Source organism: Lepisosteus platostomus, chromosome 14, assembly GCF_059453375.1.
Source record: "Lepisosteus platostomus isolate fLepPlt1 chromosome 14, fLepPlt1.hap1, whole genome shotgun sequence".
Lineage (NCBI taxonomy): Eukaryota > Metazoa > Chordata > Actinopteri > Semionotiformes > Lepisosteidae > Lepisosteus > Lepisosteus platostomus.
In genome coordinates, this window is record NC_142624.1 from 29,908,106 (window position 1) to 30,044,371 (window position 136,266).

The window sequence follows — 136,266 nt, forward strand, 5'->3', positions numbered from 1 at the left end:
ATTTAGGAGCATTCACATTATTGAATGTATAACAGGAACTGTGCTGAGATTGACAAAGTCAAACATCATGAGATAAAGATCACTGTAACCAAAATAACATATGAACACTCTCCTTGTATAAAGAATTTTAAAAACCACAAAGCCATTATTCACTCAGAGTATATATGAAAATCTATGTCTTTGTTTAGAACTCCAAGGTCTACTTAATATGTAGACCTATAGCTAGAAACTAGACCCAGAATATTTTATCAAGAGTAAAGAATAATGAACTCAAACATAAAGTTGTAAAGTTTAATAAGTCAAAAATGTACAAATTTTTAATTATACAGCAATGGCAAATGACATCACTTGAAGACTGGTACAACAGTTTTTTTTAGAATCCTTTGAACAGAAACATCTTTTTAACTCTGAACCATGCACTGAAAATAGCAGCATCAGAGGACCTTTAGAAAAGCCCAACTTTACAGTACTAGCCATCTTAATGGTGAATACCTGATATGTACAGAGAACTGAGAGTATAAAATAAAATCACTGAAAAGTTTTCAATGGCAAGTTTTGAGTATTCAAGATTAGAGTGAATAAAACTTCAGCACAGCAACAATTTTACACAAGTTGCTTTGTAAAAAGAAAACGTTTTCTATCAGAGAGCTACTTACAAATATCTTGGAGATTACATTTTTTTTTCTGGCTTGCAAATTTTCTGCTGATTTTGGATGAAACTTGAGAAAAACTATAGGTCAATTATTTATGCATACGTGTATTACAGGCCCATTTCAAAACTAAATATTTTTAAACATAACATGGCATTTCCTCCACTATTGGTGAATAATAACATGTAAAATAATTGCAGAGCATACTTACAAGTGAGTTAACTTTCTTACCTGCATTTTAAATAGGGCTTTATCCCATTAATATTTCTTAAAAAAATATTTTGTTTTGTATACAGTATACATACATTATCTGATCATAGACAATTATTTACAATGTAAAGTGTTTTGTGTGAGAATATTAGACTGCAATTCTTCAAAAAATGTAAGCTAAAATATTTCTATAAATGTGAATGGTTAACATTTCATTGGTTTGAACAAGATATGTACAGAACTTCTAAAACCTAGAGCGAGTTCATATAAATGCATTTAAACAGTGATACAAAACTACTGTTGTTGAACCTTGCCGAGAGTGGTAAATTTACAGTCCTCTGTATTTAATAGTAGACCGAAGAAAAAGAGTTTAGCCTTGATAGTACAGGTTTTTGAGGTTGCTTATTGGAACAGGCTATGTAAACTTTCTCTGGATTATGTATCACCTGAAAAATTTCAAATCATTTTTAATTTGTTTCTTTTTTTTTTCAAGACATAATTGTATTTACTGTTCAGTCTGACTGCAACGTCCAGTGGCTGTTCCCCTTAGAGAACTACAGAACATCTTCTTTTGACTTGTGCTGTCAGGCTGACTGTTTCCTTTCAAGCTTCCAAAAACACAAAGAAGCTCCTTTTTTGGCTTGCTGTAAAAGGGAAGGGTTGCGCATTCTCAAGCTGATGTTCTACACAATTCCATATGATTTCAAGCAACAACTTTAACAACTCTATTTTACAGAAACAAAAACCATGCAACTGCGCACTGGAACATACAGTATGATGTTGGTTCAAACAAACACAATGAGATGAGCAGTTCTGAAATTAAATAATCCATAACCTTTTTCCTACTCCATTTTAATTTTTCTCAGCCAAATTGCAGTAAGATAGAAAGAGACACCAGTAAATACATTTCCAAACAATGGACCACTAACATCTGAACAAATCTTCCACTAGGTCTTCTGTTTTTTAGTACCCCCCCACTCTGCTTTTGCCTTCTTTAGCTTTTGTCAATTATTCAGAGCACATTATATGAAAAGAATATGAAAATAACCAAAAAGAAAATGAAATACCCAAAACACAAATATTATACAAACAGTTAAGAAAGTATATTTGACAACAACACAAATTCTAGGCGAGACATGACTCCTCACATGATTAACCCTTTCTAACTGGGAAAAAGGCTTTGGAGTCCTAAACAATTGTTTTACAATTGATCTTTTTTTACTAATAATTTGGTCCATGTAAAAAAAATGATAAAAATGCAATGACTATTACACATGTTCTAATGCATTGATATATTTTGCTATTAGAGTATAATTAAAAGTTTGTACCAAAAATAAACTCCCATTGACACCGCATCTACTAGGCACTACTAGTCTTTCTTTTTCTCCGTTTTGTTTTATGCATTTATTAATCCTTTAAAATATTACATATTAATAAAATGTTTTATTATTATAGTATATACAATGCAGATCCTGTAGCGCCTGGTTTTCATCTCTCATAAGAATTAAGTTAAAACTGATCTGTAATTGCTCATGCTCACTTTAACCAATTAGCTTAGCTAACGGAAAATAGCAAAACACAAGTCACAGTCATTGTGAACACAAAGGTTGAAATACAGTAGCACTAATCACCATCATCTTCGTTTTCTCTTCTTTTATGCTATGAAAAAAATCCTCATTATACCTCTTGATATATACTGTACAGTGACAAGTCTTGAAAATACAGAGAAGTTCCCAGAATCTCCCCTCTTGCACAATCTGTAAAAGCATTTACCTCATTTTTTTTCAAAGATCTGACAGGCATTCACAAACTGTTGGACTCAAGTCCAGAAAAAATGACAAAAAAAAAAGTATATGCAGTTTCATTACAGGTGCCAAATTATGCCATTTATCTCCAACCGGGTTTGATAAAAAGGTTAATGTACTCTGTCTGGCCACTTTATTGGAATTAATACTCCTAGTGAATTTGGCATTACCAAGAACTTTTATAGGGCACAGTCTCAAAACATACCCTAAATCCCCTGAGTGTTAATTTGATTAAGTCTATCCAATAACATGGCATCTGTACACAGATATCGGTGACTGTTTTCAATGTTTACTACTTATGAAGGATACATTTCTTTACTCTGCCAAGTCCAATTTCAGGAGTATGACAGAAACATCTTGAATGATCTTTAATTTCCCTTGATATAATTTAACAGTTTTGTAATGAACCTGAATGGCTAAACCCTTCTCTGGTCTGTTTGCACCACAAAATGTTCATGGCTAATTGCATTCAGCGTCTCTTGCGGCATCCTACAGTGCTTCATGTTGAGTACGCTTCCAGTGTCAAGGCTGTGACTAAGAAAAGCCATGGTCCACAAGTCCACCAGATTCTGCACATACAGTACTAAAGGAGCCAGGCAGTGTTAGTGACATTGCTTCATCCACATTAAAAGAACCTAGATATGAAATGGTGAGAACCCTGGGGATACAGCCAGTCTGTGTCGAGTGCTCATCGGCCTCAAGCACTTAGGGTCATGTTCCTCAGCAGCCACTGTTGGGATCGGCTGCCATTGCAGTCCCTCAAGGTGGGAACCATTTTGTCCTCCTCCGACGGCATGTCGAGACACTGGTTGCTGTTCACATGCCGGAGTGTCATCTTCTGAGAAATGTAAAAAAATACAGACTTTAAGTTCATTTTGGGAGAATCCCTAAAAATGGAATGTGATCCTTTTACTTTTCCTAAATGAAGACCTAATATTTGCATGCTGAAAGCCAGGGCTGCTACCCCTGTTCTTTTTATGAGTGGATTTCAGGGCCTATCAAACTGTATGAATGAACACAATTAAAAAAACATTAAAAAATGAGTCCGTTTTTTTTTTTCTCCAAGGGAGATTGATTGATTTAAGTTTTACCTTTACTGGAATGTACCAAAGGACACTAACTGATTTGGCATCACAGCTTGTTTGACAGCTTGAGTGAAACAAGGTTAAGATAAAGCTCAAAGCACAAAATCAGACTTCATTTATTGGTGTCAACTTGAAGCTATAATTCCACTGATGAGCCTGAACACAAGCATAGTTCTACATCACAATAGTTTTACACAGGTTAAAAGTCAATTTGCAGAGAATGGTATAATTCTCTATAACACAATTTAGAATATTTTAATTACAATATCATTGTTTTTTATTGGCAGTTTACCCCCACCTAGTGGTAGAAACACATCTATAGATGTTGCCCAGCTTTAGGGCTTTTATTTTTCATTTCAGCCAATAATAAACTACTTGACATAATTATCTTGACTACATCAATTTAACAATTTTCAAAGGTCTTTAGTTGATGATTTATAGAGACCTAGACAATGTGGCCCTTCAGACCTAAAGCATTGCATCTATGCTTTAGTTTAGTCTCCTGTTTCAACACAAAGTACAATAATACTAAGTAATACTAAGTATTAAATTAAGACTTAACCAGTGCTGGCTCAAGGAAAGGGTTACTGACATTCTGAAATATATCCCCTTAAACTGTTTAAACTGCTTTAAACTGTGAGATTTCACTCAACACAAAACAAACCCCGCACAAAATGTGTTTTTTAACTTAACTTTAATTCATATAATCAGATTTTAGTGCATTACAGTACATACACAACAGTATACAGTATATGTAATAGAAGCATGAAAACATTTGATTTTTAGTTAACTGCATGTGCATTTATATTTTCAAGATTCACTTGATAACAGCAGTAGTGGAACACCTGCAAATATGTGTAGTTGCAAAACAAATATACAGTATTTTAAAGATATATATTCAAGTACTCACGAAACAGAATAGTACTTATATCTGTGGATCTGATTTGTTTAGCTTGATCCATTTCAGGTTTCTGCTTCACATAAATGGTATTCTAATCATGAATTAGCCTACTTATAATACACAGAAAAGTTCAAGATCTAGGCTCACGTTCTGCCCACGGTGTCCCCCAAGGCTCTTTCCTGGAACTATGGCTGGTCTCTCTCTACACCCACTCTCTAGGTCCTCTCATCTCTCTGCCAGGTTTACCATATTGTAATCATGTTGATGATGCTTGAAATGCCCGCTCTTTCACCTCCTCTGAATCTTATGTTTCCCCCATTATCTCTGCTTGACCCATAGCCATCTACACTTGGATAAATGGTCTTCATCTTAAATGCCACTCCTCATTTTTCTCCTTCTTCTTCCCTTTCCATGGGCCTCTCTCTTATCCAGTCTCTCCACCTTCTTTCCTTCCTCTCTTTTTGGAAGTTTTCAGTTTTGACCTTGACCTCTCCCCCCTCCTATTTTCAGGACAGTGTTTCTCTGGCATTGTCCTGCCACTTGATCATGAGCACCATTTGAAGAATCCACTCCCTACCAACTATTCTACACATCTTCTGCTCCAGGCCCTGGTACACTGCTGCCTAACCAATACAGTGTCCACTCCAGCTCATCCTGAATATCATCTCTGCTTGTCTTATCTTTTCCATTCCTCACTTTTTACATACTGCTCCATTAATCTAATCCCTGGCTTTCTGCGGCTACATGTATCAGTAAAAAGTGATAGAAGCTAAACAAAATCCCACAACTGAATGCAAATGAAAGGAATTAATTGTAGCTACTAACTTGTAATTACAGATTTTACTGTATTTATTGGTTTCTAACACTTGTAAAGGTAACTAAAGCTATTAATAATCAGGAATCCCTTAAAAAATAATTAACCCCTCTCCAGAGTCTACAGACTATGATTCAGTCACAAAGCGCAATAAAACACTAAGGGAGCAAATCTCACCTAAAATGCAAGTATGAGTAATTTAATTCAATAAAATAATTAAATATATCAAAACTAATTTTTAAGTTTTACATTACATTTCTCAGTAAAGCAGCATCAGCAAAAACAGAATTGGAAAAAAATGGCTGTCATTTTTTTTTGAAGTCACATATCTCAAGAATGTATTTTATATTAAGGAAAAAAAATCTGTACTTTAAACCGCAATTCTGCAGTGTCATCTGAAATACCATAGGCAGCTCTTGTTCCTCTCTGCTGGTTTCAAACGATGGACTCTGCAGTCTGCCTATTTAAGAGAACACTGTATGCTTCAAAACAAAATAAAATCTCTGCTCTGACAATAAGGTTTATTGTTTCATCCATTTATAGCAATTATAAAATCAAATTGAGTGAAAATGGGGGGCTTTAAAATTAACCATGATATGCTGATGCAAAATGTACAAAATTTGTTTTAGTTTCATAAGTAAAATAAAGAAGACACAGAACGGTCAATAAAAATTAGAGCTAAAATACAATTATTTCAGTTTACTGAATGTCCTCAGGCAACTGCTTATATAATCGCCTCAGATTTCAAAGCAAAAATACTTAACTGGGTTAAAAGATAAATTGAACTCAATGGATAGACTCCTTTACTCTGATTGATATCTTACTGTGCAAAATCCTTAATTAAACCTTGATCAAACATTTTACTTGTATCCAAGGAACGACTCATTTAGTAAATGTTCTAGGCGCATCTTATTATATTGAACTTTTTTACACTATTTGTAAAGCACAATTTTCACCAAAAATGATTTAAAAATAAAGCATATCAGAGTTTTAAGTAGATAGCTGTTTACATTTTACTGTATAAAAATATTAAAACGTTTTTGTGTCCTTGAATAGTATAGTTCTAATGAATCTTAATATTATGAAAATAGTTCAGGTGGGTAGCTGTGTCAGCATGCAATGTCTGTAAAGGAATAAGAAATAGGTTTATTCCATGCTGAAAAGAGAAGAGAAAAAACACAAAGTTTTGGCTGTGAAGCCTTCTTTGGGTGTGAGCCTCACACCCATAAACATATTCCTTATGAAAATAGCATGCCTCTTCTTTACCTAGGCAAAGTGCAAAGAAAACAACACACATACACAAATCTGGAAGCTCTTATCTAAAAAAGTTTGTTCATTATCACATACTGTAGATATTGAATGCTCTAGTTAGTCTATAGATAAACCAGCTGTCCTACTGTAGTTTGCAGGTTAGAGAAAATCAGCAAAGCAAACAAATCCCAGAGGTTAACTTTTGTAACCTAAAGCATGTACCCTAAAAAAATGTAAGCTTTAGAGTAAACAAAAAATACAAAATAACACATAATAAATGTTAAACCATTAATATAGAGAATGACTTTAAAATTAAACAAATGCTTTTAGTTCCAATACTTGTTTCATTTTTATGCCTTGCTGAACATAATGTCTTCTAATGTACTGTTTTCTAATTACTATTAATAGATTAATACACATTTCAAATTGATTAATATAAGAATATCTGATTCATATAGTGTACTGATTAACCTATTCAATAAAACCTTTGATACAGTACCATTATAGAGTACTTTTGACACTGTGGTGATTCTGTATTTCACCTTTTTGAAGAAATGAACAGGGAGAATCTATATTTAATGGAAATATTAAAAACACATAGAGCAGTTCCCTCTTACATTACTATTTTATCACTGTTCACTGGAAATAAAAACTCTCATTAAAAGCGTGCTATCTACTTTAAAAGTCTCATAAGGTAGTCTCTATAAATGTGTACAGCTGAAGTCCTACAACCTAATGAAAATGACTTGTAAGTCTGCTTTCAGTACAGCTGATTTACCACATTTACTGTGTTGCAATGCATGAAAAGAACAATTTAAAAAAGATACTGAATGTCTAAAGAATTTGCTCTTTTTGCTGACTTTATATTTATGGTGAATACCCACTGCTTTCCTTAAAATAGAAACAGCTCAATGCAAGTTGTGCAAAAGTCAATCCAGAAATGTCTTTCTCATACAGAAAGATGTATAGCCAATGAAAAATGATTTAACACGAAGAAGCTACATTGTGATTGTTATGCCATCATTATTGTCTTTTAATCACGAAGTGTCTCAGTGATGCACAACAGGAACGCAAACCTCAAAAAGGGTTCTTAATTAACCTACCACCCCAGTAATTGAGAGTCTCACCAGGTCTCGGATGAGGCTCTATAGGGGTGAAAGGAACAGCTGGTAGCGTTTCCCTGTGTTTCACCTGCTCTAACAGATGGAAGGAATAATACTCCAAGCCTGTCAATGCCCTACCTCTTACACTTACAATTATAATTACTGTCAATGTAACAAGTTGTAAGTACCATAAACAAACCCACTCTGCTGAAAAAATGCGTTGTCCCTAACAATAAGGCAACCAACCTTTGGGACACGTGAATTAATCCATGAGGGTAAACAGATCTAGTACATTTAAAAGGGAATCTGTGCGATCTCATCCCAGCACAGGGTAAAGGAAGTACAGTTTCTGAAGCCATTTAAAAAGATGAGGAAGTCAACCCAGTTAAGGACAACCATAAGAATATAACAAGGTTACAAATAAGAGGAGGCCATTCAGCCAGTCTAGCCACAGTAATTTGGGAATGCATGGCTAACTTATCTAAGGAAATCATCTAGCCTTTTCTTGAAAGCAACTTTGTAACTCGTTCCATATTCCCACATTGCTTTAGGTAAGGAAGTGCTTCCTGTTCTTGGTTTTGATGGGGTTGGCAGTCCATCCTAATTTGCATATCCTTAGGAAACGGGAGGAAATCAGAGTTTCAATGCAAAGATGAGGAGAACGTGAACTGCACACGAACAGCACCCAGTTGGCACTGAACCGAACACCCTGCAGCTGCTGCAAGCTAAGCAGTGTTAACCAGCAAGACCTTCAGGAAGACCTGCAGAGATTTTTAGCACAGTAGAAATTAAATATATACAGCATGGCATGTTGATAAATTGGTTGGAATGGGCGTCAATGACTGAGAACATTTCCAAGATGACAAATCACTCACTTGAACTTAATGTCCAACACATGCTCCGTAGTCAGCTGAGGTTGCTTACAGCTTTAAGGTGAAGTCATCCTCTGTTAGATGTTTATATTGTAAAACCTATTTCTTAGAGATGAGTATATTGTGAAATTAGGTCAACAATCTTAAGTCTAATGCCTACAGTAGTTGCGCCATTGAATGTCAAAATCTAAGTAGAAACAACTCCTACTACAGTTTGTCTACAATTTCCTAAATTGGCAAGTTGTAAATCTTTTTAACATGTAGAGAGTTAGTCTGCAATTACTGTGACATTCCCAAGAAGCTGGGATCACATGATTAGGATGATCACGGAGTGGATGACTGAAAGTTATGTCTTGTACAAGGACTGTTTTAATGACACATCTTCAGAATTGTTTCCAAATTCCTTAGTGAATGACTGAAACAATCCCTCTACACATTCTGTTGCGAGCTGCCTGTCGTTATTGACATCCTTCGTGCTTTCAGATCCTTACAAGTTTAAATGAATTTGGCTAATTGGCATATTGGCTGATTAAACGGGTTCAAAAGGGTGAATATGCTTTTCTTTGAATCAATCTATAAATCATACAGGATCAAGCGTCTCAGGGACATCACTGACCACTAGGTCAATGCTCTTCAAAGTCACCTTCAAAGCCTTGCAGGCCCTGAGTGGATCTCATCAGAGAATGGAATATGAGTCCAAGGATATCAGATTCAAATTGTAATTGGGTAAATAATCAGTCAATATAATAACTGCTGCAAGAGATGGTTATGTCCAATATTAATTTATGACTTATTCATCTTGACTAGACATACTCAAATAGCAGAGGAAAAATTTCATTATAAATATAGATAAAATTGCTTCTAAACTGAGGTGGTGCAGCTTTAGATTTATTTAGCATTGCTGTTAAAAATCAAATGTTGCTATTTGTTGTACTATTCACATTGCAGTCTGGCATTTCTGAAGCTGTGAAAATGATAGAATGAAAACAACCCCTAAGATAGAACACGATGATCTGTTGGTGAAGTATTGTGACTCGTTGTCTCTCAGATCATGGCCTGTAATCAATAAAATGTGTTTGGGAGCACCAACTTATCATTTTAGAAATTGCTTGCAGTGAACATTCCAGCAATAGTGTGCTGACTTAGTCCAGCCTAAACATACTGAAGGGACCAAGGCACTGTTATCTTGATAAGTGGGGTATATTGGTTCTTTTCTGTGTTTTTCTTTCTTGAGTTTTATCAGACTCGACATTCAACAGATTAAATCGCCTTATTACCTGCACCCCATCAACTCACTTGAGTGTATCTGTCATGAATGATCAATTAATTAAAATGACACTGAAAACAATCAATATCCAAAATCAATTGCATTTGTTTTTCTAAGAACATAGATGCAGAAATAAAGTAATATATTTCTTTTGATACTGAGTACATGAGGTGATATATAAAAATCAAACAATAGATCTAATTTCAGGCTCAGTCTATGTCTGACAAAAGCAGTAAAAGAGATACTGAAATCATTAAAAAAGTAATAAAATATTAATACAGAAAAATTAATGTCAAGTGGATTTTTATCTTTAAGCAGTGGAAAAGATGAGGCTAGCACCATTCACATACTATCATCTAGTTTTGTTGTAGCAGTAGTGTGTCTTTGTGTTTTAAAGGGATTTAATTTTTTTTTACTAATTTTAAATGTTGCTAAATTCTTCTGATCTTGCTAACTGATCACCACACTTCTACCAAATACTGACTTAACAAGGTGAATACTTACCCAATCAGCATTTTCATTTTTTATATAGCTTTTGTGGTTTGTCTGTGCAGACATATTACTCTGTTTTTGTTTGAGAATTCAAGTTTTGATTACAAATACTGACTTTAAAAACATACTGACTTTAACATTTACAATACTGACTTTGTACATCATTTGTGGGACATCATTGGAAGGGGGTGAATACTGCATGGAGACATATAAAACAGTAATCTCCTTACAGCAAGAACTCCAGGAAGTGGATGGAACATGAGGAACACATAAAAAATATGCATCACTTCAAATGTGTAAAAACAACAAAACAACACATACTGTAGTACTGCAGGTTTAAAGAGGTTTTAAGAACCTGCATACTAATTTTCTAAATTATCACAATACACAATGCCAAGGACTAGAATACTGACCTGGAAGTATTAAGACCTGTTACAGAAAATAATCTGTTGGACTGTAAAAGATCTTCCTAAAAACTTCGAGTCTTGTGTAGTTCCTTAGAATCCAAGTTTGCAAAGGGCTATTATCACAATACTCCACAGTAGGACCGTAACTCCCATCCTCAAGTTTGCTAATTGTTAGACATGACTGGGTGATGATGTGAAGAAACGTGTGTTTCTGTGTGATAAAAATGAAGCAATGAAATAGAAAACAAAAAGTAAACCTGATGAAGAGACTTACATAGACAGTCGCACAACTATTGCTGTAGCTCTCTTGTTTGTAAAGCCATTGATCCAGTGAAAACACACAGTGCAATCACAGGAAGTACTAATAAAGCACACAGCACAAAATACAACAAACAACTCATTCTCAGACCACAGGACAATAGTTGCCAGATCCTCAGCTTCATTGAATAATAAACTCAGGGGAAATCAGATTAGGCGTTGATTTTAATTACTGTTAAATTTGCATTGTTTATGTCAGAAAAAATAAAACCTGCAATAAACATTTGAAATATAATAGTATTCTGTGTGTACTTGCTGAGTGTCTTTCTTGTTTTCAGAGGCTCAGAAGAGAAGCTGCTCTGATAGACAGAAAGCATTAAAAACTTGGATTCCAGATGTCTCGTGTAGATTTAATACTATATACAGTATATGTAAGGTTAATAGCCACATACTTGATGACTGGCAAACATTTAATTTTACAAAATGCTAGAATACCCCAGGACCCCTTGAGCATTGCACATTAGCTTAGCAGATATGGCAACAGCTACAAGATAAGGGGGAGGTCTGTTAGGATTTATGGTACAAGTTAACACATAGGCACCCCAAATGATATATTATGATGCTTAAAATATTTACAGTATGCCATGTTTCTCTCAGAAGTTTCAACAATAATTCACAAATATTTTATGCCACCAATATCCTTAGTTTTGTAAATATTTCCTAAGAAAAAATGTTTTAAAGTTATTTGACCGTGCTGAAAGTGCTAAATCTACTGTATTCTTTTATCAAACAGATATAGAGGCATTTGAGGAGCAAGATGATATTGCCAGAAAAAATCATTTCCAGTCAATCAACACAAATCAGTTGAGGTGACTTATGCTGTCAATCACTTAATTATACTTACAGTATTTAACACACAAATAAGTATAAAAAACAGAGGTAACCTTCCAAGATAATGCCACAACATGGACCATGATGTCTACGATGATATTGTACTAGAAATGTACTACCATTACTAATCTAACACCAAATGAAAAGATCGGATAAACAAGTTTTAACCAAAGATAAGGCTTTGTACACTAAGCATTTATAGCAAATTTGTCCTCCAGTTTTAAGATTAATAAAACAAATACATACTGTATAGATCTTACTGAAGGACACTTGACTTTGTTAGAAGAAAAAAGACAATTTGACTGACAAGAAACACTAAGTTATGCAAGATGTGTCAAACCCTTTTAAATCATGAAATATTTAAACATAAAATATTAAGTGCTATATAAATAAATAAAGAACAAAAACATGAAATGCTCTAAAATCTACAAAACACTTCCTGAATGTAAATGGAAGAGTGCTCTAGTGGCAGAGTCTGTGCCACAGGAGAGCTCTACTGTGCTTAAGCATAAAGTACATCCTTTTAACCATTCAAAAGGCAGCTTACCTTAAAATCATATTCCCATTTTCCTACATACTGAATGTGAGGTAGAAAGAAAAATCAATACAGTTTTTAATTCGCTTAATGTTTCCAAAGCATCTAGAATATTCAAGTGATATTTCAGTGTGATTGATACAGTACCCTATCAAGAAACCCTTTCTGCATCTTGTTTCAAAAGGACATGTTTTTGTTAACCAGTTAAATATCTAATCATTGATTATACACTTAGAATTAAGCTATTCATATAGAACATTGCTTTTTGTTTAAAGTAAGAGCATCTCCACAATTTTTATTTGAACGCTCATCTCCCTTTTGTTTTAGTGTCATCTTCCTTTCATTATACACGATCGAGACAAAAAGATTTAGTTCAAAAATTATACTCCAGATGGGATTAGAGATCTTGCCCAGATGGCACAGTGACGCCAGCTCAGCCAGTAACAAGTCATGCAGGGTCTCAGGAAAAGTAGCAATTCTGAATAATTTAAGGGACCAGAAAGAATCACCAGTAAAGTGGTATAGTTAAGGAATCTGAATGCAGAAAATGAAAGGAAGACTCAATAACTCAAAGTGAAGCCTTGAAAATCAATGTACTGTAAGAAATGCAGGGCTGAAAAGTTTGGAATCATCTACTGTACAGCACAATATCTGGAAATCATGCGTAATCATTTGGGATTTTGCATTCCATGATACATTAAAAAGGGTGAGAAATTGCTAACTTTCTGAAGGAACAGTTTATTGCTTTCAGTGAAGTCAAGATTAATTAGACACATTCTGCAGAAATGTAACAAGCTCACTGGTAAGAAGGTTAAAGGTTCAAATAATTTGTTCTCCTTTTTTAACAGCTTCACTGTTCTAGAGTAATAATAAAGAATTGTCTTGCTACTTTTCATTTTTTTGATGATTTAGCAATTTCACAAGGTTAAACTCACCTATAAAACTTGGTTGGGAGTCTTTATTTTAGAGCACAGAATAACCATGCTATTTATGTGTAATAATTTGGCCACAAAGTCAAATGATCATTTGTTTATGCATCTTCTGCCGAGTATAACTCTACATACTACTGCATCAAGGATTCACTGCCAATAAAGATAATTGTTTTAATAATTGGATTGATACACAAAGAAGATTTTATGAGGCAGTTAATTTTTTAAAAAGTATGAACATTTTAATAATAATCTCACAGTTATGTTTTTTAATTATTTTTAAAAAGTAAAAATATGAAATATTTAACACATAATATGTTTTAATAGCACAGTACAGTAAATCTAAAAGGATTTATTACATGTGTGACTGCACTTCAGCTCCATCTGGTGGCTGAAGTAAAATTAATTTTACTTTATTTTTAAAGGCTATGATTAGACCTTTTAGATTCAAAATCATATTTCAAAACATATTTTTATTTCAATTATATTGGGAATAGAAAATTGTAATACCCTACCAAAAACAAAAATTTGTTAAAGTTGACTGTTGTCCAAACTAAGCTGCATTTAGTACTATAATGCTTTACTACTTATTAAAATAAGAGTAAAGTTTTGTATTTACAAATCCTAAAATGCATCTACTTTGAAATTATTTTGTACAGCAGAATTAGTAATATTGCATCAATGGCATTTATCGGTAATATCAAACAAGTATGTTACTAACAGACCAGCACTGATGCTGAAATTACAATTGCACCAATTTTGCAGCTACCATCAGTTACAATTAGTTACACTTTTACTGCAGTAATAATTGTTAAACTTACAATCAATGCTAAAAGGTACAAAATACACTGCTGTACAATAGTCACACAGTCATGTGTTATACAAGGAGAATATGAACACTTACTCTGTAGTTTCAATTCATAAGAACAGTTTTGCAGAACTGAAATGTAGTTATGGCTCTGCTTTTGTGCTTTTTAAAAAACTTCCACTTCTCTGGCAACAGGATAACTCATAGTGATTAGAAATGAGAAAATACTGATTGAAAAGTTAACACAGCCATGCACATGATCCCGCTTGGTAAAGTGTAACCTTATTTAGAGATCTTAATTAGTTGCTGATGTGATTTAATTTCACATTTAATTAATTTGGACATTCTTCCTTTGTTGTTTAATAAACTTATTTAATTTTAATATGCCTAATCTTCTTCTAATATCAAACATGCTGACATAATTACTTTTCATCAGTGGATAATACACATTTAATTGTTAAAAGTATATTTAGAAATAAATACATAATTGATCTGCAAAATGATTAACTACTTACAGTACATGAAATTTTATAGGTGTGCTCAAATTGTAGTAAGAAGCACAATCATTATTGCACAGGGTCCTAAACTTCAAAACGTCTATTCAGAAGCCAGTCTTAAGTTTTCAAACCTGTTTAACAGCAGGATTCGACTAGGCAGAAAAAGTTTCTTGTTAACAAAAAAACAAGACATTCGTGAGTGTAATGTGAGGTTGGCGATCAGTCAAACATTTGATTCAATGTGGTTCAAAATCAGATACTGAATTTATACTGTACATTTTTGTATTTTACGTATGAACACATTACACCAAATTAAATGTATATAATTACTGTGTTTTTTAGTATTTGACTATTTTTATGTCCTGGATACCAACCACTTTAGCTCAAGAAAAAATACAAGAATTCTTACCTCAGCATCATACTCAAACAGCTGGTTTCCTCTCATGTGATGGCATTTCAGCATTACAACTGGGCCGTTAAGCCTAGATACGTCCAGACACAGATCATCTGTCCTGATCTCCTTGTCAGAAGTATAAGAAAAGACCTGAAACAGAATTAACACTTGTTTTTAGAGTATTACTCAAAATGATTATAATGTATTACTGCTGAAGAATAATTATTAAATTTGAAATACACTGTAAAGGTCTTAGATATTCGCATTGCACAGCAATTTTCGGACTTTTCTCAGTTTTTCTCCTGTACACAGAAACACTATTGTCTTCTATTGAACTTTTAACAACATTTTAAATGTTAGTCCTAAAGGAGTTGAAGTTAATAGCTTTTTTTTAAGCTTAGGGATTTATAGTGAGAAACAAATTAAATTAAGAACAAAGAACACCTGACAACGAGTCAATTAAATTTGACTGGGAAATGTCATTTATAGATCACATTGAATTGTTCATGTTTTTGAATTTTTTAATCAATGTCAGTTAAAGACTGTGAAATAATAAACTCAATTCTTCTCACCCAAACTCATCTGTATTAGTAACAGTCAATACTGTGGTAATGGTAGAGAACTCTAGTGGAGGTTTTGAGTAAATCGCTGATGTTCATAATATAAATATATTCTAAGTTTCAATTTTTTCTAAAATGTTTAAGACACCACCGGGTGGATTGGTGGCACTGTGGTTGAGGATCTGCGCCTGTGGCTGGAAGGTTGCAGGCTCAAATCCTGAGGCTGGCAGAGGAATCCTACTCCATTGGGCCCCTAAGCAAGGCCCTTAACCACAACTGCTCCAGGGGCGCTGTATGGCTGACCCTGTGCTCTGACCCCAAGCTTCTCTCTCCCCATCTGTGTGCCTGTGTGTCTTAAAGTGATCTTATATTATCTCTCTTATCTTATATGCAGTAGTAGTACAGTACATATGCAATACTAACCAATATATACTGTAGGTAAAGTTAATATTTGAGCCACGATGGCTCATTGGATTAGAACATATCCTGGTTTCCATGTAGGTACAGTAAGTGGTCAAGAAACCATGTGACCACCCAGATAAGATACCAATCCAAAGCAGGGCTTCTACTCAGAAAATCTGGCCCTATTTATACAGCTGTGTGGACTGGAGTGATTGTGATAAAGTACATCACTCAAGTGCACAACAGAACCAGGGCAGTCACTTGAACCCTGATCTGATCTCATAGCCCTCATAATCCACAAGTTATGAGATCTGAAACATACCCACTTAATATGCATAAGGTTATAATTTTAATGTACAGTACATGCATAAATACTACTAATATATAGAAGAGTAATATTTTAATGCTATTCAAGTTAATGGGAATGCAAATATTTGGCTTTCTTTCTGCGTTTTGGTAGTACTGTATTTATATTTTAGTCACATACGATTGGTTAAAGAAAAACCTGACAGTGTTGTTCACAAAAAGGAATGTGATCTCTACAGACAGGGGTCTTATCAAGAGTCTGATAAACAAGATTTATGGATTAAATGAGAATGTCACTCTATATCAAGAAAATTATGCTTCTCATCCTTTCAATATTTGCTCTGTGTGACCATTTATTTTCATGGAGAGAAACTATGCAGGTTTCCCACAAAGCAAATTTTTGGAATATTTTATTTTCATAAATTCCAAAGGCATAACAAAAGCAGAAAAAAAACATTTACATAAAGGGGTTAGCCTTACAACTCTGTACTGACATGTATTCTTGCTACATGACATTTCATCCTCCATGGTTCACAGTACCTGTCACAGAGTACTGGAAAGCTCTTTCTGGATGCATGTTAGATTTTCTTTGCAGCTATGCCCTCATATTAACCTTTACTTAATCAAAACCAAACAATGTTGTATAATATGAAGAAACTGTCACTGTCATTTACTATTAAATCATAAAAGGCCATCTTAGGCCATTAAAAGTCACACAAAACATTAATATTAAAATAACATTTAACTCTGTAGGCTACTACACAGGCTTACTTATTCAAGAACTAAGAGTGTTGCCTCACATTCACTAATACAAGCATTATGGATTTACGAAAGTGATGATGATCTTTGTAATTGTAATTAGACCAATATATTGTAGTGTGATGTTAGACTCCAACACACCAATGTGCAGAGAACCAACCAACCAATTGCTAACTATTTACATGAGAGCCACATCTAAATGAACTAAGAATTGAAGTACAGGTTGAGCATTTTAGAATACAGAGGAACTGTGGTTACCAGGGAAAGAAGTAGTTCCAGCCCCAATTACCCTTGTCTTCCTTTCCAAAACAGGGCCTTCCAGTACCAGAGATAGCCACACTAGCCCTCGTGTGTTTCCCAGCCAAATATCTCTCAGGGAAACGGTGACCATTACAATACTCTTTACGCATTTATTTATGACACAATATAATTTTGAACATTTTTTTAACATTAGTATTGTTATATGCATTCACATACGCACTTAAACATGTCAGAGCTGACTAAGAACTAAGAACAGCATTACTGAGACTTTTTTGTCATTGTTTAAATCCCATTCCTTTCAGTATCTACTGTATATCACCCAACTCGGCACTTGGAGAGCCCAAATCCCAAATCTTTAGATTTCTAAATTTAAAATCTAAAGAATTTATTTACAATTGGAGGTGATATATTCAATTAGGTAACTTAGAAATGATTTGAAGCAGAAATATCCAGCCCTCAACTTCCTTAGTTACTTATTCAATTGACCAACAACTTACAATTGACTAGTGTTGGTCCTGGAATCAGTCCATTAATGAGGTCAAGGAATCATGGGGTCAGCTTTGACCCAAGCCTTAAATATTTGAAGGCCACATTCACACATTGAAAAGGTGTCATTGTTTCATCTTCATAACATTGGTCTCACCTCTCTTTCACATCTCTTTCAATCTGGTGCACAAAAGCTAAAGCATGATTGTATCCTTCCTAGGATTGATAATTGAAATGCAGTGCTTGCTGCAATATTGCAGTGCTTACTGAAACCTGTTGCAGCATGTTCAGAACTCAGCTGCTGGGATCTTAAGTAAAACTAAAATGCATGAGCACATTATCACCTTTTCTAGCTTTCTTGCACTGACACCCTGTGGATTTTGGAATAAAATTCAAAATACTGATGTTCTAAGGGCCTGAACAGTTTATCGCCTGGCTCCGTTAGGGAACTGTTAACTCCCTGTACACCTACACATTGTCTGTGCTCTAACCTTCTGTCAGTTCCACGAATTGGGTTCTGAACATTAAGGCGATGCTTTCTGTTGTGCTGCTCCAAAGCTGTGGAATGATCTCTCAGCTCATATCAAATCTTGTCTCAAAATTCACTTGTTTAAACTATGTGTCATATAGTCTCAGACATCTCATTTACAGTATGTCTTCAGTAGCCATTATGTCTCTTTAATTTACTGTGTATTATTATTAAATAATAATAGATTAGTGTTGACTGGATGACATATCCTGTGGTTCCTGAATCAAGTGCTGCCCCTTAATCTATACATTTGACGATTGGAAATAAGCAATGGAAACAAAATCAAATGTTAGAAGAAGTTCTGAATAGAAGAGCTACACTTTAAGAGGGAAACAATACAATTGACATTAAATTAAAACAAATTTAATTTAATCGTTTAACAATTAAAAAGAAATAGATTAAATTTGACATGAGGCGCACTACTACAAAGAGAAAAGGGGTCATTACAAATACTCTACATATTAAATTGCACTTCATTTCATATCTGATTAGTTCTGGTGATGATTCATATGGAACAGATTCATTTCTCTTCTAGAATAAAAGGTTTATCTGGCAAGGTCACAGCAAAAGAAACCAATATTACAGGACTTCCTGGTGATTAATGTTTAAGATACAAGAATACAAAACACTTATTCATGCAAGAAACGATACAACAAAGAAACACATTTTTTATTGCCATGTATTTTTAAGACGACAAATAATACTGTGACGATTCTTTTCATATTTTATATTTCAGTTGTTAAAAACCTTTGAGAATGTTACACTTTAAAAAATGGAAAAAATTTCATATCAATAAAACTTCAAATGGGCTTTTAAGGTCAGTTTGAAGGGTTGAATCTTTTTTGTGTCTGACAGGATGAATTACAATTTGTCGCCAATCCAGATTTGGGTTTTTGCTAAAAGAAAATAAATTGAGTAACTGCTCATAGTAGACACTGATATGTATCATGGTTTGAACTCAGTACTTCATTAAATTTAAATGCCATGTGTGTTTGTCTTTGTCACCTAATCTTAAAAGTTTACTATCTGACCAGCAATAGAAGGATTCTATATATCTCCTTTAAATCTCCTTTTGTCATCGAGGGAGTGCCAGTCATAAAGTAGAAATTTAGCCATTTATTTCAGATAATGTAATTTTTGATTATGTCATACTGAACAACAACATGTAATGGTGTGCTTCCTGTAGTTACAAAACCTAAATAAATTATGAATATAAATTAATTACATTATTACACTGCTGACAAAACAACGTTATGATGTCTCAGGGATTAGAAGCATACCAGCAATCTGAAATCCAATGCTGTAGTTAATCTTGTGAAGTCGGACACATACGTACGTATTGCAACATATAAGACTTTAAAGGTAATTATATTCTTACCTGATTTCCACCCATTCCATGGCAGTTAAAAAAGCCTACTTTTTCATTTTCCTTTCTTCCCATGTTGTCCAAGCACTGGTTAGTTTCAACATTCCTGATCTACACAGAAGACAAAGTGATGAAGGTTGCTTCATTTAAAAGATTGGGATTGCACAGATTTTCATCTTCTCTCTACATCTCTGTTTTTACAGGTTGTTAACAATTTACCTTACAAATGACCTAAATAAACCTGGTATCTTTCAAGTAATTGCTGGATGAGATCCATGGATCAATTAACCTGCCAAACGGGCTAGATAAACCAGATGACCTCCTCTCCTTTGCAACCTTTTTATGTTCCTAAAAATAACAACATACTGTATTTTCAGCTAGCCAGGCATTTATAAAAATTTACTGGCATATTAAAAAAAATATCACATTAAAACAGTACACTGTGGGGCATTGATATTTAAGCAATAAGGCACGAGAGGCCGTGTTATATAGTGAATATAGTCACATTTAACAGGCGTTGTTAGGCCCTCCGCGATGATCATTTTCATTCTAAGAATGAAAATGATTTAAACTACGCAACACTATCACTCATCGAGAGCACAAAAAATCACACGGATCCTCTACAGCACAACAAAGACAGCAGAAGAAGATACATGTATCAAATACCTGAGAATCCAAGCTTTCTTATCTATGCTAAGTAGTCTTTAAAAGTCTATGCGATTTATTTGATTGGCCATTATTTATCGGTCAGCGCACTATTTATTTATCACACAGTAAAAAGTCAAAATTCCATCCGTGGTGTGCGTATATCAAAGAATATAGCACGGCTTCAGCCAATCAGATTTCAGGACCGGAACTATCCGTTTTATAATTGTTCATTATATGAATGAGACCATGGAAAACACATTCCACTGACAGTGATAACATGCACCAGAAGATGCCAGTAGGCATGTTGTCAATTACAGTTTAGAATCTAGTAAAAACCTGCAATGTTCTCTCCCTCTGTTGTACACAGTCGTTCCCAATCCATGGGAATGTGTTCTCTGCAGTTCTCTGTGTACATGAACCAAACTTTATTGCTTCACTGTTTTCATAATGCAGATGCTTGAAAAGACCGACTAACTTTATAATGACAGTGGTGGCTATATTCTGGAGCAAGTGAAATGCTTCCTGACACTAGCTTGTACCACTGGGTCAAGATGGCTACTGAAAATGGAAAACAATGGTAAAGCGAAAGAGAGATGAAATAGTATCTCAGATGAAAGTCCCAGGCTATTCATTCATTTTAGAAGTTTTGTCAAATTAAAATTAATGAGAAAAGACATCACAATTTATAGGAATCATATATTTATTATTCAGTGTTAACTCGCCTTGCTGAGGAAATGACAGTCTGGCCATAAGGTCAGGGCTGCCAAATCCCCCTCACTGGTGAGGAATGAACAAGGGAGGCTGCTGCATTGGTGAAGATGGGGTAAAGATGCATAAGCTCAGCTGGTATGATATTTATTACGTAAATGTAAAATAAGATCTCTTCTCAAAATTCTCTTTAAAAACATTATTAATCAAGAAACTTTCTGAGACAAAGAGTTTTGTTCGACAAAAAAACTTCATTCATTTTAAACAGATTGTAAAATCGAATGGAAACATCAGCCTGTTTTTTTCCAAGAACATAAATTGTTAAATATAACTTCAAACATCCATTACACTGTCTTAAATGTTCTATGGTTTGTGAATGTATATGCAGTTCATTACAGATCTGGAGATACTGCACCAGAATGAAATGTTGGTAGCCAATGTTGAATATCTTGCTCTGTTGCTTTCTTCCAATAATCTATCATCTTTTCCTATATAATGTATTCTGCTGCATGCCTCTGACATTGACAACCTCTGTACAATTTGAAGACATGACAGTAAGAGCCTAAATGCACATTCTGGCTGGTCATGCATACAGTATATTCCATAATGTTGCCATTTCACAAAAGAACAGTATTAGAAATATCAATTTATCATTCACAAAATAGTGTTTAGGAAATGTGCTTAATTCCCCTTTTAGCAGAGGTAAATTAGTTAATGTTCACAATTCTGAACTTTTTTTATCATAGCTCTATAGTAAACATTAGAGGTACACGTGACAGGAGAAAAATGAAATTAGACAAGACACACAAAAAGAGCCTAGAAAAAAAATTACTTTTTTGTTTTTAGTGTTAAACCATTATTAAAAAGAAAGCTAATATAAAAGTATCTTGGTGCAACACCCTCTTAAAAGTCACCATAACCCACAGCCTACTATTCATTATTATTAAGGTGACTGACACAGTCCAAGGAATGGTTTTCTATCAATTGACTTTCTATAACAATATCAACCTTTCCAATTTTCCTAAGTTTTCAACTGAATCGTTTCATAATGGTGCACATTTAATGAGAAACAATATTTAGCTGTGCAAATTAGTATGTAAATCAGAAACACCGGCAGGGTGAGAAATTCTTGCATGTTTCATGGATTCGTGTTTAATTACTTTTTAAATTAATGAACCATTTAAATCAGATTGTAATATACTTTTTAAACTCAGGAAAGCACTATGTTTTATCACCATCTTATTATGCCATTATCATCCTTTTCATAATTGAATAATATAAAAATTAATGAATATGGCTTTGAAAGAAGCATGGCTTTTACTCAGAGGTTATTCATTTGTGCACTGAATAGCCTCCACGATGAACTAAAAGTCTGTTCACTATTAAATTACTAGACCAATCTAGTGCATTTAACTGAATTTTTACACACCGTATTTCACTTAGCATTTAGCTTTGTACTGTAGTTTACTACACTAGAAGCTCCTTGGTTAATTTTCTAAATCTCGCAACATATGCATTTGCCATTTAATGCAGTCAATATATAAGTTAGTTCTAAAAAATGCAAGTGCTTACCCATGAGCTACAGCATCAGCTATAACATTATATTTGATATGTTTTTGTCATGTAATGCTTATTTTCGCATTAAGCATCCAAGACCCTGAATTGGTGAAAACTGCAAGCACAATGAACACTAGTAATTTAAAGACATCATACTTCACCAAGTGAGTGGTATCTTCTTGGGATCTGCGAGTCTGGATACACGTTTTCGAGATACCACGAAAAAGGTTTACACTTCAGGGCTTCCCTTAGTGCCTTGCGAGGGGACACATCTCCATATTCCACCTTGACTACACCTGTGAAAAAAGCATTGCAAATATTTTAAATGTTATATCAACTTTGTTTTACAACTATGAATATAAATATTTTACATACAAACATGACTCTGTGAGTTATACACATGTGGAAGGCTTCCTAAAATAAGAAGAAATTAAAACTAATTCTGTAAACAGATTCAAACTCAGAAAAACATCATACGTGGAATTTTATATACTGTTCTGCATAACAGGAAACAGGACAAATATCATTCGTTAGAACATAAGCATCCACAGCACTTCATTTATTGTTACAATATTCAATTTTAATACAGTATATATTGATAGATCAATAAAGTATTTTATGTGAATATAGATTTATATTTTATTTACATTTATTTATATTAGAAATTAAAAGACTCCTGTGATGCATAATTCATGGCACCAGATAATGTAAAACAAGCATAACACTGAAATATTCAGTCTATGGTGCAAGACTCTCTGTATGAATAATGTATCATGTTGACTTCCATTTGAACATCAAAAACCTATTAAGGTATCATGCATAGTCCAGAGTGAAAATCACAGAGAATTCAATGAGTGTGGCATGCAGCCCACAGTAGGCCACATGTAATGGATAAATACATTTTATTGGACTACATCTGACAACAATACTCAACAGAATCGATGCTGCTGCGCACCTGATGTTTTTAATGCAACAGTAAAAAAAACTGCAGATACCTGAACTGCACTACACATATTAACCACCAGATGGACCCTGTTGATCATCTTATTAGCTCTTCCTTGAGCAAACCTCCATTGTTTGCTTGATTTGCCCAGCTTTAAAAAAATAACTGCATTTGTGTATGAAACAAAAAGGTCCTATGTTTATCTTCTTTTGTTTAACAATGTCCCCTCAATTTGCATATTGCCTTGATAGTGCTGCAACGTTACTTTATACATCAGAAAATGTTGAATAAAAAATCTTAAATAAATATCACTAAGTCATACCCTGGGGTTACTTATAGAAGAGGAATGGTTTCAGATAACAGACAAGCACTTGTAATCTGGTATGGATAAAACTCATTAAATATAATTGTGAAAGTCTTTCATGTTACAGTCAATATAATCATCTCCGCAAACAAGAATGCATTTCCCGATGTACAGTATTACTCCAAAGAACCGTAAGCTGTAATGCCATGAAGCAAAAACTGAAATGTTTTGCCTCTTTCAAATGATGAATTCTTCATTCCTGTAAGTTCTTGGCAGCTTCATTCATCCATTTTCTAATCAATTCCTCTCATTACAAGACGAGCCCAAACCAATCCCTGTAAGCAACGGGATCAAGACGGGATACGCCCTGGCAGGGAAGCCAGTCCATTGCAGGGCACTTACAGAGACGAACATGAACACGCCTTTCTAAGAAACCACTTAAATTTTCTCAGAAACCACTTGTTACGTCCCGGTGTGTGGTCTTTGTGTTTTTGTTGTTATGTTCCACACTTCTGACCGTTGATTGTTCTCCCTTCCCCATTGGCCCACCATTACTCCACAGTTCCGTATGACATCATCATCAATCAGCCTCTCAGCCAATCAGAGTGCATCTTATTCAGTATATAAAATGGAGGTTTTCAGGAAGGAGAGGCCTTTCTTTTTACTTCGGTCCCGCTTGGTTTTGCTTTGCTTCATTTCGCTTTGGTTATCGCTTCGTTTTGCTTTTGCTTCAGCTTTGTTGGTTTGTTGTTTTGTTTTGTGTGTGTGTATTTTCGTATAGCTTCGGTTTTGTTGGTTTCTGTTCGTTTCTTTGTACTTTTGTTTGTTTGTGTTTATCCTTGTTTTGCCATTACCTTGCCCTAACGTGTTACATGTTCAACCTTTGTGTTCTTTTGTACCCTGTTCCTGTTGATTACTCTTGTTTTCCCTTATTTGTATTCCTAGTTCACTTGTGTTTTTGTGTGAACTTTTGTGTATAAGGTTAGTTTAGGTTGTTGGGTACATTCTACACACTTAGTTGATTTTTTATTAGTAACACTAGTTTAGTACGGGTGAGTGCCGTTTGTCTTGTATGGTTTTGGGTAGTCAGTGGAGGTTAGCTAGGGTGTTGAGGACGCCGAAGACTGTGTGTTTCGGATTTTCTTTTGTAGTCAGGTTAGCTTTTTCTCACTGTCCTAGCCAGCTCCATTTTGTTTGTTATTTTCTTTTCTATGGCACCACTCTAGTTCCTTACCTTTATCACACTTCCTAGTCCCTCACCAGAACCAACCTGCTTCCAAAAAAATTATCCTAAATGTTACTATCCTTAACCCCTAGACACTTGGGGTCGTAACACCACTTAAACTACCAGTTGGTTCTTGGCCTGTGGGAGGAAACTGGAACACAGGGAGGAAACCCACACAAACACAGGGAGAGCATACAAAATTCCCCACAGATAGCTCTCCAGGTCCAGAACTGAACCCAGAGCCCCAGCGCAGCAAGCCAGCAATACTAATCACTGTGCCACCATGCCACCGCCTGCCAGCTCTTTCACTGCTTTTATTTTCATGTCAATAACATACAGTATGCCTGCTTGTCATCATTTCTCAACATATGCACAAAGAGGGATGAGCATTTCGTTAACTGTGGGGATTTGAGAGGGAAAAGGCTAAAGATCACTGTCACGCCCTCTGCAGCCAGAGGGCGCTCCTTCTCTGTCCTGTCCCTAGTTTCAAGTCTGCTGTCCTTCCTGTCCCTCTCTTTCCTTTGGGCTATATATTTCCGGGTCTTGCACTCTGTCCTCGCTCAGCATTGACGTTCGGATGTCCTGAGACCCGCCTAGCACCAGGGCGCCCCACCTCCGCTCCCTGAGGGCATAGGTTTCTATACGTCATTCCTGAACTCTTTGCACTATGAGCCCGGGCCATTTTCCCGTCTCGCCGCTACGCATATGGGTCTTTTTCCGCTCTCCTGCTCCCCAAGGTTAGTCCCTTTGGACGTCCATGACAGAATGCTGAGCCACCTACTGACCCCGCGAGCGGCGCTTTTTTTTGTCTTGCTGCAGTTTTTTTTTTTTTCGTTCTCTGGGCTGTTTTTTTTTTCAGTTCCTCTATTCTAATCACTGGATATCACTCCGATCTTCCGTGCCTGTGAGCGAGTCCTGCACCTGGCTTTCCTCGGGTAGATCACTCCGATATCAGTGATTGAATGTTGAGCTGGCTTGCCTATTCTTATTACTGGATATCACTCCGAGCTTCTGTGTCTGGAGCGGGTTCTCTTGCCTGGCTCTTCCTGGTCTGGCTCTCTCCGATATCAGTGATAGAATGGTAAGCTTTCTGCCGTTCTTCCATGCCTTTCGCTGGATATCACTTCGCTGTGTCTGTGAGCGGGCTTCGGTCTGGCTTTCCTCAGGTTGTCCACTCCGATATCAGCGTTAGTATGTGAACGTGCCCATTTGCCATTCCTCCATTCTTTTCGCTGGATATCACTCCGGGCATCTGTGTCTGTGAGCGGACTTCGGTCTGGCTTTCCTCAGGTTGTCCACTCCGATATCAGCGTTAGAATGTGAACGTGCCCATTGCCCAGTCTGCGGTATTTTTCCCCGGGGTTTTTGTGGTTTTTTGCCTATTGTTTTGATTTTTTTTTCTTCCTGGTTTCCCCTCCTTTTTGGTCCTCCCTGCTCTCTGTGTCTCGGAACTTTGGTTCCTACCTGTTTTTGGTTCCTATCTGTTTTGTGTGGTTTGACTCCCTGGTCTTTCCCAGGTTTTTGTCTGTTGTGTTTGTGCTTGTGTACTTTTTTTGTTTTTAGTCTCCGGAGCTCTACTCTACCCCCCCTTCCTCCACCCAATAAAGGTTTATACCCCGGAGGAAGGGGTAGCTCTCAGCCGTGGATTCCCGGAGGTTTCCTTTCAGTTAAATGAGGTTTTTCCTCCCCCCAGTGCTGTGCAGCTTATTTATTTGTATGGGCGTCGAGAGCCGCCCATGAAGGGGGGGGGAACTGTCACGCCCTCTGCAGCCAGAAGGCGCTCCTTCTCTGTCCTGTCCCTAGTTTCCAGTCTGCTGTCCTTCCTGTCCCTCTCTTTCCCTTGGGCTATATATTTCAGGGTCTTGCACTCTGTCCTCACTCAGCATTGACGTTCGGATGTCCTGAGACCCGCCTAGCACCAGGGCGCCCCACGTCCGCTCCCTGAGGGCATAGGTTTCTATACGCCATTCCTGAACTCTTTGCACTATGAGCCCGGGCCTTTTTCCCGTCTCGCCGCTACGCACATGGGTCTTTTTCCGCTCTCCTGCTCCCCACGGTTAGTCCCTTTGGACGTCCGTGACAATCACTGCATGATGCACATGTGTTATCCCTGGTACACAATCACATTTTAATGCATAAAGCACAAGGAAAACAGCAAATGCAAAAATGCTCATAATAACAGCAAAATATCTTCTTTAATTGACTATTTCCCTTTTCTCTTATTTCACGTTCCTGTCACTGATATTTGTTTTAAATTTACATGGCATTCAGCCAGTAGAAATTTCATTTTTTTGCAATTCAATAAAGATTGCTCACTTGCCTCAATTAATTTAGTCTTTTGTCAACAGTACGAATCTGACTTTGAGTTCTCAGAATGAAACAGATACTGACCAAATACTTAGCATGAGAAAAAGGAAAAAAAAACAGCAATCTGATCAAAGAAATGTGACTAAGTTCTGTCAAATGAAATTGTGAAATAATGGGCCTATGTATTTACTAACTTAACATAAAATGTGCATCTTATGCCAGGAAATTATGGTGTAATAATTCCAAAGAAATAGTTTCAAAATAACCTCTTAAGTTCTTTCTCTGTATTTGTTCCGAGTTCTGTTCTATTATAATTTAATTAATTCTAATCACTTTGAAATGGGACTTCCCATAAAGGTCTTAGGAAATATGTATGTACATTTGTTTGAATATACATATAATATTGTACACTGTAATATGAAATAAAAAATACTAAATCTTATAGTTATTCTAATTTATTCTAAGTATGTATGTTCATCTTAAGCTTGCTGTTTTTAACTTAGTAGGCCTATTTCTTGTTCTCAAGATTTGTTTGGACTAGTTTAGCTGCAAAGGTCCTGGCGTACATTTAAGGGTTGGATTCTTTCACACAATTACAGTTGCTGTCAGCATCTTTTGTAAGAGAACAAAATCTTATCAACTATGCTCTTTTGCTTTAACACTCTGGCACCGAAAGACTGTATGATTACACTTGTGTCTTATCAGTGGATTCATAACAGAAATTACTCGTAGCAATATGGCGATTTCACAAGTGACACCAATCTTACGGATGAATTTTATGACATTTTGCTGCCAAGCACAGACTGAAAACATGAACACAACAAACAAAAATAATCAGTACTCAGCTTCCATGTTGTTTCAAGGATACCCAAATTCTCAGTGAGACCAGCATGTGACTAAGATAATTAGAGCTGCTTAAAGAAAACCAAATCACTTAAAAAATCTAAAAGGCACATGCAATGTAGCTCATATAGTATAGGTCAAGTAACAAAGAAATAAGTCAAAATAGATCAAGTAACAAGGAAAGTCAAAAAGAAAGCACATCATACTTCACACAGAACACAGTTTACTATTAATGTACAAAAAGTATAATAATACTGTAGCACTTCACTCTTTTCCATTACAGCCTTTTTAAAAATCCCATTTCTTCTTTTTATCTGTCTGTTAAACATTATCTAAGCTTTCCTTAAAGTAATCCTTCTAAGTTGTAGGAGATGTTATTATAAGTACTGTAAACAAGTGGTACATATACTGTATATTGGTATTCAAAGTTTTGCAGCTTCAAGTTGAATGGTTACATGAAAGCCTGCAATGAGAATGTGCAAATATGCTTCTGAAAAAATTAACAGTCAATGGCCAAGTTTGGAGAACAGGGAAATACTTCCATTTTTTTCCCTCTCTTTACTTGAACACTCCCGTATACTGATGATAAATCATCCTTAGAGCAGTCCAGAAATCCACAGAAATATAGTAGAAGCATTCAGCCATTACCAATGTGAATTTGAACTGAGGATATGAGCTGATATGAGACTACGGCCCATTTATGTGTGACTAATGCCCACTTATGCGTGGGTATCAACCACTTACACGAGACTATTGGCACCTGAGTGAATTTGAAGGGCAAGAGGACAGCTATAAAATGCCACTTTTCTGCTGTCCAATTCTTCACTTTGTTCAAATTGCCCTCTTATATGATACCTTGAATAAATTTTAAAATGTGACTCCAGAACATGCTTGACTGGACACTGTTGCATAGCCTTCTTTAGGGTTGCAAGTACTTGAGAAGGCAGCACATTCCAAGAGTATATTTTAAAAAACAATGTCTTATTCCTTATTTACAAAGTACTGAAAACATACAATTGAGAAACATTGTATGAATTTTAAAATACATTCCAGCTATACCATTCGTTTTTGTGATGAAATTATGATGAAAACTTTTTACCTACACAACATCTCTGTAGGACCAGCTTACACTTGGTTGCAGACACTTCTTGTACAGTACATTGACAGACAAAAACAAGTGCACATTTAATAGACAATGGTGAAGAAAGGGAAAAGGTAAGAATAAAAACAGAAGTAAAACTCCAGGAAAGAGGCGAAAAGGAAAATTGGGGGACGATGCATTTCTTTTAACTTTCTAGTGGCATGTCACCATTTCACTCTTTGTTTCATTTTTTAAAATAGACTTTTCAATTTGAAGTTTGAGTACCACTTGGTCTGCATACAGATTGCATTGTCAGAATTGAATAATATAATACAGGTGCTTAACCCATATCTGGTATTTGTAAACATTACTAATTAACCTGTATTAGAGTTTTTCATAAGGAGCTATTTTGCCAAGATGTAAAAACCACTCATCAAAAGAAGGTTCACATTTGTAGTCCCTCACTATCAGTTTTCTTCCAAATTAAAGCAGTCAGGATCCAGCAGGCATCCTGGGTGGAGACCTGAAGTAGGGAATAAATCTCCTAGAACATAACATTCTAACCAACATTCCTGAATTTCTGGGCCACCTCCACAGAGCATGTTCTGTACTTGCACAGCTATCAGCATTGTGACATTGAAGGCCAACATTTAGCCATTTATTTATAAATTCCCTTTAAGTAACTGTAAATGCTTCTTCTCACCTTAATTAACCATGGCTAGGTGTGCGTTTTCAGCATTCCTCCTACAGGCTGAGCAGTTATAAGAGGTAATAAGCTGGTGTTGACACAAGATCTTGGTTGCCTAGGTAATTAACCTGTAGAAGTTAACTGTATACAGCTGAGGGTAGAATTCAGTTTGGAGACAAAGGAGCAGAGATAACACTGATCTACTGGTATACAGATATAGGAAGGAACAGGGGCACAGAGGGAACAGCACAGATATGGAGCTATTATGTCAGGATTGACAGGGAATAGATTGAGAGAGAACAGATGAAATGAAGAACTGACAGAGGTAAAAAAGGGAAATCTGTAACATAGGCAAGAAGGCTGGTTCGACAGACGTTGGGTGAATCAGAAGATATAGTTCCAGTATAAACAAATTCCAGTCCCTTATCTTTTTGTCCTTCCTCTTTTGTTCCACACCTGTCATACAGATGACAGTTCCTTTTTTCCTTGTTTTGCTCCTTTTCTTGTTTTTGTCTCCTATGTCTGACACCTTGTGTAATACCTTATTCAAATAATCAACTCCAGTCCTGAAGAGCTGAGGAGTACTCAGATTATGGTCCCAAATGATCTCTAATACCTAATTTTACAGCATCCTGACTAAATTCTACTATGATCTTGTGCAAATTGGACTTCTTAAAGTACAGGGTTCCTTAACCTAAAAAAAATGAACTGGGGCTCTGCAGAATCAGGGTTATCTACAAATACCTGTAACTCTATTTCTCCCAAAGTCACTAAAGTCACTTATCTCCTTATTTTTGTATTTAACACCATAATTTATCAACTCTATTGCTGCAGTAACCAAGTTCTTACAAAACACTTAAAAAATGCATTTCAGTAGATTCAAAATAATACAGAAAAATTATTCCAGGTTCAGGCTACAGATCAGAAAGCACTGTATAGAGCTTTCTCACGTTTTTTAAGAGCTTCTCAAAATCAACACATTTAGGATCATCTCAAATTGGCACTTTCAGTGAAGATGACAATCCATCATAGAGATCTGCATTGTTACTTTTTTTGCAATCTTTACATGTGAAAAATCCTGAAGCAAAATTAACTGATTTTTGTTTAATGTATAATATACCCTTAATTACATTTTGCAGCTAGATGGAGGCAAATTTGTAAGTGTACCTGGTGATATGATGTAGAAAAAATCTTTAAATTCATCCATCCAGACTTCCGCAAGCCTTCTGTTGTTTTTGTTGATGACTTGGCCAGTGCCTCCAGGGAAACTGTATGGGGTTGCTTTGCGGAATACATGTCCCACATGTGAACAAGTAACAATTTCCAAAGATCCTCCACACTGCCAAATCTAGAGAAAAGATACCAATTACAGTATATTCAAAAATTAATCTCATGAACAGAAACTGTGAAACATTAATGGAATATCCCAAGTCAATTATTTCATTTAGCCTTAAAGAATTTCCAGACACAATATTTAAATAAAGCTATTTAGTGGACTCTCTGAGAATAAATTTAAAAAGATAACAATCAAACAAAAAGAAGAAAGGGTATAGGACATTCGTGTACTGTAATTCTGATGAGAAGCTGAAATTTATTTTTAAGTTTTTAATCAAAATTTGCCATGTGTTTCTATATCATGACAAGCCTTCGAAATTACTTAAACAGACTTGGTAAACCAAAATCTTTACTTCTGGTATGGAAAAAATATCCCTTGGAAATGCCCATGACATTCAGGGAACAACTGAAAACTGCCTTTCTTCGAGCTAAATTTCACTGTGTTACTTTTTGAATTAATTTGTTCCAGCAGTTCTACCTTCAACGGGCATTAAAGCAATAAGCTGTAGTTACCCTGAAAGACATTTCTAAGTTCTCTCCACCCCAAATATCCATTCCTGGATCGTATGTTCCAATTTCTTCAAAATAATCTCTGTCAATTGAGAATAGCCCACCAGCCATTGTAGGGGTCCTACATGAAAGGAAATAGTAAAAGTACTTTGAAAGTCTAAAAATAAAAAAAATGCATTACACTTCATACATGCAATATAAGCTGAAACTGAATAACGCTAAAACACTAATATCAGGAAATGGTAGCCATTTATTTGAAGTTTGATTTGAATACTTTTTTTCCCATTTATTTTAATTAGTTTACATCACTTGCCAAAAAAGTTTATTCAAATCCCAGTATTAATGTCAGATTAACTTATTACAAAATATGAATCGGGCAACATAACGGTAAAAAATGCAATATACTGTATATACAGTATGTATAATACAATTTTACATCCTACACAAAGATTCAGGCATGACTTGTCAGCAAATTTAGTATGTATAATTTGGTGCTGTCGTGTTTAAAAAAGGCAGGAAATTGACACTGCAGACTACACTGGAGACTGATATAAATGTAGCATTCTTTTTCTAATGACTCATTTTAAAGGGTAAATCACTTTAATTGCAGGTAAAATAAGATTTTCATAAAACACATTTTTCATGACAGTGAAGATAAACTCAGGGATTTGTGGGGCTTTTGAAAATTTGATTTTATCAGCTACCAAATACAATTACAGTATCTGTAAAGCATTGTTATGAAGTTCATCAACACTTTCACGGTAATCTGGTCATATGGGTGCCTAGTAACCTTCCTGCTGAATAATGTACTGTATAAGAATACAATATGCTGCAAAAATGTTTAATTAGTCATCTAATTTATTTTTGTGTCATTAATTTCAGTTAATTTACATTTTAGAATACTAGTGTGTGAATAAAATCTGATACTGTAAGTAATTTTATTCACAGAGCTTATATACCAAGTCATTGTACAATAATTCATGAAAGCACTTATAGTTCACCTGTTTCTTAACAATCATAAGAATCTTTATAAAAACCTTAATAAAAAATTGAAAGCTGTTTCTGACACACTAGAAGATGCGTTCAGAGATGAACACATGCTCTTAAGATTATTTTCCTGTTTTCTGTCGATGTTCAGTGTGCACCATTCTCACCTCACCTGGAAAGGCCGCTAAGAAGATGAATTAACAATGCATTCCTGGTTGATTTATTAAGAAAACTACTATCTTATTACATTGTTAAGGAGAAAACTATTATCTTCATTCAATAACACACGTAACATACACAACAGCAAAAAAAGCAGAAAACAAAAGAACACAAAAAAACTGACTTAATGAAACCAAGAGATAAACTAAGATTATTTATTAACTGTAGATTAAAATTTTAATGAAAAGATTAAATTTAGAAAATGCTGACAGTCATGTCTTGTGTAGTGAGTTCACAGCTGTGCTGAACTTGAGATAGACCGATCACCCATTGAGTCTGGTCTAAGCCCTGAATCAACAGATTTCAGATTAAAAGATGGACTATCCTTATGCAATAAATCCCTAAAACAATCTGTAGCAGTCAGTGCATTATACATGAACAGGAGATCCTTGAAGACCACTTTACATTTTACTGGGAGAAAGAGAAATTTTTAAGTACTTTTAATGCCACATAAGCCGCAGAATTATTGATATACAGTACTGAAGCCTGTTTAGTACACCAGTAAGAAAGGCTTCAAAGACGTCTAGTCTTGATGAAAGGAATGTAAAAATACTCACAATAATATCTACAGTACACAGGAATCAACTTATTCAGTTTCATTATGGTAAATATCTTGCATCTGTCTCTGTAATCTCTGGGAATTTAAATGTGTTTAAACATCTTAACAGTTTTTCAAATAATATCGGTAGAATGGCTCATCCACATTATAAACCATGATGCCACTTGCTACTTGCCTGACTGGTAAAGTTCTGTCTCCTTTTCGTCTGTCCATTTCTCTCTGTGGAACAGGGTACCATCGAAAATTCAGCTTCCAATTGAAACCACCGTACGTCATATCAGATCCAGCCATGTATTCAAATGTGTCATCACTAATGACATCAATGATGGGACAAACTACTGTTTTCCTGTTGAATAAAATTAGAAATTCAACTAGTTTCTATTTTTCAAATGTAATTGATGAGAAAACATCCTTGTAGTTTAAAAATCCAGTTCCTCAGATGCACTGTCATAACAAATCCATTATTGTTATGATAGTTTATATAGCCACCTTGAAAAAAGTTCCAGATAAGAAGTCCAACGAAGCAGCATAATTTATTATTTTTTCAACTGTTTGACGGGTCACACAACTGTGCAAGGTGAATTGAGGCTTCTAAGCAACCGGTAAATTAATTCTGAAAAAAGGATCCATCCATGCATTTTTAGAAACCAGCTTATCCCTGGTGAGGGTGCAACAATCCTGGGTCTACCCCACAAGCATAGGGTTCATGTCAGGACTGCATCTTGGATGGCATGCCACTCCATTACAAAGCACACATGCACCAGGAAACTTTAGAAACAATCACGTCCTTGGAAGTTGTGAGGAAACCAACATACCCAGGAAAACCCCAGACGAATCAGGGCAGAATATGAAAAGTCCACACAGAGTGGACTATTCAAACTCAGGACTGAACACATGGAGTGAGAGGCAGCAATGCTCTCTACCAGCCACTACGTTGCCACCCTGAAAAATGTCTTTTATCAATCTAAAATGGCTTATATTGTTTTTCGAACAGTATAATATTGTTATACGAATATATAACAAGAATATTTTATGAATTAAGGCTACATCACAATTAATGTCCAATACCAAAAAATCAAAAAACAAAAGAACATTCTTACACCAACATTCTCAATCTTTTTTCCATCATAACTAAACCAAATACTTTGTAAACTTAAATTTCTCATAAAGCTAAACTGCTGGCACGGCAAAAACAGGAACACTTTATCATAATACTCTCAGAATAAACCATTTACAAAGGTAATAGCCCAAGAATATTTTTCATGAATTAAAAAAAAAATTATGAAAACATGTTTATGCTGAGCAGACAGATTCTATGAGTAGCTGTGATTTTGCTCTTTATAATGAGCACAAGTAGCATAAAAATGTTATACATGTGATTATTGATTTGAAAATACCATAGAATGCAAATACAGTACATCTAATACTGTAGGTCACAATATAAAACATTTGGAGAGCCGCTGAAAGGTTTAATTACCTTTAGTCAAAGAGAATGTGCAATTATAATAAATATGAATATGCTGTGATACATGTCACAAAAGGATTAGTCATTTTCTTAAGCTATGATTAAAAAAAAGTATAATAGGTAAAAAGACAGCAGCTGAGCAGGGTGAAAAATAAAAATGGAAGATTGCACTACACGCAGGAGCTCATATAAACAGGGGAAGTTAACTCGTTTAACAAAAAAATAGGTATGCACTGTATATGTATTGCTAATTTTCGTGAATATTTATGATCAAGGTGCTCATATAACAAGTGTAATATAAACGAATAAAATATAAAAAAACAGCACGCATAAAGGAATAAAATAAGTTGCAAAAAAATATTAACACTAAACCTATAGAAAGAAAGATGGAAAAAATATTCGGAACAAAAGATTTCTGGTATAAATTTTTCTTGGCCATAGGCATTCTAAAACACCTCCCGGAAGGTAGCAGTTGATAATGTATGTTATTACTCACCTGTCTTCCTTAATTCTCGCCAACAGTGGTTCCAGCCAGCCCACTGTACACTCGCAGTGGGCATCCAGGAAAGTTATGACCTGACCTCTTGTGGCTGCCGCCCCTCGGAGCCTGGCGCGAATAAGCCCTGACCTTTGCTCCATTCTCAAAATTCTTACAGGCACTTCCAAACTGTGCACATAACTTTCTAATCGCTCCTTTAAGAAATCTGCAATCAACGACAGACCACATATTTTTTATTCATTCCTAATGGATGTTCACGTTTTATAGCCAGAGTACTGAACAGATTTAGTGCACTGTTCATCCTGTATAAACAAATGATATTTCCTGTTCAAACTCAATGACACAGCCCGATAGAGTACAGAACGATACGATCAAATACTGTACATCTGTATTCTAGATATATTCGGTTATAAAAAAGAAAAAATATTTTGGCTTAATATTATCATTTTTCTAACAGAAAAAGTTTAAGTGACTTTTTAAATTTGTATTTTAGTAAAACATCAATAAGAGTAGCTGAGTTTTTCTCTGCAGCATTCCCACTACATGCAAATGAACATCTACTCACCTCTTTCACTAGCATCATCCACCAGCAGGATCTCTAACAGTAAATGTCGTGGAGATCTGTTTATCACACTGTGGACTGTTCGAAGGAGGGTGCTCCAGGCCTCATTGTGAAACACTATGACAACACTTGTGTTGGGCAAGTCATCAGGATATACCTTTGTCTTGCAGCTGCAAAACAGATAAAATACGCAACAGATACAGTACATAGACAGATAACAAGGTACTGTAGCACCTACTTCAAGGTGTGTCGGACGACACAAATTCTGAAGTATTCAGTATCTCATTTTCCAAGCATCAGGCCAATATATCATGGTATTGGCTGCTTTCCATGAAATTATGAAACTGAACTAATAACAAATAGGAAATTGAATCTTTAAAGCTGCTGTTTTTTTTTTCTCAGAGTAGCTGTGAGTGGTAAGCACTCACGCCAATGTTGTTCAGTCCTCCTGAATTATCTTTGAATCGGGAAATCATGAGGATGACAGAATGAGGACAGCAGAAAATACACACAAAAAACAAGTTATTATACTACAACTTAGAATATCCTACAGTACATTATTCAACCTTTAGTAGACCTATCATTTCATTCTCACACAAAGAATTACATAACCTGCCTATTACTTATGCTAATATTGTCACTCGTGTTCACATACCTTTATAAAATAGCTTTGATCCTAAGTATTTTCATAAGACTGAGCAACCATTTTCACTAAATTAACATAATCTGTGATGAGCAGTTGTCTTGTCAGATACAAAAAAATCACTCCAGATAATCCCATGGATAACATTCATTAGAATTACATGTATGTATGCCATACATTCCTAGCTGTGTTAAATTTTGAAACCACGCAATATCTTCCATTATGCCATGCTCAAATTGTCAACATAGAGTCCAGACATTAATCTGATTTTGTCCGTTTGTGTTTAACCAAAGTATGATATTGAACTTTGTAATGTATTTGCACATTTTGCTACATGCGTGTGTTAAAATGACTATTTCACAGTATGTTTTAACTGCAATATTGTGATACAGTTGTATTAATATGGCAATCAAAAGTTTATGTTTCCCTGAAATAAATTACTTTTGAATAGCACTGGATATATATACAGTTGTATATGATTCCTCTCAGTCAACTTCTACAATTCAAGGAAATGCATTGTTTTCAGGTTTCCCCTTAAAACCCTAAGGGGGCAGCCTGAGATCCACAGAAAATCCCTCCGTTCAATTTCTTTTTCAGTCTGGAACTACCCAAGACTGTCAGCACAGAAATACAGATGATTGATAACAAACTGCTGTAAACCATAGATGTTGCCCTGTTAACTAAAAAAGGCTGTCTCTGTGAACTAAAAGATACCAATACACAGTACAAAAAGGTCATTTTAACTTACAGAACTCTGTACTCTCTCCTTTTTAAGCAATATTATTTAAGGTCAATTGAGTATCTTGCAGTACAAGCCCAGTGAACAGTGTCTGTCGCTCTTTATCCGTCTCTGAATAGATGCAGGTAGACTTACCCTTCCAACCTCACATCTGGTAGACTTCTATTGAGTGCAATCATATCGCTGGCCATGAGGTTAAACTGGTTGATTTTAAAAAGCTCCTTCATTTTTTCTTGGTCCTCCTTGGGTATAACAACTGGTTTCCCCATTTCTCCAGGGCCCTCGTGGGTTCTTGATATGACAGCTGAAACAAAAGAAACAGTTAAGAACACAGAAAGATTATTAATCTACGCGAGATTCTTTGTCATACGAGAATGGTGTGGGTTTTGTCATGGACTCAGCACAGGATTGCATTTATTTAGGTACAGTAAATAAAAGGTAAATAAAATAAAAATCTCTCTTTACAAAAGTACAATGTTATATGTACAGTATGCTGCAGATGTCTTTTGTTAAACAAGACAGATCATTGAGCTTTTAAATTTATGACAATAAAACTGAAATTAAGAGAATACCACTATTTTAAAAAGTATCCCTCATCAAGTATTTTGGAACACAAAAACAAGGGATATGTGAAACAGCTATTGCAGAAATATATCCCAGAATGATGTGATGCATTAATTTCCTTTTATTAATTTGTCTTGTTTCTTGTGCTGATAATTGTGTTCTCCATTTGTATCTTACTTGCGCATTTTGACCACCCAACATGGCTAAATCACATTTTAAATTTTAAAATGATCACATTTTACTCTTGACATAATTCTCTTGGCAATACCGATTATAAGAAATATGGATTTTTATTGATGATGTATATCTTTTATAGCTGTTTTGAACATAAAATAAAAAATATAGAATTAACAAATGGGTAGTAAGCACAAAAATAGCTCACTGTCTCTTAGTCTCATTGTTTTTAATACTTCAAGAAAATAATAATAGTTGGAAGCCACTAACGTCCTCACTGTGTTTTTCGCACGTTCTCAAGAAGGCCTTTGTTAATCCACTTGATTAAGGTTTCTTCTGTGACTATGAGCAGAGGAACAGAGGTCTTATCTCTTTTGGCTAATTGTGTTACTTTCCTTCAAACCATGACCTTATCAAGTTACCTTTTTTCAATCTACGATACAACTTTTCCCTTTTATGCTGTCGCCACCGAAGAAAAATGACTAAATCATAATAAACTCATTCTTCAAAGTTGCAGACAATCACACACAGTTGCAATACATGTTTCCATCAAAGGTAACACATTTCTATACAAAAGCTTTCAGATGACATCAAATGTTTAAACAAATAATTTAAATGCTAACTATATACAGAATTTACTATCAAATGCTAATGCTAATATTTAGTGGATGAATAATCAAAAATCAAATTGCAGAACACTACATAGTGTTTTACAGTTCAGTATCTTTTGCTGTTAAAAAGTAGACTATCAAAAGCACATAATTTAAAACAAAACAACTATGAATCTTCATGGTATTGACTAAATTTACAATGTAAAACCTACGTTATACAGGAATTCTACCTGTTAGGAGATTATGCCTTATGTCTCTGGAGACCATTGATAGATTCCTAGCAAAATCAATTACTGAGCTACTTAGTTTCTGCACTATTTCCTGCAGACAAACAGTGGGTAAAACATTTATCAGCTTGACAACCCAGGGGAGTGTGGAAATAAAAAATGATGGTATCATCTCTACACGAGGACAATGTAACATAATTTGCGCTGGCCTGCAAGTACAGGACCAGCCTGGAAACATAAGTAAGAACTTGTGCTCCTGCATGTTAACATTGTTGTGAAAATTACTGTCAGCAATTTGTGCAACGTTGCCTATTGTACATTTGCGTAATTAATTATGCACTTTTGCTTGAGTCTTGCATTTTAAAGTGGATGGCACTGTAAATAACAACTATCTTATGTTTTATTATCATTATAAAATTAAAATAGGAACACCTTATTTTCCAGCATTTGTGACTCTGAGTTCAAGATTCTTTTTAACTGGTTTATAAAGGCAGTTCCCCAGAGTAGCCTATAATAATTCCACACAAATATGACTATTTCATTATACAGTAACTCTGAAAGCTTAAACAGAAGACTAGAGCAGACTCTATACATACTGTATGTAGAGGCACAGACATACTGAAACACTTTACTGAATGCTGGCATGGATCATACACTAAATTCACCTCCAATATTTACAAGGATTATACCAATTTTAATTTTAATTTTGTTGCAATCACCACATTAATAACTTGCCATAAATCATAATGTTATTGTGATTTATAAAGGGTGTCTAACCTAAAGAAAAAGATATTTGAGCAATGTTATACAGCTAGAGAGAGATGTGATGTATTTCAAAACAACCCCATTTTCAAATTTGAAAAGTGAAAAAGTGCAAAAAAGGAGAACTGGAAAAACTGTAATTTAAAGCAATACAAACAATGCAGTGATACTTCTTCACTAAATGTACACAATATGTTTTCCAAATACTGTATGTCTGGGATTTGCATAAATATATCAAACCTTGTTTCATACTGTTTTTTTCTGCATTTACAGTATGAAGCATATACCTGTAGCACTATTGTTTGTGAAAATATACAGTATATACAGTACAGTGTGTCAATGCATCTTATTACATTTCTGGGCTTTTGGACTGTAGATCAAATGTTTGTAAAACCCAGGTTGCATTGCTCTGAATTACAGTATGTTTCTTGTACTCACGGATCTCAATCTCTTTACAGCACATTTGCATCTTTCATTATTTCAGCACAAGTGTAGCCACTAATGTTATCTCTACTACAGTTATAGCCAGTTTCACTGGAAAGTGTCATTGGGTATAGATAATGGTTTTTAAGCTATGCTCCTCAAAGTCATGGTAAATTAACCTACATCTGACAACTGTTTTCCACGGGTAAAGCAGACGCAATTATTACAATTGAATTCATATTGTGTAACAGATTGTTCAGAAAGGATGCTCTCATTTAATCAACACCAAGTAAAATGTTAAATAAGCCTGTACTTTTTGCAAATGCATGCTAATGCATAACATCATTTCAAGCACCCATTTAGGTTTAATTAATTTTGACAAAAAAGAATCAACCTACTGTGCATAATCTATCCTTGGTTTGAAACCTTGGTTGGACATGTATCTGGCAAACATGAATATTTTTTGGGGAAAATAAGGTAACACAATATAACTGCTTTACTTAGCTGTCTCTTGGTAAGATGCTGAAAGTTTTCTAAATCATTGTAAATTAGCAGCTTTATCCCAGATTCCTAATAAGAGAAATGCAAAATGAATGAACAGGTTGCCAATTCCATTCCATTAATGAAAAGATGGCTTTTGGTACTTAGTAAACAGACTATAATCAGTAGTGCAATTTGTATACCACATCTAAAACCAATGCTTGACTGAGAAACCTTTAAAGTTTTTTTTTAATACCATAATTCTGTTAATACTGTAAAACTTTCTAAACAGCATTAATGGAAGGGAAAGAAAAACAGCTGAAAAAGCATCTTCATTATTTCATTTCCAAACAAATATCCATGGATTTTAAAAAAAATATCCTTTCAGACTTCAAGCAATTTTAATTTTAATTTATTAAGGTTTCTTTATAAAGAACCATTGTCCTTAGTAGCTATTTATTTGAGTTGAATAACATACTATAATGAAAACATGTAAGGATAAAACTATTTCCTAACAAATGCATGAACTGATATTTCAGCATCCGTAATATGAATGTTTTTGAAAATCGAAAGCATGCTCTCTGAAATTGTACTCATTTAGCTACTGTATCTGCAACACACATAAGAAGCAAAAAGAGAACAATAATGTGATCTTCTTCCACTGTAACTAAGTGCAATTTAACATATAGGGCATTTCATGTTCCATCCCAAACATTACATAATCATTATAGCCTAATAATATTTGGATAATTCCAAATATTATTTTCCATTCTTTAGCTACACAGTACCTTTAGACTTGTTTTCATGTGCCATAAATTAAGACTAAGCTTTTTCATAAAAGTCATCTTTGTGGAGATTATAATCTACATACTGTATTACTGTACAATCTTTTTAGACATTTTTATTAAAGTCTCCTCTTTGACATTTTGGAAAGTATGAATATTTTTCACTACAATTATAAAGTATTTCTTCTTTGCACAAGATGTGCACAGATTGTTTGCATGACTATATTTAAAATTATGTTATCTATTAATGTCCATAAATATGAAATATTTTTAAGCATCTAGAAAGAAGTTGTGCCTTGCTGCAGTAACAGACCCCTTTTAGTGATCATTCCAAATAATATTTTTCATTAAACTGACTACCTTTTACTCTAACTTACATTTTTATTACCATAACAACCAAAGTACAACCTCAACTAATTGTCAGCTGACATTTGTCTAGTAAGGAGGAATTGCCCACATTATTAAAAATTTAAACTCAGCAAGCATGCAAATCACATTATTGCCATGCACTTTTAAACTATGAACCAGTGAGCCATACATTTTTTATCCTGTTTGTAATCCACCCATTTTCTAACTGCTTTATTCTAACTGCTCCGTTTCTGGGGGACCTGGAGCCTACTGTATCTCTGCAAGCAACAGGCACACCATGAATAGGACCCCATTCTATCACAGGGCTCACACAGATACAGACTGACCAGGGCCTTTTTTCACAGAAGCCAATTCACCTACCAGTAGCACCACAACACATGGAGGAAACCTGCATGAACACAGGGAAAATATACAAACTACACACAGATAGCACCCTATGCCTGGAATTGTACACAGGGCCCTTATTCTGCGAGGCAGCACCACCATGTCCACCTCCTGTTTGTCTAGATGCCCATACTGTACAGTATGTTCCTTATCACCTCAGTGGTACTCCTATCCGAGCCTACCAAGGTACACCTAAAATAATAAACAGCAACGATGGAACCCCTGTGCCCCATGATTGTGTCAGCTGCAGTACTGGACTAATGGTACTGTATTTCATAAACATACACAGTATGCTGAAAAACATTTGGGAACTACAATGCATTACTGAAATACATTTTAGCATCACAATCAGATCAAAACTGCTTGTGATTCCCTATAAACAAAAGAGAAAAATAAATGAAAATAAATCGCACTTACGATTAAACCTAAAATAAAAATAATTCTGCATATGGCAGCCCCCAAAGAAAGCCACATAAAGGTGAAATAGTGCACTCAAGATGTTTGTTCATTAAATTATATTGTGATTTTTTTTTCATTACATGCAGTATTACCAATCGAATAGCTAGTTTTTCTACCCAATCTGAGGTATTAACAGTATCCCGGTTTTCTTATATATAAAGTTGCACAAAGCTGAAACTGACAGGTAAAATCAATTTTGTGCTGCCACATGTTTTCCACTTACTACTGTGTACATTAAGAATGAGTAATATTTTAACCATAAGCATGTATTTTCTACTCTGATTTAACCATCCTTCGGTTTTAATTTATTGTCATTAGTACAACATAAGGACGTACCTTTTCAAAAACATCGGGAACCTCAGAGGTTAAGAGGCATGTGTGTTTGCACATGTGTATACAGTAAATGTAGTAAGTGCATACATTATGTACAATTTGTATACACATGTACTGTATGCAGTAGATCTATGCCCTCATGGGATATCTTTCTTACATTGTAATTAATTACCAGAATGCTCAGCAATGCAGCAGGAGTTGATTAATTAGGATCCTCCCAAAAAAACAGCTTGGCTCCAGCCTGAGCAACGTTTTTTAAAAATTTTGTTTTGGGGTCTAGTGGCTTTTTGCATCCGATATGCAAAAAGCCACTAGTTCTGCTTTCAGTGGAACGAGTGGAATGCTTGTCAAGGCAGTTAGTCACTCTGCACCATTTAGCAGATAAATAAAAAGGAGAAGACTTCTTCTTTCATGTCTTTTTCTATTACAATCGTCTTAAAATTTCCTGCACCATGCTCAGCTGCTAGAAGAATCTGGTACTAGCACAGATCACTAGCACAGAAGAGAATACGTGTAAAGTATTTTACTACCTGTTGTAGGCACACCTGTACTGAAAATCTGTATCTTTATGAGAAATGGTTGGTGAAAGGATTAGTGCCATCAAGCCGGATAATTTAAAAAAATAACTCACTGTGGGATTTAAATGGTTATAATTGTTAGAGTTAGATTGATTATACAGTGATGCGGATTAATACATTTAGCTTGTATCCCTTCCAGACATACTTTTGATAGTGGAATATTTCACAGTATATTTCAGTTTTATAGTATACAGTATGCTTTGTCACATGAAATGAGCCATGCCAATTCCCCAAAACAATTCCCCAAACTATTCCAGAACATAAAATCCTATTTTTATTTGTCGTTCACTTGAAAAATAAGAAATTACTAGTATATATAATATAATAAACCAATTAAATCAGACAGGATATAAGATATCACCTTCACCTTCGAGGAGACCTTCATGTCTCCTTAGGGAGACAGAGAAATCAGTTCTCCTTATGAAGACAGAGAAATCAGTTCTCCTTATGAAAAGAGAGAAATCGGTTCTTATGAAGACAGAGGGTATTACATTTTTGCCTTCTGATGAAGTTGCACGTCTATTCTGGAATATGGATTGTCAAATGTAATAGAGGAGATTGGTGATCACAGTGGAGGTGAAGGAAGTGAAATGTGAAGGATGGAAGACAACTGATGATAAAAATATGTAAAGATTGATGAGACACTATTTAATTGAAAAGCTTCATAAAAGTATACCTGATAACTTTACATTTACAGAGGGCAACAAAGCCTGCTTTGCAAAATATAATGGGAGCAAATATTATATAACCGCTACAGACTGGGTCTCTAGCAGGTAGGTACAATATGAATGACTACAATATCTAAGAAAAATACAATATTCAGTACTGTATGTGCTGATTTGAATTTCAGCCCCGGCCTAGAACAAAGCAATTTAAATTGTGCAGGACAAACGTATTGCATTGGAATTATAAAAGAATTTAAATTCATTTTACCAGTAGGATTCTATTAATATATATACACGGAAGAAAAAGTACATTTGCAAATAATAAGTAGGATCACAAAGAAAGCTATTAAGATCTAGAATTTTAATGTACAGTATATGCCAGTTTACATTTGTGATACTTATACTAAAGTTTTAGCCACATGTCAATAATAAAGTAAATAACTAAGGTTATAAAGATTTAATACAACTTTTCTTGAGCATTTTAATTATTACACCTGTATGCAAATGGTGCTTAACTGTTTGACATCTCAATACTAGGACACTGTGTGTCACTAAACAGCTGTGAAAACATTAGAGTTCAAAAGCAGTTTTAATTACGTGTAATGTGGAGATGTCAAGTAAACATCAGGGATAAAAGGAATAATGGGTAAGGTGCTTGAGTTTTTACAAAAGAAAGTCTACATAATGGATTTTCAAAGAGCAAGGCATTGTCAAATATATGTACATGTACAGTATATGGCCATTCTGTGCACACTGAAAAATGTTCATTTCTGTTCTACTCATGTTGTATATGATATAATATATATAATATAATATATATATATGATATAATAATATATAGATATTATTCTATTGTATTCTTATCAGGTGGTCAATTGCATTTTTTACCACAGTTAAACAGAGCCTCAATGGCAAAGTGTATTCTTTCTACAGACATTAATTTTCCATTTTTATGCTAATCATTTATTCAAATATATAACTCCTATACATTATAAGCCCTACACAACCCATACATAATGCAATGCAGTAATTCTTTTTTCTCAAAATTTGTTCATTAAGATTATGCCAATCAAATAAATTAAAAACTACTGCAATTTTCTTTAACATATGAATTATTTTTTTTTACAATTGTATTGAGAAAATAATTAACAGGGTAGAGGATCTCCACTGAATCATAACCAAAATCAAACCTACAATTTAGATGTAAATGCAGCATTATATATCAGTTCCAGTTATTATCTACTACTGTGATCTCTACATGTTATAGAAAGCAACATTCTGGAAGCCGTCATTTCTGTAGGATTAACCCTTGGAGTACAAAGACATTTATACAACTATTAAGACTGACAGCACTGAGGAAAATAATAGTTTAAGAGCTCAGTAAGCTGGTAATTTCATGAGGTATGGAACTGCATATAAAGCTTTAATGCTTTCAATAACTGTAGCTATTTCTGGAACTATGACAAGTCATTCTATGATAATGTTAAATGGCCCACAAACTCTTAATCAACAGCCTAATGGGAACTTTCATATCTGCCTGTCAGCAAGACATCTTCCTTTTATCTTAGCTACAGTGAACCAGTAAATGAACAAAGTCCTTTCATTGTATGCCTATCAGGGTGCTTGCACAATTATATATTAAAGACAATATTGTAACGCTTCGGGATTCAGACGGGCGCCCTTGCCGCATCAGGTTGGCCCCGCACCGTCGGGGGCTCGAACCCGGGACTCCCGCGTCACTCAACAGGGACCCAGCTTGTTGAGCTAAAGAGAGATCTCTCTACAGCCCCCTGTAGTCCTGCTATTACAGGGAAGGGCGGTGACATCACCGCTCTGGTAAGCCGGCTCTGTTGGCCGTATGCATTACAATATCGTGGGAGCAGCTGATCCTTTACAAAATGCAAACAAAAACTGAAGTGTGCTCCTATTGGTTATTTTTACTAATGTCTTTTTAAAGCTTACAAGTAGCAAGTACTGTTTTGAGATAACATGTGTCTGATCTTCTAAATTCAAAAACAAAAGCTGCTTGACATACTTATTGCTCAACAGTACCTTGTTAAAGATACTGTAAAGGTGTTCTATTTAATAAACCAGAAAAGAAAGCAAATTCAGGCCTGATGAGAGCACAAAGATAAAATGAAATTTGGTCTCGAATAATTCAACATTTCAGTTCACAACACAAGCCAATAATAAAAAAATCTACATTTACTACTTGATGGTATGTTTGTATTAGGTAAAATCAGAATTATTTAAGAGCATCTAAAAGTGAGTGTGTAATAGGTGACTTGCAGGTGGATTGAACTTACAGACCAATTATATGAATTTAATTTGACAGGTGTAATTAGAAAGGTTACTAATCATAGTTGCTAGAGCTTTTTCCTTTGCAAAAGGTAAAAAACAAAAAAATGTGTTGTAAAGATTTATTTGTAAAATTCCAAGTAAATAGACTGAGATGTTACACAGTGTCGAACAAGAAAAGCTGATGTAGTTCTAGGAACTACAACACATAATGATATACAGATAATAAAAAGTATTTGCATTAATCAACAATACCATTTGATTAACAGTGTTAGTACTCCATTAGTTTAAACATTCATAAACCTTGGCAAATGAAAGTGAAAAACTTCTATTTAATTCACTTATGAAATTCCTTCTTAGCATTTCTAAATTAAACTTAATCAGGTGTTTCATTTTAACAAGGTAGGAAAAGCGATTTTAGAATAAGACAATGCTAGAGTGATATTAAAGCTAAACATCTATGATTAATCCTTGCATTTGTAAGCCACAAAATGAAACACTGAATGAGTAACAGACTGCCAAATGCCTAATCCCTGCTTTTCTAGACAAAACCACTACTTAGACCTCATTTGACACAATTAATTCCCAAAAGCTTATACAGACAATTTAGACCCAAAATTAAATATACCAGAACTCTTTGTTCAACTGAAACTTCACAAAACGTTTAGAATTGAAAAGAAAGGCAAAGTGTGCCAGAATCATTATCAAAAGAATTCTAGATTTCCATCTTTCAATTGAGCACTGTTTTTTCTCCTTCCATGAACTCAGAATCGGCTTTTCTCTGCTTAGGCAAATGAATAAGTAGCAAACCGGAGACTGTAGAGAAGAATGAACTGTCATGCCACTTTCTCACACTATAAGTACATACAACTTGAAATTGCCGAAAATATACAAAATATGCATTTTTAAGTGTTTTGAAAGCTGAATGCTTTTGGGGAAAAAAACAGAACAACATTAAAAAAAAACAAATCAATTAACTTCTCTCTTGAGATGTATTTCTTCAAGTGGAAAAATCTGTCATTACCAACTCAAAGAGTTTTAGTAACTGAACTAGGTAAGGTATAGGGAACATGTTTTATTATCAGTAACATATTAAACACTTTAATATGAATATACTGTACAATTCTCTTGCACTTGTAAATTAAAGATCTAACATTTTTCATAATACTGAGCAATAATGATTAGACTAGAAAATACAGTGCCTTGCGAAAGTATTCGGCCCCCTTGAACTTTTCAACCTTTTGCCACATTTCAGGCTTCAAACATAAAGATATAAATTTTTTATTTTATGTGAAGAATCACCAACAAGTGGGACACAATTGTGAAGTGGAACGAAATCTATTGGATTTTTGAAACTTTTTTAACTAATAAAAAAGTGAAAAGTGGGGCGTGCAAAATTATTCGGCCCCCTTGCGTTAATATTTTGTAGAGCCACCTTTTGCTGCGATTACAGCTGCAAGTCGCTTGGGGTATGTCTCTATCAGTTTTGCACATCGAGAGACTGAAATTCTTGCCCATTCTTCCTTGCAAAACAGCTCGAGCTCAGTGAGGTTGGATGGAGAGCGTTTGTGAACAGCAGTTTTCAGCTCTTTCCACAGATTCTCGATTGGATTCAGGTCTGGACTTTGACTTGGCCATTCAAACACCTGGATACGTTTATTTGTGAACCATTCCTTTGTAGATTTTGCTGTATGTTTGGGATCATTGTCTTGTTGGAAGATAAATCTCCATCCCAGTTTCAGGTCTTTTGCAGACTCCAACAGGTTTTCATCCAGAATGGTCCTGTATTTGGCTGCATCCATCTTCCCCTCAATTTTAACCATCTTCCCTGTCCCTGCTGAAGAAAAGCAGGCCCAAACCATGATGCTGCCACCACCATGTTTGACAGTGGGGATGGTGTGTTGAGGGTGATGAGCTGTGTTGCTTTTACGCCAAACATATCGTTTTGCATTGTGGCCAAAAAGTTCGATTTTGGTTTCATCTGACCAGAGCACCTTCTTCCACATGTTTGGGGTGTCTCCCAGGTGGCTTGTGGCAAACTTTAGACGAGACTTTTTATGGATATCTTTGAGAAATGGCTTTCTTCTTGCCACTCTTCCATAAAGGCCAGATTTGTGCAGTAAGACTGATTGTTGTCCTATGGACAGACTCTCCCACCTCAGCTGTAGTTCTCTGCAGTTCATCCAGAGTGATCATGGGCCTCTTGGCTGCATCTCTGATCAGTCTTCTCCTTGTCTGAGCTGAAAGTTTAGAGGGACGGCCAGGTCTTGGTAGATTTGCAGTGGTCTGATACTCCTTCCATTTCAAGATGATCGCTTGCACAGTGCTCCTTGGGATGTTTGAAGCTTGGGAAATCTTTTTGTATCCAAATCCGGCTTTAAACTTCTCCACAACAGTATTACGGACCTGCCTGGTGTGTTCCTTGGTCTTCATGATGCTCTCTGCGCTTTCAACAGAACCTTGAGACTATCACAGAGCAGGTGCATTTATACAGAGACTTGATTACACACAGGTGGATTCTATTTATCACCATCAGTCATTTAGGACAACATTGGATCATTCAGAGATCCTCGCTGAACTTCTGGAGTGAGTTTGCTGCACTGAGAGTAAAGGGGCCGAATACTTTTGCACGCCCCACTTTTCATTTTTTTATTAGTTAAAAAAGTTTCAAAAATCCAATAGATTTCGTTCCACTTCACAATTGTGTCCCACTTGTTGGTGATTCTTCACATAAAATAAAAAATGTATATCTTTATGTTTGAAGCCTGAAATGTGGCAAAAGGTTGAAAAGTTCAAGGGGGCCGAATACTTTCGCAAGGCACTGTATATGATTAGAAGTTTATTTTAACTAAACAATTGTGTTCTAAAATGGCCGGAAGGTTGCCGGTTCAAATCCCGCAGCTGGCAGAGGAATCCTACTCCATTGGGCCCCTGAGCAAGGCCCTTAACCCTAACTGCTCCAGGGGCGCTGTACAATGGCAGACCTTGCGCTCTGACCCCAAGCTTCTCTCTGTCTCTGTGTCTGTGTCTCATGGAGAGCAAGCTGGGGTATGTGGAAGAGACAAATTTCTGATGCAAGAAATTGTATATGGCTAATAAAGTGATCTTATCTTATCGTATACTGTAGATTTGGACAGTCTTGTAGGTTTGCATTACCAACCTTCACAACAGGTTGTGGTTAATTTATTAAAATCACTACTTAGCCCAGAAAATGATATGGCATGCCCTTTGTCAATTGTGCAATTTGTGCAATAAAAGCAAAAACAAATTTAAATAAAGCATTATTGTTACTATTCTATGACATCCTCAAAGATGGAAGGGAAAACACTAAACGTTTCTATTATACTGCAGCTGGGGGAGTTTTTTTTATCAACGTACAGTACTGCACGGCAGGTTGCTGCTATTTATTTTTCATTTATTTCTGATTTGTTTTCTGTCGATCAGGAAGCAATGACACCCATTTTATAACATTGCCGATAACAAAAACTGTACATAACACGGACATACAGTAGTTAACATACACCTTTTCTTATTAAAGGTCCAGGACCAGCTGTGTTGTTATACTGTACATACTGAACACAGTAAACAAAGGGTTAACTCACCTCTCAAGGCAGGAAGAAGTAATCTGTCTTTCCTGTCATCACACTTGTTACACTCACTGAAGTACAGTAGCAAGAACACATCTACAAGGACCCAGACTAAAGATGTGGCCAACACCACTTTGCAGTAGACAAATCTTCTCATGTCTTTAATTTTGTTTTTTGAGTGTTGTAAACGGCAGACGGTGGAATCAGCAGAATCCCCGTTGAGCTGGAGAAGAGATTCCCTTGAAGAGAGGAGGCAACACAGGAGGGATGGCGCATGGATGATAGAGGAACTTTATCCCACTGAAAACAAACGGGAGAAAAATATTTAACGATTTAATAAAAGTTCACCATATTCAGTTCTACTGCAAATCAATGAAAACAATATTAATTAATAACAAACCTGTAATTAAGTTCTTACCCTGCATTTGTTATTTGCTCCTATTGATTTTTTGTTTGTTGCTATTCTCCTTAAATTAATGCAGCAGGAACCTAGACATCGTTCCATGGGGTCTTCCTTCTCATCTGACTATGATGATCAGTTCATAATAAAGATCACATACAGTGAGTATTATTATAAGTTGTGTTTTTTTACTTCATATACACAGCAATCTAAACCATTTATCATTATAAATAATTACTGCTCATTTACAGATGAACAATCTGTAAATGTGTCTGAATGCTTGCCTGGCTGAGACAGTGACAGAACTTGCTTACAATTAGAGCCATCACAACACCCCTCACTTCTGAGGAATGAAACGGGGAGCTGCTGTAAAGATGCAGTTGGTGAGGTGATAGGGGTGTTAGAAAAGATGTGCGCAGAGTTATGGGAAGTCAGCAAATATTTGTACACAGCAGATGAAAGTGGAAGTGTAAGATTACAATTTGACTTCCTCGTCCTGAACTTTTGTTAAATAATAGGCAAGAATTGAATGATCCTATGTTAATGTCAATTCATTCTATGCTCCAGATCTTGATCACCATCTTTCAAAATCAAGGTGATTCTGACAAACAGAGGGAAAAGAACTCAAAACTATGTCTTTAAGATTCACTTTTATCTCAGATGGTTTCATAAAACCCACGCTCTGGCCTCATTAAACTCTGATAGTGGCATGTTAAAAGCCATCTCAGGGTCCTGGTCATGGAATGACAATTTTTTTTCCTGACACCCTCTGGGCTTACCAGGATGTGTTCCATGGGGAACACCCCTTTGTGGGCTTAAGTCAGACAAAATGTCATACTTCATAAATCTGCCAAAATTACAAATGTATATAGCATGGGAATTAAATTTGACTATTATCAAATGGATTCAACTGCTTAAATTCTGCTCTGCTGCCTTAGGTTGTCTTGTGATTTCCTCCAAACCCTCTGCCACTGAGGGCACAGCTATGGGTACAGAAATGCAGTTTACCCAGTATTCCTGGGTCCAGAAAAAAAAACCCTGAGCATTTGGAGAGACCTGATTACCACACCTAGAAAGACATCCATCAGCTGTTACCAGTGACTTACAGTACATAAAGAAATGTTCACATGCATGCCAAAAGATTTACATATGCTGTATATACAGTAGATGGCCTAGCCAATGGGTTTCTGTAGAAATGTTACAATAGGAATTTTTAGGGAACTGGGATATTTTTATACAGTAATTTAGTAATGTCGATGCCTCTTGTTGCAATATTGTACTACAAACCATTATCATAGATAAATACAATATGACTGGTGATTGTATTATTTTCTATACTGTTATAATATAAACATATTATAATCATGTAGATATTTAATTTAAAAATGTATAAAATGGTTTAATTCAAGAACAGCTCAAACTCAAGAAATACAATGTATTGTGCAGACATACAGGTGAACGAATACAGTATTACCTAGTTATAGAAGTAGAGACAGCATAATTCTTTCCAGTAATCTGATTTACACTTTCAAGGTTAAATTCTCAATACGAACTACCAGCATATATTTTGGCAAGCATGTCAGTGAATCATTACATGACTTCACCTCCTATGCCAAATTAGCAATGTGCATTGATCTACACTGCAAAATATATGTGTCTGTTGATTTTTATCTGACCTCTTGAACACAACACACTGGCAGTCTTGAAACGGTATTTCCCAAGAAGTCTGGAAGTGATAGATCCGTGATAAACCCATGCAGCAATAATTTCTGTTCCAAATATCAAATTGGATCCTTTTTTGCTGTTCAGGCCATCTGCTTCATGTTCAGCAACAGATTTTGTTAAAGGTTTAAGTGCCACCAACCAAGCTTAAGGCACTGCCCGCCCTCCCTTTAAAAGATTGCTTCATTAGTCCGGCCATCTGCATGATGAAATTTCTCCTCTGTTAAGCAGTACCATGAGGTCTTCCTTCGTTACAACAAGGAATTAAAATAAACAGTTGTCTAGCCCTCCAAGCTTACCAAGCATTAAAGATAACAACAAGAATTTAGTTTTGTCTGATGCATCCTTAGCCATCTATCTTATATACAATATTCACACACTATTAAAACCAGGGATCCATACAAATTCCTTACCCTCCACCTTGTACTACACTGCAGGAACAAAGAATACAGGAAAAGAGCAATCTTCAGAGGAACCAGCAGTAAAAACAGGCATAAGCATATTTTCTCTGTACTGTAACACTTTATCCAACCAATAATTAATTCCTGAATCTCTTAAGTCTTTAAGAGATTGTATTCTGGACAGGATCTGAAGCCATGGAAGGAAAACAAATTACCTTACCCACTTAAGAGCGGATTCACGATTTGGCCGATTGCTCACATAGGGGGTAAATGCTCAGTTTTACACATTCAAACAATGTTACACTACTGTAAAATGACAATATAATGCAACTTAAGTTTTTTTTATTCCCAATATTAACAGTTTAATAGTTAAATCAGTCGCACTGCATTTTATATCTATTTTTCCAAAGCCACCAATGTTAAAACTTTTTAATTAAAAAAACTCATATTGCTCGTTGGTGTCAGTAGTTTGGTCTCAAAAACTATACCTATGGAATCAGGAATCGGAGGCAGAGAAGCAAAAGGAATATAGCTCTAAAACAATACTTTGGGCTGCACAGTTTCTTTTATACACTATACAATACAACAATACAACATTCTGTATGAGAAATCTTTGTTAGTTTGGAAATGCCGTGCCGTGCCGGTTTACAGTTCCTGTTTAAGATTTAGGATTTAGGATTTTCAAACATTTTCTGAATCATAACATGTTTGGAAAGAATACAACTTGGATTACACCTTTTAATTTCTTGCCCGTTTATCTGCCAACTGCCCACACTGAACAATGCTTTCTCATTCTGAAGAAGCTGGTGCTGAACAATGGTTTTAAGGGATATGTTTTTACTGCCTCTGAGAAAAGTATTCTCAAGTTTTCTGTGTAGTACAGGGAAACTGAGAGGACCATAAACAAAGGCAGTGTGAAGCCTCAGTGTCTTCAGTTGGATAAATAATGTTTAACAGATAAGCACCATGTATAAAACAGAACCACTTTAAAATCGAAATATGATACCTAAACACCTCAGCAGTGAAATGCAATGCTTCTGAAACTATGCCAAGGTTCCAGACAAACTTCATAACGTGTTGTTGGCTTTTTAACATGACACTGCCAGCTGAAGGCACACAGGTAAGACCACGATGCTATAAAACCATCACACAGTAAACTCACATGTACTCTACATGGGGCAGCAGCAGACAACAGGGGCATGGCAGTTAGCACTACTGCCTTCCAGCTCCAAGGGGCTGGTTCAATTTTTGCTGTGCAATTCCCTTTGTGAAACTTCCAGGTTCTCCCTGTACTCATTTTTTCACAGGGCTCACTGATTTCCTACCTCCCGTCTCCCAGAGATGTGCAGGTAATAACTGAGTGGCTCAATGGTCCCTTTTGAGAGTGGGGGAGGGATACTGTTTTGAGAGTGACCAGTAATGTAATGGGATTAAATCAAAACCAGATGAATATGTTGGGCCAAACAGCCACCTCTCATTTGTAGCTGCTGATTACAGAACCAATCTGTTTTAAAAAGACAGGACTCGGCGCCAAAAAAAAAATAATTTCCTAGGTTTCATGATTAATGACAATCCTTCAGGCAACTGTCCCTGAAGAGGTTGCTCAGCTCAGGGTTTCACAGACATGCTTGGAAATTTTACTCTTCACCTACTGTAGTATTGCAGTGAGTAATAATTCTGTTTCATCTGGACTGCAAATTAAATCTTGTCTTCCTACAATTTTGTGAAAGCTGTGTCAATAGGCTTGCTGGAATGCTGTCTGCATGTACATAGTTTGCTCATCCATGTACTGAAAATATAGATGAAAAGTTGCATGATAAAAACAACTTCAGAATTTAAGGTTGGAAATAATGAAGAGACTGTCAGATGATATCTGACTGAGAAAGCAGGCATTGCTTCAAGCGTGTTGTTGTACAATGTGTAAAGATTGATATTAAATAGGACATACAATCTTATAGTCACTGTGCATTCAAGTTAGTAAATGTTGCTACAGTATGTAGTTTTATATACTGTAGCTAAGTGCACTCAAATCTCTCTTGCTTTTTTATTGTCCCCTGTTGCCGGAGAGCCTTTAGAATCAATAAACACTAAAAAATTATAGACATCCTTGGCATTCTTCTGGTACTGTATTTACAGATACTAAAATGTCACTTTATCATCCAATATAATATAATTGAAAGCTGGATAAACGTAAGAGCTTACTGTATGTGATTTACCCACAAGTCCACAACACCAATTTACAGTGCCTTGCGAAAGTATTCGGCCCCCTTGAACTTTTCAACCTTTTGCCACATTTCAGGCTTCAAACATAAAGATATAAATTTTTTATTTTATGTGAAGAATCACCAACAAGTGGGACACAATTGTGAAGTGGAACGAAATCTATTGGATTTTTGAAACTTTTTTAACTAATAAAAAAATGAAAAGTGGGGCGTGCAAAATTATTCGGCCCCTTTACTTTCAGTGCAGCAAACTCACTCCAGAAGTTCAGCGAGGATCTCTGAATGATCCAATGTTGTCCTAAATGACTGATGGTGATAAATAGAATCCACCTGTGTGTAATCAAGTCTCTGTATAAATGCACCTGCTCTGTGATAGTCTCAAGGTTCTGTTGAAAGCGCAGAGAGCATCATGAAGACCAAGGAACACACCAGGCAGGTCTGTAATACTGTTGTGGAGAAGTTTAAAGCCGGATTTGGATACAAAAAGATTTCCCAAGCTTCAAACATCCCAAGGAGCACTGTGCAAGCGATCATCTTGAAATGGAAGGAGTATCAGACCACTGCAAATCTACCAAGACCTGGCCGTCCCTCTAAACTTTCAGCTCAGACAAGGAGAAGACTGATCAGAGATGCAGCCAAGAGGCCCATGATCACTCTGGATGAACTGCAGAGAACTACAGCTGAGGTGAGAGAGTCTGTCCATAGGACAACAATCAGTCTTACACTGCACAAATCTGGCCTTTATGGAAGAGTGGCAAGAAGAAAGCCATTTCTCAAAGATATCCATAAAAAGTCTCGTCTAAAGTTTGCCACAAGCCACCTGGGAGACACCCCAAACATGTGGAAGAAGGTGCTCTGGTCAGATGAAACCAAAATCGAACTTTTTGGCCACAATGCAAAACGATATGTTTGGGGTAAAAGCAACACAGCTCATCACCCTCAACACACCATCCCCACTGTCAAACATGGTGGTGGCAGCATCATGGTTTGGGCCTGCTTTTCTTCAGCAGGGACAGGGAAGATGGTTAAAATTGAGGGGAAGATGGATGCAGCCAAATACAGGACCATTCTGGATGAAAACCTGTTGGAGTCTGCAAAAGACCTGAAACTGGGACGGAGATTTATCTTCCAACAAGACAATGATCCCAAACATACAGCAAAATCTACAAAGGAATGGTTCACAAATAAACGTATCCAGGTGTTTGAATGGCCAAGTCAAAGTCCAGACCTGAATCCAATCGAGAATCTGTGGAAAGAGCTGAAAACTGCTGTTCACAAACGCTCTCCATCCAACCTCACTGAGCTCGAGCTGTTTTGCAAGGAAGAATGGGCAAGAATTTCAGTCTCTCGATGTGCAAAACTGATAGAGACATACCCCAAGCGACTTGCAGCTGTAATCGCAGCAAAAGGTGGCTCTACAAAGTATTAACGCAAGGGGGCCGAATAATTTTGCACGCCCCACTTTTCATTTTTTTATTAGTTAAAAAAGTTTCAAAAATCCAATAGATTTCGTTCCACTTCACAATTGTGTCCCACTTGTTGGTGATTCTTCACATAAAATAAAAAAAATTATATCTTTATGTTTGAAGCCTGAAATGTGGCAAAAGGTTGAAAAGTTCAAGGGGGCCGAATACTTTCGCAAGGCACTGTATGCAGTGAAGTAAGCTATTTCCCCGTATTGCAATATTTCCTTGATCACATGAGAACGGTATTCTTACATTTAGTAGTTATCTTTTCTACCACTTACTTTGACATTTTAGAAAAAATAAATTCCATTTATGTAACCACACACACAAGAGGATTTCAGCATGGACTGTGCACTCAATAGCACACTTAGTTTTTGGCAAGTGTGCTAATACAGTTACAAAATGACTCATAGTCATTTCCTTTTTCCTATAGATAAGTTCTGTCTATCGTTAAACAAATTTCTTTTATATGCACGGCATCTGTTTAAAATCCTTCTTCAGTACCTGCGACAAAGGCACTTACTGTAAGCCGTAGTCACATATCATTGATGTTTAGATAACTATCATCAGGTCACTTCTACAACCATTAAAGAGGTACCTTTGGCACACAGACATACTATCATTTCCAAACTGCCTACAATATTCCAGTACCTCTGAAACGTTTAATATTTAGTAATAATTAGGTAACAGCCACTTTGATAACTATGTAGAGTAAACAACACTTCAACGATTGCAAATATACCAATTAACACACGGTATTGTCACTTGCCAAGTTAAAAAAGGTAAGTGATCTGAAACGACCGATCGAGTAACGCAATACTTCACGTGAATAGCTTAAATTAGAAAAGATTAAAAATATGGCAAAAGATTGCCTTAACAAATTTAGCCACATAACAAATCATCAACTGCAGCTTTACGCGTGATATAAAATTACACCATCGAAATAGCATTTCCTCTTTTAATGCACTGACTTTATATTTACAGGTGTTGTCCTCGTTATTGTTATTATTATTTAAAAATACTTACTGAGGAAAACAAGATGCTGTTGTATAGTCCTGTTTGCCAGCAACGTGTTGCATAGGTATATGGAGTAAGAAAATAAAAGCAAAGCATAGGAAAAATGCAATCAAAAGCGATTAATGCAAAACAAAATGTTTGTATTGTAATGGTTACGCTGCTGGAAGATGGTCATGATCTCGTTAGGGAGCAAAAATTACGTTCCTCTGAGACGGAATGACACTTCTTACAAGACGCAGTGTTTCCATTCTGCCTCATCGACATCGTTTTCGTATACAGATCTGTCAACACGAATATGTTTGTTTCAATTCTCAGTTTCTATATTGTTTTTACAATGTAAATTGGAAACTGTGCGATATCTACAGCTTTCACTGCCTTTCTATAAAAACATAACGGAAAAAGGCAAAGCTTCGAACAGCCGACACAGTCTAACATGAAAGCCCAATGGTTTGTGTCCCTTTATAAGCATACGATTGGTTGCAGAGCGTGCCAATCTCCTTCTACTGCTTTTGCAAATGTAGCATAGACCGCTGGTAAATGTATTTCTTTGTCACTCTGATGTTCAAACAATATTTAAATTACTACTCGCGAAGAATAAAAAATAAATACACTTAGACTCAGTGCTATGGCATTTTTAATGACCAGGTATTTAGGACCTAGGTTTAAGAACTCATCGGACGTAGAGTATGGCATCTTCTACAATACATTTTTGGTGGTTACGGTAAGGGGAATTGCTTTTGAAATACTGACCCGGAGGGAAGAATACCATCTGCTGGTCACCACCTAACACACATCAAGCTGGTTTTGCTGTAGAGATCTATACCATTACACACCAGGCACAAAAATTCTTAGCTTGTGAGAACTGACTAGAAGCACCTAGCTTTTTAACACATTTGGGCCTCATATAGAATATCTCTATATTTTGTTCTAAATAGATGTACAAAACTTCATATTGCTTCACTGAAGTGTCTAATCATTTTGCATTCATACAGTAATGCTGAATTTTTGCAGTCATCTTGCCCTTTCCTCAGTTCTAATCACATGAATGTTTTTTAAAAATCAATTAATAAATCTGTACAATTATGAAACTCATTGGTAAAAAATACTTATATAAAATATATATATATATCATATAAAATGTCCCAAAATACACAAAAGATGAGTGCAAGTTTCATCAAGATATCAATGGTCATAATGGTTAATATACAGTAGTTCCTGCTGGGTTTTTTTTTGTAATTATTCTACAAAATTCTACATGACTGCCTCAGCTGTCACTAGAATGCTAATCAGAAAGGAAAACATTTTATGTTCAGTCTTCTTAGATATACATACCATGCTTTGTAAAGGTATTTAGGCCCTTGAACAGATTTCACATTTTGTTTCTTTAAAGCTTGCAATCATGAAATTTTGAAGTAATAATTAATATTTGATATTTACACATTGTACTCCATACTATATATACAAAGCAAGAACAAAACAAAAAGTAGATGTGTAATATGAAAGAAAAATTGGGATGTGGTGAATGCAAAAGTACTAAAACCCTTTGCTGTGGCAAACCTAAATTAATTTTGTGACACAAAACTGTCTTAGCAAGCCACACAATTATTTGAGTGGCACCTGTCTGTGTGTCATAATAACGGTGCAATTGATTTCAGAATAAATACACCTTTCTAAGATCCCTCAGTCAGGAAGTGAATTTAAAGCAAAGATTTAACCATAAAAAATAAGGAGGGATAAAGTTGTGTAAAAGCACAGATCAGAAGTGCAGAAAAAATTCAGTGCCTCCTTAATATTTCTTTGAGTATGGTAAAGTTAATCAATGATGAGTGTAAAGCACCCAGACAGATCAGGCTCTCTTTACAAATTGAGCATCTGGGCAAAGAGGAAAATGATTAGGGATGAGACTGTGAGATCAACAATGTTTTTTGAAAGATCTACAGAGTTTTGTGTCTGAGATGAGAATAAATGTGACACAAACTCAAGCATGTTGGTGGCAGCATTATGTTATATACAGCAGGAACTACTGTATATTAACCATTATGACCATTGATATCTTGATGAAACTTCTTCAGAGCTCTCACACCTGAAGAAGGCTCCACGGCCGAAACGTTGTGTTCTCTTTCTTCTTTTTTTCAGCATGGAATAAACCTATTACTTGTTCCTTTGCAGCCTACACATGCTGACGCAGCTACCCACCTGCATTATGTTATAGTTCAGCATGTCATCAGCAGGGACTGGGAAGCTTGTAAAAACTGATGGAAACTAAGATAGAACAAAAAGAGTAAAAACTACTAAAATGTTGTCAAAACTTCACTTTTCTGTAGGACAAGCACACAAAAGATAAGGTCAAAGCTTCACTGGAATAGCTTAAGAATGAAAAAGTGAATATCATCGAGTGGCCCAGTCAAAGTCCGGACTTGAATCCTACTGAGAATCTGCAAAAAACTTGAACATTGATGTTCAACGGACAGCAGGGACCTTTAGCAAACCTGCCAAGAAGGATGTGCAAAAACTGTACCAAGCCAGGGTGCAAACTTGGTAGCAACCTACTCAAAACGATTTGCAACCTTAATTGTTTGCAAAGATACTGCAATTAAATTCAGGTCTGAATACTTAAGTAATCAACATATTTCATAGTTCTGTTTAATTTTTGCATACATTTACTGTTACTTAACTTACCCTTAGAAGAATTTAGTGTGAGCATTCACATCTTAAAATCTGATAATATCTCAAGTTTAGAAACAGGTCTACTGTATGTATCATTATATCATTTCATATGGGACACCAGAAGAACGTTGTGAATACTTTTGTAAGGTACTATGCATGAAGCACTAACACAGAGTAAGGAAGCAGAACATCACCTCTAGAGTGAGAGATTTAATTGCAAGCTATTTTGAAATAGTGGCACGATCTTCACAATTTTATGTGAATTACTTCTTTGAGACCTTAATATATCAGTTAAAAACTGTCATTGCCAACTACTGTAGGTTGCATCAGCAGAATAAGATCAGGGAGTAATTCACCATGTTGTTAAGCTCTTATTACATGCTCTTGGTTTACCTTTTCCTTGTAGTTTTCCTTCCAAGCTTTCTTTGCATTAGGGCTATAATAGGCTTTTAGAAGTCATCTTGGCTGTACTTCGAATCTCTTAATTATATGCCAGTAATAGAATTATTTTATTTGAGAATGTTGGGCATGATATGCAGCTCATATGCAGCAGTGATTTGACAACCATCATTAACAGACCCTTTTGTTTTATTCATTACTGTCAAGTTGCATTGAGAATGTCTAGCAGTAGGCCTGTAGCCATTAGTCAAGCAGGATATAAAGTCTATCAATCAGCCATTGTGAATTTACAAACGGTAACAGACATGGCTTTTTTCCTGGAGTAATTACCCTAATTACCTTTCCTAATAACTCCCCAGAGAGTATGTGGGGTCTCACTTTTTACCACTTCTTTTCCACAAGATTATTTACCTGTTGAAATGTCATGAGATCAAAAATGAATTCTGTGTTCTTTAAAAGTGTATGTTTGTAATTCGAGCTGCTGCATTTTATATAAATATATTTGTAATTCACTACTTTTTACATCTTAATGTGCTTAATTTGATCTACACAAAATTCTCATTGTCTACAAGCATACTGCATACTGTATACTTACAACTGTGACACAATTTCAAACTTTTTGGTTTTCTCAGATGACCTTTGTGGCTCATCATTAGTGCCTGTCAGAGGCTCACTTGACACATTTTTAATTAAAATATGAGGCCTATGTTAATATTCTGATTAAGTGCTGCATGAGAAAGGGCACATTCACAATAACATGAATCACCCATCAGGGGGAGAGATCTACTCTGAAATGGCATCCACAGGATTAGCATCTACATTTACAGTGTGGCATTATCATCAACTCTACCCTTTATGCAGGGATTTAAACAAACCTGTGTACAACCTGAGCAGATGGTGAGCAGCACTGTCACTTAGCAACTGGCAGCAGGAAGTTCCACTGATCTGTCTCTCTCCTTCACAGTCTGAACTAGACATGACAAAAGTATGGTTTCTTTATTAGCCCAGAAGCTGTTTTTCTACAATTTCTTACTTTGTACTGAGCATGTCCTTTCTGCACACTCTGTGCAACACATACAGGAGATACTGCATAACTCTTATGGAATTCTACCACAGTTCATTTCCACTGTGTTCGGTGTAGTTTTCCAATGTTTTGCCACACTTTTACAGTACTATGACTTTAATGCACAGTGCTAGCAGATTTATTATTTAAAGAAAGCTGGTATACCCCTCTGAGCATTATTATGTTTCCATTGGGCTTCACAAGACTTACTTTTATAATAATAAACATATCAAAGCATCTCAGAGTGCTTTACAGGAGGAGTTCAATAAAAAATACACTTATGAGGATAACAAATTACAAAATAAGCATACAGTATAAGAACAACAGGCAGTTAAAACAGGCAGTTAATGATAAATGCTCATTAGAATCATTTCTGATCGTTAGATCGTTCTGAAAAGAAAGGTTTTGAGTCTAGATTTAAATGCACTCAGAGTACTGTAGGTGACTCTCTGATATCTCTAGGGGATAGAATTCCAGAGCTCGGGAGCATAGCGACAGAAGGCCCTGTCTCCCAGAGAATGTAAACAGCATGGAAGACATATAGAAGACCAGAGTCAGGTGTACAAAGGTTTTAAGGTGAGGTGTACAAAAATAATAAATCAGATCGGTACTGAAGTGCCATACCCTATACACCCTTATGAAACTGAAATATATGTAAAATATGTTTTAAAAATATATTATTACCAATACGAATAGATTTTAAAATATGTTATAATATACTTTAAGGATAAATATATTTCAATATCCTGTAGTACTGTATACAGAGATATATCTTAAAATATATAAATTAATGCCATTTATGTATATTGCAATATATTTTCCAAAATATATTTTAAAATGCTAGGCATGATATACTGTAACATACATTTTAAAACATAAAGTATATTACAATCTATTCTAAATATACTGTACTCTAAAATATGAGTTACAATAAACTGTAAGATATATTTTAGAATACATATTACAATATGAGGAAATACATTTTAAAATATGTGTATCATTTTTGTACATTGCAGTATATTTTAAATTATTTACTAAATACTGTATATTAACATGACATTGAAAATAGAATTCAAAAGATATCTCATAGACGTTGCAATATATTGAAATGTATCCTGGACCAAATCAAAATATGACACACCACAAATGACAAGCCTAGTACTGATGTCAGGAAAGCAATAAGCTTCTAACCTGCAAAGTTCTGTTATCATTCATGCCCTATACGGCCTTTTACAGCCTTTTAGATGAGCATGACGATTTTAAATTTGATTCAAAACTGGAGAGGAAGCCAAAAGACTCAAAGAACATGTTGGCGTTTTTGGCATACCAATTTAACTTTTATACAGTAAGCAACATTAAAAAGCAAGTAGTTTTCAAAAGACTACGTCAGGGTGAAGAGACTAATTAGAAATATGTACAGTGTATATTCATTTGTGCATTCACGTGGCACACATACTTTCTAAACATCTTGATGTACAGTATATACAGTATAGTGAAGCAACATGATGTTTAAATAGGTATTTTGAATAAAACTTTCTTTTCATTTTCTGAGATGACATTTCAAAGTACGGTCAATATATGTATGGTTATAGTAGTCACTGTGAGGCAGTACTGAGAAACTGCTATGCAATTGCTCAAAACTAGAAGAAGGGCAACTGGGCTCTGCATAAAACGTTTGTACGTACAGTATTTGCGTAAAGATAGGAGTTGTATGAATGGAACTATAACGCCAAGAAAAACTCGTTTTAAAACCTATGCATCGATTCAGGATGCAAAGCACTAAATTTGCTTCGGTATGTTTTCAAGAAAAAGTAATTGAAAATACTTTCATTTTTCTTTCTTTTAAATCAAATATTTCTTAACTGGACTTCTACTTTAAATGTATTTTAAAGTATTCTTAACATGCTAAAATGCTTGTTACACAAGTTATTTCACAACTCTCACTAAAAAACATCAACCCGCACGAAAAGCGTGTTCGGCAGTGACGAGAAACAACACCGCCCCCTTGTGTATGTCTAGAATTCTGCATAATATCCACCAGGGTGGGAACATGTGCAAAATCAATGACAAAAATCATCACAATGCATAACTTAACAGTTAAAATAATTTTTAATACTGATAATATTTACCGTGTATATATATAAGATGTATTATATCTATATAGTATTAATAATAATGACATTCTTTGCTGCCAAAGCAACCCAAAGTGCTATTGTACAAAATAAATAAAATGTACAGGTACAGTATACACAGCGCTCTCCAAACATATTAGGACAGCAAAGGCAAAATTGTTATTTTTGCTTTAGTCAAGCAATTTTTATTTGTGACTAGGAGATTAATATGATTAATAAGTATGCATTTAAGCATATAAGAACAAAAACATGTTATGTTCAACTGAATGATTACAAGTGTTTGTACATATTGGGACAACATTCACTTTCAGTAAAATTCAGAGCCTAAAAGCTTTGATTATTGCCTATTTTTAAAAGCTTTGATTTATTTATTTGATTTATTGCCTATATTTGACTGCCTATCCCTTTCAAGCAACTGCATGAAGTCGACGACATATTTTGCAAACCAGACTCTGTGTGTAATCATTTGAGATAGTTTTCTGCAGCTACTTTCACGTCTTGGGGTGTTCTTTCTTCATTTAGTTTGTTCAGCATGTACAATGCATGCTCGATTAGATTTATATCTGGAGATTGGCTTGGCCAATCTAATATTTTCTACTTTTATTTTTTTCCTGATGTACTGGTTGATTGCATTGGGTGTATGTTTTGGATCATTGTCATGCTGTATGGTGGAACACCAGTCATTAGGTACGGAAGCACTTTCTTCCTCATAAACAGACAAGATACTTCTGTCAACTACATAATTATTTCTGCACCTGCCATCATTTGTCACATAATCACTAAGATTAGTGAGCCAGTCCTAGAAATGGCAATGTATGACCAGGCCAGAGCATTACCTTCACTAGGCTTCAGAATCTGCTAGGAATGACAAAGGAGAGTTTTAAAGCAACATTTTATGGACAGATGAGACCAAGATATACCTTGCACAAAAAGATGGAAAGATTATAATGTGGAGAAAGAATGAAACAGCAGATGTTCCAAAGAACACTTCATTTTTATACGCATGAGATATACAAGTAGATAAGATCACTTTATTGGCCATATACAATTTCTTGTAGTAGGAATTTGTCTTTTCGCATACCCCAGCTTGCTCTCCATGAGACACACAGACAGGGAGAGAAGCTTAGGGTCAGAGCACAGGGTCAGCCATTTCTACAGCGTCCCTGGAGCAGTTAGGGTTAAGGGCCTTGCTCAGGGGCCCAACAGAGTAGGATTCCTCTGCCAGCCATGGGATACGAACCGGACACCTTCCAGCCACAGGCGCAGATCCTGAGCCACAGAGCTTTGCTCCGCCCCCAAGCATACCCTGGCGTGGAATATATGAATATACATGATTGTATTCAGTATTACTCAGAAAGTATTCAAAATAGAGAAAAAGCAGGTGAAACACGTTACCATTTCTTATTTTTTTGTGGACTGAAGAATGATCTTGTTTGTTTTCATTTTTTCTATAGACAATTCAAAAATAAAATTCCACATACTGTATATATCCACAGGATAGGAGATGAATTGGTATTGCAAAGCATAAGGACTGATCAGGTGAATCCATAAGCAAGCCCAAATGCTTCAAAAACAGTATAGTTTTATAGTATAGTATAGGTTTTGAAGCACTGTTGTTCTATAACATACAGTATGTGAGGGTGTACAAACCAGCCAAGTATAAATATAGTCATTTTTTTAACACAATAGTTCCAACTTAAACAATTGCAATACAATTACAGTAAATGAAGATAGTTGATATTCTTAAAATGTAGATGTTCCATTTGTTGTGTGTTTGTGTGTAAGATCAGGATTTGTATTTCATCTTAAAAACTGACACAAGCACTTAAATACAAAACAGAGTTATCACAGAAATTATAACAGAAATTTGGGAAGAATTTTGGATCCTAATCTTGCTAGCTTCTGCTAGACTACATACAGTATACCAATCTAGTACTCAAGACTTCCCATAGTCCACCTCTCTAGAATCCCCATCAACAACTATTTTCATCCCTACGGCAACACCCTGGTTCAATCCTCACAATACTGAGAACGGTGGTCTGGGTTATGCTGCCAAGGGAGTTTCTTGTCTCTCCCTCACATTTATTAGGATCTAACCGGGCTACTGATGGGTAATATTATCCACACATCTGTTTGCTTTTTGTTGCCTTAAATTTACGCAACGTCTTCTCCATATACAGGGTTAGTCAAAATGTTGGTGACAAGTCTTGTTTTCTCCTCTACAGATGGTGAAGGATTGTAAGGTAATTGTTAGAAACTTTGATATGTATGCTTTCATTTGAAACTTTTTTTTGTCACAGTAACTCATGTAATTAATTTGTAATAAACTGTCAAAGTTGTCGACAGCATTTTGTCTAACCCTGTATACTGTGCTGTACTGTATGTCCCAGGTATCAGTCTTTCACAAACAAACCCACTTCAGGAAAAATGTTCATTACCAATTCAATCTCTTCAGGACTTTTCTTAAATTCAGTTCAAAGCACCATATTTTTGTTTCAGTTTCTACCTGTATAAAGAAATGCATTGGAGATTAAAAATGAAAGTTTTTTTTTACTGTAACAGATATTTATTAAACTGTATTTCTTGGTCAATAAATAATGACAATATGAATTAAATATTAAAGTTTCTAGTGAATTATTTAAAGACAAAGGCAGATGATACAGTACATATATCTAAAACTCTGCAATCATCTTTGGAACTGCATGAAAACCAAATATTAACACCTGGTGCCTTACATAATATACAGAAGCACATATACTGTACAGCTGCTGTATAAGGATTGAATAAAACTCCACTACAATCAAGGTAATAAGTTGTTTCATGGAAATTATCTTTTCTGATCACATCTCACAAGGGAGTGTAAGATGACAGAGAGCAAGATCAAAAACAAAATAAGAACAGATTTAACATGGACTTTGAAACTTTTTTTCATGGGTTAATAAAAATGCTGAAGATGGTGTGATACAGAAACAAAACTATAAAAAGGACATCAGTATAACCAATGCCACTATACAGAGAAAACAAGTCGGCTTATGATACAAAGGCTTGGAGTGATGAGTGGCAAAAATACTGCTTGGCTTTTCTAGAAGAACATATTGCAGAAAAGGGTTAGTTGGATTCACACCAGGAATCCATATTAAAAAGGTGCTAAATAAGAAAACACTACATATACAGTACCTGCAGCTTTTCTAAATACATCCAATCCAAAAATGCAGCCTGTAAGGTTGTCATCAGTTCAGCAGGGCAATGTGTCTCTTAAAATTCAATCCAATAATTTTAGCACAAACACAAGCATACTTACAGTATGAAGAATCCTCCTTAAATCGAAATTAGTAAAGAAATCACATTACTGTACAAGATGTACTTGGCTAGAGCAATACGTCTTACTGGATATATACTATCATACATATTCAATAGTAAAATCTACTGCATATTGTATATGTTTAAAGTATCCTTGACATTATGGCAGCAGCCATATCTCCCTGCAACTCCCAACTAGCAACTCACTGACGCTAAACAGGTGTGAGTCTGGTCAGTACCTGGATGGGAGATCTCCTGGGACAAACTAAGGTTGCTGCTGAAGGAGGTGTTAGTGGGACCAGCAGGGGGCGCTCACCCTGTGGTCTATGTGGGTTCTAATGCCACAGTACAGTGACGGGGACACTATACTGTAAAAAAAGGCGCTGTCCTTCGGATGAGACGTAAAAAAGGTCCTGACTCTCTGTGGTCATTAAAAATCCCAGGACGTTTCTCAAAAAGAGTAGGGGTGTAATCCTGGCGTCCTAGCCAAATTTCCCATTGGCCCTTACCAATCTTGGCCTCCTAATAATCCCCATCTATGAATTGGCATCATTAGTCTGTTCTCCTCCCCACTAGCTGATGTATGGTATGCGTTCTGGCGCATCATCCAGGTGGATGGGGAGTCTCCATTACCTGTAAAGCGCTTTGAGTGGAGTGACCAGAAAAGCAATTATTATTATTAAATGTGTATTTAAATCCTAATTGGGAAAAAAAGAACCCAAAAAGAGCGTGCTGAATCTCACTTTGTCCACTTGGTGTCATTGTAAGACTCTTTTTCTGGAATATCTACTTCGTCACATTTCGAATTTTCTATTTAAATTGTTTTTTTTTCCTACACCACACAATTCCTTACCAGCAGTATATATGTACGGTAAATAAGTTATATTAGGTTTCAGATAATGCTGTTCTGCAGAGGATAAAATAAAAGTTTTTTTAAAAAAGTTGTTTTATAATATTAAACCGTGTGAGCCTTATGAAACAACGTTCTCTTTTTCATATGGGTATATGATCATATGATCGTGGCCATGATCTTTTGCTATTCTTTAAAATATTTTCTCCTTAAGCAAAGATAACGTGTCGACGTTATCAAAATGTACTATATGTATATTAACATGATCTTTTATTGTTATTTCTGTACAACGGAAATATTTATTATCAACCACTTAGGGATTTATATAATGAAGGAATAAGAAGTTGTAGTTCGATTTTTTATTTTAGGGAACTTCAATTTGAGGGCTCTGCCCAGTGTCCAGAGACATGAAAAGGGTTCTCAGGGTGTGAAGATGCCGGTTTGTTAATAACCTGGACAATCCGGCGACCTCGCAGCAGCTGTGCCAAAGACCGTTTTCGTTTCACATCTGGGCATTATACTTTGCTTATAGGGGCGCTGTTCGCATCAACTGAGTTGCTTGAAAAACAAGTCAGTCTCCTCTCTCTGGAAATGGTTTCTCCCAGACAGGTATAATAACCGCGGGTTGCCACAGCCGCTGCAATTTGACTGTTGCTTTGTACTGAATGAGTGGAGTACAGAGAGCAACACAAACCCAATGAGAAAACACAAGCTCATTCAAGCTTCACCTTTGACTTATTTCTGTGGTCATCTACCTGACAGTCTACCAGTTCATCGGCGCTGGAATGTGGATATCTTGAACTCTCTTAACTACTGAAAAAGTCAGGGACCACCTGTTCTTTTATCACTGCATCATTAAAACTTAGTGGAAATGAATTCTACAGTTGTCAACCAAACCGAAAGCGGACTTTTTTCGAACATAAGTGAAGGGATTCTGAAATGCTGTAACTTCTCATCTGTAGTGACAGACGATGGGTTTGTCGTGACAGCACCGGACGAAAGAAGCCTCTACATAATGCGAGTTGTGCAGATCGCAGTGATGTGCGTCCTCTCGCTTACAGTTGTGTTTGGCATCTTCTTTCTGGGTTGCAACCTACTTATAAAATCCGAGGGGATGATCAACTTTTTGGTGAAGGACAGGAGACCATCCAAAGAGGTAGAAGCTGTTGTCGTCGGTCCTTACTAGAACAGAATACCACATGGAAACAATTCGGTACTAATTCAGTCCGAAAACAGATGTCGGCGTGTGGCTAATAAAAATGCAGCCGATGCCTTTCCCATTATTAAAGGCCCAGCGATGAAGATGATTGTAGAGCACCCGCTGACAAGGACAAACAATCCTAAAAATTATCACATGAAGGTCACTTTGCGGTTTAGATCCGATTCTGGAAATTTTCTTGGAAGCCAGTCCGAAGCTGCGGGATGCCTGCGTGACAGTGGGACACTAGCCTCTGTGCACGCCTCAGGAGTTGGTTAGCTCTTTTCTGTCTTGAAATGGATTCATTTGTTAATTCTCTTTTCCTGCTGCCAAAGCTGATCTTTAAAGAATGTAATAAATGATGCACATAAAACAAAATATTGAGGAAGAAACGTATTTTAAAACCATTTTGACAGCAACAATCTTTTACTCTTTTAACGGGAAATAAAGGTCTTGTTGGTGTTATTTAGCTTATTCAGAAATGCAAAACACAATAGGATAATTTTACAACAAAGTTTTGATTTTTCCCTCTTTTGCGGAAATAAATCATGAATGTTTAAAATTCATTTTTATTGTTGGTACAAAGTATAATATTTCGCTGTTTAGGCGTGGTGAATTGCCATGCATTTTTTCTGAGCCTTTGTCACTTGTTCATTATGCACGGATTATTGAGATGTAATGAAAAAAACTTATGTTACTGGAGTATTTTAATAAATGCATTCTGGAATTCTCTAAATGTTTTTTTTTTATTAAAGTTATAATGTAAAGTTGCTTTAGAGGAGCAGGTTATTAATTTGTTATAGGTGGTACATAGATATGTTGTCCGCACAGAGTGAATAATGAAATATAGGATATAAACTGTCTTTTAATGACAAAATAAAAATGTCGAAATACGAAATCATTTGCAATGATTTCACAACCGAGTCTGAAATCCTAATAAACACGTTTTTAATCTGTGAAGAAACTTGAAATGAAAAGTATCCTTCTTTGTTTTGAACATTGTAACATTTGAAATCCCCGGCCGCAAAAACATGTACCGGTTAAAGCAAGATTAAAACAACTTAATTTTGCTGACATAGTTATACAATTCTCATTTTAACAACTGTAATTTTGGAGTGAAGTCAAGTCTCTGAACGCGAGATAATACAGTGCTCATGGATGAAAAAAAAAAGGTTTTGTCCAATTGTTATTGTCGTTGTACATCTTGACACTTGAGCGAGACCATAGTACAAGGCTGCGTACATTCATGCGATCCGATTATGATTAGAGTCAACAGACAGCATCCCAAATCGCTTTGCATATACGAATATAGGAGGGGGCCCAATTCGTCCACCACTGAAGTGCTGTCCATCGGGGTCAAGCGCGGCAGCCATTATTTGCAAAGAGACACCGGATCGGACTATCTAGAAAATACTTCGGCTCTTGAATTAAGGAAAGACTTCAGGTAGTCCACTTTGTGCAAGCCAAAAGCGGAATGTAGCCAGGACACTAGGATTTATACCTCTACTCTTACTAGCAATTCCGTGGAATTTCTCTTGACTGCGTAATCAGCACCCAATTATTGATAAAAAATACTTGAAGGGGTTTCACGAGTAATTCATTTTTTGTGTGTGTGTGTGAAAAAGTAAAGGATTTCTCTGGGACATTCTGGTAAACGTACTTTTTTACCTAGAGAAGGCTAACTGTATAGAATACTGAAAAAAAACGATGCTGGAATTTGTTCCATAGAAAGTATTTTTCCACAAGTACGTACAGGTAAAACCTGTATGATTAATTAGACTTGGTCAAACGTTTGTGTTTCACACATTAAGCCGATTTTAAAAAAAGAAACGCTATACCTTCGTTTGTATTGGGTTAAGTATCTCTATTAGTTTGTAGGTTCATGGAGTTTTAAAACGTTTTAAAGAACTTTGCGCCACTTAAAATGGCTTCCGTTATAATAATTCTGCTTAAGTCACCAGGAGTCTGCTTTTTACTTGCGAAAGAAACATTATGATAAAAACAATAACAACATAATTTTGTGTTGGAATCACAAAAATATAATTATTTTTTACTTTACAGCCACATGTAAAAATAGGACCCAACTTCAAGAGTTTTGAGAGAAGTACAGAACGATAAAAGTATGAAACATTCCTGAAGGAACAAATAAAAACAAAAGGGCAAATCTCTTTACAAAGCATGCAAGGCATTTAAATTTAAGATGTAAGTTTTATCCATGTCTGTCTACTAACTACTAACTGTTTGAAAATAACAGTTTAATATTAAATATTGATCCCAGTGCTTAGATATGTAGTAATTTATGGCTATTAAGTTACAGCATGGTAACTTTTGAATATCTAACATACTGTAATCTCTTTGTCCTTTAGCCACTTGCTTTTTAATGTGGACAATGCATTCACAATGTAGAAAACCAATGTAAACCAATGTAAAATTATACTTTTTCAACTAACAACAGTGTACCTGCATTCTTTTGTAGTATCTCCTAGTGACTAAACATTTGGTTAGAATTATGTAAAGTTATATACTTTATGTTTCATTGTTCATTTTTCATTTGTTCAGCTTTTCCCTGCTTTGGCGTGACATTAAATGTTTTCTAATAGTTGCCTAATAAAGGATTTAACATGGCTGGTAACAGTTTACTAAAGTAGTGAATTTGCATGCCCTGGTGTAACTAACGTCAAACTTATAGGAGTATACTAACTTTTATATTCAGTACAGTGCCTTCCATAATTGAGACAATTAAGTCACAATTGCTATTTTTGCTGTATACTCATGCAGTTCAGATTTTAAATAAAAAACGAATATAAGGCAAAAGTACAAAATGCCATCTTTAATTTCTGATTATTTCTGGGCATATATGTTGTACCAATTTAGAATAATAGCACTTTTGTGTCACTTTTATGTTCAATTCCCCATTTCAGGTGAGCATAAGTAGTGGGACAATTGGCCACCAAGTGTTTCCTATTGGTCAGGTGTTTTCTGTTGCATTGATTGTGCTCACATAAAAGAGCTGTGAACTGGCAGTATTGGATTTAGCCTTTGTGCTTGCCTTAGGTACTGTATGTACCTTTTGAGTCAGTAGGCCAAAAACAACATGAAGACTAGAGAACTGCCTATGAAAGACAAGGAAACAATTTGGATGCTGAATGCTGAACAAAAACAAGAATTAAATCAGAACAGTAGCACAGAAACTGGGCATAGCAAAATCAATGATGTGCAAGATCTTGAAAAAGAAAAGGAACACTGGTGTACTTAGAAATGGGCAATGGCCAGGTTGGCTGAGGAAAGAACTGCAGTTGATGATAGAAAAATTATCGGAGCTGTGAAGAAAAACTCTAAAACAACTATTGCTGAAATCGCCAACAACCTCCACAGTGCAGGAATGAAGCTGTCATAATTTACTGTTTGCAGACTCCAACAATAGAATTATAAAATATACACTGCAAGATACAAACATCTCATCGCCAGATATATAAATATACAGAGATGAGCCCGTATAGTTCTGAACTAAAGTGTTATGTACAGATGAGACCAAAATAAACCTCTACTGAAGTGATGGCAAAGTGAAAGTGTGGAGAAAGGAACGAACTGCAGACAATCCAAAGCACCACTTCATCTGTGAAACATGGTGGATGGGGTGTCATGTCTTGGGCATGCATGACCGCTTCTGGAACTGGCTCGCTTATCATTCTTGTAGATGTAACTCATGATTGCATCGGCAGAATTACTTCAGAAGTGTACAGAAACATCTTGCCTGCCTATGTAAAAGAAAATGCCCCCAGACTCATTGGCAAGAACTTCATCATGGAGCAAGACAATGACCCAAAACACTCTGCCAAAGCAACCAAGGAGCTCATCAATGGGGAAAGCCTGAGACTTCTGATTTATATTCAATCAAGTGTGCACTTTGCGTGCTAAAAAGGAGAGTGAAGCCAGAAACCATAACAAACAGCAAGTGAAAACGGCTACAGCAAGGGCTTGGCGAAGCATCTCTTAAAAAAATAAGCCAAGAATTTGGTGATGTCAATGGGTTACACAGTCTTGATGTTGTTACTGTGTGCAAATGATTTGCAACCAAATACTAAGTTTTGTGCTACTGTAATTTACTTTTTGTTAATTTTTCCCATTTCTTATTACTTATACTCTCTTAAAATAGGGGGATGGAACACCGAATGTGATCTTATTCTAAAATGTTAAAGTGTATATATATCCATTAATACCCATAAATAAAAGGTGACATTCTGTACTTTTGCCTCATATTCATCTTTTTATCTTAAATCCAAATTGCTTGAGTATACAGTAGCAGAAGTAGCAATCTTGACTTCACTGTCCCAATACTTGGAGTTCACGGTTTATAAGTTAGAAAAGCTAAATATACAGTATGCTCAATATAGTCCTTTTGCTAGCATGCCTTTGTTTTTGCATTCAGCTTAATTTCTCTTTGGACTTGTATTCACTATTTGGGGTCATCCAGTAAGGTTCATTTGGTTAAAATGATTTACTTAAATTATTGAGTTTTTTTGCAGTGTATTAATGAGGCTAATCAGTAGAAAATATTGCCCTATAGGAAATCAAGTGAACTGTTTGATATATCATAATAATTCTTCACACTTTAATATAGTGCTTTTCTGGGCACTCATTTACAATTACACCACCTGTCACGGCCCACACTCTACCTCGGAAACGCCGTTCTGTCCCTGTCACATTCCACCTCCCTCGCAAATGACGTTACATTCCCGGAACCTCTGCTTCACAATCTCATGCCTGATTGAACCCATCACATTCTCACATACATCAAATTCCTCAAATTCTCACTCCCTAACCAATCATCCAATCACACCCCTTTCCTTCCAGTATTTAAACCCCCTTCGCACACCTTCCCATGCTCACTATTGAGAGGCCTTTCAACCTATTCTCCAGTGTGTGTTTCCAAGCCCTTTGACTGGGAGGCCAAAACTGGGAAAGGCCAATGGGAATTTCTGGCCAGGATGCTGGGATGACCCTACTCTTTTAGAGAAACACCCTAGGATTTTAATGACCATTAATTTTGAATGATCAGACTGCAGGGTGAGCACTTCCTACTGGCCCCACTAACATGTCTTCCAGCAGAAACCTTAGCTTTCCCAGTAGGTCTCCCATCCAGGTACTGACTAGGATCACATGTGCTTAGCTTCAGTGGGTTACCACTCGTGAGTTGCAGGGTAATACATACTGTGTGTGTGTGTGTGTGTGTGTGTGTGTGTATAAAGCCCTTCTTTTGGATAAACATGTGCTTAGCTTCAGTGGGTTACCACTCGTGAGTTGCAGGGTAATACATACTGTGTGTGTGTGTGTGTGTGTGTGTGTGTGTGTGTGTGTGTGTGTGTGTGTGTGTATAAAGCCCTTCTTTTGGATAAAAGTAGCTGCAGGATTTCTGTTTTGATTTCAAAAATTAGAATTGTGTTTGCTATTGAAATAAATAACCAGAAGACAGCATGAGAACAGCATGCAGGATCCAAAGAGAAGACACACATGTTCAGAATCAAATCCAGGACCCATGAGGCAGTAGCACATTCACCGCAACAAAACCATGCCACCTGAAACAGACAAAGCCTTTTCTGCTGTTTACACATTGCTAGAGAAAATTCTGCTTTCTGTTATTCTGTTCTTGTATTCTAAATGTTATCAGTGTTCAAACACCTGGTCTGTGTGTAATATTTCATGGAGTGAATACCTTCTCACATAGAATCTATTTAAGTCAAATAGAAAACAAACAGAAAGAGCATTAAGCAAAATGATGTTTGACAAAAAATGACTGTAATGACAACAGGGTAGTACATAATACCCTCAAAGTTTATCACAATGAAATAGAGACAGGTTAGATGAGTGTGAGATTCTGAATAATTAAATATTTTAATTATATATTTTTTATATTCAACCTTATTTATTTAATACATTTGTTTGTTTGTTCTTGTAAAAAACCACAAGTGAAGTATTTTAAAAATATTTTGTTTATCAATGTTTTATAAAATCTGCAAGTTCTCAAAAGGATAGCAGTCTGAAATGTTTGAATCATCAACAGTATGTCTTTATTACTCTTACAGTAATTCACTCATATAAATCCTCACATCCCTGTGGTGACTCTAAAAACCAAAATGAAGACATTTAATTTTAGCCACTAGCTTATACATCTATCCATCAATCAGTCCTTAATTATCCCACCAGGAATTTGCTTTGCATTTTCTATTATGAGTCTCTGACAACCCACTATCACAAAGTGACACAACACCAATTTCAATACAGTTTTATTCAATATAGCACATTATTATTAATCCTGGCAGGATAATTAATGTTTTGGCTAGTAAAGTCTCATAGGAGTCTCAAAGGAGTCCATACTCTTAAAAAGTGTTTATAATTTGGGATTTGTTTAAAAGTTGGAATCTTATTGACATGAAAGAATTGGAACTTAGGCTTGAGCTGAAGGTAATATACTGTAGAATACTCCCAGCAGTATGGGAAGTGTCATTTTCTATCCTGGATGCTAAATTATGACTTGTGTTACATAAAAATGTAAAGGATGAAGCCACTTTAGAAATTTTGCAGACAGTTTTGAGAATTTTATTTAGCTTATTATTATTGTTCTAAAAAGAGAGAGTTCCATACCAGCACGGAATAAAACACGTCAACACGTTTTACATATATGTTCTGCAGAACAGCAACGATTAGCATTGTTCTTACCTCTTATGGGAATGAGGATGCCCCATAACCATTACATAACCACCAGAACCCTTCACCTATGTAACCTAGCACTGAGGGTTATAGATTTCTTTAGGTTGGCACCACACGTACATTTGTCTGTTTGTCCAGAAGGATGATTCAGCTGACACAATCTCATTTCTCATTTCTCCACTGCTTGGTAATCTATTGCCTATGCTTTGTACAGCGCTGGACTCACTAACATGTACTGTCAGGTTTGATGAGCTGCTTAGGCATAGGCTTAGGCACCCAGACCATGGTATCCTGTTCTATGGAGTTCTTGGTGGACTGTTTTGATTAAAATGGCAGCTCATGCCCCAGTTAAATTTGGTGTCAGTAAATCTGCAGCCGCTCACCCGTTTTGCTGTGGATTTAGAAGTACTGTAGAGATATCATGATCCTGGAGTATGTGCTTCTGCCCAATGTTGCCCTTTGCTGATGATTTCTTTTCCTCAGATTTGAATGGTAACATCACCTTAGACCACGTGTCAAACTAGTACAGCTACACTGATCTACGCCAAATCAGCAGCCAACCTCTGCAGCGACTGCAATGGCCATCACCAGCTTGCCTCCAGTCTCTGCTGTGACTACTATGGCAACACCAGTCTACTGCAAGTCAGCAGCCTGAAACTATTTTGAAAAGAGAAGAAAAGAAACAACATTTCAGCTCTGGAGCCTTCTTCAGGTGTAGGTTTCTTCAGCACTGTAGGTTTTTTTCTCTCTCTCTGTTTTGAGTTGTGTCCTTCTTTAAAATTCTTTAAATATTCATTTTGTTCTTTATCACCGTGTTCATACTTACAACACCTCATTGTGGTGCTTACCATTTTAGACTGACTGTATCCACAGTACAGGAAAGTCTACAGTGAATTCACAAGTGTAACGGACATCCAAAGGCACTAACCGTGGGGAGCAGGAGAGCAGAAAAAGCGTAGCGGCGAGACGGGAAAAAGGCCCGGGCTCATTAGTGCAAAGAGTTCAGGAATGCCGTATAGAAACCTATGCCCTCAGGGAGCGGACGTGGGGCGCCCTAGTGCTAGCCGGGTCTCAGGACATCCGAACATCAATGCTGAGCGAGGACAGAGTGCAAGACCCGGAAATATAAAGCCCACGGGAAAGAGAGGGACCGGAAGGACAGCAGACCGGAAACTAGGGACAGGACAGAGAAGGAGCGCCCTCTGGCTGCAGAGGGCGTGACAACAAGTGACTTCATTATAAACCTTCTTTGATCACTGGTGATAAACACATGTGCCTCATATCATTTATTACAACACTAAAGATGGAAAGAATGGAATGAGTCCCAGTTGAGAAAAAAATGTGATTTACCATGTAAGTGTCTGAACCACAAATCCAAGCCACATATCTTTCTTAATACAAAGTAGGAGTTGTAAGACAGTAAGACAAATTTGTACTAAATTAAGAGTCAAGTACTTACAATTGTAACAGGAAGGCTATGGGCAGTCCTAGAATTAATTATTGAAGAATAATAATAGAATAGAAGAATAATCTTTCTCTTGTCTTGTTAATACATGCAGGAACAGGTCAACTCCTCTGAGCTTTGGAAAGTTTTTTATATAGGACTCTGATTACTCTGAACCAACAAGTGATATAATGCCCAAATCGACAACTGTCAGTCTGCTGTTCCAATAGGAATGCACATCTGGGCTCTCTCACATCCAGTCATGATAGTAGTTGAATACTATTTATCTTTTTCCACTTAATGTTTATGTTTTGAGACTGATTAAATGGTGGGAGGCTGACCAACACTCACCCAAGTAAGACAGCCAAAGTATTTTAACACTGAATTAGTTAACTCTTGTAATACCTGAGTGATTAAGCACCTGTTTGTGTGTATCATGAAAGTTTGATGTTTATCTACTCATGTCTTGGTTAAATTGTATTAATAAAATTGTATCTTGTACTCTTTGAATCTGTGTGTTTGTACTCTTTTTTTATTCCTAATAGCCATAAAAATAGTCTGTGAATTTACTGAACCAATTTCTAATTGTCTAAGCAAATTTAAACAATTTAAATAAATTATGTAATGTAATTTGGAAATTAAGTAATTTCAAAAAGAAATAGGCGATGCACACGTTGAATAATACCCTCACAAGATAAGTAGCAAGTGACACAAGACAGAAAATCTAATTTAAACTTTGTGCAACTTTCTTGTTTTCACTTTTTCACCTTTATAGACAGTCTTCTGGATACAGTGTAATTTCAACACATTAGGGACTTTCATTTAAAAAATATTGTTTAAAAAACAATATAGTTGAATGCAATCATTTGAAAAAGATTGACACACTTTTGGCATAATGTATGCTAAAAGACAGTACCTTACAATTCTCTATTTCCCTTATGAGATCTTACTTTCATTTTGGTCACATGTACCTGACAATAGTGCAGATGAAAATAGCCACAAACACAGCTCCCGATGCTCTGACTACAGTACATGTAATCTCTAGAATCTTAAAACCCAAGGTAATGTACAGTAATCTTTCAATAGTATTTTGTAACAATACTTTCAAAATATGTATATTTACAGTCTGTCTGTTATTTACTAAATCAAATTGATCATTATATAGTGTTCTATTGAAAAAATAAGTATATCGAAATATTGAATCAAATACAATTTCTTTTATTTAATGTGATATCACAGCATTGAGAGTTTTTTTACACTTCAGAATAAGTGCTCGTTTCAAAGAAAAGACCTTTAATAACTTTAGTAAGGTGACAAAGAAAAACCTTTTCACTCTCAGATTTAATTTAGAAAGAATGGTAATATACTATTTATCTTATACTATTTCCTGTTTTCTGTAGATACTCTGTTTTGTTTGGAGGCTTATTTCATGCATTCATTTCTGTGATTGATTAAAGGCCTGTTATCTGTCCTTTTGTTGTGAAGCTTTGCATCAATCTTCCCCCACATATAAAACACCATTGATTTCAACCTACTCCCCTGAGACAGACTAAAAAAAATATAAAAGTAAAACATACAATTCCCTGTCAATCAAGCCTGACACTACTAACTGCAAAATTTTCTGAAGAAATAAAATATTTTTACTGAAAAAATATGCAATGAAGCACAATGAAATCAGGACAGTCTAAGGGGCAGAGCCAACTTCAGGACCTGAATTCAATGCCATTACAGGACTTTGAACTTTTCAAAATGTTGAGCACCTTATTAGTCTTTAATTAACCTAAGTGCTTCAGATCACTTGGAAAATTAAAGATTTGCTGGAGCAAAGACATGCACCATATTACAATTCAAGTGCCAAATTTGACTACCCTTAAAAACAAAGACTACAAACAAGAGGAGTCATTCGGTCCATCTAGTCTGTCTGGTAGGTAGCAACTAATTGATCCAAGCACCCATCCAGCTGTTTCTCAAAGAACACAGGGTATTCTACACCCTTGAAGATCCTGAACACTTGAAGCGAGTGCCCTTTGATCTTCTATGTTGAAAATAAGAAAAATAAATTTATTTTATCCCATCAGCATAGAACATTCCTATAACCCTATCCTGAATGTCTATAGACTGTAGACTTCAAAGGAGAAATGTTGTATCTGTTCTTAAACACCATGACCAGATTGTGCACATTTGAGTCAAAGAGGTCTTACTTGTGTATTGTACAATTTTATCATAACAGCCTTTGCTTGTCATTATCATGTTGTTGAAGCTAAAACCCCGGCCTTTACAGATGAGATCTTCAGATCAATTAGCAGATGGACCAAAGGGTCCTCTTTAGTGAAAATAACATGACCTCCGTCTCATCACAATTGTGAAGCAAAAGTGCAGTCCGAGAATAGTAAAACCGCTGCTGTGGTATCAGGTTTAATGTATGCAAATTTAATAGATTTTTATGTATATTGCTTTTTGTGTGGTAATTCTGAAAAGCAAATTACCTTTCATTGAGTTTTGAGCCCTGCAGAACACCAGATGCAACCAACAGAATCTGGCATGGAAATAAAGCAACTAAGAGAAATAAAATGTCAGTGCTCAGCAAGTTATGATTTTAAACATTCAAAGGCAGTACTAATGATAACAAATTCTCCAAGTGAATGAATAGAATGCAGATCAAAGATAAAGAGAAAATTAATAAAGATTGCACAAGTGGCCTCCCATCACTAACAAACCCTTCTATATTCTCCATCCTTACTTAATACAAATGTGTCTGGAAAGATGCTCGTCCGTTCAGTTTTTACCATAGTATTATCGTTATGGCATAACTACTGTATACAGTATGTAATTGATCCTGTTATTCATAAACATGGAAACTAGTCTCAATTCAATTTAGCTGTGCAGATGTCTGATGTCTTGGAAAAGCTTGTTGTTTTTTTAATTAGAACACATTTCATTGTAGTCTGACAATATTTAAAGGCCGCTTGCAGTAGTGGTAACTGATGTCTAAAGTGATGTAACTGATGTCTAATGTAAACACATTGTGTTTCTGACCCCTACACTTCGAAGATACTGTTACTAGCTTTGATTCTGGGGTACCAGCTATAGCACTGTTAATAAATGTTTCATTCACGTTTTCCTGTGTTCGGTCCTGTTAGAAATATTGTTTTCACTGTGGCTCTGTTTGACAGTATGAAATGTTATTAACCTAATTTACTCTAATGTAGATAGAAGACATACACATTATAGTTGCAAAGTTTTTTTATACATGTTTTGTACGTAAAACATATAGAATTCCAGTCAAGGTTTTTTTTTTTGGAGGCAATATATAAGATTCTTAAATAATGCAGGATAAACAAATATAAAAACCTAAAACACCACATTAGTGTTGCAGCAATTATGTTCTCCACAACATATTTTATGTCAAATCACACGTAAATAATGTTCTGAATAATCCTAAGAAGGCTCCTGGGTGTAAGACAAGGACTTTTAAAATGAAATAGAGGAAGGATGTTCAATTAACTCCATCACCACGTGGTGAAGCGTTTTGTATCTCATGATTTCTTAAATTGGTTTTGGAAGATAAAACTGCAGTACTTTCATTTTCTAATTACTCTATTTTTCACAATGCACAGATAAGTTCTTGTGATACACAATGCTTGAAATTGCTTTTTCAGCTGGTAAATAGTGTTAATATAGGGAGATGATCATAAAAGGGTGTACTGTATGAAGCCATGTTAACCGTCTGAATCTGAATCTTATCATATACTGTACAAAGTTAAAGACATATTGGTCATATATGACAGGTACAGAAACACATTGCATGTACTTATTGTAAAATAGATGCTAACAATACATTTCTGAAAAGTAATGTAAATGTTTCTTCATCTTCGCGCAATTGTGTCACATTATAAATTTATATTGACATGATTACTGTATGTGTAAAGCCTTTTTTACAAAGGATTTTCATTAAATTTATTGGGCGTGAGATTTGATTAATCCCATTTTGGGTTTTTAGCATTTGTATTATAAAATGAGGTATATTCGCCACAGAACCTACAGTAATTGGGATAACTAATCCACAGTTGGAAAGCTAAGGCTCTCCTGTCTGCTAAATTTCCATTAAAAAGCAGAAGCATCATTTAGTGATTGCAATACTTAAATATGCTCCTTATTTCCTTAAAATGTTAACTATAACAGCTTCAAATAAGACCAAAAAATGGACTTGTCATGGGGTGAGAATGTGACAAACTTGGCAAATTCTTATATTACTTGAATCCCTTCAGGCATCTGTGAGATATTGTACTGTAATGACAATGCCATTCTGTGACAGGGCTCTTACAAGCAAGTCCTATTTATATAAAGAATTAAAAAGTCAGTGTGTTTGCTGTGATAGCACTGAATAATTACTGTGCAGTCAAATTTTGTTGCATGCAGTTATAATTTACAGTAGTACCAATTACAGTGAGGTAGAATTTTTATCATTTAAATTTAAGTAATGTAGAGGATGAAACATGTTATTTTTTCCACTGTTGAGCCATCTACTTCATCATTTTCAATTGAATAATATTCCTCTTTTGTTCATGGTTCTAGTGTTTTTTACGTATTGTTTGTACTGAACAATTCAAAATAGTTTGGGCTTGAGACCTAGAAAATGAGTCCTATAGATACAAAGACAAAAACAAATGTGAAGGTTGAATTTAGTTAATTTAATTTAACATAGCAATTCAGACAAGTTATTTAAATGTTTTTACCTTCATCTGTGTGGTCGAATTCTAGCACTTTTTTAGTTTTATATCAGATTGAGATAAAGATTATACTGAACACAGTGGAAAACCACTAGAAGCTGTTGTGCCCATGAGCAAGTTGCCTTTCTCAGATTGTTCCAGTAAATCCTACATACAGTAAATAGGTCTTCAGCTCATCATTGTTAATGAGAATTGTTTTCAATTTTCAACTTACCTGATCACTTTGTATTCTTCTCAGTTCAGGGGCTAAAAAGGTTTAAATATTTTAGCCTGTCAGGCTAGGACATTTTCAGGAATTTCTTAAGCTAAGGAAGTTCCAGAGCAACAACACATTTTGGATGACCAGACTTTTAAACAACAATCAAAATGAGGTCCTTGATTTAGATCATACTGTATATTTTTCACTAGTTATTCTGTTTACCTTCCTACTGCTTTACCACTTTGTCTAGAAAATGGAAATGATTTAATAAAAGTCAACATACATTAAACTTGGATCAGTCAAAAATAACAGTGGGCTCACAAACACAAGATTTCTTCTTTTACATAAAGACGTCTTGAGCTGATTATGCACTGTACTTTACTGACTCACTTTCTCAGCCTGACTTAATGGAAAAAAATAAGTCCTGGCTCGGTCTGCTTCCAGTCACATGGTTGGAAAGTTCAGATTGCCAGTTTAGTTGGAGAGAAAAGAGGAGCCAGTAGGTTAATCAATGAAAATTAGCTGGGTTCTATCTTTTAAGGTTTGACTTCACAGTCAATGGTCATCATAGGATGTTATTAGGGATAATCCTGATACCCACCCTGCAGGTCCTTCGTTGGTGGATTGGCCTTTGGGTGATGGACAGTGACCTTTGGGAGAAACAGAATACAGACTCACTGGAGCTCTATATGCCATATACTGTATCATTAGGAGGAAGCTTTATGATGGTCTGGTTAGTAGACATCTCGGGAAATCTTTCTTAGCAAATGGGCCCCTTAGCAGCACTCCTCTGCTTTTACATAGAGGCCAAAGATGCTTGATCATGGGAAAGAAAGATTACTAGGAGTCTTAAGCAACACTTAATTCTCAGTTAAGTAATATACCCTACCACTACGCACCTCTTGTCTGTATCCTCTGTTTTTATTGATTCAACACACACATTACTATGAATGCCTTTCCCCTAGTACATCATTTCCATATAGGCTGAAGAAGTTCGGGTAGGGAGATGCGTCATCATGCGTAGGCTGCAAGAGACCAGGTGTATTCTTTGCTGAAAGGAAAAGATAAGAGACACAACATTTCGGCTGTGGAGTCTTCAAAGGCTCCAAAGTTGTGTCTCTTTTCTTTTAACCATGGTATATTTATTTACCTGTTCCTTATTTCAATATAGATAACTCTCAAGTTTAGTTTTAGTTGTCTCTAAATTATATGTAATACAAGTAAGGTTGTAATTGTGACCGTTGTCTCACCATTTTTATGGATGTATACTACAGAAGAAACTTCCCAGTCCATGAATGCTTTTCCTGTCTTGAGTGATTGTTAGAAGGGTTTTTTGATTGGACTATGGACTGCATCACTTGTTTCTTTAAATAAAGATAGTGGAAACCCATCAGGGCTGGAGAAACATAACCTGATTATATTCTTTATTTAACAAAATCCTGCTGATTTGCTACTAATGGGATTAATCTGTCTTATTCAACAAGCAATCTAAAGTGTTGCATTTCCTTCACACTGTAAATCGCAGAAAAGGTCAGTTGACACCCCAGAAAGGGTTTTGGCTAGCATTCACACAATACTAGACAATTTTTAAGCTGAGTGCTGGATTATGAGGCCCAAGTCAAGTTTAGGACGAGTGATTTTTTTACCCTATCTGAAAATTTAATTTTCAGAAACTCTAGGGCCTGGTTTGCACGGTCTACCGTGTTTTAGTTGTATCCCAAAACTGAGTCGGTCGGATCAAAAGTTGTAAAACAAATTTATTGAATCCCGTTAACTTGCAAGAGCTTTTATTAATGGTCTTGATTGTTCCCCACTCATACTTTTTGTTTTGGGGAACATGTCAAAAACCAACGCCTAGGGATGCTAAGATATAGATTGCGGAAATGGTCAGGTGACACCACAGATAGGTTTAGGGTTAGCACTGACACACTACTAAGACGATTTTTCAACTCAGCATGGGATTATGAGGCCCAAGTCAAGTTTAGGACGAGCGATTTTTTGCTCCTATCTGAAAATGTTATTTTCAGAAACTCTAGGGCCTGGATTGCGTGGTCCATCCTGCAGTAATTGTATCCCAAAACTGATTCAGTGGGATCAAAAGTTGTAAGCATGCATGTTTGAATGTCGTTCACTTGCAACAGCTTTTATTAATGGTCTTGATTGTTTCTCACCCATACTTTTTGCTTTGGGGATCATATCAAAAACTAATGCCCAGGGAGGTTTAGATATGTTGTAATTTGCCTTACTGAAATTGTCAACCTTTGAAGTGGACTGCACCTGAATTATTATATAAATGGTATGGTATACACTTTATATTAATATCACAATTCCTGCTCCTCTATTTGTATTGTTCTATCTTGATTAATTGAAAAGACTAGATCAATAAGACATTTCCTCTTCTAGGTGCTCTCTCAGACTAAAATAGTAAAGAAGCATGTCTACCATTTTGGTTTCTGCTGCTGGCATTCCTGTTGGATTATATAAGGAAGGTTGCCGTCTCTCTTGGAATCCATTCTTCCATTACACATATTTTTTTATTAAAATAAATTCTTAATTGTGCATAGTTGAAATTGAATTTTGTTCTCTGTAGCACGCCCTTAAACACAATGCCTTTTGACTGTTTTTTTATGTGTGACCCATATAGATTCTGAGCTCTCTGATTCCTTTTGGCTATGTTTCTGTGCCGGAATACTCTTTTTGCTGTATATTATTGCTTTACCACCTCTTCCGTTTTTCTTGTTTCTCCAGAGCACTCCAGAGCACCCACTAATGTGAAATCACCACCTCTCTGTTAGCCTTGTGCCATCAGTGATTCCAGTTACATCATAATAGCCTGCTAATGTATAACTTCATTAATTTTGTTTGTAATACTCATAGCTTTAACAGTACATATAAGCACTTAAATACCCATCCTGGTGGTTTGTTTTACTCCTGTGTGTTTTTCTTTTAGTGGTGCCCACCTCATTTAGATGCAATCCATCATGTGTGTATAGACAGGCTTTGCCATAAAAAGGTTCCTAGTGACTGAGAAACCTTTGCCTTACTCAGCATGCCATGTCCCTTGTTCATGTATTGATGTGTTGTGTTAAAGGATTAACATCTGCAGTTGTTCAGCTTTACATGGAACAGGCCATAAATACATTTAATATATTATTCATGGGAAATACCATAATTTGGTCAGGGAGTATACCAATAATTTGAAAAATCACTTATGTGGGTACTAAGATATTCATAAATATTAGTTTAGTTTTTTTTAATCAATGTATGTAAATTAAGCTTGATAAGAAAAATTAAATAACCTCCGCATAATGGCACCTCATGCTTCAACTTCAACAAATAGTGTGCTATAATACAGGTTTGTATATTTTGTCCAAGTGTGATTTATATGGAATAGGGAGAAAAATCCAATTGCAGGACTAAATTCTTTTAAATGTGTTATTCTATGAGAGAATGGATGAAGGTCATGATGCTGTCATTATCACACAGGCATACAGTGTCACAATACAGCAATAATTAAATTTTGAACGCAGAAGATAAATTGTAAAAATACAATTTTGAAAAAAAAAACTCCACCAATAGAAACTCAATTCAACCACAGTAGTTACTCACTCTTTGAGACATTACTTCTAAAATGTAGAAATAATTATGTATTTCACAATTATTAAAATACACAGTTTTGGAGATGAAAATGTTCATTCTTAAGTTTCAAATAGCCATGATCATTTAACATGGCAAGATAAAATGTCCTTTCTGAGTAAGTAACCATGCAAGTTGATATTAACATGCAGAACTTATCTTTATATACTGTACATAAGGGGTCATTTAAAATGCATTAAAGTATCAAACACCAAGATTGTTCTGTTAAGATTTTCAAGTGTTTGGAAAGTGGATGTAGAGATTAATTTAAGACAATATGATGGCTTAACTGTGTTGAAATATATCTTGATTCAGTACCAACTCAGTGGCTTAAGTAAATAGTAAATTGCAATAAATCTACATGTTTAATTTTAAATAGTAAATTGCAATAAATATACAGGTTTAATTTTAAGAAATGAAACTGTAGAAGGAAACTGTGGGCAATTATTTTTTTACATGATTTGTTTCTTTTTTGTTTTTAAAGAAAGCTAGATTATAGTTTAATTAGCTAACGTGAATAGGCTAATTAACTCAACACTGCCAGTTCAGATAAAGCCTGCTATTTGCTTGAATGTGTTAATTTGAAATTACTTATGAATCATCATTTAGCTATTTTCCTAGAAAGTTTTTATTTATATTTGAATAAATGAAGTACTGTAGTTGCACCTGGAAATTGAAGAAAACATCATACAGGACTTATGTGGTCTATGCTTCTATCTTTGTCTCTAAAATTATTTTTGTTAAGCACAACCATTCACTTGGTTCATGATTATGGCAGGAGATTAGGTTGAATGCGATTACCATTGTGCTAATTTTAAATTTTATGGTGCATTAAATCCTCCACAATGTTTCTCCACATTTTAAAAAATTGCATTAAAACTTATTTTCTGGCAGTAAATTGACCGTATGATCTTGGCATGAGCAGATGCTGCAAATAGCTTTGAGAAGCTGCTCAATTTAATCTCCAGCTGAGAAAAATTGCTTTTGACAATGAATGAGACCACAGCAATATTGATGTCAGTGAACTAATCGAAGGAAAACAGTGAAAGCCTTTATAAATACCTTCATTTTTCATTTAAGATGATAAGAGGCTTTTGGGTTCTGATTTCTGTTGATCTTGTTTGGAGCAAAGCAATGCAACACATATTAATCCATCTTACCTCCAAATGAGAGTAGTGATGCTTTATTGTACAGGTGAGGTATTCCTGACATTAATAAATGTCTGGGGAAATAAGAGATCAGAGCAACACTGAATTTGACACACTATGGCACTGATGTTGTTTTTCACATATTAGGGCCTAGATTACAAAAACAATTACACCTATCACTGTTTACAAATATGGCATAAGATACTGGGATTCTTGGACTACATCATATGAAGATCCTAGGGTGTTAAAACTCATAGTTCACATCTCAGAAGATTATAGAGTTTAATATATTTATGTTACATTTTAATGTATATTTAGGTTTTTTATCAATTGACATTGTATTCTATATTAAATCTGTTATATGGTTAGCAGTAGCAGGATGGCCTTTATATCTTCATTATTTTCAATATTTTCTTCCCGTTGAGAAGACAACAGTCTAACTCATTCTGGAGGAAAATGAAAGACCCGAAAGTCCCCAGGAAGAAGCTCTCTACACTTAGTGAAAGTAAGGTAGTGATAATGGGAGACTCAATTAAATGTTGCTACATTTACTGTAGGTTTGGTCCAGACTATGACTAGGCCAAACCAAAATACAAGATTTCTTCATCTTCAGCCTTTTTAGATCTGCTTGTATGTTTGGGAGTCTGGAGTTGGAAAATCTGTCTATATTTGTCTGTCTTCTGGCTGCACCCTAATGATCTTCCACATATTTTTAATGTCTTGTTTTTTTTCTGAAGTTTCCATACCCCAGGTACATAAAGGAAGTTGAAGACTGTGGTTGGGTTTCAGAGGTGGTAGTCTTTGGGTCCAGTAAGTTAGAATGAACACCATTTTCCTCAGGTGGTCAAACAGGTTAGAAAATGAGGTTTAATACCTTACCTTTCACTCAGTAATGTAGGTCCGCTGGAAATCAGTGTAGTATTGTGTTGAGTAATATCAAAAAGAGTTTTGGGTAAATGACACGACTTTGCTTTGGCCCTGTATTCGTTTGAAAGGAGTTTGTAATGGATCCATTAATTAGAATCAGTGGTCACAGTGAATTCATGGATATACTGTACAATTCTTTACTGTATGTTATTCCTGAATTTTCCTATGTCTTGTGGCTATTGAAGTTCATGTCAGCTGCAAAAGCAGATAACCCACCAAGGTAAAGCAGTTTCATACTTTCCTTTAAGCTTGTTTTTCTTGTTACACCAAAATAAATTAGGCCTGAAGCATTATTCCGCTGCCTGTTTGCCTCTGGATCAGGTGTACCCCAACTATTTCGTGCAACATGGAATCTTTATCTAATGCTTCAACTTTTAATGGAACATCCATGCTTAAAAAACTAATTTTAGATCGTTATTATTTTATTCAGAGGTATTGTCAGGAATAATTTTCAGCAACACCCTGTTATAAATGGTTCATGAACTGGAGTGCTTTATGTATTAGAGCAATGTAAAATTGTCAATTGCAGCATGATGATATCGCAGAACATCTGTTGTTCCCTATTGTATAACATATTCAACATCTGTTTAACCTGTCATGCCCCAGGATTATTGTGTTCTGACTAACATCATGCATTGACGTTCACAGTGCATTTAACACTAGACTTCATTAGCCTGGATAAAACATTTAAAAGATACCTCTCAGTTTTAGCATGATTGAAGTCAGCAAACTAAATAACAATGGTTAATAATACCAAATTAAAAAATACTGTTACTGTTATTCTACTTTCGTTGGTGAGCAGTGCTTTTCCTGACAGCTGTAGTAGGAATAACATTTTTCTATTGCACATGCAAGTATAAACATAGTCACAACAGGAGAGTTTGCTTCACAGTGCTTGTCTTAATTGTACTTTTTTTCGTTGTCTTCGCAGTCTCAAATATGGCTCCAGTCTACACCTATTTTGTTTGTATGAGGCAATGACGGTGAGGACAAGCTGTTCATCCTAGATCTATTATTACGGGTTGTGCAACACAGTGTGTTCTTACAAACTAATCATCAACATGTTCAAAGCAGAGTTCCAGCACAGGTGACAGAATTTTTTTGAATTACATATCAAAAAATAATTTCTGTTGAATATAATAATACACAACAAGGATACATTACATGAGAAACTATAAAAGTCTGAAATTCAAATGTTTAGATTCTAAGTGGCTTTTGTTTTTGAGTTAATGTCTTATATTAAGAGATGTGTTCACAAACATTAATATTAAATCCATTTTAAACTCTTACATTATTACAGTTTAGTTATAATGTTTGCCTGGGCACCTGCACAAATGTGAAAAATAAAGAATTAATTAATATAGTTCAGGTGGGCAGCTGCGTCAGCATGAGTAGGCTACAAAGGAACAAGTAATAGGTTTATCTAAAGAAAAAAGAAAACACAAGACCTGTGTGAAGAAGACCTGAAGAAGTCTTCATGACCTGAAGAAGGCTCCACGGCCAAAACGTTGTGTTTTCTTTCTTCTTTTTTCAGCATGGAATAAACCTATTACTTGTTCCATATTGTTTATATATACTGGCTGGTTTTTTAGCACCAGGAGTGTAGTGTTATGCATTCGGTGTATGTCGCATATACGGTGTGTCAGTTGTGACCACCACATACTCAAACTTGTAGTCGATCATGCCAACTAGTACTTTTCAGGGTATCTGTTACGTCTACACTGGCCGGTGTTGTAGGAAGTCAGGACCCTATGCGGTAGCAGGTCAGAGAGCAGGGAGCGGGCCGAGAGAGCCTTGTGTACTTAGCCAAAACGTTGAATCTGAAATCGTAGTCAAAGGGAAGCGCAGATCAGGAAGCCAAAGGTTGGAGAGAGGGAGAACTAGCGAGTCGTTACAAGGATGTAAACGAGAAGTTCTACTGGTATACCCAATACTGAGCACCATGGAAGTAGTGAAGAGCCCTTAAGTAGACTGAAACCGGGAGGAGTGGTGGTAAACTGGGGGCGTGATTGGATAATTAGTTCTGATGCTGGCGTCTTCTGGAATTGAAAGGGGCTTGTTTCAGTTTACGGGGAACCGTGACAGTAGCCTTCTCCCCACAACAGGTTTCTGTATCCTCCAGAGCCATCAGTGTACCCACAAACCGGCACAAGACCATTATCCTACTTAAATGTAGTTTATCTCCTCTAACAATTACAACATATTATGATCTATGTCATAAGAGAACACATAAAAAAAGTATCCTCAAGAGGCACACACACAAAAGCAAACATTAACTTCAAAGTAACCCACAACAGAAAGTCAAAGAAGGAAAAAAAAGACCACTCTCTCAAATAAACCCTGCCCATTATCTTGGAGTGTCTCCTTCTACCACAACAACCAAAGAGACAAAACACTGCATAGCCCCTCGATTGTCCTAAGCATCCTCTCCTAAATCAAACTTTCAAACCAATTTGTCCATTATGCTCCTTCCTGGCCAGAGCTCAGGACTGAAATGATTGGCTCAATGAGTGGGGGCTAGGTTGACCAGTTGTTCATGTTCCAGATCCAGTTAAGCCTGTTCAGAACCCCCACATCCTGATCATGGTAATTAACAGGTGTCTAGGCAAACAGTCTGTCATCCAATCTTTGTTATATTTCCAACTGCCTCACTGTTTGCATAAGGGAGGCTTGGAAACCTTGATTAAAGGGAGAAAGCCAACACAGGAGAAATAAAATAACATACTAACCCTGACAAAATTCTGGTAATTACATACATACTTATTATCCCAATATAGTCCCCAATATATTATGGATTCCAACCTACCGTAATTAGATACAGTCATTGAAGCCTTTCATGTTCTAAGTTGCTTCAAGTAAATATTTGCATTTTGATTCTTGTTGTCACAAGTTTGGAATTTTATTTCACTTACAAAATACAATGGTTAAAAACATGCTCCATCATATTTAAGATCTGAGAACAAACACTTCAAATTAATTTTGATATTAAGTCAATGTGTAACTGAGGGCTCAGCAGGAACAAAAACCAAAGGGTGTGTGGGTCACCAGGAGCAGGGTTAGGAACTACTGTCACTATATAATTCCCAAGCTACTGCTCTAACCCCATGTTTGTTACTCCCTGGTATGTACACATGAAATAGAAGACCATTCATGTGGCCTTTGCATGTGATTCAAGTTTTACACGCTTGACATACACAAAACAGGGCACGTCTGAGAGTGCCTAGACAACCACTCCATGTGTCAATCTCATCAATTCCTGCCAGGATATGGCGAGCATGTACTGTACTTTGAAGGCAAACTCAGATGCAACATAATAAATAGGTTTTGTTTTTATAATATGGGGGCCTGTTATGTGTATGTAGGTGTGGGGGGATTGTAACGAATGCTGTGTCCACGAGGACCCTGTGCATTGTTCTGAGAGTTTAAGGAGGTCATGGCTACTGTTCCAAATCACTGGGCTGAAGTCAGAGTCAAGGGACAAAGGTAGAATGTCGAAGACCAGGGTTTCAGTCAGAGGGGATCGAAGGCTAGATATCCAAATCGTGGAGCTGAAGTTGGAGTCGAACGACGAAGGTAGAATATTCCAAGACCTGAGTATCAATCTGAAAGAGAATGTCTTAAAAGAAATTCCAAGATAGGCGCTCCAAGGATAGAGGCTAATACCGAGCGAAGACCTGAGGGTAATGAGGGTTTAAATATCCCCGGAAGTGGAGGGTTTGGTTATTAGTGTGGTATCGTGATTGGATAATTGATCAGTGTCCTGGCGCTTGCTGGAATTACCCAGAGTTGTGGTCAGTTTAGCAAAAGGTCATTTACGGGAAAGATTATGGTTGCTGGTGGACGTGACAGGGATGGAGGCAAAGTCTCACAAGATTTTCTTTATGTAAGTATGCCAAGGGATGGAAAAGTTTGAGAAACACTGAAAAAAAAAACTTTACTTCATAGCTGTTCTCACTGCTAGGGGACTGGTATCATTAATGACATATTCAGAGTTGTTTAAATTACATTGGCATGTGAGACATGCAAGACTGTTTTTGATTTAGATGCCATAAACAATTAGCCCTTCAGAGCAGAAATAATTAATTTAATATTAATTACTTCTGTGATAATAGTTCCAAATACTTCTGATATCTTCTACGCCATGTAATGATCTTTAAAGCTTCCCTGTACCTGTGGGTTCTTCTAATCGTGTAAAAATACTAAGAAAATTTACTTTAGAACCCAAATGCAACTTTTGCTTGAATTAACTGAAGCACAAGCATCCTATTCACCTTCTCCATTCTCTCTTTAAAAATAATGAGATCATGTCCTCATATCCCTTGAGATTTATTGTTGTAGTTGATCCTTGGTGAATTATAATTGAAATGCTTTTTTATTATAAAAATGTCTTGTCACAGAAAACCTGTGTTATATAGCTACCATTGTTTTCTCTTCTGACAAGAATGTCATTTTTCTGTTGTCTGTAAGAAGCCCAGTAATGAACAAAAAAATACTTTTATCCTCAAGGGACCTTATCCGGAGCTCTAAACTCTACTGAGTGCAAATAATTGATTTTCATAAAACAGCTAGGAACATTTACAGTTCCTTTACTTTTTGTCTTGAAATACAGACACATCTGATAGACATTTCCTTATATTGCTCTGTTTTATTGGAAACCCCTTGCATTTGAAATGTTCTGGGACTTGAACATCTCGAGGGTATTAATTATGAGCAAACAGCTACCTAAAGGCTCAGTTCATCCAGCAACTGATTGACTTAATGCTTCACTGCTCGATGGAGGTAGCCAGTGATCCTTATCAAAACCGACAGCTCCAAATTGCAGGATGACAGAGCAAATCACTTCCAAAGCACTTTCAAAGCCTGCGTGAGGCTTTGCTTTTTTCCAAAAGATTAGATTGCTTCCAGTATTACATGTTTGTAAGCACCTAAATAAAGTACTGAAGGTACCACCACTGAAAAAGATGCTGAGATTCACACATAAAGTAAGCTGCCCATTAAACAAATTAATTTACTCAGTGAAAAAAGTGTAAAGACCAATAGTAATCTGCATACACAAGGAATCTGACAAGGTTCAGACAGCTTTACTTGCAAGTTATTTCTGCTTATTAGATAAAGGACAAGTTAGTGTTAAATAATACAAAGAAAGGAATCTCTAATACTACTCCAAAAATTATTATTATTTTACTTTAGTTTAATAAAACTAGAAGAACTATAGTTATGAATAACCATGTAACTGATGTACAGCAGTTAAAACTCATAAATGAATGATCTCAGAAATTATGTAAAAAAAAAATTTTTAGATTTAGGGCATAAATCATGCTTTTTAATTAAATATATAACATTTAATTTAATTTCCCTGAGAAAGCTATTTTCTAGGTTTTTGAATTCCACAAAACTAATGAGATGAGAAGCAAAGCCCCTAATAATGATGTTCTGGACCATAGTGTTGGAGCAGAGTTTGAACTTTGGAATGAGTCACCATTCCTTGCAGCAGTGTTGAATTTTTCTCTGATAACATAATAGAGATCTCAGATTTTAACTTTGGTGCCATGAAACCCTTCACAACCTTTACAATCCTTTCAATTCACAGTCACTGATCAAAACACCTTGGGCCTAGATAATACTCTCTATTCCAATTCTGTCTTGGTAGGCTTAGTTTAAGATAGTTTTGAAACAGTGAGTGTTTTTGTACATGTTAAGATCTCAAACAATATGAATATATTTGTATTGTTTGTGCAGTATCTGCATGTATTATACATTTTAATAACATTTCATTGTCTAGCAAGAATTAACATATTTAACATGTATTAGTATGGACAAGCTAGAAATAACAAATAAGACATAACCTTAACGGCTGTCACTCTTTTATTGTCCAGAAACATCTGTAATTTTGAAAATGTACCCATTTTATTTACATAACTTCCATGTGCAATTCTTAATATAAACATTTTCTACTCAGAAATGTTTGAACAACCATACACCTCACAACAATTCGATTTTTAATTCCTTTTGTATTGTATCCAAGGAGTGCCTTCATTGGGTTAACATTTTGTAAACAGTTCTAAACAAAGAGTAGCCATAATTTATACAACCTCTATTACACTGGACTCTGAAATGTAATGTAAAATAAATAATCTGTAGTAGAAACTACATAAAGGCAATATACTTTCAACTCAGTGTTTACACTTACACCTGCATGTTTTCCATGATGTTAAACATGATGTAGATAACTCCTCTGTGTCATAGAAAATGGTACTATTGCTTTTGTACAGCCTTCAAGTCTTTTAATTTATTGGAGTAATTATTTATATAAATTTGTCCTCAAACATTTTCCTTATTAAAAACATAATGGAAGCTATTAAAGGAAATTATAATATGCGGTACATTATAATGCATTAGAAGTTTGATGAAAGCAGTTGTGGTAAACTAATTTGCACAACACAGGAAAAGGGGGTGCGATCATCCATCAAAACAGGTATTAACAGAGTATTTGTACAAGTCCATAAGCAAAGAGCACAAATTGTTTTCTTTCTAATGAAACAAAGTGGGTTTGCTTTATTTATTAACTCTCAAATATGCATGGTGATTTTTCAGAACAACAGTAGTTTTTGTGATGTTTTAATTTAGATCTTCTGAATCAAAAATGAATTGGAAAAAATGCACTTCCCCATGCTATTATGAGATCTACTGTAATCTCGTACAATTTTGTTTCACAAAATCAGTACATTGTGGAAAGACCTGACTATTTGTGAGAAACTCCTCTATGACATGTCAAAGTATTGGATGATTTGAACACCAGTGTAAAGATTAGCAATAGACTGTAGTCCCTTAATCACATTAATTGGACTTTTGTATTTTTTTAACATTGCTTAAATTGACATTTACCACATTCATTAAAAATTTACTCACTCAAGCTTTTTTGTCAATGATATGGTTCAATGCCACTCTGAGAGTTGTACAAATGCAAGAACTCTTCAGAGAATTACCAAGATGATCATTAACTTTTGAAGATGTTGAAGCCTATGCAATTTCAATTAATTAAATTCATCTAAGATGAATTTAACTAGAGAGTAAACCACTGCTGTCAAGATGCGTTACTTTTTTTACCTCATCCAAACCAGTTTCCTAGCAACGCAGGCATTATGTCACCTCTATTCCCAAGTGCCTTTTCTAAAGAATGTGTTCTTGATTATCCTAGTGCCTAGGAACACCTAGAAGTACACTTTTCTTGCTTTGACATTTTTAAGTAGGAGTACATTTTTAAAAAATTCTGAAACACAATAGTTTATCTAAACATTTGGATCCTGACAGTTTTCTCTGGATGATATTTTTAGGACCTGAGTAGTAGATTTTACCCACCACCTAGAAAACGGATTACATGACCATGTTGTGAAATGAAAGGATCCTAAGGTTCTAAAGGGTTTGAAAACAAATGTACCACAGCCCCAACTGCCAATATTTACTTCACATTTACTTCTTCCAATATATTAAGTTTTATTCAGTTTTAAAAATCTCATCTTTTAAAAAAATAATTGAATTGGAAATATGATTGAAACAAGACAGGGATATAGAGATTTGCAGTGGTCAGTATAATACACCATTAAAATCTGAAGTCAAAATTCCTACCTGAATAAAAATAAAAAGCCCATCTTCCTAAATCCACTGGATTTATTTTAATTAATTTTCTTCACAATGTGAAAATTGGAATGTGAAAATTGCAAGACATACAGATAGAGCATGTCAGTTCTTTCTTCTATTCCTTTTTATATTCATTCTGATTTCCATTCTCGCACATTTCCCCATTAAGTGAAAATTCTCACATGACTTTTTCATTCTTTCCTTGATCTTTAACATATTCTCTTTCATTACACTTCTTCAGTTATGCTCACATGTTTTGATTTCACAGCCTCAACAGATCAATGTACAAAGGTCTTATCTTTTAGGATTTTTGTTATCTTAATAGTATAGCACAACATCTTCAGTAGGACTATTTTATAGTAATTAGAGTACTGTATGGACAATTTGTCCTGAAAAGAATTGGCTTGAAAACTGAAAAACAACAACAACACTACGGAACAGTTGTGTGAATTAATTGCTAAGAAACCAACTTGTTTAGTTTTTATGAAAGTTCCACTGTTTCAATTCATTTGTCCTTTTCTCTTAAAGATGGATGCAGGTAGATACAGTACACTGTCACAAAAAAAACATCCAGTCTACCTTTATTGACAATAAAGCTTAAAGAAATAAGATATTTATATTCTGTGAGATAGCATATGCCTTCAAATACTGAAGTGCTTAATAGAGATGTGTATTATTTTATAGAGTACACAATTTAGAGTATATTATCTCCCTTGCAAATTTAAAGATTCATGTCTTAATTTTTGATGACCTGTGGCAGTGGCAGTGCTTTTCATTCAAGTTCAAAACGTCAGCTTTTGCTCTTTAATTGTGAAGCACATCTTTTACTGTGACATGACAAACTGAGATTTTATCACACAGCTATTTCATTGCTGATATACCAGAACTATTTCCTTATTTTATTTATTAAAGCGATAATAGTGTAGTTTAAGGCTGCATATAAAGGGACATACTGTATTGATTCTGCATGTAGTATTTATTTTTATAGTATTAGAGATTGAAATTTAGCAAAATATCCCTAGCATTCACAAGCTCATAGATCTCTAAGGTCAAACACATTATAAAACAAAGCAATTGGTAAATCTATGAACAATTTAAAGTACACTGATAACATGTTTTGCATCAACATTCCAGTACATGAATACACTTTTTTATGCTTTTGCCTAAGAAAACCCTTCCCTGCAAAGTAAATTAGTACAAAACAACATTTATCATTGTGCAATATGGTGCTTGCAGCTGTCACGTAAGATATTGCATCTGTTCAGGTTTAATTATTACTTCCTAAACAATGTGCATATTGTCAGTTGTGGATTTTGGATTCTGTGATGTGTAGGAGCCGCTCCTTCTGAATATACCAAAATGCAGCCTTAAGGAAACAATGAAGCTGCATTTGTGTAGCTAGTCATTAAACCAAAATAACATTTCTTTCTTTTCCATGATCGAGAAACAAAAATCAATAGGTGTTGTTGTTGTAGTAGTGAGTATTAATACTGTTGTACTACTATTTCTGTGTCAATCAAAAACTGGAAAGTATCCCAAGTCATTGACTTCTGATTACAAGAGGAATGACAGTCATGTTTTCTGAACTGATCAGAGTATCACTGAAATGTGGTGTGATCCCTAAAATAAGGGGACTCCTTCTTGCTGTGCTCCTTCTCATTTTAGAACATATCTTATTTATGATATTTAACATCTTATTTTCATTGCAACTCAAGTGGTAGCATGCATGCATTTTTCTCAGAGTGTATGAAAGACCTGTTTCAAAGAGTGTTGTGCCTCTAGCAGTTTCGTGCTCCTTTCCATTTAACACTGACAACCTGTTTTCTATGCTCTGACATTCTCCGCCCTGTGTAGCTTGTGGCAGCAGGATCACGCGCTTCAACAGGTGCACCCTGGAATTGTAAGTCTGCATTCAAATCTATATCACATGCCTACAGCCTGGATGTCTCTCAGGAACAAGATGTTCTTATCTCCAGAAGATATTTAAGGTATTCCTATGCCTTTGAAAGTAATCTCATCACATTGCCATTTTACTTTGCTAAAACTCATCAGGAACATATATTTGGATCAAGATTTGTTTCTTATTGCTGCTATTATTTAGAGCTGGGCTATATAAATAGGGTTGTTAGCTCTATTATTTTTTCAGATATACAGTATGTATCACTTTAAGAATAAAGACAGATGTGATTATTTTTATGTAAAATTAAATTAAAATGATTAAATCCATCCGTTTAATCAAAAAGCCAATTATTTCTGATAAGGGTTGTGGAAACCTGGAGCATAACCCGGAAGCATGGAGGAAAAGGCAGTCACCCTGAATGGGACACCTGTCTGCTGGAGATCAGTCACACACAAGCACATGGGTGCAATTTAGAGACACCAATTAACCTAACCAGCATGTCTTGCAGATGTGAAAGGAAATCAGAGCACCTTCAGAAACGACATGCAGGCACAGAAAACATGCACGCTGCACACACAGCAGTACAAAGTGCCACGTGCTGCCCCAAATTTTAGATAGTTAAATGGCAACTTCCCCTGATTTTAACAGAAAAAGTGTTTACTTCATTTTTTCTTTCTCTACATACAGATATAGGGGCTACAACTACAGCATTGTAATAATATGTTTATATATGTTTTCTACTATGTTTAGCTGTATTCGTATATGTTATAGTTTATAATAATAATATAATAATAATAATAAACTTTATTTTATATAGCGCCTTTAAAGGTGGCTTCTCAAAGCGCTTTACAGGATGACAATAACAATAAATAAGAAGACTACAACAATAAATAAGAAAATTTCACAAGACAGGACACAATTATAATTACAACAATACAACAATAACAATAGAGGAGACCGTGGAAGATGGTATTAAGAAGAGCAGAGGGGTGAAGAATGGAACCAGTTAAGTAAAGGCTTTTCTGAAAAGGAGGGTTTTGAGTCTGGATTTGAAGGAGTTTAGAGAAGGTGACTCTCTAATATCCTTGGGCAAGGAGTTCCAGAGCTTGGGGGCATAGCAGGAGAAGGCCCTGTCGCCCATACAATGTAGACGGGCTTGGGGGACAGTAAGGAGGGCAGAATTTGAAGAGCGGAGGTTGCGAGGTGGGGAGTAGGGCGATAAAAGTTCAGACAGGTATTGAGGTGCCAAGCCATGTAAAGCCTTGTAGGTGAGCATGAGGATTTTAAAGTCTACGCGGAATTTGACCGGAAGCCAGTGCAAGGACTCCAGGATAGGAGTAATGTGAACACTTGCACTAGATCTGGTCAGGATTCTGGCTGCTGAATTTTGGACATACTGCAGCTTGTTCAGAGTAGATTTAGATACCCCAGGGAGCAGAGCATTGCAGTAGTCAATTTGAGAGAATACAAATATGTTGATCAGCTTTTCAGCCACAGTTAATGATAGCATAGGGCGTAGTCTTGCGATATTTCTAAGGTGAAAAAAAGATGTTTTGACAGTATGCTGTACATGTGGGTCGAATGTTAAGCCAGAATCGAATATAACCCCAAGGTTTTTCAATTTTGATTGGAGCTCAAGTACAGAGCCATCTACAGACAGGGTTACAGGACTGGCTTTACGAAGTTGATGGGGGGTACCAATAAGCATGACTTCAATCTTGTCACAGTTAAGATGAAGGAAGTTTTGAGTCATCCAAATTTTTATGTCAGAGATGCAATTAGATGCAATTATAACAAACACAAAATAGAAATGTAGATGTAGAACCCATTTTTAAACACCAATTTTCACTGAGATGAACACAGTGGTGCTTGGTGTCTGTAACATATGTAACAAAGTTGTGTTTACAGAAGGACAGAAATCGCTCTGACAGACATTAAATTGTCCCAGTGCTTATACAGTATAATATGGCCATTGTCATGCAAAATAAAGCCACCATCCAAGCCTATTTGAATGTAGTGCACTCACTCTTAGGGGCTTATAGGCATACTAAGCAAACTTTAGTTTTCTTTTAAATTTAATCACCAGAATTAATCAAACTGCTATAATCAAACAATGCTATAAGACACAGATTTGCATTTTTCATTTAAGTACTGATACTATGTAATCTTACCTGTAATATGGGAGAGTACATACAGCTCTTATACTCTTCTGTATTACAACAATAAGGAAACTTACAGTAAGCATTATCCATTCATTATCTTGTGTTTGCAAAGTCCACAGACAACACAATAGTGTGAATATTTTAGGTTTCTCTCCTATAGGAGTTAATGTAAGAAAGCTGGATTCATCCTCTGGGAAGAAAGACAGCAGTAAAAACTCCTTTCTCTTCTCCCTTTGCAGGGTTCATTAACAATGGCACTGAACTGTCACTTCCTATCTCTGGGAGCCAGGTTCTCCTACAATGCTACAGCAAAATGCTAGGATCTTTAATAATAGCTTTCTACAGCACATTAAAGGAATGTCTCAAATAGCTGTTCAATGGATCCAACTTTACTTTTCAAAGTTATTTGACAGTACATAACCTAAATTAAAACTGCCTGCAGTTTTAGTCTTTGGAGAGTTTAAAAATATATTCTATTGTACTATAATGGTATGGTTTTTCCATGGTAACTTAAGAGTTAGATGGATTTAGTCTAGACAGCATGTTGTCATGAAAACAGTTGTATTAAAAAACAGAGACACATACTGTACTGTACAGTAAAGAGGGAAATGGGTTTAAATTAAGATCAACCGTTAGTTATTCTTTGTTTAATCTACTAATGAGCACATAGCTTGCTATGAATGGATTTATGCATGACAATATATATCCATCCATCGATTTTCTAACTGCTTTATTCAATTCAGGGTCACAGAAAGCCAGAACGTATCCATCACTAGGCACACATAGACACAAATACATATGCACATACTCTAAGGCCAATTTTCCAAGAAGTCAATTAACCTACCAGTATGTCTTTGAACAGTTGGAGGAAACTGGATGACAATATACAGTATATGATCGTATATTCCACATACAGATATCCATGTCTATGCATTATAAAGACACAGTTATTATTATTATTGTTCAGATTTGGTACCCAAAACTTCCACTGACAGTTTGGCTTGGCTGACACTTTTTGTTTGCATGTATAACAGCTGTCAGCCAGATTCAGGCAGACCATAAGAAATGAATGACCTTTGGCAGGAACGAATTGTGAAGAAAACGAAATAATTCTTCACTCTTCAAAATACATTAAATACATAGCTTTTTAAAATTTAATAATTTATAGCTGAATGTCAAGTGAAAAGAGTGAAGTTGAAAATATATTATTACTTTATTCGGAGTCATCTGCAAGTTATTAATGAATGACCAACTAACACTTAACATATGATGAACCAGCTCTCTATAAACATAATATACAGTATATATGCCTTTAATGTATAAAGGTTATTTTAGGTACATACAGTATAAACATTCTTTAAGAACTAATACATATCCTACAGTATATTTTTCACTAATAAAGTATTTATTTGCCATCAATACGAAATTTCATAACACCAAGCTGTTTTTCAGTAACAAAGCGCAACAAGGTGAACAGATTGTCATGATCATAATCCCTTCTCTTAAGGGCACTCCAGCTCGTTCTTATTGTGCTGATTACATGCACCTGCCCCTCCTTATTTAAGCCTGGCGCTCTCACTATTCCTGGCTCAGCACTGGGAGATGGACGCCTGGAAGCCCGCCTACCAGCGGGTCCAGGAGAGACCCGACGGCATAGACTTCATCACAGCGTCCTGACCATCGGATCCCAGGGCTCGGAGCGCCTGGCCTCATCATCCCGTTTTTATTCCATGTCCCTGTACCGGATCCCGTTCCAGTTTTTAACCTTGTTTTTTCCCTGCCTTGGTTGGAATCACCCAGTTTGGGACTTTTGTACTTCGCCCCGGATTTCCCCCCTGGACTCCTTAGACTTAGACTTAGACTTAGACTTAGACTTAAACTGCCTTTGCTACGTCCCCCACGCATCAGTTCACCATCATCACGTTCCCTGTTTGTCAACCTGCCCTGATCCTTGTCATCTCCTCCCCATTGTCCTACTCCACCTACTTCCGGATTATACCGTCTGCATAGGGTCCTTACTACACACTTCATGGGAGTCAGGACCGGCTCCCGTTACACAGATGACCCCTAAAAATAAGTGTTATTGAAAATACAGCATGACAGCAATTGTAAACAAACATGAATCTGTACTAATCGATATGCAGTAAATCAGTGGTTGATATATCTTCTTTTGATTTGTTGTATTGAAATTTCTGAAGGCAATGTACTGTATTAGTATTATAAAATTAATGTATTAATGTATTAGTACTGTATGTATTAGTACTAATGTATAATAGTAGATTTTGATAATGTACATAAAGGTTCAGCCAAGTTTCATGCTAACATTTTTGTTTTGGCTCATTAGAAATGATCACACTTGAGAATAGTCAGTCTTTAAGCAAAGTAATATCTATTTTATTGTTGATTTTATGATGGCGGCTCTAAAATGAAAATTTAATAACCAGTAAACTTATTCTATAAACCACTTTTAATATAAGCAGAAGGCAGGAAAAAAACACAAGTAAGGGTAACAATGATTCTTATCTCATTAATGCTGATAGGAGCAAAGACAAATCTGAAAGGCTAGTGTTTATTAATTGTGCTCTTCCTTTGCCCGTAATTACTGGCATTCTATGTGTTAAGAATTGCAGTATGGTCCTGATTTATTTAGTATTTTTGCTGACACGATGAATAAAATGTCATATGCAATAAAGCACACAGAATAGGGCTCCTCTCATTTTATCTTTAGTGAACTCATGCCGTCCCTCTAGGTGCACAATGTGAAGTACCCATCTTTGTCTCTTCCTCAAAGCCCTCTGACCAATAAGTGGAAGCATAGGGGAATATTAATAAAAAAGGAGTCCATAAAGTCATAAAGAATTCACCACATAGTTAAATCTAATGGGCTCAGAGTGAGAGAAAAACACCCTGGGGATAGGTATCTGTTCTAAAGGGAAATACACCCTGTGGCATTTGAAACAGCTGGAGAAAAAACAGATTTTAATCATGTGGCGAACAGCAGCATATGGCAAAGTGAAACACTGTAGGAGATGTAAGGGCAAACCAGAATCATTGGCTGTTTCCTAGCTGCTTCCCTCATAGGCTGACGTAAAAAAAAAAACCTCAGGAAATTCCTGTAGCGCACCATCTAACTCCCCTGATAAAAATATCCCTGTTAAAAACAATTTGGTGACATCATTCTTTCATCTCCCTCCAGATGAATTCAAACATTAAAACTCCCTGAAACGTTTGGGGCTCCACTCAAACACCCTGTTAATACAAGGGCTGTAAAGGAAAATAGGATTTTAATGGTCACCTCAAATTAACAATTTTATTCAGGTATCGTAAAAATAAAGAAATGACCTGTCATAAAAATGTGACCTTTGGTATAGTGTAATAGTTCTCTCAATCTCATTTTGAAATTTATCTTGTGAAGATATCAATGTGTCCGAAACAGGTACAAATAATAATCTGCTATTATTGCCTAGAAGTAGTAATTCTTAATTAAAGTATAATTCCTGTCCACAGAAACAGGACGGTCAACATATTATTGATTCATACTCCCAGTACAGTATATTCATGACGGGAAAATGAATTCTAACATTTTGAGACCCTGGCCTGCATATAGGCAACAATAATATGACTTTCAAAGTGTTTAATCAAATAGAACAGAATGTGCTTTGTTCTTACAGGGTTAATGAGTTTCCGAGCTTATTCCCTTTTTCCTCTGGAAAAAAACAGGGTCAAGGATCTCTTGTATAGGTTATCATCTGTAGATTTTCCTTAACAATTGGAATCACAATTGTGAATCACAGAAGGCTGTAAACTGTGATTTTTACAAAGTATAAAATGTTGTTTCCTCTATCTGATTGTGTTTAATGAAAATGTCAACTTCGACGTGTCCAGCTGCATCTGTTATACAATACAATATGAAAAGATGAGTTTGTAATGAACAAAGAAGTTTAGAAAGCCTGACAAGTCTTTAGTAGTTCAGGTGGGTAGCTTCGTCAGCATGCGTAGGCTGCAAAGGAACGAGTAATAGGTTTATTCCATGCTGAAAAAAAAAGAAAGAAAACACAATGTTTCGGCCGTGGAGCCTTCTTCAGGTGTGAGAAAGACAGGTCAGTAAGCAAAGGTGACCACCCTAATCTTTCCGTCTGTGTTCTCAAAGATGGTTTTCCGAACCGTCATACGTCAGAAAGACTACAGAAACCAAAATTATCCTGCAGCTAGGATCGCACCTTCCCCCTTCTCTTAACGACAGACTGCTTTTCTTCTAAATACTCTCTATTCAATGTAGGTTTCATTTCATACCTCCCTACACCTATCCTGACTTCACACCTCTTGATTGGCCTCTCTTTCTGTCCCCTGCTCCTGTCTCTCGCTCCTCCTCTCTCCCAGCTCTTGTTCTCCCGCTACATTACCTTTGCTTACTGCCTTGTCTTTCTCACACCTGATGAAGGCTCCACGGCCGAAACATTGTGATTTCTTTCTTCTCTTTTCAGCATGAAAAAAACCTATTTCATTACTTTGCAGACTACGCATGCTGATGCAGCTACCCACCTGAACTATACAGTATATACATAATATTTTAAACTCATCAGTATACGGTATGTTCTGATCATACTGACATGTGATGGTGAGATTCCTACGTTGCTGTTATTCAGTGACATTTACTGTGCAGGTCAGAAAATTGCTGCAGCAATTACATCAGTCTTCAAACCTGGATGCTTTTTTATCAATTGTCAGACACCAAGTTTTAAATTCTTTACATGTTGTTTTTATATTATTCCCATACAAAGATATCCATGGAGAGAAAAAAAGTCAATATGGCAATATGTGTTGTGAAACAATGCTGTTGATTTCTGATCTCTGTTTGTTTCAGTCAAGAGGTAATTGCCTCCCTGTCTGTTTCTGTTTGTTTTGATACACATCAGAACTTGGAGTAAAGTTATTTATTTGCAAAACTAGCATTTATTTTTGTTTAATTGACACTTGTGATTATGTTAAAATTCTTTATTGGTGTTAAACCATAAAATGGACAGAAAAAGTTGCTTATGATGCATTGGGAAACTTGTACAGTTTCTGAGGTAATTTAATCAGTTTGAATTACCGGACACTCTTACCCAGAGTGCTGTTTCACTTTCCTTGGACATAATTTAATTTTCTCTGCTTTGGAATAAAATTGTACCCTTTTTAAAATGTTATTTCCTACTGAGAAATGAAATTTATTGTATATTTTCATGTAGAGCTAAGACACATTTGAAGAAAATGATCAAATACAGGTTGCTAAAGTGTATTCTTTTTAAAAGGATAGATTTCTGGGCTCACAGAGAGAAAAGCATCTGAAACTGAATAAAACAATGACAGAATAAAGAAAGAAACAATAAAATGTCCCTTCATGGTACAATATTGGTACAAGTCAAGACAATTTTACTCAGGTACGTCCCCATGAATCTGAATATTAATTAAGATTTATAATTAAGAATGAAAGATTAATAATGTAGAACTAACTGGTTCTAATTAAAGTGAGTTTATTGTGATTTCAAGCTGGTATTTTGGGGCTGTACCTTTTAAGTCAATTTATCAATCATAATTCTTGCTATGGAGCTCCTTTTTCCTGTTCATTTTTATCCTAATGTACTTCTCAGCTAGTCCCAATCGCAACAAAACATGATCTGAGTAAAAGAAGATGTGTTAGTATTTGTATATGTACAGTATATGGACACTACAAAGTCAAACTAGTATGTAGTGCATTATGAGCTACTTATATAGTGCATTATGAGCTACTTTTATATGTTTTATATGTTATGCAAATTATTCTGTTTGTCAGGCACCGTTATAACAAAGTGAATATTGCACTTTAATTTTACTTCAAATGGTCCTTGAGGCTTTCCTGGAAGAAAACTGAAAAAAAAAAACAACGATGCAAGTAGATACTGTATTTTATTTCCACTGTTAAAGCAATTCTGAGATGTATATTGTCCAGAGATATCTATTACTTGTTTCTTGCAATAGGAGTATTCTTGAATTAATTCTGGATTACAATATGATATAATTGTATCATATGAACCGTTTTAAATATTTACAATTAAATATGTTGCTATCTTTCCAGTTGTATTACTATAATTATTGAATAGCAAAAAAAGTAAATATTTTTCTATCCACAGTTTAGATAAAATGTTCTCTGTGTCCTATCTATAACAGTAAATTATTGCAGAATACTGTGATCTTAAAAGTAAGGCAAGTGCAATCAGTTATCTTAACAGATAGGTTATGCAGGACATTTGTGATTTTGCATGTAACAGCATTATTGCCAAGGCCTCTCCTACCAATTTTAGAACTTGTATTTGTAAATCAAAATGCTGTACCCAGAGACCAAAGTTCCAATTTCTGACCAATATCTTATCTAAACCTAATGCTAACGTACAAAAATAATATCACGATACAGATAATTTTGGTGTTAGTTTGGTCTATTTTGCTGTAATTACAACAGGCAAGACATCTTCACATCAGTTAAAAGTGTTGACATGTGAAACCTTCTAAAGTAAGTTTTTAGCAATAAAAGAGGACATTAGAACACACTTTCTTAGAGGCGAGACATCGTCTAAGGTTATCAAATAATGGCTAGTAAGGGTGCTTGATATTTAAAAATGTCATTAGCAGCAAATTAATCCAAGAATAGTTTCTGTTTCCTCAATATTTGATCTTAATTTTCATGAAAGCTGCACAAAACTCCAACGTTACACTTCCCAACAAAGGGAATGATCCAGTGATCAAAATAACCATGCTTCTTAAAGAGCATTCTTGGTGATTGACACTTAATTATCAGCAAAACAAAATAACTGCCACACAGAAGAAAGCATGGTGAAGGAAGCATCCTTGGATACAATTGCAGCTATCTTATTTTGTAAAGATCTCATCAGCCTTCAGTGTAACTGGAGAAAACAAATGGTGTTTTTTTTCCTCAAATAGGAGCATCTGCAAAAGTCGTGGAGCTTTTTTCTGCAATGTGCTGAGTGAATACAGATCTATGGCTGATCCCATTCCTTATTTTGGGAATGTTCAAATTAACTATAAAGAAGTGTAAGAAATTGTGATTTTACTGTGATGCCTGCTTACAGAAACAATTAAAGTAGATGAAACTATTTACTATGGGCTTACTCTAAAGTATGAAATATAAAGGGTTTGAGTGAATAAAAAAAAATAACATTTTGGTGCTTTAAAGCTTGCATTCACTACACTTTGAAGCAGAAATGAATATTTCTTATATACACAATCTACTCCACACATTTAAAGCAAAAACATTAAAATGAAAGAAGTGCATTGTTAATTAACTTGACAAAAAATAAAAATGGAACAGTCATGATGGTATAAATATTCAAACCCTTTGCTGTGGCAAACCTTAATTAATTTAGGTGCACTATATTACTTTAATGAGACACAAAACTATTGATATCAAATGTATATCCTGTTAACACTTTATACAAGGGGTTGCAGATACTGTTTATATTTTTGTAACATTAGGTTAACAGAGCACCAATAGTGTGTTAATAACCTAGTCATTTTCACTGATCAATCGCAATATTTTCCTCTGTATTGCCTTTGAATAATCCTGTTAAGAAAAGAGTTGCTGACAGAAGTATTGAGGATGTATGAGCCGTATTCATGTAGGCACAAACATTGCTTTTTTAAAATTCTGGGTAACATCTATCTGAAATAATACAAGCCACAGTTTTATTACTAAAACATAACAGGCAAGTTTATTTAAGTAAATAAACATTAAGTTAAATATTTATTCATGCATTTGAAATATTTTAGCTCTACTTAAATCCTTGATCTGACATAACAGAAAAAGGGCAAGTTTTATTTTGTGTTAAATTATACGTGAGATTTTGGTTCGTCTTGCATTTAGCGTTTCGTAAACTAGTAATAACTGTATTCTGGTGTGTAGAATATAAAAGAGATTTGGTAGGAGCTTAACTTACATAGCTTTTAAAAAGGCAATTAGAGGAGGTTTTAGTTAAAATATTCATACACATACTGTACTATTACCATCACCAATAATACACAAAAAAATTAAATTAAATTTTACAAATAGATTGAACTTTTAATTTAGAATGTATATATATTTTGTGTGTTATATAATCTTTGTGTTCACAAGGATAAATGGACTGAAGATTGATGGGTGAATGATCATTATTTTATCTTCAAATTGTTTTAAGGAAATGTGATGTAACAAATAGCAACAGCAACCCTTTTTAACAAAAAGCTTGCATGCAGGTGCTGTATAAAAGTGAGCAATTAACTTCACTGCCTCCAATCTGCTTGAGTCTTTGGTGTGCTCAATGCACTTTCTTGCTTCATTAACACTGGGACATCACTGCAGTCACATTTACGTACATGTGATTCAGATCAACATTTAATCTCCTAGAAATAACCTTTAATCTCATTGTCAAAGTATTTATTATTAAAACAACTTGTATCTTAGCAAGTGATCTAGTTCCATAATGAAAATATTTCCAGCCATCATTAACTGAGGAGTTCAGTTAATCAATAATTAATTTCTTTAATTGAATATAACATAAGATTTCTAATTATGCCATTTAGTAACAGAGCTAAAAAATCTCAATTTAAATAAAATCTATTGTTCCCTGGACTGTATGTATCCATTTTTGTTTTTAATATTAATGTATTTTTTTTTCATTTATTTCATACAAAATGTTTGGACAGTTAAAAAAATACGAAAAGCCACTAAGAAATGTTATTTCTACAAATACCACTTGCAGTATTGAAATTGAAATTAGATATTCAATTTCATTAGAATACAGTATAAGTAAAAATAAGTACAGTTTATTTTAGAGCTAAAAACTGTACTTTGTCATCATTTTTAATCTAATTCTGACTGTAATCGTTAGATTTAATTACTCCCCTGAAATTCTTTACTTTCTTTTAATTACTCCCCTGAAATTCTTTAATCTTTACTTTACAATAACATATTTGAAAAGCCTGTGTTAAAAGTAAGACATACTGTAACAAAACAGCTGTTGAAATTGTCAATGCTTGGACTATGACAATATGCAGAAACAACTCATTTCAAGAAATAGATTATATTATATATGCGAAACTCTACAGAAATGCATTTTTTTATCAGAAATGCATCATTATGCAGACTTAGAAAAAAACAATATTGTTTAAAAATTTAGAAAAAATATGCACAGAATGAACAAAGAGAGGCTGTGGAAACAAACAATACAATTGTTTATTTTTCTTCACCTTAATCTCTAGATTTTCTAACAACTTTGAAATATAACTCCCATCTCTATTGCAATATTGCCTACTATAGACCTTCATGGGAAAGTTAAGTTAAGTCAAGTCTAAGTGCAATGGCAGCCCACAGTGTCCTCATTCCCTCGCCACCCCCACAAATAATCTTGGGAGCATAGGCGAACAAAACAAGAGCTCAAAAGTTGAAGAGGTTAGAGTAAGTCTGAGGGAGATTTCAGGAGCAGTTACTAGACAATACAAGTCATTTCATACAGCTTTGTTATATTCCTAATTTGTTCACGCTAGGCTAATTCTGATAAAAGACTACATAAAACAAGAATTAAGGTTGTGAATGTGAATTACCTAGATGTGCTAAGGACCAGTGGAGCCTACTATTACATTTTAGATTTCTCTATATTCCTTCTTTCAAGTACATTTTAAACCAGTGGATATAATTAACATCAGCAGGACCCTTTACACTGTTAAATGCATAACGCAATTCTCTGAAAATCTCTGAATTGAAATTCACTTTCAATCTATGAATGATTTGGAACACCAATCACCAGTGGGTAAGCCATTTGTTGTTAATTTTCTCATATAGTATGAAGCTGAGTAAATTGACCTATGTACTGTAGTAATATTGGTAAGGAGATTAAATTCATCCAATGTTAACAAAATATCCACAACCGGAAGTAATTCCAAATCATTGCAATTAAAGACCCGATTAAAATGGGAATATGACTCTCAATATCTACCTTATTATAAGCATTTAGCCAGATTTGGCCAGACCCACTTGAGCCTTTACTGCAAATTAACTTGAGCCCTGATTTTTAGTACAGGTTGTCAGAAGTTGCTTTTCCACAGTATCATTGAAGGATAGGAAAAGCTAAACATGCAGTTGAACAAATTAACCTTTGTAAGGCTTTCACAGCAAAGAATGCAAGTCATTTTTAGTTACAATAACAGGTTTCCATCATGTTAAATGGATTCAGAGGGTGTAAAAATGTTTAAAGGAAGTAACATTAGGAAGATTTAAGTAGCATCAAAAATCCACTCACAAGCCATTACTGTCAAGGGCAAAAACACTTTTTCTGGAAAACAAATCAGGGAAAACCGTAATCAAAACTCACATTAATTATTTTTACTTTTTGTATTTTTACTACAGTCTTCTGTAGTGGTGGTTCCGCATAACAGATGCCTTGTTGATAATTTGTGTCAATCATTGTGTTTATTTGCAATGCATTGTCTTGGTACTCTGTTTATATCACACGAAATTCAAAATATTTAGTAAAATAGAAATTTTTAAAGAAGGCTTTGGCAGATGTCACACACAAGTCTGACTGATGTAAAATGAATGAGACCTTAAGATACTCAGATACTCACTCTTTTTTTTTACCAGAGGATTGATGGAGAATTTGAGGTACCAGCTGTCATAAATGCTTGCTGACTGCCTACACCAGCAATATATTGCAAGTCCATGTGTAAAGATTGTCAGCTGCAATCCTTAAGCCATGTCAGCTTTCTTTTCTAATGTTTCTAGTTCTGCACCACTTGCAAAGTGCCTGCAGATGACTGAGGCCTCATGTGTGTGTGTAGGGGTGTGTGTGTCTCAGAAAGTACACATTTTTGGCTCATCTGGAGAGTAAGCATTGAATCTTAAGCCTTACAGCTCCGTCTGAGAAAGATAAACAGACTGTTCAGCTTAAATGTATTGAGGGAAAGATAAGCCTTGGTGAACACTGTTTCCTCTTTTTAATATTTCAGAACACTGTGCTTGTGGATGAACAGCCCTAGGCAATTCAACCTTTGTTTATCTGTGAAAGACTAGACACAGTCATGCAGGATTGTTTCAGTAAGAGGCTTAATAAAGAACGTACTGTAGTTCTTGCATAAATATTAAGTTTCTTTCTGATCATTATTTTAACATTTTATTATATATTATTTAATTCCAAATTATATATTTAAATGTGATCGCCATTAAAAAATGAATCCCACTGAAGAATAATAGCCCATATTAATCTTACGCTGAATATATATTCATGTTATATATTAATAAGAACCAAGTACTATATTATTTTAGGGAAGTGTCTTCAGGTATAGAAATTAATAAATATTTTGTCTTAACAGGATTTTCTCTCTATTTAAAAAGATGAACTAATACGTATGTGTTGCAGAACAAGTCACATAGAAGAAAATCCTCCAATTGCTTGGCAACACAAGTAGCAGCTGCACTGTGGCAAGGGCTATAATTCCACAAATGTCGAGAATAAAGTTTTACTGAAATGTATTGAAGGTTTAGTTGGTTTTGGAAAAGTTGAAAGATTGACAATTGAGACTTCTGTTGTCCTTAAAAAAGAGGTAGAGATTTTGGTGATTGGGGAGTGCCTTTGCTAAGAAATGAAACAACTACAGTACTGATTTCCCTGAGTAAGGGTAGTTATAAATGGAATCACTGTAAAATTATTAGCAATTTCATACCCCCAAAATAAAACATAATTCATGAATATCAAACACACTGTATTTTGTAGCTTTTGAGAGAAAAGTTTTTACATTACTTTGTTTTAGTCATGTATGTAAAATGCATGAAAAATGTTAATTAACAGATGGCGATAGCTTTAAGGCAGCTAGCCATCAACAAAAGTTTCAATTTACCACTTCATACAAAATGTACAAAGGTGAAGCTTTTATGGAGATATCTTCACTCAGATATTTTTGGCCACCTGAAAATGGAACTTGTGACAAAATAGGAACCACTCTGCCTACAGCTAGAAGCAGCTCAACAAGACTCAAAAGTCAAGGCTTTTAGATGCCTTACCATGGAGCACTTCAATAGATCTCCTTTGCAATAGTCTCCTTTTCTGAGACAGAAACAGGCAATGGACCATTAAACATGAAATCCCAAGAAAGTCTTGGAACCTGTGGTGTTAGTAAATAAGAAATGCCTTGGTCAACAGACAAATCACTTACTGTAACTCGGGTTACACGCTGGTGGTAATTTGTCAGAACCGAAGTGCCAGAGACTGGAGTGCAAAAAGTGAAAGGAAGTGATAATGAAATAACTGATTTACTGGCCAGCGGGGCTTAATCAGCCTAGGCTGGTCAGTAATGGAAAAGAAATTAGGAGCCACCGGCTAACTGCACCCCTGGCGAAAAGAGGCTGATAAACACAGCCCATCAGTCGAAAAAAGGGAGTTTCTGGTACAGAAAATAAACCAAATAGCGAGACTCCTGAAAAGGGAACCGAACGAGCCTTGAAGGGCAGCCCTCAGGAGTGCCAGGGGTGCAGGCCGGCAAGCTTGAGGGTCGACACAGTGACCAGTGAAAGGAATAAGTGTGGAATGGAATGCGGGCTAGAATGTGAGACTGGTGCATCAGGCAATGCTGAAAGCTGGCTTAGAGCTGAGTCTACTGTCAGCTTGAGGCCACTAAGACCGCTGTGCAGAGCAAAGGCTGGCTTGAGGCCGCTGAGACTGCTGCGCAGAGTGATGCCCAGGCACTCCTGCATTGGGTGATGTGGAGAGGCAAAGAGCTGAGGCTGGTGCTGAGAGTTAAGTGGAGGCTTGAGGTAAAAAAACTGCTGTACAGTCCGTGAGTCAGAAAAAAATGGAGTCTCAGGTATGAGAGAAACCAAATAGCAAGCCTCATGAAAAAGGGGACTAAACGGGTTTGCAGGGCAGGCTTGGGGCTGCAACTTTTGCACAGTGAAGTACTGTCTTACTCAATGGAGATATATGGAATGTGAAAGCAGTACTGACAGTGAGGAAAACTGGTGTGAAATGAAAAATGGCGACGCACCGTCAAAGTGGCGCCTGGGCTTCAAATAGGAAACCGGGAATTTAATAATAAGTAGGACATTGCTAATTAATACGGATCTGTGGAAGGGGATCTGGTCCAAGGAGCAAATACTGGAAAACTGTGAGCTTTCGTGAGAATGTAAGGGCTTCCAAGGGCAACCGCCAGCTGAAGGACGCCATAGAACAGCTGTCATGAAAACTCGATCCTGAAAGCACAAACCTTTATGCAGAGTACAGAAGAAAATATCTGTGGTCAACCAACAAAAGATGGTACAAGAATTATGTGCAGTACATTCAGAACAGATAAAAGCCAGTAACAACATAAAAATCAACATTGTATAAAAACCATTTCTAAGTAACAATACAGTTGTACATTAACACAGAAACATAGTAAAAGACTCTCTACTAAAAGTAAGAGATAATGTTAAGCAATTTGATGCTTATTACGATACAATATAGACTCACTGTAGTTACAAATTTAAGTATCCATTGAACATGTTTTTTAGAACATTTTTTTTCCTTAAGATAACATCTCTAAACAGACAGTTACTACTTTGTGCATTTGATTCCTCATAAACATTTCTGTAAATAAGTTCTAAATTACACCAAAATATTTGTATTTTTGTAGGGAATAATATTATTTTAATGCATATAGTTAGCTTATTGTTTGTATAATTAAAATAAATTAAAAGTATAAAGAGGTCCTTACAGTCCTAGAGATATTGATGAGGTCACACATACTCTTAGTCCTGTACTAATTAGAGTGTTATATTGAATGGATGAGATGTGCAAAATATTGATTTATTACAGCACTGGAGTGTAAAAAAGATTGAGCTGTTTTCCTTTGTGTAAATAAAATATATATTGTTGTACCTAAAGAAATAAAATGCTTTTGCACTGATATGACACTTTTACCAAAATACAGCAGACAAATCTTTCAAAAGACCCTGCTAACAGCAGGCATTGCATCTAACAGTAACAAGCAGTGGCCTTGAAATATTTGTGATTGTTTTCACACACTGGTTACAATAGGCAAAACTACCAGTACACAAAATCATAGGCCAGTCTATTTATTCATTTAAGTATGTTAGCTATAGATAAACTCTCTTTTTATTGCCGATCCTGAACTTTAATCAAGTACATAGAGTAATAAGTATGTTTTTGCTATTTAATCTTGCTTTCTAACTTTCTCAAATGTTTTCTTTCAATGTGAAATCTTAAGTTCTAGATTCTTAAGTATTATACTTTTTGGACTTTTCTTTTTTGAGAACATACAGTATGTGGGAGGTGAGTTATAGCACATGGAGATTCTCTGTCGTCATAAATTCGCAAGCTAATAATGTATACTGGAATGAAATGAAGTAATGAAAATAACCAAAAAGCCATCACCCACCAACAAATTAGTGTTGTGTAGGAGATGTGTTTGTTTTGTGCTGGATATGTACTAATTGTCACGGAACCGCATTAAACTAAATCCCACTGTCCGTTAAGTCCTGAGACTGTTGATGCTTTGTGACAGAATCAATGGACTCTACGCAAGATAAATGAAAGGCCAATCCAATACTTTGCATGTAAATCCCAGGAGTGTAAGTTGAACTGGAAACACTGTATGTAAACAAAATATATTTGATGCACATCCCTCTTCAAACAGTAAATTGATGATTTAATATTCTTAAAACCCTTTATTGAAGAATAATGCAGAAGTAAGTTAATATCTGAGTTTATATATTCCATTTAGATTTTCCTAACAAAAGAAAAGGATGAACTGGATATAAGGCCTCTTGTACCGAGTGATTTATTTTCACCTACGTTACATTTCACTTTTTAGGTTATCCTTGCTTCTTTTCACTTTTAAAAGTTAAGAGCAAAAGTAAAAGAGCAACTGTGGATGAAGTTTTTAATATGTGTGGCAAGTGCTCACTCCACTCAAATAGCAATTTGATCAGAGATTAATATTTAATCATCTTAAATTCTCTTTCTTATTGAGTTTTTAGGAATACAAAATAATTTAATAAATTCTTTGTATGCCCTTATTGAAGGTAATTCCTGTGATTTCTTCATGCTCTTTTGGTTTTTAAATTTAATATTTCTCAACATTAAAATAACATTTTTGTTTTATTTGATATGATGTTGGAAGAGCATAGGTTTTGTTTTCCTTATGTTCATGCAATCAATGTGAAAGGAAATGGAGGAAAATCAGTTTTGGGAAATGGAGAACTGTTTTTGTAACACAGTTTTAATAACAATTACCGTCTCTCTCATCCTTCAGCTTCTGCATTATGAATAGTAAGAAATTCTTTAGTATTTTTCCAAACATCTGTTGGCCCACCATGAATTCAATGCTAAATCTATGCCACTGACCTCAATCACCTTGTGTTTGGGATTTAACATTATGTTGTCATGGAGTAAGATATAAAAATCATACTCAGTTTACGGTTTTGCTTTACACATCAGATGGATGATTTTTATGGTGAAAGAGTACAATTATTCTTTAAAACTATAAACAAGTGTTTGATACTGAAAAAGTTCCAGCAGAATTTTACTAGTTGTCCTGAGGTGTCCAGTCTCTGAACATGAAGGTCATATTAAGAACTTGTCAATTGCCTATCGACAGCACTGGGGCCCAGGGACCAATTCCAGACCTGGAGTGCTATCTGTATTCTATTTGTATGTTCAATTCAATTCAATTTAAATTTTTAAATAGCACCTTTCAAAACAAGGTTGCCACAAGGAACGTATGTTCACAACCTGTTTGCATGGGCTTCCTCTGGGTGCGCCGTATTTCTCCCACAGTTGAAAAACATCCAGATAAATTAATTGACCTGTGCTGGTATCTGCCCTGCAATGGACTGGTGTCCCATCCAAGGTGTACCCTGCCTTGTGTCTGTTGTTTGCCAGGGTAGGCTCCAGCTCCCCTGCAACCCTGGATTGGCAAAACTGATTGCAAAATGGATGGATGGATGGCATTCTAAATAAATAAATTCTGAATGCTTAAATACCCAAAATTGTCTTTCTAACAGACTACAGCTGAGAAAAATTAAAACATGCATATATGGAAAATCACACTTACACTCAGACATACTGATTATATGTTTTGAATTGAATTGTGTTTTGAATGGCATTGTGGAATTTATTCACATCATATAAATGTACAGCACTGCACTTTAGTATTAATGTGTAATACCCAAGCTGAAATGTGTAAGCTTAAAGCTTTAGTTACCAGTAAATTGAAATATTAATGACATTTGAAATATTAATATTTCCCACTCATAACCCATCTCACCATCTCAAAGCAACATATCTTGTTCATATACATATCTTGATAAAAGTGAGCATAAAGTCATTACATACAGCATACAGCGATAAACCAAAAATGTTGTGTGTTCCAAAACAATTTTGTTTCAAATATATATTTTTTATTTGTCAAGTCTAGGGACTAAATGGAGATCCTAATCATCGTGCCATTGTTTCTAGTTGTTTAAGATTTTATACTTTCCCTTCAATATAAAATGACATTCCATTATTCAAATCCACTCTGGAAATCTACAAAGGGGAGTCAAAAGCAGAAGTTTCACCTGTTTATAATAATTGTAGCCTATAGCATAAGTTCTAACACTATGTATATACATAAACAATGAACTTTTCTTAGAATTAATAAGTAATAAGTAATTGAATAACAAGTGATGTAGATGGGGTATCAAAATTGCTTGTCACAAAAAATAATGTATAGAGATGTGCATTGGTAATGATGAATGCTTGTAATTCCCATATTTAATATGTAATAATGCATTATACTAATGATTAGACAAGTGTGAAAATGTGCTTAATGTTTTATTTTTATTCAAAATCACAATCTTACTGCCATTTTCAAATTATTGAATGTTTAAACATGATCAGCACCACAGGATACAAAGTCTGTGCACTTCACCTACTAACACAAAGGGATACAGACAATTCTTGATAAGGGTATCCCTGCACTCTTGCAGAGTGCTGGAATGTGATGTTCAGGCTGCTGCTTTGCTGTTAGTTTAAAATCAATCAAATGGAGCTGTCATAGACAGAAAAATTTGCTCTGTTCAGAAGCCTCTGGAGAAAACAGCTGATAGAATGCATTGAGAGAGAATTTCAAGAACTGCAGACAACACCACAATCAGTCACTTACAATTATTTACTTAGGAGCAATTTTCGAATCAACAGCTGACTGAAATGTCAAATAGCATTTTTTTAAAGTGATAAGTTTGTCTCAAAAACTATACTTGAATATACTTTAAAAAAGTTAAATCAAACAGAGCATTGATTATATTGAGTTAAGAAGATAGAAAATAAGCAAAACATGACAGCAACCTCTGTTACAAAAGAAATCAACAGCTGCTCATGAAAAGAAAACATTTGCTTCTGAATACTTAAATGAATCATCCATTTATTTCTCTACTGTGGTAAACCTGCCAAGCATAAAGCTATACAGTATATTATTCTTTTGTACTCTGTTGGAATTCTTGTTGTCCTTGCTAAAACACTGCAACTTTCTTTCTATGTAAACAAATACTGGGAGACTTAATGAATAATGCACATGAGTAATGTGGCGCAGCTCTGAAGAAGACCACTTTATCATATGATAATAAGAACTAAGCTATTGTACAACAATAGGATTCTAAAGGACAGTTAATATTGATGTAGATCCTAACTTAAAATTCTTTGAAAATGCCACAGTAGCAATGAATATAATCAGAGCCTATAATAAGAAGTATTTAGCTTTTCAGAAGACATTTGATAAAGTTCAAACAACTCTAGAACTTATGGTTTTTACATTGAATAAAAATATTTTCAAATAAAAAAAATCAATTTTTTAATGAAATGTCACAGTAACTGTGCTTTCATTACATTACATGAAAGATTTTCTTACCTAATGGTTTACTTTTTGTTTTTTGCTAACCTTTTTTTCCCTGTAGATAGGTCCACAGGAAACATTGCTGTGTCTGAAGAAAGAGTAGAGAACTATTCAAGTTCAGTCCACCACTGCCACACCTTTAATGTACAATGGAAGTCTACAGAACAGAGCAAATTGCTTTAGAAAAACAAACTTTAGTTACTGGAAAGTGAAATTGCATCACCTTTCAAGATCAGAAAGCTGTGAAAGACTGGAGTTTGCTATACCAGAAAGCAAAGACCTAGGTGAACATAGATAAATGACTTTGGAGAAAGTAAATGTCAAAGTCAATCTGTAGCCCCAGTATCATGAAATATATATGAACAAGAGCTTGTGACATCTTCAAACTTGAGGTGTGATAACACATAAATGTTTCTGCCCTGAATTACGTATTGTCATGGATCCTTTATTCAGAAGATCAATCTGGAAACACAGTAGATGTGATTTTATGCGGACTGTGCAATCTTTAGTTCTTTAAAAAAGACCATCACTATATCTTCCTACTCAAACAAGCAGAAGGTAAAGATTTCCTCCTTTTCTGCCCATTAAGCAAAATGCAATACTTTATTCACAAGGCAACATGCGTCCTTCTTCAAGATATATTCATATGTAGTCTTTTGGCATATAGTGTTGTCTGACAATTAATTCTTATAAGTCCTGTATTATTTTAAATATTAGGGACAATGGGGCTTGTTAATTTTTTTGATTGAATTTCACCCTATTAATTATGCTGACAGAATAAACATGCTTTAATTGTTCCAGTAATCCTAGGGAACTGTAGAATGGTAATAATGTAAGACACACAAACTTGCACTCCATTTGTTCACACACTGTAGATAGGTCAGTGAAGTGCAGTTTAGTGTAGTGTCAGATTGGCTGCCTGTTCATTGTAAGATGCTGTTGAATGAGTCACATCTGCTTTTAATGAGTAATTAACAGTGACATTCCACATGAGGGAAAGAACCTGGTGTGATAGGCTTTTTGTGTGACTGGTCACACCTCTAGGCTATTTGTTAGGCTTATAAGAGCATCTGTGAGAAAAAGGTAGCAGTTTCTGTCTAGACTCTAGTGTGAAAGGAGATGGTGTATGAGAGTTGGGTGGGAGAAGACTGTTCTCAGTTTTGGATTATACTGTTTTACAGGCCTGTAAATTTAGAATGATTGAGGAAAAACATCTTAGTTCTGTAGTGAGGTGTTTTTTTTTTTTTGTTTGTTTTTTTTTACAGGGGATGGACATGTGATCATAGGGTAGTTTCTTTTGCCAATGGGGTTGTAGTGTGCTGCCCAGGATCAGAGTGGGCCAGCTGATCCATGGCTGATGGGAAGTGTTAGTGCCTGATAGAGATGAGTATTGCTGGTCAATGTAGCAGCATGCTCACCCCTTGCAGATAGTGCAGGTTGAGTCTTCAGTATTCCCTGTCTTGAACATTAGCAGAAAGGTGAAATGTCATGCTAGGTCATGAAGAGAACATCAAACTGGCTACTGCTGTATCAGGGGAGTAATTGTTTTTGCTTTTTTTTTTAAAGAGCAGTAGGATCAGCTGATGGAGATGATTATGGAAATTAGTTATTACTAATTGAGGTCAATTGGTTGAAGAGTCATTGTATTGCTTATTAATTTTAGGGTGGGTCAAGAGTTAAGTTGTGTTCAATACATTACTTTCCTTTTTGAGTAATTACTGAGTATTGTAAATAGGTGGCATGAAATACTTGAGTGGAATTCTTCTGTGCCTGTTAAATTAGAGTAACAGTGTGGATTGTTTGTGTGTGTTTTTTTTTTTTAAGTAAAACACTGGGTGAAGTGTAACTGCATGATCCTCTTCCTTAGTCATCCATGATGTGGGGTGGGGGGGTTCATATAATTTCTAGGATCCTGGAGACATACATGTACAACTCAAATGAGAAACGAGTGAGATACTGGCAGTGTCAATCATTGGGTTCTGAGTGTGCTGGTGTTATCAACATGGCTATCTGAAGATGCTGTCATTAACTGTCTGATATTATTCCATAAACAGAAAACCCATTACAGTATATTTGTTTATTGCAAATGGAAATATATGCTTTCAAATAGTGCTTTTAAGCATGTTCTATTCTGAGTCATTTCAGGGGGGAAAAAACAATCTCGGTTCCTGATTAAAGTGCTAGGCATCACAGTTGCACTTGGTTGGAGTTCATTTTGTGCGTCTGTGAGATGCACAGTGAAGCGTCTACCTTTCCTGTCTGCCTGCTTGAAATCTTTAGTGTGTCACTAATACTGAGGAGAACCAAAGATACCTTTTATTTTTTTATATTGGATTTTAAAAATGGTTATCTGACATTTTTCATTTTATGTTTTAGAAAGTAAGTCACTGTATTATTGTCATACTGTACTTGAAAATCATTTGGCATTTTTGTTAACTAATTAACGGGGACATTGCATTCGTCACAAAATGGTAGCCAATATATCAAGCTGTAAAAAGAACATTTTTCAGGTGTAAACCATATTTTGAAAAATACGATGTTCTAAAACACTTGGAGGTAACCTAGAACAATGTTACTGTTGCAGAGGTGCAAGATTGCAGAGATTTGTCATCAATAGTCTCCCACAGTTTCTTCCTATCCAATTCTTCAGTAACAATAACACACCACAACCCTTGGTGACCTGGCTGTAAATAGATACTTCGATAATGTCAGATTTTTGTCATCTCACTTTAAACCCTCTCTGTGAAACCCGCCTGTGAAATAGGGCTGACCTAATTCTACTGTGCGAAATGGACATTTGTCATTATTTTATATCTAAATATTAATACAAGAGACTGAGAATGGAAGGGGACCTTGAGCAGAATGTGACACACTGTAACAGATTCGTAAGGCATTAATGTTGTCACAAAATCTATGATTAGCATGGAGTTCTGCTAGTTTTTTTAGAGCTGTGCAAATGTGAGAAGTTTGAAATTTAAATAATTTATTCTACTGTGAAGCTGTAGTAGTATACTAGCATAAATGTTCATGTTGTTCATTATCCAATCTCCAGGACAATTAAATAAAAGTTTAAGTACAAATTTAAAGTGTATCATCATCATCACAAAAATAGTATCTATCAAGTTTGAAGTTTTTTTGCACAGCAGCGGTTTATGGTAGAATAAAGAGAACAAAACAGTGGCAAAAGGCATCTGTCCTGGTATACTCAGTATCTACTGTTTTACTAGATGTAATTGGTTTGTCACTTCAATGATATCTACCATGTCTGGATTTAATTGGCCAAACAATTTTTGAAGAAGAGCAGTAAGTGAAACAGGGTACATTTGCCAAGCCTTCCTTAACTCATTATGGATGTCAAAAGTAACTCCTGAGTAAATAGTCTGAAGGAAGGTTTAGTGTGATGAAAAATACCAGTTTTCAAACAAAAAATGTTCATTCAGCCATCTTGGTTTAAGCAGGAGCCCCATTTCAGTTTACAGTACTTATTGTCACTTCAAAGATACTGTATATACCAACAAAGTTTGGAATTTGGACAAACACCTTTTGCTCAGGTACAGTTTGTGGTCTGAAATTCATTGTTGTTAAAACGTTACTACAGTCAGGCAGCCCTTCCAGGTTATGTAGAAACCCCACCTTGTCAATTCTAATTACATTGTTGTTAGAATGATCCTAAACAAATTTTGAGTTAATTGGCCTTTACTTTAAAAAGGATCAATTTGCATATACAGTATGACCCTGTTTTGCCAAGAAGCTGATCAGCTCTAGGAAGAAAATTATCAAAAAAATTGAAAACAAATTAGCAAAGTGATAATTGCGAGGTTCAAATCAAAAGCATTAACAGATTAATGGTTGCTAATGAAATTTGCATTATCAAGTCAATTTGGCAAATTGATTCCCCAGACTGTTCTGTTGTGAGAATAAATTGGAGGTACCGTATAAGCAACCATGTTGGAGTTAGCAGGAATGACAGTGTGTCACATGTTAATGGTGAGTGCAGCGGAATGACAGTCACCATGTTTAGTGTTAAATAGTTAAACAGATATTAAACTAGAGGAATTACTGTGAAGAATCACTTATCAACAATGAAAATGGTGATTAGGCAGCTATTTTCAAGGAAATCACATTTTCATAAACATTCTTTCAGTTGGTAATAGAACCATACCTACAAAGCCTGTAGTTATGGTGCTAAAAAATATTTGAGCTGGAGCAGTTTGCATGATAGGTCATGAATCTAAAAAAAGAATATGACCGACCGCAGGTGAAAAAACTATCTTAGCAACTTTTCAGGACCAAATTTTAATAAGCCTTGGTTGTTGATGAAATCTGCCATTGTTGCAAAAGTTCATCAGAAAAAAAAATTTTTGAAAGGGTTTTGGGAAGTGCAGGTCAAGCTGTCATCTTGGTTTCGTCACAAATTTAATGGCTTATCTATCCCAGTAAACCTGCCTGTCATGAAGCGGCTAGGCTGCTGGTTTTGAAAGATGAGCAAGTTCAAAATGGGGCAAAGAAAAAAAAATACCACCACCATAAGTTTGAAAGCCTAAATATTATTACAAGCATTATAAGATTTCAGTATTTGGACCTCTAACAATCTTTACAATCACTGCAGGCTCTCACTTCTTGGATGATTAATGAAAGGTACTACTAACCATGCATTGTTGTTGAATATTTGGTACACAGTGTGTGAATCATGTGAAAAATGAATAATGCCTTCAAAAAGACCAGTTATTTTTTTATCCAGGGAAATGGCTTTGTAAGACAGTATACAGTATCCTGGAGGACCACATACTGTACCTGTCATTTTTTTGTTTCAGCTAAGCTCTCTGTTGCACAATTAAATACTTTGTTAATTTAATAATCTGATTAATAATATGATCAGCTTTTAAACATGTTGGGAGTTGGGACTTTTAAACTAATGAGTTTCAAAATTAAAATAAAATCCCAAACTTTTAGTTATAAATACAACATCTTAATTTAATTACTGTAATCAGGTTCTGCTGACATGAAAACCAGTAAATGTGTGATATTCCAGGGCCAGGGCGCCGATTTGAAGTTGATTTTCTTTTCACATTTCATTTCTGCCTTCTAAGAGTCTTTATTTCAAGCATCTTTCAGCCCACCTACTGTACACTTTGTTACAAATACAAAATCTATAAATGCTTCAGAAAGAGGTCTGGTACAGATTTTTGAAAATAAAATTTAGATAGACTGTGGTGGTACATTTTCTTACAATTAGTAAAAAAAAATAGTCTAAAATGATTAAACACGTGCATTTAAATTCAAGCACTTAATTAAATTAAAATTATTTTAAAAAATTAATTAATCTATAATACTGTATTGAGGCCTTTTGACTTCAATTATTACTGTTACTCTTACACAACTTTGTACTGTGGGAATCACTGAAGACTTGGAGCTTCTCTTATGGCAAAATGAGACTCATTAATATTAATGTAGTTATTTTAAATGTAATTACAAAGACAGTTACTGGAGTGATAAAAGTATATGTACCCATGATAAAGTAACAATATCAGCATTTGTCTTGACTGCCTTGCACATCATTCAGTGGACAATGCATACATATACAGCAGTAATAAAATTCAATATGAAAACAACAGACAAAGTGGTTATATAGTGAAAATGACATTTTTCATTTTATTTTTGTGTGTAAAACAGATTTGACCTAATACAGTACCATATTGACAAGGTAAAATGACATTAGTAATTAAGCAGGACACCCAAAATTAATATTACCTTGCCTCAAGGTCTACATAAAATACTACAATGCATAATTTGCATTATATTCACATCAACAATTATTTCCAATAACATTTGTACTGTTACGAACTGAATACGTGTTGGATGTGCAGGCCATTACTTCCCTGTTTTGCCTGTCTGCATTGATTATTTTTTTGCCCAGCAGGGCCTCTGGGACCCAGGTCAATCTGAGTCGCTTGCTAGAAGGGGGATAAGATCTATTGACAGTGCCTTCACTGCTCGGAGTAATCCACTGTGACAGCAACCCCACTTGAGTGGGGACCAGAAGGCTTGGCAAACTCCGGAGCGGGAATTGTCCCGAGCTGACCAGCCAGCTCCACGATTAGGAGAAGCTAGAAGAAAGAATCAAGGGAGAAGAGATTGGAGCAAAAGGTTACCAACACCATGGGGTTCACTGATGACCCATGACATGTCAGACACTGAAGGGATTTAAGGAAGAGACCTGCAATTTTCCAAACAGTTGAAGCACTTAATTTCCTTTCTAAACATGGGAGGTAAAGTCTGTCACTCGATTACTTGTATACATGTATAGTAGGAGATGATATATAATATGCATATACAGTATACATATATAATATGCATACTAATTATATACTAATACTTCTTATACTAATAATTATTACTTGATTAAGATATAAACCAAAGTAAAGGTAAACCAAGTGTAAAGTTCTTTGGAACTGCATACATTACAGAAGGTGACATCACCTTCTTGGAGCATAGGGAGGACTGAATTCTCACACAGCAGAAAGCCTGCTCTTTTATCACAGCACAATTCACCGCTGTGTAGGGTGTGACACTGCGTGGCTGTAATCCGGGGCTGGCTATGAGTTGCCATTATTGAATCCTAATGTAGGCAGAGCTGCATTTGTCACATTATTACATTAACATAAATAGTGGAATCAGTTATCTTTGTCTCCTGAAAGTGAGCATAATCATATCCAACTTTTTTTTATTCCCTAAGGGCATTTTAAGTCATATGGTCTATGGCTATTAATAACCCTTTTTTTTCTATTGTGAATAAATTGTCAATTCCAATGACTGCAGTTTTTTTTCACTGATTTTTGTTCACCTCCTTCTTCTTTTTCTCACATTTCTAATGCTTCTAATCAGTATTCACTTTAATTGCAGGTTTTTAAGATCTAAATTATCTTGGTCTATCAAGGTTACAATGCCCCAATGGTGTACTGTGCCATTGCCAGGTCTTACAATGCAGTTTTAATAATGACAAAAACAAGCAGTGGGGGTCACCTAGATATGCAAGGGCAGAGCACAAGTGTAAGGACAACGTGACAGTGGTATAGGTCAGTCTGATGAAACATCAAGTCACAGATTTGTCTAGATTGAATCAGACTGTCAATGAAAATAATCAACAAAGCCATGTAAACATATGCAATCCTCCAGATAAATGAATAGACCCTAATGATCAAATTGATATCAGAATTAAGCTCTTGACATGCAAAAATATGAATATCCCATACATGCAACCACTTTCCTGTGGTTAAAATTGGACATAATGGAGTCATGACATAATGTCTCACCTGAAGAAGGCTCCACAGCCAAAACGTTGTGTTATCTCTTTTCTCTTTCCAGCATGGAATAAACCATTACTTGTTCCTTTGTAGACTACGCATGTTGACGCAGCTACCCACCTGAATAATTTATACAAGTTGCATTAGGTGTATATATAATAACATGGAGGCTATGCATGCATGCAAATTATAATTACACATCGAGAAAAGGCACTTAATAACAGTAAAGCAGCCTAATATCAGAAATATTTCTTCCATGAATCTATACCATGCATAAATACAAAGCTTAACTAACATAATTTAAATTATAATACATTTCTGAAAAAAAAATCAATTTCAGATGAGATTGAATTCTGAGATATCTGTTTTCATACTAATCTTTTTTGACAGTGAAGTGACAGCTGTGTCTCATATGCCTAAGAGGAGGGAAAACATTAAGCATTTTGATTTGGAAAATTTCCTCTATTTACTTTGTCAGCCAATTTGAAGCCATAGCACTCAGTACCTGATGGAAGTTCAGGTACATTTGTCAGGGAAAACCTACTATTTTTGTAGTTTTCCTTTCTATCCTAAAAAGCTAAATGGTGAATTAATAAAGAGTACCATTTACCATAATTTCCCTAATCACCTTGTTCTGCAGTCATTTCTGGGAAGCTGTATAAATACTGTAATGGTTTTACATTTCTAAAAATATTCAAAATGTTATTAATCTGACACCAAGGTTACATGACAGATGAAACAATAATGCCGTGACTGCCCTCTCCCTTCTGCCAGCACTTCTCTTTTTCCTCCTTGTCAGCAAACCTGTGTCTATTTCACCTCAGAGCTTAAAAACTGCTGAGGTGGCTCCTCATTTTAGACCCCCAAAGCTGAAAGCAACCTTAACTGTTCAGCCTCAGCCAAATCCATAATAGTGTCGTCTCCATACAGTATCTGTTAGAAACTGCAGCGTAGTTGTTTTAATCTATTTGATGCTTTCTTATGCTAGGATTTCTCAGGCATTAATAATTGTAAATGGCACTTTGAATGTGATTTTATCTTGTGTTTGATAAAACAAAAGAGTTGTGAGGCGTTTTTACAGGTATTGTTTTTCACTGTTTTTTTGCAAGCATGTGAAGCTTATCTAAAGCATCAGTTGTATGTAAAAAAGATAAATTGCTCAATGTGGCCCATTGAAACTAAGACTGTGATTTATTTCATAATCAGCACTGTGAAGTGAAATGATACTGTATAGTAGGAGTTATAGATCTAATATTTCTGGTTACCTTCACATTTACTGTTTTTTTTCTTGTTACACTGTATTGTACTACCTTCTTTCACATCCCTCTACTGAAACAATGAGTCTGAAAACTAGCACTTGAATAGGAACAATTGGAGAAACGCTATGTACATGAAAATACCAAAGTGTAAGTAATTTAATTTTTAAATTGTTAACTCTTGGATCAAAAAGATAAGTGATTATACACAATAGGTGGAAAATTACATGAAATTTGAATGAGGTGCTGGGAACATTTGCTTAATTGAATAACATCACTCGCAAAAAGCAAGTATGCATTGGAGTGTTGAAAGTGTTTTAAAATATAAAATATGGACATGTGTATCCCTTCGAATTGCTCAAAATCTCCAGTCTGTAAACAAGGCTTATGAAATGGCTCAGATTGCTCTGATTATATAATCAGTTGAAAGGGAGAATGAATATCTCTCTTCAATAGGACGCAATCAAGGAAATTCAGGGGGACATGAAATACATTTCAGGTATTAACCATTTTAAATTACAAGTGGTGCATAATCTTGAGTGCATTTTAAGAGACTAAGATAAATGAGCCACGCACAGTCTGCCTGACCTTATCACAGCATCTACCCCATCTCAGAGGGAAATAGAATCAATTTGCAATCTGCTGCTGGAGTTGGTCTGAAGCTGAAGACCTTCTTTTCCACAAAAATTTGCAGCATCTGTAAATTGAGATAAGGTGTGGGAGGGAAGCTCTCATTCGCAGTCATTGTCATTTCAGTTGTCCAGCCCGTAACGTCCTATGACTAATTTTACTTTTCTGTATGTACTGCTGCTGATATTCACAGACCAAAATCAATTTCAAAGGCAGAGAAAAATAATTTGATAAAGGTATACAATTTGATCAATGAATACAATGGAGACTATTAAAACGGACTTCAAATATGAAGTTTTTGTATTTGATTTCAATTTTGAAATCCATGTTACCTCTTTTTAAAAAACATCTTTTCATATTTATCATATTTTAATGTTCATATCATGTCATATTGTCATCATGCCGATCCCCCTAAATTACCCCTTTCTTCTTAAGTTTACTTTATTATTTCTGCTAGAGTATATTTAACAGCTGTGTGTGTTGGTATTCAGAGATTTACCGTTCTGAATCAGTGAACCAAAACTCTCCTCTCTTAGCCCTGACATGCTAGTTGCTGTTCAGCTTGAAACCATTTCCTGGATTTGGATAAACGTATTTTCTTTTTCAGGCATTTTTATTTAATATTTCCAGTGGCATCCCCTGTTGCTAGGCAACTTTATAAAATCAATAGAAACTCTGGAAACTAAATAACGTCATCCCATGGCTAATATGTCTAGTCTGCAGTGTCAATATTGTATTTTAGACAAAGCTAAAGCTGTGCCTGTCCAAGTGGACACTGTCATCATGGAACAATGAAAGTGAGAGCATGACGAAGAGTTAACTCAGGCATTGACTGATGTGTTTTAATCATGTTTACCTTATCACTTTCTACACAGGGCTAGAAGAATCCAGAAAACTGTCAACACTAGTTGGAACGGCGCATTTATATTCTGTAATTCCAAATCTGGTTAACTCTTCACAAAGGAAATAGAGTGAAACAACTGAGAATTTAGGGTGGAAAGCCTGGCCATTTTGTCGAGCTAGCAGATTTCATTAAAATGGTGCAGGTTTGTCAACCACAGCCCCAAGACACTTGCAATGACAGCTTGGCCCCTTTAACACACAGACTTGAAATATCCTGTTTTCACTGGTGTCAGGGGACTTGACCTGTGAAAGGAAAATGCATATCCTCCTGGAAACAGTACATAAGACTGTCATATCACATTCCCTACCTACTGCACATTGTATTCAAACATAAGCCAGTATAGGTGTTGACAGAAAGTAAAATCTGAACTTGTTGAATCTGATTTGTGCATTGCATGTTGACTAGAACAGTAGAACCTAAAAGAAGTGTGGAATGGGATTACAAGGGATGGAACATATTTATAAGGTTAAAGTAAAATTGTTACTTCATTTGAATGATAAGGCTAGAAAGAAAACCACTGACAGTAACCAAATGGATTTTGCAACGGTGAAGAAGTTCTAACAACACCCTTTTCCATCACTTTCACCCAGCTGTAGAAATAGCAGGTGAAATGAACAAATTAGCTGTCGGAAAAAAACGGGTGTGTGCAGCATTTTATATCCAGAATTGTGTGTCTTTTAATATTTCATATGACATTTAAAAAGTTATATTACACTAAAATAAGGACAACACTGGAATTTCTTCTGCGTGGCCTAGAAAGGCAAATTGGAATATTATTAATAACTAATCCACTTTTTCAGCAGGTGGTTCTCCATTACTTTCATGTTGCTTTACCTTGCTCAACAGCATGCACATCCCAACACGCTGCTCACCACTGTAGGTAGCTGGCTTGTACTTCATGACAATCTGCTATCGGAAAGGATTAAACATCTCCCGAGCAATGTGTCTATGTGTTTAAGTGCTATTTAAAATAGGACATTACTCACAGGATACATCCTTACTCAGACATTGTCTGAATTCCTCATCTAATACTATCTCATCAGTAAGTATCAGTAAGTCACCTTTCTTAAGCATCTTTTATTTTAAATCTAACGAAACAGAGCAACTGGTAAATTTAGGTAACGAGAGTTGCAATTGATACTTTCTGGTTAAATTAAAAAGGCCATTGCTTTTTTTTTTTAAATTGCAATGATTTTAAAACCTGTCCTTATCTTCTTAAGATATAAAACTAAAAACCAAATTATTATTTTGGGGGAGAAGAACGAGGAGCAAAATGTCTAAATCAATTCAACACATTATGAATGGTCTAATCTCAGATGAATATTCTGAATTACATAATGTAGTGAAATAAGTGTCTAGTGAGCATTTGCAGTCATGTCTTAAACACAGAAAAATAAGACAACTAAAGAAAAGCATAAATTACATGTTTTTGGCTGTTTAATATTTAACCCTAAAACATGTTTATTAGGCCATAAAAGTATTATGTAGACAATCAAAATGCTGCCAAGTGAAATTGCAGTGAGAGATGACTTCAGAGTGAGCATTAGGAAAGATGAATTCGAGAGGGTAAGCACAGCTGACCAGCATTAATTACTTGTAAAGATGCTTATCTGAGCCTGATTGCTGAAATATTAGGTTACTTACAATATATGCAAAAATAAGTAACAAAAAAGAAAGGGAATGATGTAGAATTTTTTAATGGCATTTGAAAAGTAATTCTTGTAGTGATTCTATTCCATTTCTTATCAGAATTTAGAAGCAGATTTGAGTATAATGAGATTTTGCAGTGTAACTAAGTGGCACTACATTTACTGGAGATCTTGTTACTGGTGATAAGTCATTGAATGACAGCTTATGTTACTAACAGCAAAAAAGAAATAGAGTGGAACTACTAATTGAATGCCTATTCTAATGCAATATTATTTAGTTGAAAAAAGAAAAATGATCTACAGAAACCATACACTGTACAACCATGTAAGCAAGAAACACCTTATGATTTGAAATGGTGAAGGTTATAAATACAACATGTTCAAATGACTGAATTTTTTTATACTAACTTTATAAATGTGAGCACAATACCAACGCATCTTATAATGTTAAATCAAGTTATAATGGATGGTAAAATGTTAAATGCATACATCTACATACAAATTTATTCATTTTCTTTTTGGAGGAAAATGTTGCATGTCATCTTTTCTGACTTTTAAAAGTATTTTCTGTTTATCACTTTCATTTACAAGAAAACACATGTGATGATTCAAAAATGTGGTGATTCAAAATTTACAAGAGTGTTAATAGGATGCACATTTCAAAATCCTAATTTAAATAACTAAAATATAGCTTGTGCGAGTAATATTAATAAACTATTTGACCAATCAAGACATCAGTAAATTTTCTGCATAAAATACTCACACCATGATAGTTTTTTTCATATCTAGTGCATTATATGCTGCTTATTGACCGTAGCATTTGGTGGAGACAAAAATGAAACACATTATTAAAAATTAATCAGCAGACAAAACTCCCAATGGTGAAGTGGTAATATCTACCACATGTGGAGACAGCAGATGTTAAACTCTCATTTTTAACCTTGTCAGCCATGTGTTTCATTTTCTAAAACTCAGATAGAAGAAAAACTAATTTTCATATACTGTACTCAATATGTATGCCTTCTGTTGGGCACATAATAGTCAATGGTGCACTTAAAATGAGACTTGCTGTTCCTACAAAATACTGTATATGTAGTCAAATATCTGTGAGTTATGTTTAGCTTTTTCTTTTTTACCCTTTTGAAAATTAGCCCTGATTTTCCTGATGTATTTTAATATATCATTAATAATAAAATATTTTATTTTTATTGTGATATTACACACAGAAAACCACATTTCTAAGGATTTTACTCTATTCTTTTTTAAGGCACTAAATAATTAATCTGTTTCCTGCAGTTACAACAGCAAGCTGTGGTATTCTTTCCTCCTTGCTCCTCCAATGATTCTTTCGGCTGAGGAATGATTTTAAAACATTCGGTTTTGGCAGTTCTGTTAATTGCGGGTGAATGGCTTATTCAAAAATGACAAATTTCGGATTCACTTGCTACACTTTCTTATATCAGGGGATAGTTTACACGAAGCTTTCACTTCAGAACCTAATCTAATTTAAGATCCTTTGTTTAATTACAGGGAAAACAAGACTCCTACACGTTGCAATAAAAGTTACCAAAGATGATTATTTTCAAACTACGAAAAGAAAAAAAAAACAACAAAACAAGCTGGTTTAGCTCTGCTGCCTTCTTGAAGTATGCGGGGAAACTAGGGAGAATGTATGAATATGAGTGTAAGAAGGACAAAAGAACGACAACCTGAGAAAGAGTAGGGAGAGGTCAGATGGGGGGTCTAAAGAAATAAAAATGAGGGAAATGACTTCCAGGAGAAGTGTCCTGTCATGATCATAATCCATCCTCTTAAGGGCGCTCTGGCTCTTTCACATTTTGGCTGATTCCGTGCACCTGCCCTCAATCCTGCCCCGCCTTATTTAAGCTGGGCGCTCTCGCTACTCCTGGCTCTGCATTGGAAAACGGACGCCTGGAGACCCGCCTACCACCAAGTCGTCCTACGTCCACGGCTTGAGGGCATAGGCCTCCTATTGGTGTCCTGACCCTGCTGAGTCCGGGGTTAAGAGCGCCTGGCCTCGTGATCCTGCTTTTATTCCCTGTCCCTGCACCGGACCCCGTTCCGGTTTTTAACTGTGTCTTGTTTTCGTCTCGTTTGGAAAAAAAAATCCCAGTTTTTGGACTTTTGGACTTCACCCTGGATTTCCCTTTGGACTCCCTTGGACTTGTTCGCCATGGCCACGCCCTCCCCCAAGCACCAGTTTACTGTCGTCACGCCCCCTGTTTGTCAACCTGCATAGGGTCCTGACCTACGCATCGTTACATGTCCAGGCAGAAATCTGCAAATGAACCTAAAGATTTTAGAAGGACATTAGATGATCATTGAGATTTTAGGAAAGGTGCAAACCTAATTTAAGGATAATATTGGCTTCTGGGGTATTTCTGGAGTAGGAGTCCCTATGAAAGGATGCAGAGAGAATGGTCTATGTAAAATTGACTGAGAGAGGCAAAAATCAGGGAACTATCAGGTTCTCACTTTTATGACATGTCTTCCTAAATCAATGGTTGGGCTATCTTCTTCCAGCCAATATTCAACCCAACTCAATTCAACCCAAGTATGCGGGGAAACTAGGGAGAATGTATGAATATGAGCGTAAGAAGGACAAAAGAACGACAACCTGAGAAAGAGTAGGGAGAGGTCAGATGGGGGGTCTAAAGAAATAAAAATGAGGGAAATGACTTCCAGGAGAAGTGTCCTGTCATGATCATAATCCATCCTCTTAAGGGCGCTCTGGCTCTTTCACATTTTGGCTGATTCCGTGCACCTGCCCTCAATCCTGCCCCGCCTTATTTAAGCTGGGCGCTCTCGCTACTCCTGGCTCTGCATTGGAAAACGGACGCCTGGAGACCCGCCTACCACCAAGTCGTCCTACGTCCTGACCTACGCATCGTTACATGTCCAGGCAGAAATCTGCAAATGAACCTAAAGATTTTAGAAGGACATTAGATGATCATTGAGATTTTAGGAAAGGTGGAAACCTAATTTAAGGATAATATTGGCTTCTGGGGTATTTCTGGAGTAGGAGTCCCTATGAAAGGATGCAGAGAGAATGGTCTATGTAAAATTGACTGAGAGAGGCAAAAATCAGGGAACTATCAGGTTCTCACTTTTATGACATGTCTTCCTAAATCAATGGTTGGGCTATCTTCTTCCAGCCAATATTCAACCCAACTTACTCTAAATACTGAGAAATAGAGCTCACAGCTCACAGAAATGTAATGTGCAGATCAAATAGTATCTATAAACATACGTCAAAGCCATACAAATTGGAACCCAACCACAATTACAAACAAAACATTCAGTAGAGTGTCTAGTATTCATACATATAATCACTAAATACTCTATGTGCACAGTTTCAGTTGTCTTCTACTGCAGAGTTGGGGTATATGATTTTGCCATCAGTAAACCTGTCTAAAATCAATGCTTCTGATCTATATGTGCAACAATCAATCTTCATTAAGTAGCAGATGACCAGGGGCCTATGTGTGATCTGCAGTGGCTGTGTGACTCTGGACTCATTAGTGTTTGTTATCTGTACAGACTCATCAAGATGTAAAGACAGAAGCATAGTGTAGCCATAGATTTGAAATGTCTAACTCTTTTTGGAAATATGCTTTACGAGTCTGATATTTTAGATGAATTGTATGCCTTCCATCAAACAACACTTTCAATAATGTCTCTGGTACTGACAACCAAAACTTCAAATCACCACTGCCTTAGATAATGTTGATAATACCAACTAGCAAGTTAACGAGCAAGTTTACGATCTATGATCTTAGAATCATAGTTCTAAGATACCAGTGCAGAAAACTACATATTTTCTTTTAAATGACCTGATGAAATCTGTCGTTTATAATAAAGCACATATTAACATGAATATTTAATGGATATTTTTTTCCATGCATGTATGAAAAAAAGGATTATTGTAATTACACATTTTTGTTTCTGCATATATACAGTACACAATTTCTGCGCATCTGTAATCCTTGAAGATTAGAATTTGTCCTTCTCAGGCTTATGGTACATGTTGATTAATGTAAGAGCAGGAGTTACCTCAAAAAAGGGGTTAGTGTCAATTCTCAGTCCTTACTGTATATCAGCACTTTCTCAAAAGGGATCCAATCTACCACAAATGTGTTTTGTCAAACAGAAATCCAGGTGACATCCAAATGACATCAAAAGGCAGAGAAGCAATCCCATTCACACCCACATTGTACTCTTAATGTTTCTTACTTTACATAACCTTAAGGGTTAATGACAGCAGACGTTCCTGTTTTGTCCATAAACAGAAGAAATGCTGTGAAAGAATCAGTGTTAAAGGAATATACGTGTTCTGTGTTAAGCACTGTACTTCAAATTGTTCTCTTGTTCAGAAATAGAAAAGCAATATTAAATAGACACAAATAAATGTCATGGAATACTTTACTGAGAGGAAATAAAAACTCACTGATATCCAGTTTAGGAAGATTTTAATGTCAACGACATCCCATCAGAAAAGATCCTGCAGTAAATCGCTAGGTTACTTTTTTTCCCTAATTCGAAATTAAAATAAATACCTATGTTTTGTTTTGGACTACGATATTTTGCTAGTGTTTCTGGGATGGTGAAAGGTGTGCAACAAATGTTGCATCTTGCGTTTTAAGTTGCGTCATTTAATTTGTTGCATTTTGTTGCAATGTCATTCATTGAGAAGATCAGACACTGGAATATTGCAGCAGTTGCTTACACATTATTCAAAAGCCACCCAGCAGCCACTTCTCATCTGCTAAACCTGTTAAGAGAGCAGGTAATGTACAGTAAGTGATAGTACCTACATGTCACCACAGCAAGATAGTTACAGTATCTTTATAAGGTTTGGTTTCAATCTGCCAAAGCTAGAGCAAGTGTTGTCATTGGGATTCTGAACCAATTCTTTGAAACAGAACATTCTGATGCACTAGATTGTACAAGTAATCTTAAAAAACAATTTGCATGGCAATCTTGGGAACTAAATAGAGGTTTTCTCTGTCACTGAAGTTGGAAAGATGTAATTTCTCATTATTAATCAAGCTTTAATATAAACATTGCTGAGAGTCGATTGGTTTTTTTGTTGATGCCGAGCTGACTGTTATGCATATGACTCTACTGTTGAATGAGATCAGTTTGGTGCAGTACAAACGTGGAATGTTGAAGTCCTATCAGAACCTGTTGTATGGTGTAGTCTCATGGCTCTTTGGTAGGAAGACAGTATCTTGCAACCAGCACTCCTTCAGCTAATGCATACTGTCAGCTCATTTTCCAGTATTTCAGTGCTTTCCCTCATGCAGCTAGGGTTACACAAGCAATCTTTTGAATATCTTTTGAATCCAATCGAATACCTGTGCAACAAGCTGTGTCATTGTGCTCGGCAACAAAATACAGTACAGCCACAGACTATAGCATTTTTTTCAGGCCTTGAAGTTGTGATACATCTGTTTCAGCCAATCCTTTGTCACCTTCAGTCATGAAGACACTCATTCACAAGCATCGTTGACCCCTTTGCATTTTCTTGTTGCTTCGTTGTCAATACAATTGTGGATCGTTGTTTCCTCTGCTTAGTGCATTGGTACACTGAACTAATGACTGTATTTGCGGTAGGGACCTTCAGTCATGTCTCTCATGGAATTACAATACATTGTCTCTCAGAACGCATGTAAGACTTGAAACCTTTAAGATGTTCTGAAGTTCTGAAGTTAACCACAGCATTATTGTATGTACTTTAAAGTAAATGATGTCTCTATTATTTTATATTTATTATATTTCTTGTTTATTCTATATTCTGCTTTGCTTGGTCATGATGCTGTAGAGGAATTTTTGTTTTTCTTTTCCACAAGGCTCAATTAATATTTTCTCAAATAATCAAGCCTAGAAAGCTTGTCCCATTTATTACCACTTGCCACCTAATTAGAGTGCATAGATACAGACTTTGTTTTCTATTAAAATCCCTAAACACAGAGTGATGAGCTCATTCCCATTTATTTTTCTGACATTTTTATCATCACAGCTGCAAAGTTTAACACTTCAGTCAAAGCCTTTCTTATATGCCTCTGGTTTTTCAAACACTGACAGAAACCTGAATGCTACAGAATGTATTTTATTCATATGGTATCCTGACAGTGGTCTGCTAATACTGTACCAATTTCCTCCAAATAATTGCAAGGTATTGTAAATCAGAGGAACAGCATGTACCTCTGTATTTTGATGACTACATCAGAAAATGAAGGACACTGATCAATTCTAAATGTATCGGTTTAGAAGAACACAAGGTTACTAACTTCACCACCTTTTACTTATTCGGGTTGGTTGTTAGTAGGTTCTCATGCCAAAAATGTTTTGGCCATTGTAGTTTATGTTTATAATAGTTGTGGTCAGTGTATATTTGGTCTTTATTTTTAAAGCAATGTGGTTTTGTAAGTAGAAAATATGTAACTGAATTATGGAGGGATTTGTTACACATACAGATATCAAATCACTGAAGCTCAATTTTAAATATATGCCATTGTTGACTTGTGGTTTTCCTCAGTTTTGTGATAATTGCAGGGTGCTCCCCGATTCCAGCTATGAAGATTAAGAGTCTTTTAACATAAATTATGTCTTATGATTTTTCCTGGTATTATGAGTATTCATTCTGACAACTCTTAACTCTGTAGATTCTATTGAGCACCAGACCTCTGAGCCAGGGGACCAGTTACAATATCAATATCAGCAGATAGAAACCACAACACCCTGACACGCCTAAAAAAAAAAGAAATATCTGTGTTTAGATACTAATATAAAATTAGGGGTTCCATTTTTACCAGTACAGTGTCGACATCATGCACTCTGATAACTAATTACAAATCTTCTAATCCCACAAACCAGAATGAAA

The 136,266-nt window shown here is 35.5% G+C and overlaps 2 protein-coding genes across 5 annotated transcripts; one reads left to right on the top strand and one right to left on the bottom strand.

Moving 5' to 3' along the window:
- Window positions 1–277: 277 nt before the first annotated feature.
- galnt13 (polypeptide N-acetylgalactosaminyltransferase 13) lies at window positions 278–58,028 on the bottom strand. Of its 4 annotated transcripts, none has more exons than XM_088605550.1 (13): window positions 57,597–58,028; window positions 50,375–50,659; window positions 37,796–37,964; window positions 36,282–36,448; window positions 35,714–35,921; window positions 33,928–34,098; window positions 31,991–32,108; window positions 31,310–31,490; window positions 22,908–23,047; window positions 19,851–19,949; window positions 15,185–15,319; window positions 10,864–11,068; window positions 3,367–3,503 (listed from the first exon to the last, which is right to left on the bottom strand). In XM_088605550.1, exons 2-12 carry the CDS (start codon window positions 50,514–50,516, stop codon window positions 10,883–10,885), a joined length of 1,716 nt encoding a protein of 571 aa, XP_088461676.1. In that variant the 5' UTR covers window positions 50,517–50,659; window positions 57,597–58,028; the 3' UTR covers window positions 3,367–3,503; window positions 10,864–10,882. The 4 variants fall into 4 exon arrangements, with proteins under 4 accessions (XP_088461680.1, XP_088461679.1, XP_088461676.1 ...); XM_088605552.1 differs by lacking the exon at window positions 57,597–58,028 and adding an exon at window positions 50,778–50,853; XM_088605554.1 differs by lacking the exon at window positions 10,864–11,068 and having other exon boundaries at window positions 278–3,500; window positions 57,597–58,027.
- Window positions 58,029–68,589: 10,561 nt separating this feature from the next.
- Window positions 68,590–69,932, top strand: rprma (reprimo, TP53 dependent G2 arrest mediator candidate a). The gene has a single exon (XM_088605556.1). The coding sequence runs from the start codon at window positions 68,870–68,872 to the stop codon at window positions 69,182–69,184; it is 315 nt and encodes a 104-aa protein (XP_088461682.1). The 5' UTR covers window positions 68,590–68,869; the 3' UTR covers window positions 69,185–69,932.
- The last annotated feature ends 66,334 nt before the right edge of the window (window positions 69,933–136,266 follow it).

What these genes read in the sequence shown, in the direction of transcription:
- galnt13 (XM_088605550.1), bottom strand. Translation starts at nt 50,516, where the DNA reads ATGAGAAGATTTGTCTACTGCAAAGTGGTGTTGGCCACATCTTTAGTC. An exon ending in ACTTCTTCCTGCCTTGAGAG is followed by an intron (nt 37,965 to 50,374) that starts GTGAGTTAACCC and finishes CTTTTGTTTCAG; the next exon opens with CTGTCATATCAAGAACCCAC. An exon ending in ATGGAATGGGTGGAAATCAG is followed by an intron (nt 15,320 to 19,850) that starts GTAAGAATATAA and finishes ATTCTGTTTCAG; the next exon opens with GTCTTTTCTTATACTTCTGA.
- rprma (XM_088605556.1), top strand. Translation starts at nt 68,870, where the DNA reads ATGAATTCTACAGTTGTCAACCAAACCGAAAGCGGACTTTTTTCGAAC.